At 44.0% G+C, this 117,443-nt stretch overlaps 1 protein-coding gene and 2 pseudogenes across 1 annotated transcript; all 3 read left to right on the forward strand.

Annotated features, from left to right (window-relative positions):
• The first annotated feature begins 4,459 nt into the window (after positions 1-4,459).
• Positions 4,460-48,381, forward strand: LOC115311459 (annotated as a pseudogene).
• Positions 48,382-53,892: 5,511 nt separating this feature from the next.
• LOC115311448 lies at positions 53,893-78,542 on the forward strand (annotated as a pseudogene).
• A 20,079-nt stretch (positions 78,543-98,621) lies between these two features.
• On the forward strand, positions 98,622-113,788 carry LOC115311450. Its single transcript, XM_029970115.2, has 8 exons — positions 98,622-98,694; positions 99,407-99,576; positions 99,651-99,743; positions 102,596-102,728; positions 107,359-107,403; positions 109,687-109,793; positions 112,417-112,482; positions 113,651-113,788. Exons 1-8 carry the CDS (start codon positions 98,640-98,642, stop codon positions 113,786-113,788), a joined length of 807 nt encoding a protein of 268 aa, XP_029825975.2. The 5' UTR covers positions 98,622-98,639.
• Positions 113,789-117,443: the final 3,655 nt, after the last annotated feature.

Genomic DNA, 117,443 nt, shown 5'->3' on the forward strand with positions numbered 1-117,443 from the left:
GATATACCCTATTTGGCAGACCCAGATATGGATATATAAAAAATTGGGCAGATCTGGTTATATAAGGCCTATATAAACTGATGTGCTTGATATGGCCAGATCTGCCCAATTTTTTATATATCCATATTTGTTTGTTTTTTATATAAGTCCAGATCTGCCATTTTCGTAAGGGTCGCCTTTTCTTAGACACTACAGTCGGTGACAGGTTAAAGGCCCGTTCACGCACTTGCTCCCGTGTAGGACCGGTTGAGACAAGATCGGTTTTTAAGCCTCTTGTGACGGCGTAGGACCTGACCCTGAGACAAGCCCGGGTTTTAAGCCTATTGCGACGGCTTAGGACCTGGCCCCAGCCAGCACATCCCGCCCTACGCCGCCGCAAGAGGCTTAAAATCCGGTCTTGTCTCAGTCGGTCCTACTCGGTTGCGAGTGTGTGAAAGAGCCATAAAAGTTCAGTGGAGTGTCTTCGCACCTCACTTTAGTAGAGCGAGCTCTGGAGAGGAGGCGATCTTTTCTCCAGCGTTCACTCTGCTGAAGTGGAAAGAGGTGAGTGTAGTATCCCCTGAACTCTTAACCTATCACCGACTATAGTCTCTTTCTTTTAATGTAAATTTGACAAGTCACCATTGTATTTTTTATATGAATATACATATTCTCGCTCCCGCTTTATTTATTTTTATTTCTATTTTTCATATTTATTTTGTTTCAATTGCTTTCCTTTTTTATTTTCATTTCGGTCTTTTATTTCGCTATTTGAGTGACAGCGTCTGCCAGGTTGGTTATACTACGCGAAGCATGTGAAAGACCCCATGCTAGCAGTTAAACGGCACTGTAAATTCCCCGCCCAAGAAGGGCGTCCGCCCAAACCTATCCACGTATTTTTTCGAGAAGCACAACTATATTATTTGCGATTTCGCCGTACTATTGCAGACTAATGGTGTGTTCGCACGACGGAGTTTCTTTTCATGTAGAAGACTAAACGTCACCGTGTTTCGAGGTCACGTGCTACGCTTCACGGAATTTCGCTTATCCCTCGAACTCGCGAGGAGCCGAGGGGTATCTGCGACCGGCTTACAGAATACCCGTCGTCTCATCAGGGTGACCGGGCCCCTCCTTTTGTCCCCCTGATTTTGGGGAAGTCTGGGGCGCCTTTTACAGCGGAGTTGTTAAGGGCTAGTTTCCCCAGGATCGTGTCCCCCGCAAAGAAATGTTAACACAAAACTCTGGTTGCCGCCGTCACTCATAGATGGCGGTAGCCGGTTGTCCGCTTGCCGCCGTCGCTCATAGATGGCGCAACCTTTCGAGCCTTTCCACTCTGGCTTGCCGACTTGCGGCTGGCCATTACTTCATTCCCACCGTATTACAGCTTCGCTGGTCTTCCTTCTTCACCAAAGGGAAAAGGCTAAAAGATTTTGTTTTTTATTTTATTTTTTCCCCGCCTTTTGTTCGATGAGCCCCCGAAGGTCGCTGCGGGTTCGCCCAGTATGCCCTCGCAATCTACCCACTCCTCCAGTCTGTTCTTTATAATCTGTATTACCAACCTGTAAATAACTGGTGTCACGGTTATGGTACGATAATTCCTAATATCAGACTTATCTCCCTTTCCCTTATATATCATACTCATCCTACTAAGCCTCCATTCATCTGGAATATTTCCTTTTATCCATAGTGCTCACTACCTACCTTAGTTTTGCCTTAGATTTAGGACCCAAATTCCTCACCAGCTTGATTGGGATCCCATCTGTGCCTGTCGATGTGCCACTAGGGACTCTTCGTTCCGCCTTTTCCCATTCTCTTTGTCCAAAATCCACGATGTCACAAGCTGGACTGCTACTTCCTTCGGTTCTCGTATCTTCCACATGTACCCGTTCCCGAAATTTCTTCTCCATCACTGCTCCTATATATCGTATCGCATCATCTCCCTCTAATTGACCTCCCTGATGCGAGAGTATGAACCTCTGTCTAGCTTGCGTCGTTTCACCGAGTGAGTTCAAGTGCTCCCAAAACGTCTTAGCTGCGTTTCTATCTTTCTTCCTTACATTACTCATCAATTCCTCACCCTTTCTCTGAATTTTCGCATTGATCAAACTGGATGCTTCTCGGCGATATGTTATAAAAGAGTCCCATTTTCTCTTTACTTCCATTTCTGAATCCCCACTGCGCTTGAAATACCTGTGTTCTCTAGAGGCTTCTTGACGTTTTTGTATCGCTTGCTTCACTTCTTTAACCCACCAGCTTTTTGGTCTACGTCCTTGCTTCCCCTTTCGTTTGCTCTGAAGTTTGCCTAGTTCCAGAGGAAAAAGCCTGGTTAGGCTCTCATAGGTCTAATCTGTGTACTGTTACCCTGAAACTGCTTCCTCTATTTTTTTAGCAACTATTTCCAACTCTTTGTCGCTGCAGAAAATTTGCTTTGAATTATGTTGTCTAGTTTCAGCATTTACTTCTCTAGCAAGATTTAGCTTAATACGCTTGTGATCACTACCAAGACTTTTGGAACCTTCTTCATCTATTTTCATTACTTGTAACTTACCATATATTTTGTGTGACATGAGTACATAATCTATAGTTGAATGTAGATTGCCAGTTTCCTACGTTATGTGCCCGTCGCACTTCTGACTGGTATTACATAAAACTAAGTCATGTTTTTCTGCCAGTTCTAGTAATATGCTTCCAGTTGAGTCCGTATACCCATCCAGACCCTCGATATTGGCATTCATGTCTCCCATAATAATTACTTCAGAACCTTCCCCTAGCTCACTAATGTCTCTTGATATGCAATCAATCATTTTTCTGTTTTCCTCTTTAGCACCTGTCTCTGTCCATAAGTAAACAACTCCAAGGACTGTTGATTCCCCAGCGACTTTTCCTTTCAGCCACAAATGTTTGGCGCACTCTTTTCTGATCCTTTGAAAGTTCATGTTCTTCTTAATAAATGCTCCAATTCCACCTCCATTCCTTGTTCTCTCCATTCTGTTGCATTCTTCCCACACGTAGTCCGGATTGCAAGGTGGCTGCTCCATGTGTCTCAGATGTGTTTCCACAAACCCATACACCATTAAATCCTCCCTTCTTAGTTGCTCCTCTACCTCTTCCCATTTTAACCTATCTCTACCACCCTGCATGTTAATATACCTGATTGTGCTGTTTGTTTATACCTGTTCTTACGTGTTCTCCTCTTTTTAACCCTGGGTGCCTCTCCTGACTTTGTGGGGTTTTCAGTTACTTCAGTGCCCCCAGGCCCTCGGTCCCCCCAAAAAAGCAGCCACCGTGCGGCCTTCCTATCCCCCACCCTGTAACCCGTGGCCTCACTGTAGTGAATGCCATCTGCAAAAGGGCGAGGCCAGCCTCGTACACTTCCCTGTTTACTTCCATTACGTCGTACCGAAGCTGTCGACTCATACCCTTAATTACTCTGTTGGCTTCGACAACCCTCCTCTCCGTTACCCCGGACTGCCCCCAAACTTCTGGAATGGTGCATACAACCACGTGCACATTCTCAGACACGCCCCTCAGCTTACGCATTCCCACGTTTAGCTGCTTTCCAAGGTTCTGGCTCCTACCCCTGAGCACATCATTAAGCCCCGCATGAACTATTACTAGGTTCCTTCCCTCCCGGTTATCCCACACCCCCTCACGTGCTGCGGTCATAGCATCCACCATACACTTTTGTTCGCGGATGGCGCCCCCTATAGGTCGCTGGAATCGCGAATACAGTCCTTTAGAGGATCCGGCTGTACTTTTTTCTTGTTCACTCGCAGTGCCGGCGATGACCAGCGCCAATGTTGGCGAAGCTGGCGTTCGTTAATGTGAGCAGGGAGGCTTCTGTAGCTCACGGCCCTAGACTTTGAGCACGGTCGCCATATCATGAACAAAAACTAAGCACAATCAGTTACTCAGCAGTGGTCGGTTCATATTTATGTGTGATGTTCTACTACTGTATGCATTACCTCTCAATTCTTCTGCAGTTTTAACTTGTGTCTGTTGTTTCCCTGTAAAACAACGTCAGCTAGGTGTAATCTGTCCATGTAGTGATAGCTTTTTTGTTTTATAGCCAAGCGAATATTTCAATATTTTAGCATCTGTTCCACACACGTTATAAACAAGCCATTGTTCGATGGATTTTTCGGAGAGATATATCAGTGTCGCGCAAAACAGCAAGTGGAACTTTATATCATTCGAGAAAAAACAAACAAACAAAAAAGAAAAAACAGCTTTTTAACAGCAGATGTCAATATGGGTTGTAAAGCATTGTCTCGAAAAACAAAAGTGAAATAAACTTCAGAAAATAGTGCAGGTGGCCGTTGAAAAAGAAAGAAAACTACTACGAGTTTTAAGTCCAAGATTGGTTATGAGAATATTTTATTCTGGACAAAGATAGTACTTCTAATACCTTAATATACCTGAAAAAGATTTTTTTCACAATCAGAAAGCGAGCAAAAAGGAATCTAACGCCGTCGTTAATATGAAGACAAATGTCCGATGTATTGTAATTATGCTCGCGGCTTTGTGTACCTCAGGTAAGGGCTACCGTTTTTGTGTATTATGTGGTTTGTTTGCTTTGCGTAGTTTTTAGGCACTTTAATGTACACCGCACACTAAGGTCTTGCATTTTCAATAAATTTGTATGTGGCATTCAAGGTAACTTTATTTACGTAATAATATTTCCCTTTTAATTAAGTGGCAAGTGTGGACAGCACACGATAAGTGTTCAAAATAGATTATATAAATTGAGTCTCATATTAAGTGTCACACCATTATTTTTTATATATTCTGTATGTGCGATGCACAGATATCAAACTCATTCCTAGACAAAAAAACAACGAAGTTGGGCTAAAATTTAGCGTCTTGCATCATGCTGGTTCTTACAACACAGCGACACGCGTGCACGTGGGATCATAAACTATATATATACAGTGCAATTCACTTATAACGATACCACATATAACGGTTTATCGCTTATAACGATCAGTTTCTAGAGTTTTTAGACTGAAAATAATCAGTTTCTAGTCTAGAAGCAACGATAATCGGTGATAACGATTGAAATTTTTGGTTTTCTCATTCTCATTATAAGTGGGTTGCACTGTAGCTGAAAAGCAATTTGAACGGCTAGAATAGAAACAAGTCATCTTAAAAGCCTCCAAATTTACCAGAACAATAATATCTGATAAATGAAGGATGATGATGATGATGATGAGGATGCAGTTTGTTCCCTTTGAAACGGGCGAGCGCGAACAAAGTTCGTGCCCAAGCCTGGGAGCGAGGAGGTCTTCATGCCCCCTGAGGTGGCTTTTATTCCACCAGTCTTCAAGTCTTCGTTTAGTGGCCACTACAAGCCAGTGCCGGCCGCTAGAAGGCCCCTTTATCTGCGTAGCTGCAGAGCTACGCAGAGGTACCTACATGGTGTCTGTCCCATCCCCGATGGTTACTTGAGGAGGTCTAGGCGAGACCCCTCGAAACTTGAACAGCGCTTTGCCCGCACCATTAGTGCCTCTACCTCCCTCTTTGTCCAAGCGCCTACCCTGTGGAATCACTTACCAGATGCTGCTCGCCAGGCCCCAAGCGTAGACGAATTTAAAGATCTGGTGCGGAATCACCATGACACCTACTCTCTTCATTAGACTAAGTATTCTCACCCTTTTGTAAATTACATTCCAACATCTCCATTTCATCTGTTAACGTATGGCCGAGGAGAAAATCAGCATATGTATGCACGGGCTTCTGCCTTTTGATTGCCTCAGGCTCTCGGTCGTATGGTTGTTTTAGCCAATAAACACCTGTGAACCTGTGAACCAGCTTTGTGCATCAGAGTAGTCTGCTTGGTTGCGCCCGATTTTAGTAATTGTGAAGGATGAAAGGCCAATATTTTTTTTTCTAGCGCAGTAGAATATGTTTACTTAACATCTGTGGACTAGTCTTCTTAAATTCTACGAAGTTAATCATTGATACGTGCTGCCTTCTCCGTCATTCTGGGTAGAAGACGTGTCAGGTGCTCTCGTCTACCCTCGTTTCTTGGAAAGTCGATCAACGGATGGCTCGAAAGTCGTCCAAATCGACCATCAGCTAACCCTCACCTTGGAAGAGACGTCCCTGTTCCATGAAAGGCTTGAATTGTCTGCCATCGAAAACGGTGAAAACGTCATCAGGAACGTGAGTGAAGTTTTCACTAACATTGATCCGTCAGCGCGTCTTCTCGCACGTCGATTTAAAAAGGATGGCGACAATTTTTCGCAGACGCAAACTTGAGAGCTCGACTGGTAACAGGATGATTCGCCGCAAAGAAACATTGGCGACTTGCACATTGGACATCGTGTCACATATGGGTGAAGGACGCGATTGTAATTTATAAACCATATGTATTTAGTAACAATGTTTCCTCGAGTTTGTGGAGCTAGAACAAAGGTAGGGGATGCTTTAGTAGAAACTAATATGCATGTAAATATGCAAATTCCTGGAGGATGTTGACACTCGTTCGAACATAATGTTTCGCTCAACTGCTTGTGCAATATTTGTAACATCGTTGAAGATTTTGTTCTTAGCCCGAGACTGAGGCAGGAAAAGAGCGAAGTTTCAAAGTAGAAGAAAAATGAACTTTCCTCTTTTTTTGCCTCAGTCTCGGGCTAAGAACAAAATGGTTAACATCCACCAGCTCGCCTGCGCAATCACTACATTATCATCGATGAAGATAATATCTATATATCTATCAACAAATTCGAAATCGGAAAGAGGAAAAAGCAACTTCGCTACTTTTATATACGAACTCCAAGGTTTTAAAACGCAGTGCTTTAAGCCGGTGGCCTCAGGGTGTTATAGGGAAGCTGAAGAGGTCCTTGAATTCAAACAAACAGTCAACGTTGTAATGTATAGACACCTTAAAAATCATGTGTAATAAGTTTTATTTTGATCTTACTAGTAGGAATTACGTCGTAATCGCCGATTAAAATTTCGACGTAGACCCGCCCGTTGCGGCGCGCCCGCATAAGGAAATGGGAGGGCGGAGAGAAAAAAAACGGGCAAAAGTGACGTCATCAGCGACGTCACGACGCTCTGGTCAGATAACAGGCGACGGAGAGGATGTCCGCATGCCCGGCGGCAATCGCTGCACGTATTTTTCAAAATAAATGCGAATTACGTTTTGTTCTGCCCAAAATAAAAATGATCATCGAATTCACGGGGCAAAATGCTATTGAAGTCCGCTCCTAACTTGGATTTCTCGAAAAGTGCTTCAGCTTCCCTTTAGTGTGGCTGGTGCTCTTGCTCAACGATGAAATGTATTCGCCAGTTGCAGTCGGCATGTTTATTCAACGCGGGGTGGATATTTGAGAACCGGTGCAATGACTAAAAGCGGGTGAAGCGTCCAATAAGATTTTAACGTCAAGTTTCACTACTTTCCACTTTCTAAAAACGAATTTCATCCGTACTATAGACGTAGAAACACGCTTGGCACACACCTTCTTTTTCGTTCATTCTCTCACCACCCCTTGGTTATGGCGATGTCGATTGGGACAATCGCGTGTGTATGCGGCACCTGAACGCGCAATAGACTGACTATCAGCAGAATCAGTTGATTTTGCTTGTTTGCACTCATCTAGTGAGTGTCAAATTCAGTACGACGTCGCCTTGCGCCATCTGATGGATGCATACGAAAAGTCTTTAGGAAAACCCGTTGTACAGCAGATTCACGCCCCCTCCCTTTACTGTCACAGACAGCATAATAAACGAAATACAAGGCTTATAATCTTCAGCTCCTTGCGTTATGATTCATTCTTCGACTTTTAGAGCGCAGCACTTAGGCGCCCGTTTCCGTGTTTTGCGGCGTCGGCGTCGGCGCGGCCGTAACCGCGCTAAATTTAGCGGGAAAACTGACCTGACGTGACCTGAGCACCAATTCAATTCCCTGCTCAATTTAGTGGGGAATTTGATTGCTGTTGACGTTTTGTGACGTCAATTTTCCCGGTAAAGCTAGCGGGGAAACTGAATTGAAGGAGGGAATAGATGGGGAGGAGGAGGAGGGCATACCCTTTCATCCGTACCCTCTCCTTCTCCTCAAGAGCTGCGCTCTAATTTCGCATTGCAGAGATTCGTAAACGTCTTTCATTTTAATTCGGCTACTGACGTAAGTATATTTGCTGCGGAGTGATGATAAGGTGGTTGAAAGTCGCCATGCGCTGCCTTTCTTTTTAAGTGGTCAGAGATTATACGGACGAAATATGGTGCGATACGTTGCCAGCGTGACGAATGATCCTGTCACCAAAGTTCCGCTGTGACCAACGGGATTGGTACCAGTCAGCTGGCTACAAATCGCAAGGTGACAAATCAATCGAATCCCGATTCAAATTTGTTTCAGGTACCAAGCACCATGTACAGCCGGCACCTCCGACAGGACAAGGAACATTTGGCTTCGGTGATGCTTTACGAAACATCGCACGGAGTTATGCTGGTGAGAAAGATCCTATTTCCGTTTTTTAAGGTCAATCTGAAGTTGTGAAGGAAATAACGGGGTTTTCTTATCAAGTGGTTACCGAAAACTAACAATAAGAATTAAGAAGTTCTTAACAGCGCTTATAAGCACAGTTTTCTCATTACATTGTTTGAGGGCCTTGCAAAGTTCTTACGAACGTAGATGATAACCTGTCTGGGATTCTATCGTCTTCACTAAATTGATAATGCAAAAAAAAAAGCTTTTTCCAAGGGCGCGTAGTTAAGAAGTAGGAAAACAGATCTAACTCCTGTAATGCTGAAGAAAGTGCTATGTATGAAGGAGAATTATTTATTTATTTAAACATTGTTTAGTAATTAGTTCTTCGAAGCGCGTCGCAGGTAGCACAGCTCTTTAACCTATTTTTTTGTTTTGTCTGATAGTGTAGGGTCTTAAAATGCACGAATAAGCCAAGGCAGAGACAAACTTGACCTTTTATGGCCACAGGTCTGAGTACGTTGACCCTAATTCGCCAAACAAATGCCAAAATTAGACCCTACTCCTGATAGTTATGGGCTAATCTGGCGTCTTTGGGCTAAGCCACCAAACAAACGCCAGAGCTAGACTTTACTTCTGATTTTTTTTTTTTTGCAATTTTGGGCCTAAATTGCCGAACACGTGCCGAAATTAGGTTCATTATTGATCCTTCGGTTATACGTGGCATCTTTGGTTCAAGTCTCGCACGTTGGCAAATATGGGGCGAGCCTTAGGAAAGGCAAGAAAAACTACTCTCACACGTAACTAATGCCATTGAAGCAAAACCGAATTAGATTCAAGTTACACTCTAAGAAATGTCTGCGCGTCTACTTACCCGCAAAACACTCAAGGAGTCAATCTCTGTGATCTACGAAGTCAGCTCAGCGAATGATGAGGCGGAACATCTGTTTAGACCTAAAAATGAAGTCTGCGCTGTAGCATTAAGCAATGCAAAGCGTCATGCTTGCATTGCGTAATGCCACAGCGCAGACTTCATTTTTAGGTCTAAACAGATGTTCCGCCTCATCATTCGCTGAGCTGATTTCGTAGATCGCAATGACTGGCTCTTTGAGTGTTTTGCGGGTAAGTAGACGCGCAGGCATTTCTTAGAGTGTAGGCCCATAGGATTGCCAAGCTTTTGCCAAGTTAGGCATTTATGTGACGCGCCACTTGGGCATAGAATCGGACATTGCACAAGGGATGGGTTGTAGAAAGTTACGATAGCTAAACATAATTCAATCAGTATATCTATATGTGTTCACAGACCTCGCAGTACATTTAGAGACATAACCGGTATGTTTATGAATTTCTGCATCAGCCTATGCGGCTTATGTGTAAAGTTTCGACAGAGCTACGTCACAATTAGACATTCCCAAAATACCCTGATAATTGTATATGATATTTTTCGCGAAGTATTGTTCGTTCTCAAAAGAACTATGCTTGACTAAAAGCTATCTATATGATTCCTTCTAAAAAACAAAGAAACATACACATGCAATCTCCATCCTGTTTCCTTATCCAGATTGAATAGTTTTATATTATACTTATGCATTTGGAATATGAGTAATAAAACATCCACTCAGAGACGAAAACATTAACCGTATAAAAAATAGGTGTTGTAAAAAAATTAAATGTTATTTATTGTAAATGTAACAGGCCTCTCTAAATTTGGATAGGCACAGGCATAGAATAGCAGGAAAGTTCATACGATTCCTCGCGAAGTTAGTAGACATAGCGGAGTCGTGTTAAGACCCGTTCACACACCTGCGTTTGCTTACGATCGAGTTCTTGTGATTCCTTGTGACGAAAGAACACACAGGTACGCTGGTGCCATCTATGAGGTGACACTGGAACTGCAGTTTACTAGAGCGGAGTTTTGCGATTTTTTCCAGATCCAATTTACGTACAAGAATGATGCGCGAAAAAAAAAAAAAAGAAAATATACCGAAATGCAAAATGTTCCATGGCTATCCGATTATGAAGGCGGTGTTTATGATCCTGGTGTCAAAATTCTGAGACTAGGAAGGAAACTTCAAAGAAAAAAGTGTAAGAAGACAGAAAAAAGGGGACAGCACAACCGTCTCAAATCCAGCAACCAAATTTATTCCGTGCACAGCTTTTATAGCCACTTCCCAAGGTCACCGCCAGCTCACACCGATACGCTTCTCCTTTTGCACAGCGACCTTCTATACCCTAAGAGTTCACCATTGTACCCTGTAAGAGCGTTCTGAACAAAAGACAAAAGAACAACAAAACTCCAAAACCGAATCTATAACCGCACACCTCATACAATGTCCCATTGAAAAAAATATATATCGAAAACAAAAAAATACAACGTGAAAAAGGTTTATCGCCAACGCACACAGATACTCTTCTCTCTTTCTATTACAACCACAAAGAGGACCTTTTCTCATTGTAAGGTATTTAAAAAAAAGAAGGTTTTAACTTTAAACGCACGTGGTCGTAACCAGACGCCAATGTGTGAGCCATCCTTTTTAGTTAAGAAGTTGGTTGAACAGGCATGCCCAACTGAGTGTTTGTTGACTTACAGCGCATTTTCTACTTTTAATTTCAGACTGGTATTCTGAATAGCTCACATCTGATTGAGCCAGTCCACGTCCTGCAGCGAGATATAAGCGGTACGATACCTCATAAGATACAAAGGATCGCCGGGGAGATACCCTATGCGTCGATCGAGCAGAGAGCCTTGAAAGGTGAGTCATTGACTTAATTCAATGCACTCCGTGATGCTAATATGTGCACTTGAGCGCTGCAAGAATTGACCAGTGCACGGAAGAAAGGTATCGTGCATTAACTACTTTCCCGCAAAAGCTCTCGGGGGATCCGATCGTAGCAATCTACGAAGACTCGGCAAACGATAAAGCTGAAAATGTGTTTAAACCTTAAAAACGTGGTCTGCGCTGACACCACGGTGTAAGATATGTATAGGAGAGGACACTAAGCACGGTAAACGCTGCGACGCGATCGACCAAAGTCCTATTGGCGCGACCCGGTAGCCTTACAAACATTTGTGGAAGTTGCCCTCGGATACTTCTAAAGTAAAAAAACAGAAAACCGATATCGCCTGCGTGTCCTAGTTGTTGTGTGAAAATAGAAGACAAATATTGGCATTTCTGGCACCCCTCAACTCACTCCCAGTCTTCAGGGTCACACCTGGTCCCCCTTCTACTGACGTAACTCGAGGTGCCGTGTAGCTTCCCGTGTGGTCTCTCGGAGGACGCTTCCTCTCCCTCTCTCTGCTGACATTAGCGGGCGTTATGCTGCAGCTTAGAGCCGAGCGAGGTAGCGTAAGCTTTTCGCTGTAGTTCCTTAGGTTGTCCCTCGCGGCTGCAGGTGGGGGAAAAAGCTCGACTTTTGCTTTGCGATTATACAGCGGAATCGCGACATTTTTTAATCAAGGAGATGTTTTCTCCATCCTCCGGGACACGATGAGCAACGTAAAAATGACGAGATACTGTAAAGGCTGCGACCCCCCGACCCAGTAAGAGCGCCGGAGCAAGGCACGTGATAACACTACATGGTCGAGGCCACGGGGGCCTCGTTACCACCACGGCAACAGCGCCGTCCGCGACAAAAAGTAGTTCTAGGCTTTTTTTAGACCGCAGCTCTAGGCGCCCGTTTCCGGCTTGAGCAGCGTCGCGGTCGCCGTCGGCATAACCGCCCGTTGCATTGTGGGACGTTTTCTTATAATAACATCGCACGTGACGTCACGTGTGACGTCATGAGGGTGGTCACGAGTGACGTCATAAAGGTCACTCGAGACCCATACGTTGCATTATGAGATGTTTCCCGTAATCACGTCACACTCGACGTCATGTGTGACGTCACGAGGAGCATGAGGCGGAGAGGACGAGGAGAGAAGGATGAGGGAGGAAGTGGAGAAGGAGGAGGGAAGGAGGAGGAGAAGTGGAGATGCCAGCTACCCGTTGAGCAGGGAAGTGATATCACCATTCATAAATCACAGCAACAATAAGCGCATGGCTTTTTATACACTAGAAACACGTTTACTTCGACCTAATATATATATATATTTTTTTTTCGGTCGAATTTAACATGTTTCTAGTGTATGAAAAGCCATGCGCTCATTGTTGCTCGGCACATCGCGTAGTTTTGTATTTTGAGCATCGGTCATTCGCTGAGATCCTTCTATTTTACGTGGTGATTATCTGTCCTTGTGTTCCTTCAGGAAAGTGAGCACTAAAGCCGGGGTCGTACTGCTCACACCCCCATCATACAAAAAACAGTCTGCAAATGCTCGAATGCCGCGTTCAAAGTTGCCCACTTGAACTGATTGCCCTGAGGCATTCGAAGCATGGATCTCGCGGTGACTCGCGCTCGAATCCGTATGCAGACATATGCCCTTTTTTAATGATGTATTTACAAATTTGAAGCGTACCCCGGCCGTTTTCAGTTAAAAACAAACTATCATTCAATATGTGAGATAGTTTCTCCGCTGATACACCATACACGTTTTTTTGTTTTGTTTTTTAGATTTGCTGCGACCAAGGAACTTTGTAACTGCTCCACCTAAGGGTGAGTGGAGTAGGCATCTACCCATGCCTTTCTTTTAAATATTACCTGCGATGAATGTTTCGGTGCACCTATACACCAATTCATAATAGGCCTCCTGCGTTGCCCAGGAGGCGCTGCGAAAAATGACTTGTTAGGACTTGTTTTGGGTAGTACAAACTTGAGCGACTCAGCCTGCTCTGGCGCGGAAGACAATAACAAGGAAAATAAAAAACAAAAACAAAAAAACGAGAAACGCTAGCGCCGTCGAAGCACAGGCCAAAGCTAGGACGATAAGAGCGTGAACCAAAAAACGCCCTATCACGCGTGCCAAAAAAAAAAACATAAAGGGAAAGAAAAAACAAAAACGTCGGGACGCCAGATGTTCTAACGTCACCACTGTGATACGAGACGCGTATCCTAGCGGTGGTGGCATGAATCCAGAACTTTCGATTGTCTTGCGGCGTTGAATGTAGCCGATTTCGGACGTTTAAATGTGTTTTTTCGTACTTCTGTACAACACAAAAGGAAGAAAATCACGGCGAACGCGCCATAATAGTGGGAGTCCCAACCAGGTGAGCTTGTACTACCCAAAACGAGGGCGCCACATGTTGTTCAAAGCTTCAGCGCAGGAGGCCCATAGACCCCTTTCGGAATACTGCCCTCTGTTGGCGGCCGTGGAATAACTGCACATTGGCGGACTAAAACCGCAACGTCACGGCCCAGTTTATGGGTTGGATTAAAAGGCAAAAACACACCTACAAAGAAAAAAGAGGTGATGAGCGCTGTGACGCTGCACTTTCGACGCTGTTTGATTGGCTCGTAAGCTTCTAGCGTTGACAGCGCTCCAACGTTCGCTAGCTATCTTGTGGAATGACTTGAACGTTCCACAATGTCAGTTGCTCCGCCATGGTACAGTGTTTCCGAGCTTGTAATGATTGGCACGTGACTTTCGAAAGGAGTATATTTAAAATAGAAATAAACGGATAGATGATTTATTTTAAGAAGCTGGTACCGTCAATGAAATCGGTTGCCTTAATCGTACAGCATGCGCAAAGCTAGCAGTGGCGGAACGCGATGATAATCTAATCATCCACGTTCCGCCACTGCTAACTTTGCGCCTGTTACACGAGTGGTAACTTTGGTGCGCCCCTTTTCCCACGAGCTTCAGGTCGTTCTAAAAAGAGTTGATTTAGTCGTTTTCGATGACGCTCAACAAGTTCCCAATTAAAACCATATGAATAGTCTCACTAATTAAAATTTAATTAAAGAAGTTTAGTTAATTATCCGACTTATCGCAAGGATGAGCCACCTATATGATGTTCCCCCTGCCCGTATAACTCAACTGCCCAAAATTTATTAGTGAATCTTTTACGCAGTGTTTGTAATCAATCTGTTCGAACAAAAATGGAACGTCCTGGTATATCTGTATTCTTTAATGAAATGGCAAAGTTATGTTTATTATTCCTGAGAGTGTAAGAAACTCTGTCTGTGGCTTATTAAATTCACTCATCTTGATTTATGATTCGTTCTACGGCGTTCTTATCGGCTAATGCAGTAAGGCCGTTGACTGCGGAGCTATATTAAGATTATCGGGGCTCATCACGTCCAGCGTTTCTAAAGTTGTTAGTCTTGATATTATCGACAACCGATGTGAACCGTGCCCTCGTACTAGTGTTAGCAACATATCAAAGAACTGTATTCTTTTGCAAGGAAAGATTTGTGAGATACATATACGCGTACGTTTGGTTTTTTGTGGTTCTAGCGTACACTTTGGAGATGGCTCTTTTTGCTGATCAATGGGCCCAAAAAAATGTCCTGAAACGAGCAAGAATCGAAATTATGTCGTATTACTTGACCAGCATCAACGCGGTGAGTGGAAAATTTAAGCAGGCGCATCGGGGCAGGCTTCCGGGGGCCACAGTTCGTAGAAATAAAGGGCGCGAATCCACTATTTCCATGCGACGCTCGTTTAGATATTAAAACATACCCACAGAACGTTGAATGAGAGCGTTGAACTGGAGGAGTTTGTAATAGTTTAACGTAATAGAAATAACAGCTACAATAAACGAGGACAACGAAAGCAACACTTGCAATAGGACAACAGCGGTACTCGCAACTAAAGCTTATTTATATGAAAAAAAAAAAAAAAACCTGCAAAACTTGTGGCGATTAGATGCATGGTTTGAAAGGAACAAAACATCTTTCACATGGTTGTTATCGTCTATGCTTCGTTTCAATTTAAACGCAAGCGAGGCCAAAGCTTTAATTAAGCGCGAGCATGTGGACATAGCCTCCTATATACTCACAAAGCCTGGAAGTTCAACGACGGAGCCATAGAGTGGCCGGTCGCAGATTTGGAGCGCGAAGATCTGGTAGCACAGAGCATTTCTCGGGGAACCTGGACGTCAGCGCACAGCTTTTGCAGCGGCGAGGACCCGAAGCATGGTTTTCAAAGCCGACGAGAAAAGAAGCAGTAGCGCGAGGAACGCGAGGAGCACGAGCGGACATTCCATCGCTCGGGAGAAGTGCGTTTCGGCGTCTCGCCGCAGCGGGGCGCCCGCCACGTGGCTATCATCTCATCCGTTGGCTGCCGCTCTACCTTTTCAATTTCGGCGACCGCGTCTCGTGGCGATCTGCCCGGCTTTGTCAGTATAGAGAAGGCTATGATGTGGCCCTGACTGCACAAGCGCGCGTGCATGGCAGAGACGCTGAAAGCTCGGAGCTCGACCTTGTAGCTTCTGCCACGCTTACACCTCAAAGGAAACGGAGATTAGGGGCACAAGTAGTGTGTCATAACGCCCCTTGACGATAAGGGCCACGTGTAGGGCGTTTTGTTTTAGGCACACCGAGCAATATGACGGTGATGTATTGTGTGTTTTCTTTTAAATGCTAAACTGTCAGTAACGATTGAAGATATATAATGTAATACAGATTTTTTGTATTTTATCTTTGACATCAATGCAATTCACTAGACTTTTTTTTTCTTATTGGAAAGCATTTAGAGGCCTGGGTATCTAATAATCAAAAAGCGATATATTCATAGAGCGTAGACAAACTCCTTTAATGCAAGAATTGAATCCGGGAGCGTCGAGAAGGGTAGGGGTAAGCACTTACAGAAATTTCCAAAACTTAAAACATTTGCATTTTTGCAAATGCATTTTGCATTTGCACAATTTTGCATTTTGCATTAAACATACCAATTAGAAACGTGCTGTCAACAGCTGAGAATAAGCATTGTCGATTGAATTCACGTCGACACTTACGATCTTGGCAAAGGGGTAGATAAGAGGTTTGAGGTAAAACTACCAATAAAAACGTGCTGTCAATAACCAGGAACAGGCATTGTCCACGAAGCAAGAAATACATTTAGATGATGCCATCTCGATCTGACGGAGCGTGCAGATTTTGCTCGGCCCGCATGACGTTTCTCTCGAACGAGGATAGATGGCGCCCGAATCAGGGAGACCGTTAAACCCCCTTATACGGAAAAGTAGCGACCTCCTTTGAAGAATGCCGCCTGCTAGCTTGGAGCGATCCAGGTGGCGCTACCGTCAACGCGCGAGCGCGAAAGAGCAAAATATAATAATAACAGTGTGCATGACGGACAAAAAAGGAGAGGGAATGCCTATGCCGTCAGAGTGCAGTGCAACCTATGAGCACTTGTCCCTAATCAAATAACGCCGACTGTGCAACGTCACGTCTTTCATCGTCTTTCTTTCAGCACATCCTTCGCGGCTGGTTGACCGTGGCAGTGCGCTTTTAGCCTGTGCGTATGCATTTGCATGTCTTTCAGCCTTTGACTGCGCTCTGACTCAAGTATAGGAAGGCCGTCTGCTATCTTGGACCGATCCAGGCGGCACTATAGACCATTCCATTTAGCCCTCTCAGGACGGCGCCATTTTGTTCAACCGCAGCGCCCTCTTCAGACATCCGGGAAGTTCAGCAGTTTCGGCGGGGTAAAACGAGAGAGAGGGCACGCTCCCGATTCCGCTAGCAGACGACAAACAGGGAGGTTGCCGTTCTCCATTGTTGGGCTGTTCCGGCGGGCTGCACCGAACATCGAAGTACCTCTCGCGGCTGCCGTTATGAAGTGGTTCGCGTTCTTAGAATATTTATGGCTACTCCAAAATCAGCCTGTTGTTTTATTTCAGTAAATGATCAACTAGCGTACTTTTGTTCCATTACTTGAATAGCGGTGGAGTCAGCTGGCAGTACTACCCTGAACCACTGCGTTCATTGGGTTAGGAGAGCGCGTTTTTTATTTATTATTCCAGACCTCTACTCATTCTCGCTAAAGGCCTACAACAGTACGAACTTTATATAGTAAAAAGCTAGAGCAAGCGGATTTACTTTTCGCCGGAGAGAACGGCCACTCTGACAATTTTCCCATTTCTTTTTTTTTTTCTTTTTATCGAGCACAGTATTACACGATAACTTGCATATCAAAATCTGCGCATCTGCGTTTGAAATTTCCAAGATGACGCGATTTTAAACCGAGTTCAAACGCCAGCCGGATCTTAGGTACAGCCCACTCAGCGGAGCAGGCGGTGCGTGGGGTGAGAGGGAGAGGGATTTTTTTCTTTCTCCTCTCTTTCTAGTGGAAAAAGAGCAAAACGTAAAGATAAAAGGTGTGCGCGTCAAAGGTGGAAGGAGATGTAGGTATACCTTTCTTATTCAGGGTCATTAGGAGACCATCTATGAGTTTTTTTTTTTTTCAGTTATATCAGCACCTCCTCACCATTATATCAACATAGAAAGTTTTATTCTTCTTACCTTCTCAGAGGTTCCTTATTTTCGTGGCATCACCGCACCCTTCGCCGTTCGCGAACGTGGGCCTATTCTTCTTCTCTTTAACTATGGGCCTCTTGGTCGGAGCGCCATCTACGCAGCGTTGTGCCCGTTACCGAAAATAAGTTACAAAATAGCGTTACTCGTTAGCTTGGAAAAAGCTAACGCGTTACAGAGCTTCGTTACCATATTGCAAATGTAACGAAATACCGGTCTCGTTACTTGCTATGACTAACGGACGTTACTTTTACGTTAGTTTGTCATTACTTTGTGTTGCACTGCTAGTGTATGACAGCTGTTAGTATATGGCTGTTAGTATATGACTGTAGCGTCTCATCCAGAAACGTCTCCACAAGATTATCGAACCGTTTTTGAGAAACGGGAACTTGATGCAGACGGTCGATCTTCATCTGCTTCAGCAAAAGCGCGTCGGAACAGTGGGTTGTAGTTTCGTTTCTTTGAGAGCACCTAGAACTCTGATAGCTTCTGCGAATGAAAGGACTAGCGGAGAAGAAAGAAGTTAGGACTGATGCGAAGCACCGGTGTTAATTTCTAGTTATCAATGGTGTGGTAGAACGAAATATTAACTAAATAAACTGCATCACGAATTAGATTAAAGAAAAAAAAAACTTTCTAAATAAATCGCAAAGTTAAACAAATATCAAATAAGCATGTTGATTATAACTGCAATGATGAATTTAACCTCCTTCTGAAATATACAAGTAAACTAAATTAAGCCGTTTTCAAAGAGTTCTTGCTAGCCTACACTAAAGAGCATTGTGAGATGTAGCTGAAAAACTATGCGGCTAACAAACCGATCTGGAAAGAAAGGTGCGTTCTTCTGGGTAACAAAACTTTACCAGAACGTTTTAACGAAAAAAGAAGTGACATTGAGAAATAATTACTTACCTTAATGTGTTTTTTCAAATAGAGTTCGACGTCCCGGGTGTGCTCAGCAGCTTGAGTTTTGGCATACAGAATAGACATTCAAACAGCCTGACTTTGTTTCCCTCAGTTCAAACATAGCACTTAGCCCAGGCCACGGTAACGGAGTTCCGGTGGCCTTTGCTATCTTGCACGAAGAAAAGTGAGTGAGGGATGGCAATAAAAGGCGATTTTATAACGAGCGTTCCAAAGCGGCCTTGCTGGTTAGAGGTGGACATTGCATGACTTTGTCTACGTTTACATATATAGATGCGACTGCAGCGCATCGGATCCAGGTAACGAATCGAATCGGTCCATGTAAACGACTCGGATCGGATCGGATCGGATCCGATCCGCTGGGACAGGGTGCTTTGAGATGGTCAATCCGAATCGAGACTCTCCATGTATACGTTAGCACATCGAATCGAGTGCTCGAGTGAGGGATTACGGGAGCTTTGCTTTGCATGCTGCTCGGCAAACCGGACACCTCGGAAACAATCTGAAGGTCACGAGGTTTGCGTTGTGATCCTTCGACATGAGGTGCCGTTACTGGTCGATCCGAATCCATGTAAACGTAGTGGTTGAAGTGGATCTGATTCTCTAGCTGGATCCGATGCGCTGCTGTCGCATTCATGTAAACGTAGCCAGAGACAACTGTTCAGTACACGGACTGCTCACAAATTAGTCAGGGCATGGACACCGATCACTTAAGACACCGATCGCTTATTATAACGAATATTTATGACCAAAGATGATTATGGGTGATTATAAGCGAAGTATAGCGAAGGCCATACTTTGGTTATAATCACATGAATACCCGTAGTATTGGTGGCGAGAGTTTATAGGCTATTTACCTTAAGTTTCTTTTTCACAGCCAAAATCCTTTTTTTCACGTCGGCAGCAGCAAAGTAAGGGCGAAGCAGACGAAAGCCGTCACTATTCGTGCTACGAATGTGTCGCTCTAGAGTCTAGAAGAAGGGTACAGTAACCTTCACACACAACCAGGAACTGCGAGTAGGAAAGGGCGGGCGGAGCAACCGTGGGCGCAGCGTCCAGCAATAGATAATTTGGTCTTTAAATGCCAGGGAGCTGGGGCTTGGGGGCATGCTTTCTTGTTGAAGACTACGGTATTTATGTCTGATGAACTGCAATACAAAGAAGGTGCCGTTCGTGGCAGTGACGGAGTCTCGCCTAATCTTTGAGGCGCTATGGGAGAAAGGATGGTCAGAGGATTTGGTGGGAGGTGACCTTCTAAACCTTCTAAGGTCTTTCTGCAGCGAGAGACCGCACATTTGTACCACGGCGGCCGGTACTCTAAAAGATGGTGACATCTTTCTGGTGACGGTCGCCGTTCAATGCTGCGATAACCTTGCCACTTGTATTGGTTCAAAGCGTGGGAACGTAAACACTTCCAAACTTATAATTTATCCTTTCTGTTGTTGACAGAACGATAATTTGATTGTTTTGAGGAAAAGGATGCGACCTCCTGGAGTAGCTAGGGACGCTACTCCAGGAGGGACGCTACTCCAGGAATTTGCCGCCGCTCAAAAATCTTTCGAGCGGCGGCAAATTCAAGAGCATCCTTTCAAAATCCTTGAGCGGATGTTTCTTTCCAGCGAGACGGCTGCTCCTTCAGGGTACGGCGACGAGTGATCTTAGCAGCTTCTCTACAAAGACAGCACCAAGGACGCTTGGGTCTTCCGCGCAGCGATAATCTCGCGCCTTTTGGGCCCGGTCGTGGGAACGTTAAAAATGTCTTTCAAAGAAGTTTGTAATGACGCCGTTTATACATAGCTTTCTTGAGGTTTCTTTGCCACTTTTACGTAGTGTACAGAATAAAAATTACTTTTCTTCAAACAATCACGCGGCCATTTTTAATCAAAAGCAAGGAGTGACGAATAACGTAATTTGATATGAGATACCGTAAAAGAATAACAACATTACTTTACTCGTCCCTCATTTTGAATTGTAACGAGTACGTTAGTCCCTTAGTCAAAAAACTAACGCGTTACCAGTAACGTCGTTACTTGTAACGCGTTAGTTCCAACACTGCCTCTACGTCGACGTGAAACCAACCAGTCCTGGTTCGAGGCTAGATCCGAACATAATCTTTTCCACGTCTCCTTCCCCAGCGAGAGCTGCGAATGGCATCAACCAAGAATGCGTTTCTTGCATCACAATTGTAACTTCAAATCTCGACGACGCTTACGATCTTGGCATATAGTTGTTGTAAAGTGACCCGCACAAGCCCCACGGAAAAGTGGCAAATGAGGGTGATATATTGAGTCTCATTTTGCTTCGTTTCAGCTCATATTGAGGCTCAGTCGCCTGAATGACCCGTTGATATATCTCAAAGTGGTGGGAATATACAGAGTACGTACGCCTCTTAATTCCATTCACGTAAAAGACTATGAGTGTTTCCTGTATTCTTCCGATCCCTCGATACTTTGTAAGTATGTATTTAGTTTCACTTTAAGTCCGACGACAGCGGACGGTGAGATGCGAGCGAGTCAATCAAGCAAGGCCAAACGCCACTCGCCAGTGATAGGAAGCAAGGCCACACAGACGATGACCCCTTGATGAGGCTCTTTTAATGCCGCTTGACTGTCTCCAACGGAAGGTGGCCTGGGTTGCGGTCCGGCCTAAAATGAGACGAACAATGATTGCAAGAAAAACTTGAGAACCGGTATAATACTTTATTGTGAGAAAAGGCATTAAGAGCTCAACTCTGGAAACAAGGGGTTGTATGTCGCTCACATCAAAGTTTACGCCATCATTCAGTGAGTGGTGTTTAAGTTAGATCCGAAGGTAACGTCTATATATTTCCAGTTTTTTTTATTGTGAACCTTATATTATTTATTGGAGCAATTACGCTGCCTTATCGCGTTTGATGCACGAAATCCGCCTCAAATCGGGTCTTTTTCCAAGGGTCGACAAGGGCCGCCAGCCACTTGTCCCCGACCGTTTTCTTTGAGTATGACGTGGGCATGGAATCATGGAACCAGAAGTTTGGTATTGCTCAGTTAAATATAAACGTAATTTGAGCCTCTTTATAATTTTAAGAGTTCTTTCAATCCTGGCAGAAATGATGTTTTACCGATTTTAGGGAGGAGGCCGTAGTGTTTTCGATCGGATTAACAGTGGTCCCGCGTACGAAACGGTTATCACAGAGTAGTTATAAAGCATTTAATTTAAGGTAAGTAAACACTAAGGCACTCCATGTTGATATACTATAGCTTGACCCTCGGTTCTTATGCTGCGAATCTTGATAACAGGAAGCTGTTTTTAGTATCGTGCAGCAGCCTTTACACCTATCGAGGAAACGTAAAACGTAAATAATAATTATTGGGGGAGATATGTTGCACTTAAAAAGGAGCTTATCGCAGTAAGGCGGGTACTCAAATGTAAAGAATCGAAATTTTGATAGAGGTTTAGATTAGAGAAAATCTGAAACAATCTGCCTGACCTCGCTACTTTCCAATCATTTTCTTATTTTGTTTCTATTCAGGTATAAGGACCGCTAGATGCGCTCATGATAGGCACAGGTGTAAAGGTTTCTAACAAAACAAAGGATCAACAACAGAATATTGTTTTTGAAGCTTCAGGAAACGTAACACATATTTTTTACTTTATGACCTGCTTCAGAAGTTTACAATTAGCTGTAAACCATTTGTGAGGAAATATTTTACAGAACGACTACATGGGATAAATTGATTTGCGTTTGCTCACCAACTTTGTGTTTTTGTACGTCGATGCATATTGAAAGTCGACTCTGGTCACTTTAAGCGTTTTTACTTCTGATGATGCATTTTTCCCAATTTTATAAATGCAGTCATGAGAAACACTTTATCTTTCATGCTTTTCTATATCGTGGGCACTCTTTCGAGCCAAAATTTTGTAAAATATTATGTGTGCAGAAGAGACAAGACAAAATAAAGCAGTGAAATAAACGGAATACCCCAAATGTATTGAAAAACATTACTGCATTTTAGACAACACAAACAATTCTTTAATTTTTTCGTTTGTTTTTAAAGTGAATTATCAGTGATGATTTGAAAGTACCCTATTGTTTGGATTTGCAGGCTGCAGACAGAGTGACATCCCAAATTAAAAGAAAGAAGGGATTTTATCTTAAAGATGTTACGCGATTATTATTAGAAATCCTGGAAGCAGGAAAACTGTATGAAAAAGTTGATTTTATAATTTTTGCTACTGGGTAAGTATCTCTCTCTGCCTTTACTGTCCTTTAGACTTTGGCACGCCTCAGGATTTTGCTTGCTTATTTGAGCATCATCTTGACTAACCTACCAACTATTCAAAAGTTGGCTGGCAGTATTATCAAACAATAAAAAAAGAAAACTCTGATAGAATGTTCTTTATCAAAGTGCTTTAAACTCAGCTTGACTAAAGAAACAAAAATTCAGATTCTGAGCATAACAATAGCGCATCTAAATTTAGTGCTTTAAAGTGCATGTTTCAGATAGAGGAAGATTACATAAAAGGCTTTCAGTGAGAGTGGCTTATCTTATTTTTCACTATCTTACTCGGGGTTTCTTACGATAAAGAAAACCCGTTTTTAATACAACCTAATATATTACCATTTTTTAATTTTAAAGAAATTGCGAATATACAATAAAAATCACATTGGAGATCATTTTAAAGAGTACTCCTTTCTCGACGTATCATTTTTTACAAGCTACGATCGGTAATTTTACGTGGATATCTTTTTATAACTCTTCCAGTTACTCCTCTCGTGAACTACTGGAAGCGTTAAAGAAGAAAGTAGCTCCACGGTGTGGCTCTTAGCAGAATCATTTTTTATAGACCATGGCCGGTCTGGCATAGACATCCTGAGTAGCCGCCAATCTTTCTAACCACTGTCGGCGCTGAGCTAAACAAAACATTTCGAGCAACAGGCGGCGCTAATTTTCGTGCTTTTTTCTCGAGACCTAGAAATTGAGAAAACAGATCCCGTGCATAAATCGGCGAAAAACGCCTCAATCATTTGAATTCCGGTACGTTCACTTGGTCCGCCAGCGAGCGAGGAACAGTCCAATAATAAGAGGACGGAAAAGTAATTCGCGTGCAGTTTTTATCAATTACTGGCACAGGTAAATGTCGTCCCTTAGTGATTTCCGGATCGTCAAACACACAAACGCTTCGTAGGTGCATCATCCAGCGCAGAAAACAACAACAACAAAACAACAACATGGCGGCATTTTGCCTTGGTTGCCACTCACAACTGCAAGACACACGAGCAACTCCTGCGAGTTGAATGAGGAAAAACACATACAGGGCGTCAATGGTCGTGTGTAGATTTCAAATGTCAAGGTTCCAAATCTTCACTCCGGAGCGAGATCGAGAAAGGCGGTCAGGAAAAAGGCGCAGATGCGGCGAGGACGCGGCGGGAGGCCTGGTTCAGACAGTTGCGTTTGTCTGCGTTTGACTGCGTTGCGGCTGCGAGAAACCAGGTCATCCCTGCTGCTTATATCGCGTGCCAAGATGATTCATTGAATTGGATTGCACGCTTCATACGAAGCACAGGGGTGCTATGTTGCGCTTTTTGGACTCCCAGGAGACTAGGGAGAAGGAAGGACGTCAACGACACAGCAAACGCAGATTGGATGTTGACAGAAGAAAACGAAATCAACACCCAATCTGCGTTTGCTGTGTCGTTGGCGTCACTTCCTTCTCCCTAGTCTCCTGGGAGTCCAGAAAAGCTCAACATAGCACCCCAGATGTGCCGGTGACTCGCTTTCTGTTCTCGACGCAACGCAGTCAAACGCAGTCAAACGCAAGCGTCTGAACCGGCCTTTAGGTTAAGTCGGAGCGCGCAACGCTTCACTATAGCGACGTAACGTGGACGCTGTCACTGGTGCCGCTGCCGACCTGCTGCCAACACAGCCGTACATGGCTGCTAAGCCGGAGTGGCGCGCCCATGTCCTCTGCATCTTGCGCAAGAGTTGCGGTGACGTCATAAAGACGCCGAGCTCTGATTGGCTCTGACTGAAGGAGAGTTGGTAGACCTCAGAGCAAACTGCCTTGAGGTCTACCCACTATCCTTTATTCAGAACCAATAAGAGCTCGGCGTTTTGACGTCACCAGAACCCCCGCACAAGGAGCAGACAAACTTGCGCTCCGCATAGGTACAGTGCCTGGAACTCGCCTCCGAATGGTGTGCTTACCGCGTCCAAAGAGGTGGTCCCTGGATTTCCTCCTGATGACGTCAAAGAAGTGTCATGCTGCCGTCGGCCGCGATCCTGGCGGTGTCACAGCAGCGGTAGGGCATGTGGCAGACGCCTGTTCTGTTATAGGTCTTTATCCAGCTTGACAGCCCGCGGAAGCTTCGGCAGCTAGGAGATGGGACGCTACGACGAGAGCGACACTCGCGTTCGCTCGTCCTTTTTGCCGGGACTTCTAGCACACACTGCCAGGATCGCGACGTACGATAGCGTAACACTCCGGCTTCTGTGACGTCATTTGTTGCCACTTCGGGACCGTTTTTGATGTGTGGGCGAGATGGGACGCTAAACACTTCAGTCGGAGACGCCTTCCAGATACTTATAGGTGTCGCAGGCTCCCAATACATGAGCAAGTTTAAGTTTGTAATTTTTCTAAATTTTATTTCAGGATGCGAGTTCTTGAGAGCAGTCCTCATGTACACCTAAACGTAAAAACGGGTGAATATCTTTTATATATCGAATATATGTATGTAAAGCTGAAATCAACAAATTCAAATGACGGAATACATGATTATTCAGCTTTTCGCAGCGCCGTGTCGCAGAAAGCACTGCTAACTGGGAGTAGCACAGAGACCTCACAGCACATGCCGGTGCAAAAGAGGGCGAGACGTCAAAGCACGAAGGAAAGATATTTATCAATCCTAGGGAGGCATCCAAACTTGCGAATTAAATAGACGGGTGGCGGCACCAAGTCACAGAGACGATAAAGCTCGTAGGTAGGCCTGCGTTGGGCCGTGTGTAGTTTTTACGCACAGTGATGAGACCCTGAATGTCCTAAGATGCATCGCAGAGTTTGGTGCCTGGTTACAAAACACTGGCAGCACTGAAGTACTGGTATAAGAAAATGAATCAATTAGAAAAGATTACACTTGTTTTAAAATTAATCAGTTTTACTTATAATCTCATTTAACAAAAGTCTGAATGTGATGCGCAGATCTAGAATCTTTTGATTAGCCCTTCAAGCGTTGATCCTTTTTTTTTTTTAATTTACCAAGATGATTATGTTTGATGTCAGTTATGGTTCAAGACTTGAGTGTGTGTCACGGGAAACCTTCAACTACGCGGGTTTCGTTTCTTTCTAATTCACATGATTCAGAGTATGGATTTTTTGGCCAGCTCTGCCAGCGTTACAAGATTGGATACGTGGTCGACCAAGGATTTTACCAGTTCATCAACGCATTGACACGTGTCACCGCCCGATTGTAAGTGGAACCCAATTGTTCGCGAGGAGGGCTAACTCCCCTTAGCCAAATGTCGGTTCCCAGTCAGGGCATCCAGAAAAACTATGTTTTTGATTTCGAAATGTGTTGCCTTGGAATGTTTAGATCTATAAGTGTTCTCCCCCAAGGCGCAGCCATCTCCAATGGCGTCACGTCTGGTATACGTTAAAACATTGTTTTGAACTCTCCACGCCGCTGGAAGGTGTTCGCCAAAAATTCGCGATTGTCACACTTTCTTGTTTTGCCTCACCTGTATTTGTTCGCATATTCCGCGTTGAAATTATTACTTTTTTCTTCCCGCATACGAGATAAGGAATTCACGTGAAGGAGATCGAAAGGAAACGAAAAACGTAGATTGCAAGCAAGGCGGCCGGCCGTGGCCATGTCTCTGCTCGTACGGACAAGCCCGTGCATTTGCAAGCTTGCCAAACCTATATTAACGCGCAATCTACAAGTGCTTTGGCGCATGGGGCACCAGTCAGGGCGCCATGCTTGCAATTGTCTACATGGACTATTCACTGGCGGTTATTGGCGGCGAGATGTTTTGGTGGCGCCCTCCTATGGTTACCTTTCGTGACGTCATTACCTTGTGAACGACAAGTTTGAAGGTGTTTGTAATGAGCATGGTAGAAGCTTGAAATCATAGCACTCTCAAACCAACACTGCCAACACCGTCAAAATTGAAGTTCTTTCATTTCTCTTATTTCCGTCGATAGGAAATCCTTTGCTGACGTCACAGTTAGTATTCGGCCTATCGCGGAAGACCGATCACAGCGACGCTTTCGATCGCTCACGTCGCCAATAGCTCTCTGCGCGATTACTGAGCGCGTGCTGATGGCGTGCTTTTTTCGCAGCGTGCATTTCACGCTATCAAGGTTTCCGGTCTTAGCAGCCTATTAATTCGAAAGCATTAGCTGTCCCATGGAGCGAATCCGGTGGCGTCTGTAGCCGTTGTCTGTAGCAGCTGAAAACGGCGACTGAATTCCCATTGGCTTAGCGAAACGGCACTAAAGTTCCCATTTCCAATAAAAACAAAGAAAAGCACAGCATCAGAGATGCATCGTCACGGAAGCCGTGGAGCCGGCGGGCGCGTCGCACCTGCGCAGTGAGGGAGCGTGATGTCACCGCCGGATCGCTGTGTGAAAAAGGAGGGTGTGGCGCTCTCTTTGTAGGAATGCGCTGCGTCTAGAAATGCTTTCGCATTCCTACACGTAAGCAGTCTTAAGCGTCTTCTTCGTAATTTATTTAAGCTGAGCTTGTTCTGAGCATGCGCTCTAAGCAGCGCCCTCAAATATGGCGTCCCGTGAATACCCGCTATCACCCCTTTCACGCTACAGTCAACGGCGGCAGACGACACGAGTCATCGGTGACAGTTCGACCCGGAGCGAGTGTCACGTGACACAGAATAACACGCACCGCTGCATCCACTAGAAGGTCACGAGGCAGCCTGTCAGCCCTTCATTAGAGAGTTTTAGGATAGGGCTCCCCAAAGCTTGGGGGGCCCCCAAAAAATAGGGGTTCACCACTGCGCATGCGCAGAACTCAAACTCTCTTTGGAGTTTTGGGTTGGCGCTCGCTTCCAACGCAGAATTCTAGAAACATGCCGGCGCCCTTTCCGATCGCTTCGGAGGAAATTCGTCGTGGTCGCTGCAGTATTAGCCGATTTCATTGCCAATGAACGATGCAACCGGCTTTCGCTTTACTTTATCTCGCTCAAGTCACAAAGAATGAGCGGTGGGCTCGCCCTATTTTTGAGAACGTCTCTGATTCCGGCCGTTCCTAAGCCTGAACAGACGCGATAACCGTTGACACAGCAACTTATTGCTACTCCGTGGCTCCGAGTGGATTTCGCTCGTGGCACGATACCTGCACCTTGAAAATAAGTATTTTCAAGGCTTCAAAGTCGCTCCAGCTCAGATCTAAAGCAGCTGCTCGCAGACGCTCGCTCGCGTTCGTCTCAGTTTCGGCATAGTTGAAGGCCTAAATCTTCGAAGACAGACGGTCAAAGCGCGTACGAACGCCCGAAAAATCTGAGAACGAGCGCCAAATTAGAACGCGCTACTGATTGGATTTTAGATTGTCTCTTGTTTTAACCGGCTTAATTGGGATTTACCTGAACTATTATTTATAAAGAAAAAGTACTCGCTAAACGCATATCTTTTACATAGCACTCGGAGTTCTCCTCAGGTTTCGAGAATAAACTTGTGTTTGTTTGCCACCGAGCTCTTGTGATATCTTTCGACGTTACGCGATGCCACATGGCGCAAAAGAGTTTTCACTAAACTCAGCGGATAAGCGCTTCCTCTAAATGCAGCGGGAAAGTTTTTGGCTAAAACTTGGCGGCGAAAATTTTCCGCTAAATTTAACGAAAAAGCAGAGTCACAAGACGTCATGATGCTACGGTTCGGTAGAGTGTCACGTCATGACATGGCGTCATGCGACCTGCCAGTGTCAGGTCAACACCGTCCGCTAAATCGATCGGAACATAAGTCCGCTTAATTCAAACACGGAAACGTAACACTGCGCAGCAGTGTGCAGCGTTTTGGATATCGCCCCACTTCCTTGCAGGGCAACGGCAAGAAACCGAGAATTTTTTCTTTCTTTTTCAGAATGGGAGCCAACTACGACGTAGATAAAACTCAAATGTGCTCCCGAGGGGCTCGTTACCTGATGTCAACATTAGAGCCAGCCCTGCCCTACGCCTTCTCGATGTGCACCAGGGTCGCCATCCGCAAGTTTATGGATAAGTAGGTTTATTCCAGATTTGTACAGAGCGTTACCCGAAATCACGTGACGTGAATTAACCCGGTAAATGTTGCGGGTAAGGAATATCACGAAAGGTCAATCTCAGAGCAAAATTTAGAGGAGAAATGACGTCACGGGAACATGACGCCCATTTCCCCGCTGTTATAAGTGGCGAAATTGACGTAACAACGCCATGTAGCGCCATGTCCAGTGGCGTCAATTTCTACGAGGTTGTTCTGCGGAGTGGTAGTTGGCGCTCAATAGATTCATCGCTCCCTGATCTTTGTCGGCATGATCAGAACTGTGTAACTTTTTTTTCAGTAAGAAAGTAACGATCAAGCATTTACATTTCGAGAGAAGGAACGCGTAACGTACCTTCGTTACTTTTAATGAAGTAACGACCAACGGTATTTAGTTATATTTAGAGAGGAACCTCCGCAGCACAAGTTACGCTATTTGATATTCCTCTCTGCTCGAACCTGTGACTTTCACGGTAATAAAGCCTCATCAAGAAAAAAAAAAAAAGAAAGAAAATAAATGCCCATGAAAGCGTTAGGCAGTTGGGCACTATTAAGGACGCAAAACATTGAAAAGGGGCTACTTTTTCACAGTAACAACACATTCAGGGTAACGATAATGTAACTCGCTATTTTTGAGTTAACGTAACGCTTTCATTTCGAACCTCAGCAACGAGTAACGTACTTAGGTACGTTTTCGCCGGGTTACGAGTAACATTATATAGTCATTTTTTAAAAATGAAGCGTACATCTCAGGTCTCTTCTGTAGCACGGAGTTAGCATGTACCCTCGGAAGACGGGATACTTTCTGCACAGGGTAACCTATTATTCAGTCCAAAAGTGGCAGTTTGGCATAAGTCGCACCTATACAGGGTGCGGCCGAAAGGACCAACACATTTGGCACGACTCGCAAAGTTCAAAGTCCAAACGTACGTGCCTGCAATTGGACACGCGAACGTAGTTTCGCCAGAAGATTTATTTGTATTTTTTAGCTCAATTTTTAAGCATTGAAATATTAAAAATTAAGCAAAATCAGAGGCCGCGAATTTCCTATGTCCTATATCAGCATGTTTGTCGTCTGGACAATGGTTTAGGAGCTCGCTCCCGGGAGGGTCGCTGAGAGCAAAAACACTGAGCACCAAGAGTAGAGTCTGGCGATGGGCAAAATTATCGCAGTAATCAATACTTTTAAAGAAATATATGAACCATGACCACCTGGGTGTAAGCTCATAAACCCATTTTGCAAACGACGAGCATCCGATATGTGGCATAGGAAGTGCACAGCTGCCTTTTTTGCTTAATTTTTAATATTTTACCACAGCACCAAGGAAGGCCTAAATGATAATAGGCAGGTTGAAAAATCAAAGTGTAATGATCCGGATTCCGCAAAATGTAACGTCTTTTTTTTTTTTTGTCGCAAGAAAACACCGGCTTCACAGAGAAAACAAAATTGTCTAAGGGCCGGTTGCACCAACGTCGCTTAGCGCAAAGCGGAGCTTAGCTGAGAACTTAAGCTTGGTTTCGGTTTCGTTCGGTTGCACCAAACTCGCTTATCGCTAAACCTAGCACTAAACTACGCTTAACATGAGCGCTCAACATTGGGCGCTTTGCTTCTGGTTGTTTCTTAATAGGGGTGTCGCGAACTTTTGTCGAACCAGATTTTTCGTTCGAACTTCCGGGGTTCGACTGGGTCGAACCGGTTCGACGAACCTTCGAACTTTTCACCAGATTCGACCGGTTCGACTTTATGGACAGTGTGGCCAGTCCTTAATACAAGCATGTCTAGGTTTGGAGAATTTTTTTTTTTTATGCAAGGGGTTATTTTATTTTGTGAACAGCTGCAATTAAAAGAAACTAATTTTAATCACTGAAGAAGTTAATAACTTAATTTTTAGTACTGTATTGACTGAAATAGCCAATCAGCGCTGCACTTAATTCATCTCTTAGCCATTAACATCCAATCCGAAGCCAACTGGTCAGCCTGTCGCGCATGCGCACACGAGTCGAACCTCAATACAAGGTTCGTCGAACTTTCCACTAAAAGTTCGAAAAAGTCGAACCTGGTCGAACTCGAACCGCGACCGGTTCGCGACACCCCTATTTCTTAATCCTGGATTAAAAACATGGCGGCTGGTTTGTTGCGGTCGACGCGGTGGACGAAATTGTTTGTGCAACGTGTTTTAGGCTACATCAGCGTGAAAGTCTCGACAAAATGACCTTCGATTGTGACAAGGATGCAAAATATTGTCGCGTGAAGTGTTTATCGACCCCTGTTTTCAAGTTGGCTCTCCACTCTCAGGGCGTGTTAGCCCTAACCGAGATACGTACGGAGCTGTAGGGCTCACGTCTGTCTTCCCGTTGGTTCTTCTGTGAACGAGCTTATTCGTACGTACTTACTAATTTTCGCATAACTGTACCGTATAGGAAGCGAGCATGCCGGCCGTGTCGCGGCGGTCGCCTATTGTTCGCCGCGACCTAGCGGTAGCCGCCGCAGGAGCATCGGGGGGCAATGCCGACGAACAGCACGTCAGACAGTGTGCTCGTCGTGATTACGAAGGAATTTAAGGCAGTTACGAATTCGGAAAGTTCCTTCGGAAGCCGGTGCCGTCGGCGCAGAATCATCGGGAAGTAATAGCAACGAACACCACAGAGGACAGAGGGCGATTACGAATCCAGAAAACTTCTTCGGTAACCGGTGCAGAATCATCGGGGGAAGCAATGGCGATGAGCAGCACAGTGGACAGTGTTCCCGGGGTGATTACGACGGGGTTTAAGGCGGTTACGAATCCAGAAAGCTTCTTCCGTGGTACCAGTATGAAGAAGGGAAAACTCCTTCGTGAATCTGGCCGCGTGTACGACGTGAAGGAGGTCCGTTTCGACAGACAAGTGGATGTCACGGAGCGCCGTACTCCGCTAACAAAATTAAGCGTGCCCGCAAAAAAATGTAGTTGGCGTTGAGTGGACCGTGGTAATTATGTACGTTTATTTCTGAATCAGCTTGACAATAACTGGGCGATTTTTTTCGCGCCGTTCCGCGATTCCCACTACTATCTTCCTGTAGGCTGATGGAAACATCGAAGTGTAGGCTTAGGTGGGCGACCGCACTCCGCTTCTCGATTCCGGTGAAGTATTTGCCGCATACTTTAGAGTTTGCCGTCGGTGTCGATGCGGTTCCATCGTCGCTAGAATAGAAAAAAGTTAATTGTATTATTCGTCAGCAGCTTAAACAAAGCGCGAACAGAAAGGTAAGAAACGCCACTAACCTGTATGGACGCACAAGTCGCACCTGCAGGTCGCGCAGTACTCCGCCTCGTACGGCCGTACGGCTTCGAAGGGACGATGTAGTACTTCCTGCCGTGTGCGATCTTCGACGTACTGTTGCAGCCGACCACGCAGCAATTGTTGCGGCTTTCTTGGTGCGGAATAGCCATCTCAGAAATTACAACGCTAACCGGCTAACCCACTACAACGCACAACCAACGCAGCGACTGGCAGAAGCTCCCCGATGCGATGGACCCGTTTGCCGCTAGGGGCGCCCTGGTCGGGGCTTGAATTAGATGCGCACGGTTCCTATTGTTATTTACCACCTTGTTTATTTACACTTGCAGCGCGTACCCTTCAATCCGATCAGCGCGTTGAATAGTGGCAGTGCATGATCTCGGCGATCAGCTAATTGTCAACACCTCTGCCGTTCGCATTAGATTGCGGCGCTTTTAAGAAATAAAACAGCGAACATAAAATTTCTTTCGTTTTCTGAGTTTTGAGACAATCTTCAGTGAATTTTCCTAATCTCGCGAGTACAATCTTGGCTTCAGAAAACTGTATCGTTCCATAACCGTAACTCTTTTGGTGATCGCGATTTTTTAGGAATATTTTGCTTTATATCTTTTATTCGGCGACGACAAATCGTAACGACTACTATGCTAGATTCGTTCATTGCTGTATCGGGGCTGGCTGGGGCAGGCGATGCGAAGAGACGACTGTTCTTATCGGCAGGATGTGATGTACTAGTGGGAGTTTTTTTTTTCTGAACTCGACAGTGTGAAATTGAAGTCCGTTTGAGGCTGCAGCGGATGTTCAACGACGGTACAGTGCAGTTCTGTCACCTTGCTGATAGCAACGAGTACCGTCGATGCAAGGTCTCGTGACCTGACCTCTCGACGACTTCTATTCGACGATTTCCGGGCATTTTCGCAGCTGCCGTGGCGAGTTCGTCACTGTTTTGAACATCATCGGTCTCAGGCTTGACTTGATCTTAGTAGTCATCTTACCTGCCTACTTATATCGATGATGTTTTGTCTTCAGCGATGTAGCGAGTAGAGTCCCCGATGGCTCCTTCACCTCAAAATGTGAGCACGAAAACTACTACCACTGTCAAAATATCCTGTTATCAACCGATATTAAACACACAATCACAGATGTAAAGAGCATTCGTGTTTATTTGAAGCTTTGACTTCTGTTATTGAAAGTTAAACGAAAAAATGATTGAATTTGGAGACCTTTAATTTGTTACTCACCGAAGAAATACAGCGAAAAGCAGAAGCCGACAACGACTACTACGGCAGTTTTTTTTTTTTTTTTTTTTTTTTTTTTATATCACGTGATTCCTCTCCCGCCAATCGTATTCGTTTCTCTGAGCGTTCCCTAGTTCGCTCTGTTTGTCCCTAGATTCCCTACGCAAATCCAGCGTTTAGCGAGGGGCGCGTCTGTAAAGCCGGCTTAACGTTGGTGCAACCGGAATTTAAACCCGTGCTTACCTGAGCTCGGTTTAGGGCGCTAGGCCGGCTTAGGAAAGTGCCGCTTTGGGTTAAGATAAGCGGCGTTGGTGCAACCGGCCCTAAAACAATGATCTTAGAAGACATTTCTGTAGTCAGTAAAAGCTTTAGGAAATGCAGGGTGTGGCGACTCCCAGATCATGCATCCTCCTCCTCCTCTCGCTCAGAGAAACTGAGGGAGAGGGGGAGGAGACGGGAGCGCGCGGGCACGTCAGAACACCGAGCTCTGGTTGGAAGGATTAGGGGGCAGACCTGAAGCTAGCTGCCTTTGTGCCCACCGCACTCGTCGATTCCAGCTGCCTTGAGCGCATGCGAATCCGTTCACAAATCTGGTACCACGTCATGTTTAGATAACTACCGACCGATATCGCTTACGAGTGTACCTTGGAAAATTCGAGAACAAGTTATTTATTGGAACATCATTAATTTTCTTTTGGATGAAATATCTTTTTTGAACAACAGCACGGCTTCAGGAAAGGTAAATCGTGAAAGATCAAACTTTTTGAACTAGTGCTAGATCTTAACGACAGTGTTCAGTCGTTCTATCAGACCGACATTGCATTTTTGGACTTTTCAAATGCCTTCGAATGCGTCCCCGCCCTATGGATGGTTATTACAAAAACTTTGATGGCTGACCATCTTGAGTATACATTGAATTAGAGAGTCTTAATCTAATCGAACAGAGTCTGTTGATGTTTCAGACTATTTGCCAACGAGTACAGATGCAAAGTCCGGCGTGCCCTAGGGAGGCGGGGCTTCAGCCCTAATTTGAAATTATTCTTATGGCTCGCCGGCGCGTCGCATTGAAACATAATTGTGATATCTGTTATTCTGAAGGCCAAATGAACGCAATTCAAGCGTTTTTTCTCAAATGTAGAGGTGCCCCATCTTCCCTTTAATCACACTTTTTTCAGTAGCTTGCACATATCTGCTGCCAGCCCGCCACCACATAGGAAAAAACAAAGCAGACAAATAAATGTAAAGAAGATACACACTACAGAAAGTATGTAAAAAGGAAGAAAAACGAAGCGAGAAAACATGTATCACAATGTGACGAGGATGCCGAGGATGCCAGCTGCATCCCAAGCATTCTGGCATGCCCTCGTGACTCTGCCCCCTTTGTCGGAAGTGGGCTGCGCACGCTGAGCGTAATTGTCAGTTGTCAGTCAATGTTTCAACTACCTCGTTGCACCAATGGAAAGGTCAAATGAAAATCACGTTATCCAGAATGCACCGCATCATTTGTTACTTGCGCAGTGGACTGAGTAAATTACTGGTCGATTTTCTGTTCTTGAGGCAGAAAATATTGACGAGAACCACACTCGCAAAGGCTCACAAACGCACAGTTACCGTGTCGCCTACTCCACACCTCGCCGTTACCGACCTCCGTAACCGCGCGACTGCGCGGCGTCCATTTACGACCCATGGCCCCGTCGCGTTCGTGCGCGTGCGCAGACATTTGCCAAATTTTTGCGGAATCTTTGCCGAACTTTCCTTGAAAATATCGGCATGTGCGAACTTTGCCGAATCTGAAGTTCGGCAGATTCGCTCCATCACTAACCTTTACGGCGTGTGCGCGTGTAGGCGTTGTAGAAGAGTGCTAACCATTTTGTTCTTAGCCCGAGACTGAGGCAGGAAAAGAGGAAAGTTTCAAAGTAGAAGAAAAATTAACAGTTCATTTTTCTTCTACTTTGAAACTTTCCTCTTTTCCCTGCCTCAGTCTCGGGCTAAGAACAAAATGGTTAACATCCACCAGCTCGCCTGCGCAATCGCTACATTATCATAGAAGAGTGTGTGTGTGTGTGTGTGGGGGGGGGGGGGGGAGGGAAGGAGAGGGCCAATTGTGTATGCGCACAGGGCGCCTTGGTCCCTGGCTCTTTCTACGGCGCAGGCGATAGGTACGCCCTAGCAACGACGCTGACGCCGGATTGGCTGCTCGGCAACGCGCGGGAACTTAAATTTCGGATGAGGACGGCGCGTGTATCACTCGAAGGGCGTTAACCCACCCCCGCGACGCGTTCACGCCACTTTGCGGCGACAGTGTGCGGCTGCTAATTACAAATCTATTCACAGACTTAGCCCCCCCCCCCCCCCCCCCCCCCCCCCCCCCCTTCCTCCCGTACACGCCGCCTTGCGGCGTCCAGTCGGCAACCCAAGCCCCGCTGTCCCACATGCATTTCCGTAAATAGAGTCCCATACGATTTAGTTCAGCGATGTTTCGTCAACATTCGTTTTTTTTTGTGTTAATGGTAAAAAAAAAAAAAAAATGTCGTAAATATCGCCAAATGTTTCGACAAAACAAAATGTTCGAGGAAAAAAATAAAAAAAAGTAAGCCCACACCATAAATAGAACCCGGGTCTGATACGTATCAGGCGCCTATCACCAAGCACGCAAGCAAAACTTTATTTTATGTAAGGGCCTACGTACTGGTCCGGACGGCCCGTCCGGCCCACGTCTCGCGGATGGATTCCGCAAGGGGACCGTGGAGCCTTGTTTGTGGAGCAAGGCTCCACGAACCAGCCAATCTGGCGTGAGCGCCGCTGCTAAAGTTTGTATCGCCTGTGGGTTAAAAATATGCCCGCGCGGGTCAGGGGGCAGTGCCCTTGGCATTGCTGGGGCGCCGCCGGCCAGTGTTTTCCCTGCCCAGTGGCGGCCGTTTCAGGGGGGGGGGGGGGGGGCAAAACACATGCCTTGCCCCCCCCCCCTCCCCCCCCACTCTGAGAACTGGGGGAACAAGCGTCCCCCTTGCCCCCCCCCCCCCCCCCCCCCCCCCGGTTGGTACGCCCATGGTCATGTCGTGTTCGTATACTCAAGGAGCTTACTTAATCGTACTGCAACTTCTTTCGCATCGTTTTTCTGTTGCGTTGTCAGCCGTCTCAGTAAACGATTGCTGCTTGTTATGTTTTAGCGGCCTTAGTTTGCAAGGGTCATTGGTGTGAGGCATAAGACTGAATCAAATTTTGCTTTGACAGACGCTTTGGGCATGCGAAAGACAGCAATCCGAGCACGATAAATACATGATTCAGCAGACATGGCTTGGGATCTGCAGCCAACATGAAGATTAGATAAAAAGTGATGAAATACACGTCACCTGCGTAAACACACGTCAGTGTTAGCCATTGTGAAAATGGACTGAAGGTCCCCGTGTAACAGTCCGTGTAACATCGTACAACAGTTAGTTTATTCGTGGGATTCGGCTGATAAAACGCATTCCTTGTTAAATAAAGTGCAACCGTAACGGCACTTCGTTTTTAATTGCAGGACGTACACAACACAATGCAAGGCACTGTGGTATAACGAAACTAAATATCTTAATGACACCGAGCAATTTATACCCGGCCTGAACTTGTCACCGGCAAAGTTCTGCAACCGAATATTCCCAAAATACTACAGGGCAGCCTCTTGTTCGGTGAGTATGAACAGGTGTGGTCAACCGGGGAGACAGCTTAGAGTATAACGGAACCTCAAGGTTATGATGGGCTAGAAAGGGTTGGCGCGGTGATTGCTCGCTTCTCGCAATGGCTGAGAACGGTTCCACGCTTAATTTTTGCATACATTTGCTCAGAATTATTCATTCCTACATTCGTGTTAAGTATATCCTTTGTGAAGAAGATTCACCGATCTGTTAATAATTCTTCGACGACACTCCTAGCAAATAGTAAGTACGGCTGGAATTTAATGCTAGTGTATTGATGATTTTAAGACGAAAGCCTTATATGCCGCATTACGCTGAAAGACGTCGGCGTTGTGCCCGAAAGCTGGCCATAAAGATACGTCCTCAAGCACGCACCGCTCAAGGTCAAAGCGGACGCGCCTGAGAAATAAAACACAAAGAAAGGCACATCAACGCAGATGCTTAGTCACAGAAGACGTGAAGATGGCGGGGGCGCCGCGACTCTGCAATAGGGGAGTGTGATGGCACTGCCGGAGCGCCGTGTGTACCGGATACGCACACACGAAACACATTACCGACAGAAAAAAAAAGAGAAAGCTTTAATACTTGTAGAAACATTACTCGAAAATATTTCACCCACGGGACTATAAAGCTTTCACATCCCTACACGTACGCAGTCTTAAGTGTATTCGGCGTGTTTTTTCAAGTACAACGTGCCCCCCCCTCCCCACTAAACTAGTGTTTTTCCACCAGAGAAGTAAATTAACATTTGAAAGGCTAAAAGCGCGAACTAAAACACGAACGAAACAAGCAACATGTACGACAGTGACAGGCCCTACTTTGCGCAACATCGCGCTTCTAACCTTTTAATTGATATGAACCAACTAGACCCAGACAAAGTTTTATTAGTCATTATTGAACGCTTATTCTCCGGTAAAGTGTTGCTCAGAAAGTCGCAGCCAGACGCCAAATTTTGACAACCATTCTTTATCTCATTGAATAGTGATGGCACCATTCAGATCGACGTATTCGAGAGCTCAGCGGGCGTCATCTACGGATTGAAAACTTCAGGCAATCACATATAATTCGTGAATAAAATAACGACAGCTTTTCTGAAACTTTGGAATCTGAGTCGGAACGCTACGGCACCATTTGGGGCGCGTCCTGCAAACATAGTTTATTCTTACATAAAAAAAAGAAACCTTTAACTTTTTTTTTTTTTTTTATGTGGGGGAGAGGGCCTTTTGTTCGTAAAAGCTAAGTTCCAAAAAAGCAGATGTAATTAAATATCCCGCCTCTCGAATATTGAACAAGGATGTCTCGCTAGAGAGGACCATTAAAATTCTGCAGACTCAACATTCGTATGTGCTTTGCATTTATTTAATTAACAAAAAAAAACACACTAAATTTTCCACCTATTTTAGACTAGGGAGTACCTCATTGAAGACTGCACCGTGCAGTGCTGCATTAAAAACGGAGATGTGAGAGAGGTGACCCTGTACAGAGATGCGCTGGACGGCATGAAGTGCAGAGTGTACGGTCCTTGGCTTAAGAAAGGAAGGCGAGGGGTGAGTATTTGGAGCCTGTTTACGTTATATTAAAAAAATATAAATTGTAACTCCTAAGAGACAATTAAATTATTATTCACAATCAAGAATACGCAACAATAAAACAATAAAAATGAGAATGATATCCAATAAGTATTAATAATATTACAAGTTTGATTTATGGTTTTAAACTTCCGTTCACGCGTCAACATTCGCGACTCCAGCAAAACGGACGCCGCCAAGCGGGAAAACCGGGAACCAGCCGGTCCAGGTCGCTCCGCGCCCCTCCGCGTCTCTGATGGCTTTCGCGGAGACGTGTTGTCGGCGCGGTGGCGAACGATGTAATTTGACGAAGGTCCGAATATTTCTTAAGTTTGCCTGAGTGATCATTAGTGTGTCGAAGCCTCAGTAGATTGTTTTCTTCTATTACGTGTTTGAAAGCCCGTTTACTCCACAGCACACGGTCGCGTGCTTTCGATTTCTTGGATGGGGAGGAATCACGGAAAAACTTTTTGATTTCTTGTCTGTCTCGAATCACATTCAAAGTGACGACTGCTTGGTAACTGATACTGGAGGAAACACCAATGCTGCAGTCAAATGAATGGGAAGGTTCGATAGCTGTTTTTCTCGAGTTTGGTTGCGTTCGGTTGGCTTCAAGTTTGAGCCACCCACGCCGGTCTGTGCGTTGGCTATTCATCTTGGCTGCTTTTCGCCGAAAAAGCCTCTGGACCACACTGAAGGAGTTGGGCTGATTTCGCAATTTCTTGATTCGGGAAAACCTGCTCGCTGCATACGATTAATGAGGAAAGTTATCTGTTTTCAAAAGGTGGGGGACGAGTTTCGCGACGTTAGAAGCTGTCACGGCATTTTGATCTATCGCGCCTCCCAATATTTATATTATACCCCCGTCAAAGCCAGCAGCAATATCCGTTTACAATACTCAGGTTGACCGGCCACAAAAAATACTCATTTTCTCCGTTCAGGATTCGAAGCAAAGTTCAATGCAGAGAGGTTCTGTTCTGCGTGAATTTCCGATGAAGACTTTCTTCAGTTTGTCTTCGTGCTGCCGGCTAGAACTATATGGCTGAGTTTAGGTAGTATCTCTCTGTCTCTCAACTATACTTTAATCCAGCAGTTCACCTTATAGCTAGTCAACTAAGCTCATATTTCAACCCGAAGAATATACTAATATCGCTTTAGTGGGACATAGTACGTAATATAATACATAACCCGCTCGTCAAAATGACTTCTCCATTGCTACTAAAACCTGAATTGAAATACGAGTATCAGCTGCTTAGTGGGACGCCGGCGGGTTAACCTGGTCCTTGGCTCAAGAAGCGGTTGCTTAATTTTCGTAATTTTCTTGCAGCCTGCGTTGTTGGCCGAGCAGACTGGAGCTGTTTTGTAAACGCGGATACGCACAAAAGCTCGATTTCGCGGACAGATAAGTCGCATAGTCGAGGCATGCGAGTTAGCTGTAAAGTTACTCTCTGTGGAACAATTCTATAGTCATCGCCGCTTTCCTTAGATGCTCAAAACTGATTAGTATATTACCGTCTCTCCGGAGCCCATAGTTTCGGTTTCGAACGAAATCTCCGAAACGAAAGTTTGACACGAAAAGAACAAAAAAACACCGGCAAAACAAAACTATGCTTTGCAATATTATCTGCACCGGCTACACTTAACCGTCTCAGTTCAAATACCTATAAAATTGGGCATTAAACAAAAGAAAATCTGTTAAATTGAACGCGCCACCTGTTCAGGCGGCCCGGCCGAGCCGCCGCGACCTGGACTCAGCCGCCATGTTTGTTTGGTGGGGGCGCCCCCTATAGGTCGCTGGAGTCGCGAATAGTGTACATGGCCTAAATAGTCACTGAAAGTTTAAGACACGCACGGTCGGGCTTACTATAATCATTCCTCTTGCTTCGGGATTGGTCCTTCGGTGTTCTTACCAGCCATTGACGCAATTTCATTGGCTGCAGAACAATAATGAGATGCACGGCGTTATGCTACGGCCTGCGTTTCCGAAGTTGTCAGTGACTATTAAAGTGAAACGCGATCAAAGTTAATTGGGGAATTAAAAATACGCACTCGAATAAACAGTATGACTTAGGTTTGCCCCATATGCGTAGGGCAAGTCGTCTTGCCCATATGCGAAGGGCTTGCGTCTGATTGGCTTTGATTGAAAGGATATATTGGCTGGACCTCAAAACAAGACCTCGAGGCCTACCCTTTCAATCAGAGCCAATCAGAGCTCGGAGTTCTGATGTCACCACAACCCCAGCAAAAGAAGTAGACGAACTTGCGTTCCGCATAGGCAATTTGATACACCCACCGGCGTGAGATAAACTACGGGAGAGCATTGCAAGTTTCGATGAAAGCAAAATTTTGGGTTCATTGATTCTGTTACATTTGTAATTATTTGGTCATATTTAACGAGTTCGCAGTTAATGCTTCGACGGTAAGTAAAACCCACTAGCAAGCTAAATGTTGACCGTCAGATAGCAAAAACGTAGATGGCAAAAAAGTAGCAAAAAGGATCTTGAGTAATGGCTTGCGAAACAAAAAACAAACGAACAAAGATGATATTTTACTAGTTATAACTTTTAGAATGTAAAACGAATAGAGACAGAATGAGAGCTTGAGTTAGGTAATAAAAGGGAGTTCAAATGACAACATAGATATTTATGTTCTTCTTGAGATGGGGCTAGATTTGTTTGAGTAAATTGTCTTTCTGTATACCTGCTGCGATCTTAAAATAAGTCTCCAAGTCGGTTCTTTAGGCCAGAAGTGTATAACGAAACAAACTGGCGATATAAAAATGATTGTACTTTGTAAAGCAAACCCTAACATTCAAGCGGGAACTTTTATCGGTTTCAGATTTGCAAGAATGGGCGATGCTTCACCCCGTAAGTACATACTTCTGAAAAGGGACTCGGACAGAGTAGGTCATATGTGTAATGCCCCGCGAAACTCTTTGTACATGACAAGAACATCGTCGCCTTTTCGCCATTTGATAAAAAAAAACAAAAAAAAAAAACATAAAATTTGCCGGTTGGGCGGGTGTTTGATTGATCACTTTCCACCACTCTGGTAACTTTGGGGAACCTTTCAGTGAAAAGAAAAACCAGGAATAATTATTTTTTTTTGTACCAACTGTGTCACGTTCCGTTTCAATTCGTCTATTTAGGTTGTCTCCTGACAGATTAGCTTCTTGAGATTATGTGCGGGTACTTCATTTAGAGATTAGCGTAGTTTCGAAGGAATAAACTTTTAAAGAACGCACGTCACTTTTTTATACCGTGTAGTTAGGAAGTTCATTTATTTTGAAGGCCTCCCGAAAAATCACTAATATAGTTGTCAATATTTCACGAGGGACACCGTTGAAGCTTCAGAGTGACAGCCTATAGTTGTCGCCGAGGTCACATTAACATGAATGTGAGATTTAAGTGCAACTGCAAAACCGTATGTACAAAATGTAAGGGCGAAAACGAGCTGTGTACATTGCACATGCTTAAAAAAAACAAAACAAAAAACCCGAGACTTTATAGTCTTGTGTCGTTTACCCGCAGTCTCGGGGTTTTTTCAACCATGTGCAATACCGCCTTTGTTCTATACACGTAACCCGATTAGGGTTGCTGATGGTGAAGCTACTAGTCGATATAGTTGTAACAAACAAGCTCTTTCTAAGTGACCCTCACTCGAATGCGTGTTTTTCGTTCTTCAAGCTTTTAAAGTAGCGAAAATATTTGAATGTGAAAGCATTAGCTGTCCCATGGAGCGTACCGACGTCATCAGCTTTCGAACCGCGCCAAACGGCACGTTCCCCTGTCCCAATGGTAGCGAAGCCTGTCGTCTGTAGCAGAAATCTGATGCAAAGGCTCCCATTGGCTGGCGCGCGTCATAGTTTCAAGGAACGAGACTCCCATTGGCTCTCGTGCGGCGTAGTTCCAAGAAACACCACCAGGGAAGCCCTTTCCATGGCGGCCCAGCGCACGCAGCGACCCGGCCGCCGGTAAGAGGATGCAGCTGGCCACAGAGCACGCACGGGCAAACTCCAGAGAGGCTGCACGGCCGAGCTCAGCGTTGCGCGGCCACTTCACGAGATCGCGCGCTCGGCCGTCGGCCACTACCTCGGTAGTAGCGAAACGTGGCCGTCCACGCCAATACGCCGCAGACGAACTACGGGAGCGGAAGAACGACATTCATGCTTTCGCATTCACAACTCCTGAGAAGTGTTTAGTAGTTCTCAGAATTTGTTTTCATAATAGTAACAAGCACTAACTTCGCGAATGTTGTTGCTGTTTGTTTTCGAGCATTCAGGGAGTCAGTTGGGTCATTAGGGGGTATTGTAATACAAAGCTGGAGTGAGAATGAAGAAAATACTTTAACACTTTTAGATTCCAAATGTTGCCTTATTTATAATTTTAATATTTGATTTTTTTAGTACCTGATCACACAAATGCGAGAAGAAAAGTGAATCCTGTGCACGTGAAAGTACCGTGTTTGTTTCTGTGTGGGGGGCACTATAATGCAAGCAAGTGTTTCGCGACTTGTCATGTGCTTTCTTTCAGAACTGTGACGATTCTCGGGCACTTTTGAATGAAAGCCAGAGCACGCAATATTTGTTTAACATACTCGGGTAGCGCTACCTTGAGATGGTGTTCTATTATTTGTACAGTAGCATATGGAAATGATCCTCGCAATATAACGCATTTAATCCCACATTCGACACGCAAGACATCGTCAAATCCAAGTTCATAGCTCATTCACCGCATAGACTTTCAAAGGCCATCATTTTTTTGTAGGGTTATCTTAAAAGAACCAAAGAAATACGAAAACTATTGTAAGTGGTTAGGGGAGTTAGCGTATTCTATTGGAGTTAGAGTATTTTATGGGTTAGGGGAGCTAACGTATTTTATATTCCCAATATAACCCATGAGTTTGGTGAAAAAGGAACAATAAAAAAATCAGGTTGACGTCAAAAAATCTTTTTGTATCCACTCTGATTTTAGACTATTATACTATTTTCTTCTTTTGCACACTTGTGAAATGGCACGGCATGCAAGCCACAGCTATGATGGCTAATGTTCCGCTTCTGTTTATTGTGCAGCTGCTGGTCCTATCGCATGACGCCAATGCTCCGCTATCTTCAGACATGCTCGGGGATGATTACTACAACACTGGTCAACACCTACCCCCGCCGCTGCTGTTTGAATCGACAGCCCCATGGTCATCGACGGCAAGCTACCTTCCTTCAAAAGCATCGTTCCAGGATCTTTCGACCAGTGGGCACGGCATGCAAGCCACAGCTATGATGGCTAATGTTCCGCTTCTGTTTATTGTGCAGCTGCTGGTCCTATCGCATGACGCCAATGCTCCGCTATCTTCAGACATGCTCGGGGATGATTACTACAACACTGGTCAACACCTACCCCCGCCGCTGCTGTTTGAATCGACAGCCCCATGGTCATCGACGGCAAGCTACCTTCCTTCAAAAGCATCGTTCCAGGATCTTTCGACCAGTGGGCACGGCATGCAAGCCACAGCTATGATGGCTAATGTTCCGCTTCTGTTTATTGTGCAGGTTAGTACGGAAAACCTTTCCTGCTCTATAAGAAGCAATAACCTTTGTCTTGTAGTTCTGCCGTGCCCACGGTATTGTCTTAAGCGCTTTCTAGACTTGTTATTGCTACTCTGTGGCGATGTTGAACGAAACCCTGGTCCCATGACTAAGGACGAGGCTCAGTGATTGGCGAAAATCGAGTCGATTGTCTCGCAATTATACGACGGCCAGGCAGGAATCGTGAGCCAATTAAGAGAAATCACCGAGGAACAAAAGCGCACGAATGACTCGATTTCCGCACTGACCGCTCGTGTCGTTATCATTGAAAGTGACCTCGCACTATGTAAATCCACTGTTAATACTACAAAAGAAATTGAGGCGAAAGTTGTGTCCGCTCTAACCGAAATCGCTCAACTTAAGCGGCAAACTGATGACGCTGAGAGCCGTTCGCGGCGATCTAACTTACTGTTCTTCGGCCTGAAGGACGCTGCGAGGGAAACATGGGCGGAGTCCGAAAGGCTGATTCTTGAAGTCTGTAACGAGAAACTTGGTATAAGGGTTGACCCAGAAACAATTGAGCGGGCCCATCGGATTGGGAGATTTAATCCTTCTAAAAACAGGCCCATTGTTGTGAAGTTTTCTTTTTTTAAGCAGAAGGAGGCTGTTATAAGGTCGTGTTACAAACTAAAAGATACAGGTGTTTCGGTCAGTGAAGACTATGCTAAAAATGTACAATTCGCGAGGAAGAAGCTCTTGGAATTTGCCCGTACTCAAGGTAGTCCTTTTAAACTCCGGTTCGACAAACTGGTTATTGGTGATAAGCAATTTCATTTTAATTATGCCACAAGCCATGTTTACGAAGCTGCCACATAACTAACTAGACGTAGTGGGAACAGACCTGCTGCCTCGGAATTGGGGGAAGTTTTATCTGCTGAAGCACGTTGCTGCACTTCCTTTCCAAATAACTTTTCTGTTCTTTTCACTAACATAAGAAGCGTCATTCACAACCGAGACGATTTGTCATCAATTATTGATGCGTCATCTAGTGATATTGTTGTTTTAACAGAAACTTGGCTTTCGAGCGGTGTTCGTGACAGCGAGATTTTTCATTGTTCCAAGGGGTATAGGTTTTTTAGGCATAATAGGAGTGATAGGCGGGGTGGCGGGGTTTTAATCGCAGTAAACGATAGTATGGAATGTTTTCATGTAGATATTGTCACCCCACTTGAACTTGTTTGTGTGCGTTTGCGATGCCTGCACAGATATATTATCATGTGTGTCTGCTACCGCCCCCCTAATGCTCCTGCAAATTTTACTTCTGATCTGTATGACGCGCTGAACGTTATCTCTTCTAGATTTCCTCGTGCCCCTTTGTTATTACTAGGCGATTTTAACCTTCCGCTAATTGATTGGTCCGGAGCGTTCCCGATTGCATCTGGGGGCTCTCCTGACTACACCGAGTTCTTGAACCTTTGTGCCGATTTTTCCTTTTCACAATCTGTCACTGAACCCACCCGAGTTACCAGTACAACGGCCAATATATTAGACCTTATTCTATCTACTGACCCAGACCTTGTCTCATCCATAACTTACTTACCGGGAATTAGCGATCACTCGATTTTGCACTTTTATTTGCAACTTCCAGCTTATTTTGAAAAGAAAACCACGAAACATTTTCTCGATTATGATAAAGCTAACTTCGATACCATTAATAGCGAACTAGCGGCTTTTCTCGATGAGTTCCTTTTTAATTTCTCACACCGCACAGTTGATGCCAATTGGAATATGTTTAAAACCAAAGTAAGCTCTTTAATTACCTCTTTTATACCATGTAGGCCTATCATTTCTAACCACTTATCGCCCTGGTTCAACAGATCTGTTAAGCGTCTTTCTAATAAAAAGAAACGTCTTTTCCGGACTGCCAAGCTTACTGGACTTTCTGAACGATGGGAAGCTTATAGCGCAGCAGCTTGTTCCTATAAGACCGCTATCGCGGAGGCCAAGCGAACATTTTTTTCTGTAACCCTCCCCTCTATGCTAACTAACAGTCCTAAACAATTTTGGAATATGTATAGCGGGTCTAAAAATACAGTGCTTTCGCTGACATGTGATGATGGCGTGATAGTTCCTAGTCAAAGTTGTGCTTCCGTTTTTAATGAATATTTTGTCAAAGAATTCGCTAGTGATGTTGCTCCTGTTTACCCTGGTACTTTCCCGAGATATGGTTTTTTTCAAATGGATCCACTTGCTTTTGACTATGACGGAATTATAAAACTTATTGATGATTTAAAACCATCTTCCTCCTGTGGCGTTGACAATATCACACCGAAATTTCTTAAGAGAACTAAAAATTACATTTCCATTTTTCTTTGCAAAATATTTCAACAATCTGTTAACCTTGGCGTTTTACCAGACGACTGGAAAATTGGGAAGGTGATTCCGCTTCACAAATCAGGCAGTAAACATAACCCTTCCAATTATCGACCCATTTCCCTTATCAGTACTCCCTGCAAAATTTTAGAGCACGTAATTTACTCACATCTTGCTAACTTTCTTGATTCAAATTCTTTTTTTACTGCATCACAACACGGTTTTCGCAAATCACTGTCCTGCGAAACCCAGCTTATCACTTTCACTAATGACCTACTTTCCATCATCGACCGTGGTTCCCAGGTTGATTGCGTCTTTCTAGATTTCTGTAAGGCATTCGATAAAGTCTCTCACAAACTTTTACTTTTCAAGCTCAGTCACTTGCATATTGATCCTAATATTTTGTCTTGGATTGAATGTTTTCTTACTAATCGTTCTCAGTTTGTGTATACTAATGATGCTAACTCTTCTCTAAGTCCAGTCACTTCCGGTGTCCTCCAAGGGTCCGTTCTGGGGCCCTTATTGTTTCTTATTTACATTAACGACTTACCTACGTGTGTATCCTCTTCTATTAGCTTATTTGCCGACGACTGTGTGATATATCGTGAAGTTACTAATGAATCCGATTCACTCCTCCTCCAAAATGATTTGTGTGCTGTATCCCAATGGTGTGAATTGTGGCAGATGTCCCTTAACATTAACAAGTGCAAGTCTATGAGAGTTTCTCGTCGTCACACGGTTCTTCCACCTCTCTCAATTTGTAACACTCAACTTCAGTCTGTGACCTGTTACAAATACCTGGGTGTCTATATTACCTATAACATGTCATGGAAAACCCACATTGACCACATTATTGCTAACGCTAACTCTATGCTCGGTTTTCTAAAAAGAAATTTTACACTGGCCCCCGTTTCTTTGAAATTACTGCTTTATAACTTCCTGGTCCGGTCAAAATTAGAATACGCTGCTGCAATCTGGGATCCCGGTCACTCGACACTTATAACTAACCTGGAAGCCATGCAAAATCGCGGAGTTCGTTTCATACTTTCTAACTATCATCGTACAGCAAGCGTTTCCTCCATGAAGCTCAGTCTATCCCTACCCTCTCTCTCTTTACGTCGCAAAATATCGCGCTTGTGCCTCTTTTACAAGATCTATCATTCTAACACGTCATTGAAAGATAAACTATTCCTTGAGCCCCCATTCATTTCTCCGCGTTTTGATCATCCATTCAAAGTTGGTGTCCCTCATTGTAACACATCAGCCTTTTTGAACGCGTTTATTCCAAAAAACATCTCTTGAGTGGAACCACCTTCCCGCTTCGTTTGTTAATATACCTTCAATTGATTTATTTAAAAAAACCTTATCTGCTCACCTTTTGTCTTGATTGTCCTTTTGTTTATTTTTTGACCAGAGTGCTGTGTTTCGAGCTGTTGATGTTTATTCTCGGCTGTGTTTGCTCTCTTTTTGTACCTTTTTTTTTCATTTTTTGGTTGCCCCACCCCCTCTGTAATGCCTTTTGGCCCTGAGGGTATTGTAATAAATAATAAATAAATAAATAAAAAGAAAACTTCATCGCGTGCTCTTACCAGTATGAGTCTCTTGCGTTGTAGTCAAAGCTTGGTTATATCTAGTGACACGATATAAACCTAATTGTTATTTCTGAAACTTTAGTTGCAAAGATGTCCTGAGTTTTCTTTGCCTTGATATATGCCCTTATTCCTAATGCAGGCTGGCCGCACCGCCTGGCGAAGTGCTACCTTCGCCCAAACAGAAATGACATCGTGTGCAGCTAGAGTACTCAGCTGGGAGAAAGCCTTATTCGAAATATATTCTTTGAAATGTCTTGGTTTTCTATCGTTTCTCTCAATACTTAAAATCGATTTGCGCGAACTGATGCGACACACTTAATCTTAGTAAAGATCCGAGTCTGGGTCCTACTATTGATATTCACAAACACATGGAATTAATTCGGACTCCTCGCAATTCGTTTAGAATTGTTGCGAAACTGTTTGCATGGGATAGTCAGAGAAGTGGTTTTATACCGGTTGGAACTAAAAAAATTATGCTAAAATTATTATAAACGAGATTATAAAACAGTTATACATTCTAGCTCCAATAACACATTCTAGTTCAGGCAGCACTTCAGAGACACATATTTTTGGCTTTAAAATGTTCAAAAAAACGTTGCTTAAGACAAATAAACCTATTACCCGATTGCAAAAGGTGGATATTTCAAACGCAACTTCGAATGTTGTCACGTCACCCTTTCCATAAAGGGTGGGCCAAACCAAGCCGCAAAACGGGCCCGCAAAAATAAAATGGGACCCGTTTTTTCTTTATTTTTTTTTTGATAGCCTCCGCCTGCCGTTTTAGCCCAGAAGCGTGCGGGAGTGTATGGACGAGAAGTTAGGGACAGTCAACACCTCCTAAAAATAAGGCCGCATCGCTCTTCTTGTGACGTCGCAAAGGAAAGCCACTGTTTCGACGTGTACAATCTCACTCCGATTGCGTACTTCTTCAGGAGGACGCACTGCAAATTTCACAGTGGTGTGCAAAGAATTATCTTCCACTGAACGAACAAAAAACAAGAACAATGTCTCTCACTAGAAAGCGTGATTCGCTTGCATTTTCCTACACAATAGGTGGCAGCGTCATCACCCGAGTCTCCGTCATTCGTGATCTTGGAATTTTTATTGATTCATCGTTAAATTTTAATCATCACGTTTTAACTATCTGCAACGCCTCTTTTAGAAACCTTGGGGCGATATCTCGTTTCACGAGAAAGTTTTCTTCGCCTGTTTGTCTTGTGCGTTTATTTTGTTGCCTAGTGCGTACGAAGCTGGAGTATGCTTCTTCTGTATGGAACTGCATTAACCTCACTGCATCATGCTGTATTGAGCGTGTTCAATTAACGCTTCATAGGCATAATTTACGACAGATATTTCGACCGTACTTGCTACTACAGCTACGAACAATTACTTAAAAAACTTGGGTTGTGTACGTTACTCGATAGAAGACGATTACGTGATCTAATGTTTTTACATAAGGTTGTAAACGGTGCTGTTGACTCACCACTTTTGTTAAGCACTGTCTGTTTTCACGCTCCCTTGCGGTCCAATCGATTTCAAAGTCCTTTTTACCGTCTGCTTTGAATGTCGCGTCACCACTAACAAGAATGCTACTTGAATTTAACAAACTAGATCAATCTGCTGTAGATATCTTTAGCGATTGTTTTTCGACATAGGCTTGAGTCAATTATTTGTACATAGTCACGACCTTGTTTTGTTGCCTGCATTTATCCTTGATGACGAGCGGTGTACCACTATTTAGGCCTTGTGCTGTTTTTGGACACCCAACAAAATAAAGATTATTATAGAGGGCGCGCGTCGAAGCGAACGCAACGCGCGTGGATTGACGGTCGTAACGCACTTTTAGTCATATACGAGTGTCTTATTCGCTAAAATGAAAGCTGCACATAGCAACGGCGCTAGAAAACATTTTAGTACACGGACAAAATATTACACCGCTAAATAATCGGTACAAAATGGCACGAGGTATGCGTAGAAGACTTCTATAGAAAAATGTGATTGTTTTAAATTGAAAACATTGAGTCACGCAATTATAGCATTAGGAATGCATATTCGATACAGAAATACTTCGACAAAATGGCGAGGCACGCAGTGATTATACACAGCAAAACAGATGAACCGGAATTGGAGCTGGTTCATTCGAGAAGTGCGGGGAGCTGAGGGACTGCACGTAGTCCCGCGGTTACGGGTAAAATCATAAATATAAATTTGGTACTTTCAACCTTGGTAACGAGTTGTATATTACGTTTATATTACATATATCTTAAATTGTATAAGACTGCGCTTTTAAAACATATATTAATATCCTATAAACGCGCACGAACATCACCGCGCCGATTGACAAGAAACATTTTTTTTTTCACGCCCAATACCAGATATTTTTTCACGTAGTTGCGCCCAGGCCTTCCTTCTCCGACATTGTGGCGTAACCACTCGGAGTGCTACTGCCTTGTTTCTAGGAGGTGTTGGGACAGTTCGCCGGGGCGCCGGAGGTGGAAAAAGTGAGAGGGAAAGGGAAAACTCACATTACAGGCGGGTGAGGTAGAAGAGGAATCCTTTGTGGGATCTTTGAATCACTTGGAGGGGTGATACAACAAGAGCCATTGCTCATTGAGCCTTCTTTGTGCTTTTGTTGGGTCCAGAAAAACAAATAACAAGAAAGACAAGAAAGAGCGCACTGTAGGTCAATTACTGTGCGACGATTTTACGAATTATTATAGCGCAGGATTTCCTTTAGAATTTCAGGACAAAATTTCTATATCTTATGGCTTTAAAACAGCGGCGACTTGTTGGCCTCTTCAACGAGTTTTCCTTAGACGAGTTGCCTTATGACGGATTGGCCTATTCGACGGATGGACAGCCGACGAGCTGACCAACGACGAGTTGGCTTTCGAAGAGTTTCACTAGACCTCCGCGGAAGTGCCGCGGCAATCTGCGCGCGCGCGATCGCTGTCGAACTTGGCCGAACCGGATTTCCCTTTACTTCCGCGCCTATTCAACTCTTGCAGAGAGCGAGGAGAAGGGAATGTGAAGCGAAGGTGAGTCGCTCTTTTTCCCTCCGCTGGCACTGCCGAACCAGTCATCGGGCATCTCGAATGGCCAGGTTGTAACGCGGTGACGCCATCAGATGGAGGAGCTAACAACCATGCCATTCTTTCTGTAGCCTTGGCCGCGAACTTAAAAAAAAGTGATAAGGCAACTAATGCAAGGGGCAAGCAAGTTGGACAAATATGACGAAAATAATCCTTGGAGAAGGGGAACAAGAGTGTCAAAAGACAAGCACGAATCTCCAAACATAGCTAGGAGACTGGTGCGCGACCGAAAAAATCCGTTTAGTCCTGATATCGAACCAAGAACTTCTTCATTTCCAGTGGAGCGCTCTACCAACTGAGCTAACCAGGAGTTAGACGTCTACAGAGCAAATTGGGTTCATCAGCTGCCACCAGTCTAAAACCAAGAAGGGTGAACGGCCTGCATTTTAAGGTTATGAAGATAATGCAATTATTACAAAGGCGCAAGAGAGCTGGACAAGAATGACGATAATAACCCCCGAGGAGCGGACCAAGGGGAAGAAAGGAAAAACAAAAATCTCCGAATATAGCTAGATGACTTGTGCGCGACCTAAAAAATACGCCTGGTCCTGGTACCGAACCAGAGACCTCTCCATTTCCTGTGGAGCGTTCTACCAACTGAGCTAACCAGGGGTTAGACGTGAGTAAAGCCAACAGGTTTTATCAGCTGCCACCAGTCTAACACCAACAAGGGTGAAAGGCTCGCATTTTAAGGTTATGATTATAACGCAATTAAATGAAAGGTGCAAGCGAGCTAGACAAGTCCTTTGTCCCTCTTGTTTCCCTTCTCGAGGGATTATTTTCGTCATTCTTGTCCAGCTCGCTTGCAGTTTTCTATTTAATTACATTATAATCTAACTTGCGTCATTTTTGTACCTACAGCATCAAATGCACAAGTAAACCATGTTTCCGTAAAATTAGATTCTTCCAATAACTCTGGTAATGATAACCCATACTACGCCGGCGCATTCACACATACGTCGAATCGCTATTGTGTATCGTCATCGGAGTTACCAGAACGATCTTCTAAAGCCCCACGGTGCAGTGGGGCGCAATTCTGCCAAGTTCAGTGGCTGTACGTTCACCGGTTAAACTTAGCGGGATTACGTCCGGATACATTTAGTTAGTTTACTTCCCTAGAAGCTTCGCTTGAGAAATGTACGCTACGTCTGTCACGCCCCATCATAGGCATTATATCTTATTTACAAAATCAGTCTTCCAGTAACAGAAGAAACGAGTCCTTTCATAAAGACCCATGCTGATGGAGCTGGAAAGTGGCGATACCACTGGGTGTTCTACAAAAGTCAGTGTGAGGAAGCCTTCATATAACGCCTATTTAGGGTGGTGTTCGCCTTTGTAAGGGTATATTTCGCCTCCCGGCTAAGTTACTCGCTGAACAACACTGCTGTCAACAGTCGCTAACGGAGGCGCTGCCATTTCGGTTCTCAAAGTGTCGCCAGCGTTGTAGCAAAGTTCTCAACGTGAACAGGAAGAACAGACGCATATTATTTCTAGAGTAAAGGACTTAAATGTATTTTCTTTTTTTAAATCCCTTCATGGACTAGAAACAATCGCAACTCATGAAGTGCGAGAGGAGAGTTCGGACACAATGCAAAAACACGTCATAAGGGAGTGTTCTATGCAAAGGAATTCACGTGACAATGGCGTGAATTATTGTCCCCATGTTACAATCAGTCGATTTAACATATCAGAAAAATAACATAGGTGCTGGCTTTGGCATTTATCTTGTTTACTAAAAAAGTTTCAGCGTGATTCCGGCTGCGATATTGAACCTGATACCTTTCAACACCAAATGCTAGAAATGTCCTGCAAAAGGATAGTTACATAAATAATTATATATCAACATAGGCTCTTAAAATGTTAGGAGAAAGAAGTTAGATCCCCTCAAAAACCAAGAAGTAAAAATTACATTTTGGTGATGACTGCGAATGGCTGGTTAATGAAAATTAATATTCCTGAATATAAAAAAAATACAAAATTAATTGTCACAAATTAAAAAGAACACTGAAAACACTTTTATTTGAAATTATGTAGTCTTCTCAGAGTCGAACCTTCGTGCCGTCTCTACCGTATGGTTTTTGTTTTATAATGTTGATACAGTAAGCATAAATAATATACGATAAAAGCACCATCCCAGGAATTGCGATGTTTAGATGTAAGCCACAATATTGTTAAACTTGCAGGCTTTTCTGCAGTGTCGGTACGACACGGCAGAAAAGTCATTGTCATTCTTGAACCCAGCACTCAAGTGGTAGGGTAACGCGGTGTAAAATATCTGTCATCCAGCACCCAACAATATTTCCAACACCTGTCGCACAATGCAGTACTGTTCTACGATTGATGAGGCCTCCTTTTACAATTCTTTATGTTATTACTCCGCTGACTTCAAAACCTTGACAAAACATAAATAGAAGTAAAAATACAAAACGAAACGTGAGATCGCAACGATTGTTAGCGATGCCGGTGAAAGCGATGTTTCAGTCTCCGTGTTCAAGATCTACATACCTGAAATCAACATTTTTTTTTTATTGGGCAAGGTAACAAAGACATTTTTTCAACGTGGCAATAGGGCAACATAAGCAACAGATTAGCCGCCAATGACGAGGAGTGTTAAAAGCAAGTGAAGCGATAATCACAATGATCATTCAATGGCTTCTACTTCTGCTCACCCCTGGGAATCACGCAAGTAAACATGACTCATTGAATTGTTTTGTCTGGGTTATTTGCCTGGTGCACAGTGTGGCCTTTTTTAATCTATATTTGGAGATCTTTTTAGAATTAGTACTTGTAGAAGCGACTAGAGGAGCGAGAAGTGGTTGATTGTTTTATCAAGAGCCTCACTTTAATACATCTGGAGACCCTTAGCGGGTATGTTACACGCAATCAAGGATGCGTTAAAATATCCTGTTGAAGTTTTCTCCAGTCAAGTTTAATAAATTTGAAGCGTCGGGTATGTGAACTCGTAAACAATCGAAAGCAATGACTCTGACTACCAGCACTAAGGGAGCACACAAACCCTGGATAGCAGTCAGCGTTCAAAAAGACTGCACACGCACAATATGGTTTGTGATTCATGTAAACCACAAAAGTTGACTTGAGTTCTTGACAAAAAGAAAGAAATTGAATTCTCTACTCCTCGAACTGAAGTGATCTAAAGTACCCCTCAAAACGTTCATCGGTTGAACTGCAGAGTGTTGTTTTGTATTATTTTAATTTGCATGAAACATATGCGTATCTGTAGGCATCCTTTTGAGTACTCTCATGGCAGTAGAGCATTTCTAAAAAAAAAAGAACACATACCCAGACACAATTACTTAGATTATCTACTGGTTTGCTTAACCTAGCTGATACACTGTATTGTCACTTTGTAGGCCAACGTTTAGTGATTATAGACATGACCTTTAAATGCAGAACGCAGCAAGAATTTGGTTAGTTATTTAGACAAGATCGGGCCCATTAAAGCTACGTCCTTAGCCGCATCGCGCAGTTTGTATTTTGGCGACCAATATAGCAACCCTTAAGACGCTTTGCTTATGACATAAAACGAAGGGGTTTCACAGAGACACTTTACGCTCGCCGAACCCTGTACATTAAAGAAGTACACGCCTTCTTGTTTAGATATTTATGAAATGTGTTGGAGACCAAATCTTCAGCCTTGAGAATTACCCGACCTACAAGAATGTGAAATTTATATTTTAGGTAGTTTTTGCAGAACAAATTTGATAGGTGCTCTTTTGTGCAAAACAGGAATCCCAAACTTGTGGTAATGACGAAAACAGGCAGAGTTAGAGAAGCAGTAATGAAATTTAAGTTGTAGTTATGCGGTACAAAACGTAAATGGACTCACTACACGTGTATTGGGAGCATAAATAACGTATAAGCTCCGACTTTTTCTTATAGTCCTTTCGATTTTGTGATAAGTACTAAGGCTTTTTAATTTGTTCGCCAGAAATAGTATCACTCTGATATTTTATATCTTGATGAACTAGCCATGATTGTTAATGTTTACATCTAAAATTAACTTTTGGCATTCCACATAGACGAACTCCGCGGCCAGATTGTGTATCCTCGACTCTTGGAAAGCAGGTCGGAAAAAAGCACGGAAGTGGTACAAATTGACCCATATCTCACCCTTAGCTTGGAGCGGAGTCCCATATTTCGAGATTATCTCAAAGTTTTTGACTTGGAAAACGGAGCCTATGTGACTAAGACTGTAAGTTCTTACTCAATTTTAAAGAAAGCTTGCCGGAGGTATATTTCTTGAGAGGTTTTGACTGAGGTTTTTTTTTTTTTAGATACCGAGCCAAACATACAGTGAACATTTGCGACAGGACAAAACCCATTTTTCTTCGCTGATGTTCTATGAAACCCTACATGGTCCTTTACTGGTAATGATTTGTTTTATATATTGTACTAGAAGGATACACAAAGTGCATCTATGTCATACTCATTGATGAGCAACGAGAACAAATTAAACATTTGTATGCTTTTTTTTACAGAGAGTTTGTACATGATGTTTGTTTAATCTAGGGTGACCACCCATCCCGCGACTCGCGGGACAGTCCCGCATTTAGGGCTCGTGTCCCCCCGGAAGAAATATCCAAATCTTCAAAATTTTCCGCATTTCACGTAAAATTCACTCATGGCGCTGCCGAACAACGGGGCACGGAGAAGCGCGGAGTTCACTGGTAAACGTGTGAATCGCGATGGTACACCAATTTTTATCAAAGCATTGCGGGGAGCGACTGTCGTTTTCGCAGGAGAACTGACGCGCATGCGCCCTTGTGCCTCTCTTCCTTTGGTGGCAAAATATTGCGAGAGAAAATTGCTCGCCAAAAAGTTGAAAAATAAATTATTGTAATTGTTTTCAAATCATGCTGTGTCAATGCAAAAGGGTTGCTGTGGAAAGTTTTATTTTTTATTTTTTTTTAGTGAAAACCACACAAGGCAAAACGACTGCAACTCACGACGGTCAAAAACAACAGCATAAGGTTCGAAATTTGTGTAGGAGCATATTGGTAAAAATAAGAATCCACAAGAAACAAGCAGCCGTAAAAGATTTACTGCCTCCGCTATCCCTTTGATGCATTGAGTTCTGCTGCAGTCAATTTCATGCTTTCAACTTAGGCACATTTATTAACGTTTGTGGCATTAAAACATAAAATATATGACTGAGAGTGAAAATTAATTTAGCCTAATTGCCGCAATACAATTTGAAGCTGTATAATATGTGAACTACAGTGAGTGTGCAGGCGAGCTGGTGGTAGCTGATCATGTCATATAACGCCTGAGACTGTGGTGGAAGAAATTGGAAACTTTTTAGTAGAGCGAACAGACACAAGAAGAGACGTCCCTTTCTGTGTCTGTTCCTCCTACTAAAAAGTTTACAATTTTTTCCACCACAGTCTCATGTGTTATATGACATGTATAATATGTTTTCGGACAAGACACGATATTAAATGTGTTGGCAGAGCCATATTTCGTGGCGTGTGTTGTTAAATTCCCTCGAATAGTTTTTTTATGGCGTTTTTCTAACCTGAGACTAGGGCAGAAGGAGGAAAAAAAATGTTTCCTCCTTTCGCCCCAATCTTGGTTTAAAAAGCATCATGGTAAACGTCCACCAACTCAGCTGCACAATAAGCTTTTTTTTTTTTTTTTTCGCAGTTGTTACAGTCGAAATATAATACCGTCCTTCCCTTACAACCCCCTCCCCCCCCCCCCCCCCCCCCCTTCCCGGTCAGCGTGTCCCGCATTTCGCTACCAGGAAGGTGGTCACCCTAGTTTAATCCTAATAGTATTTCTGGAGGCCCTTCAATGGTTCAATTTCAAATATTGACGTACATTTTTAAACATTGTTATTCAACTAATGTCGCCTGTCAGACGTACACCAGCAAACATGACTGCTTCTAAAACGTACGGCCTTGTCCCTCTTTGGGAATATTTGGTGCTATGATGAAAAAGGTGCTCTTTAAATTAAACAGATACCTCTATTAAAATAAATAATGTTTCTTTTCGAGATAGGTGTTACAAGACCACCCTTGTGAAAAGGTGCCTCATACAACCAAAAGAGTGAACTTTAAGAACTGTTACTAGGAATAGTGAATGTATACCTTCTGCCAAATTTAATCGACATAACAGGAAACGTATTTCTTTCGGATGCCTTTCAGACGGGTATTGTAAATATTACACACACAATTGAGCCTGATATTGTTTCATCTCGAGACTTGAACGGCGCAATTCCTCACAGAGTGCAAAGAATCAGTGACGAAATTACACCAACAATGCTTCAAAGGAAAAAATACAAAGGTAATTCGCAACAAACAATTCCTCACGCATTTAGGTGAAGTAGGGTAAAATCCATTGAAAAATTGTTTTTACAGACTATATTTCACCTCGTAAACATTTGTCAGTCACGTACACGCGCGGAAGGAGCATTAAGGTTATCGACGTGATGTAATAATGATAAAACTGGGAAAGAACTTCATGCCAATGTCCCTCATTTCAATTCAGCACATCAACACCGACTAAATGCTGCAACGTTCTATTTTTGTTGATAACGCTGCTAACACGGATAGGGTAGGAGCTAATATATTGCAAACATCAATCCTAAGTAAACTTTGGCTGACTCGTTTATCGTTTGTTTTCAAAGCTTGTAACATAAAAAGACAAAACAAAAATATTGTTTTAGATTTTTTATGCGAAACTTTTGCCGGGATTAAAATGAAAGTTTATTGATTGCCATCTTTAACAGAACACGGACTATCCAGTGTTTGTTTCTTGTTGTTAAAATTAGTTTTCAACTTCGTGAAAATAGTTGATCTTGAATGCGCGTCCACTTTTTGAGATTTCACGGGACCATTTTTATGCGCTTGTTCAGCGCATTAAGACGTGGATTTTCCCAAAAAAGTTCTAGTTTCATCGTAACTGTTCCCCTAACCAGATGAAATAAAGTAAAAAAAAAAGTATGAAATATTGTGGGGCCATTATGTTGCACACGGGAAATGTTCTAGAGTCTTGTGACATCAGGTCACCTGACGTAAATTTCTCCGCCTAATTTAGCGGGAAAATCGAATTGGTTTGCATGACACGGGCGTTAATTTTCTTGGTAAATTTCGGGGGGAAATCGGCGTCACGTGACCTGATGGCACGTGGCCTATACATCAATTCAACTTCCCCGCTAAATTTAGCGGACAACTTGAATTGGTGCGCCGGCGCTGGTCTATGGCGTACCCTATTGCAACACTGCGCGCGTTACATTATATGGGGCGTCACAAGCCTGCGCGAAATGCGTCTGCATGAAATCCGTCTTCGAAAGGAAATCCGTAGCAACTAGCCAAAAGATACGCTTCACGCACGAAAAAAAAAAGGCCGCAACTAACTTAGAAAGTAACTTCGTACAAAAATAATGCACAATAAACAGTAAATTTTTAGTGTAGTCAGCGACTAATTCAGAAATGGAGGGATGGCTTATTGTGTTTTCACTTTTTTTCTTCGTTATCCGTTTTTGGAGTTTTCTCCGCTTTGGCGAAATCTTACTGGCTACGAAGCGATGATGAGATGGTTGGGACTTGACACTCCGTGCAGTCACTCAAGCTGTCACCTACTGTATACGGCGAGCAAGTTTGTCTGCTCTTTGCGCACCACGTGCGTTTGTTTACACCCCAAAAATTCGCCCACGTGCTTTTGTTTCCCCCTGACCTGAACAGATAACTTCGCTTTCCAATGTGTACTTTGTCATTGCGAGTTTTCTGCGCGTTTTATACATATTGCCCTTTGTTGGGCTTGCCCCTCCTTGTGATTCATTGCGCCAAAGACGCATTTTGAAACACTTGCTCGCCGTATAAAATTCGGACTGAACCGTTCCAACCTCGACATTGCTTTCCGTACGTCGCCGTAAACGTGGCTTTGTAATATACTTCTTTTATAGCACAATTATACTGTTTCGTACTATTTCCATTCTTAGACGATTTCCGAGTGAGTTCCCGGAATGGTAAAGCGGATAAAAATGGCAAATCCGGGCAGAAGGGTAAACAGGAGAATCAGGGTAAAGCTAAGAAGCCGCCGAAAGGTGAAATATTTTTTTTATATATGCTGAGTTTTTAAGAGAGAATGTTTCCAACGCTTGACATTATCGTTTCTTCCTTTCTAGTGTACACCTTGGAAATATCAATAGTTACTGACAAGTGGGCCATGAAAAACATCGATAAACGCGCACGTGTGAAATACGAGGCGTATTATGCCACAGTAGTGAATGCGGTGAGTGTTCGTTGTAGCGGAAAAAAGATTGCAGTATCCATTTCGAAAGTGTTAGAATTAAAAGTTTTTCAATTATGAAAGTTACAAGGAGCACAACTTTCCATTCGATAGTAATCTCCTCATAGTCGCTTGGTGTGGCATTTTCGTTGCTCGGGAAAAAAAAGTTTTGGCATTGTAAACTGAAGAGTTTAAAAAAAAATATGTTTAATTTTACAGGTTGTTCTGAGGTTGAGCCTTTTGCGAAGTCCAGTAATTCAACTAAAGCTTCTCGGAGTGTACGTTGTGAGTATTTGTTACATTAAGCGTATTTATCGAAGGTAAATCCTTACTACTCAAAATGCAATTTATATTGAAATTTGCATTCCATGCCTTTTGTGACTGTGGATAACTCTGCTGAAATCGTATTTTCTTTAGGGAGTAATTTTTTTTTTGCCATGTTTTATATTACCATGGTCGCACAAAAATTATTATATGCCTGGAGTGCTGCTGACAATAAATCCAATTTCTATGCGTACCACTACGTGTACGTAGTGCCTGCGCAACAACCTAGACATTTGGTTCTAAATTATGCGTGCAAAATCATGCAAACCTTTTTTTTTAAATATTTTATAAGTAAACACAAAAGCTTGTAAAGGAAAAGTGTAAAAAGCAAAAACATGAATTGAAAAAAGTTTTTGGGGTGTGCTATGAGCGATCGTTGCTTACTATGAAGTACATTATTTCTGAACCACCCGATGGAACATATATTCTTTCAGAGTGCCTCATGAAAAGGTTTTTTCACTCGTCTTCAGACGTAGATATTTAAATATAAATGATATTTAGGAAATATGCATGACTAGGTATTTTTTAATTTTGCAATTCTATTTGAGATGCCCTTTTCAATAGTTCATGAAGCAACATTGGCCGTCGCCCTTGCTTATCAAAGTTAGGCGAGGTGGCACAACCTAAGGCCCGTTACAAAGAGTATAGACATTAATATCTATCCATACCTCTATTCATTGGACACGAAAGGCGTGGTTGGATCCGAGTCCTCGCCGAGTGCCGACGCAGGCCTCGTGTCCAATACAAGCATAGAGCATGTGAGCACGCAATGGCGGACAGGCGTTGGCGCAGACTTTTGAAAATAGCCTAATACATCATCTTGACCTATCGAGACCGTGGGACTCTTAGTAGAACCCTATTCGACAAGACTTAGGCAATTAGTTGCACATGACATGAGCACCCAAAATAAACAGGATACGATGATCGCACTTAGAGCACCTCAAATTCTTTCCGCATCCACTGTATTCACCCGATTTCACTCCCTCAGACTTCCACCGATTCCCGAAACTCAAGACCTTTCTGACTGGAAAGAGATTTCTGTAGAATAAAGAGGTGATGGAGGCTGTAAACAGTTATTTTGGGGATCTCCCGGGAGGGAATCGAAAAGCTGGAGATACACTAGACCAAGCGTGTCAAGCTACAGGGGATCATGCCTAAAAATAAAGTGTGACTTAAATGATATATATATATATATATATATCAGGGTGTCGAACCGGAACCGGACAGAACCGAAAACCGGAACCGAACCGGTATTTTTTCCGGAACTGAACTTGAACCCGAACCGTTATATTGTTATCGCGATGAACCCGAACCGAAACTGAACCGGAAAAAAAAATAACGGTTACCGGCTCATGTCAAAACGGTTCGGCCACGCGCTGTTGACAATGAATGTGCTATCAATGCCATTTGTTTTTTAAGTGCCGTCAACTGACACACACCCTCGCTTACATATTTTTCTTCTCCACTCAGTCTTAGGAATATAAACGCTGCATCCATGAATCTTGACAAACACTGCATCCATGAATCTTGACATAGGAACCAGTATTGCGCTGGTCGCGGCTTGCACGGAAAAAAAAAATTAAAAGGCTGTGCAAAAAAAAAAAAAAAAAAAAATCGCGTTACGGGATTTTATTTTCCTACGATCTCGTAAATCCTAAATGCTGCTGTGTGCTCATTTCATAACACGTTTCTAGAACGGGATGTTGCAATTTTTTTATTTTTTTTATTTTCATGTTATTTTGATGTTATTTTGATTTTGTTATTTTGATGCTGCAATTTGTCAGTTATAATTTCCGAACCGGTTCGCGAGCCGCTTCAGCGCCCCGAACCGGTTCGCGAACCGGTTCGCGGATCGAATTAATCGAACCGGAACTGAACCGGAACAAAATAAATTTACCTGAACCTGAACCGTAATCGAACCCGTATTTTTTTCGGTTCGACACACTGATATATAAATATTATAATGGGAATGAGTGAAGGTTGACAAGTGCAGCCGCAGTCAACCTTCAGTCATTCCTATTATAATATATATATATATGTATATATATAGTGAAGGTTGACAAGTGCAGCCGCAGTAATATTGTGAACGAAGGGGGGAGAAGGTGATTATTGAATTTATTGCATAAAAGTTAGGGAAAAAGAAAGGGAAAGAGAGCTGGTGAAAAATTGGGCCAGTAGCGGGGATTGAACCCGCAACCTTCGCCTGTCCGGGGCGACACCTTAACCGATTGGACCTTTTTCTTTTATTATTTAAAATTGATCTTTATGTCCATGTTTAAAAAAAATTCGTTCACACTTCCTCATGCAATCAAAGTGCAGAAAAAGCACAAAAGAGCACAACACAGTGTGCAGCGTGCAAAGTAACACAAAGCGACACAACAGTTCACGTGTCTAATCCGCAGTTCAAAGTCCGCAAATGCATAGGCAGTACTAACCCTGGAGACCGCCGCAAGGCAAACGGCGTGCCTCACTTGGTGATGGCAGAGAACCCGCACACTCCGAGCCGAGCTTTCAGTGTTTCCCAACACTCAAGCCCCTCCTGCTCTGTCGTCGCAATCAGCGAGCTGGCATTCCCAAACCACCCAAAAAATGCCTCCACGCAGGTTTCCCTCCTTCGACAACATGAAGGTTATCCGTTTTTGACCTCCACAACGCGTGCAAGCCAAGGATGGTCAGAACCTCAAAGGCTCGACTGTCTCTTCCCGTCCCACACTCAAGAAACATTGAACTTCGCCACGACTCATGCAGATCAACTTCTAGTGCCGCTCGCAGCTGTGCCCCAAAAAGTTCAGCATGTGTGCAAAATAGGATAACATGTTCCAGAGTCTCTGGAAAAGGACAAAGCGCGCAATTCGTGGACCACGGTACGAAAAAAACCCCTTTGCACCAACCATGTTTTTACCGGAAAAGCTCTCAGATGTAAACGCAAGAAAAATTTTTTTGTAGCTGTTCTTACGGGATAGCGTCGGAGCCGTTTGAAAACATCCGACTCCACTGCTGTTCCTTCCCACATCTGATACAGTGGGACAGGAATTAGCATGTCGAGCGTGTCCCATTACAGGGTCTTTCGTTTCACCTTGTCAAGGTACTCATCAGAGAAGCGGTCCTTAAAAATCCTAATCGCTGCTTCAATTTCTTTGTAGAATTTTAAGATCCACGAGCGGGAAGACCCAGCCTCACCTTCTAGCCACTGTACTAAAAAATTACCTCCGAGCACTCTGAAGGAGGATAAAACAATGTCGTTCCTCTGACTTCTGAAAAAACATTACACGGTGAACTTTTAACTTAAGTTCAACGTTTACTAAGCCCAGGCCGCCTCTCTTTTGGCTCAAAAACAAGTTGTCGCGTCTCATGCGCTCAAATAGTGATTCCCACACAAAGGTGGCAAGAAAACGGTGCACTTTGCAAACCTCACTTTGTGCACACGGTCCCATTTGGGCTGGATAATATATGGTTGAAAAAAAAAAAAAAAACAGCATTGCAGACAAAAAATCGAGTAGGCGGAGACATCTGCCTACCGTGCCATTCTAACACTTTGACATTTAGACGGTTCAGATCGATTCCACCATGTCCCGTGCTGAGACGCTCCGGGTTCAAATTCACTCCTAAATAGTTCGTCACCGAGTCCGCAAAACGTATGCCAAGAAATTGTTCCGGCTCGGAGCACCATTTGCCGAGCCACGCTCCCTTTGACTTCCCCGCGCTCATTTGGGCACCGGAGGCAGTGCAGAAGGCGCCGATATGTTGAACCGCCGCCTGCACTTGACTTTTCGAAGAGCACAGCACTGTTAAATCGTCCGCATACGCAAGCATATTTACGGAGCCTCCCGGTAGAGTTAGTCCACGGATGTTCACGTCACCCGCGACAGCTCTGCACAGAGGTTCGAGGTAGAGCGCGAACAAAAATGGGCGACATTGGGCACCCCTATCGCACCGATCTGCTGATGGGGATGGAGGCAGTCCTGTTTCCGTTCACAAGTGGGCAAGTTGACACGTCCCTGTAGCACAGCTTCACGTACTTCAGAAGCCACGCTTTAACCCCGCAGCTCTCAAGAATGCTGAAGAGGAATGAGTGCAATACACGGTCGAAGGCCTTGCTCAGGTCCACTTGAAGTCTGCGAGGGGCTGGCCGAGGACCTGCGCCGCTTCGCACGCGACTCGCATGGTGTGCAGATTTGTGGCGATAGTCCTGCCTTTGAGGCCGTAGGTTTGGTATCCGCCTACGACGTCACATAGGCCAGCGTCCAGCCGTTGGGTTATTACCTTGGCCAGCACCTTGTAATCCGTGGTCAGAAGGCTGATGGGACGAAAGCTGTCCACACTGGGTTCTTTCCCACCATGCTTCTTCGGTATGAGAACTGTCAGAGCCTGTCGCATGGATGGTGGCACCAGGTTCCGTCGCCGAATGTCTTCGAGGACGTCACAGAGTATCGGGGCAAGCTCGCTCAGGAACGTCTTGTAGAAAACGCCGCCTAAACCATCGATCCCCGGAGACTTCCGTGAGGCGAGTTTTTTTGACGGCCCACTCGATTTCTGCGCGGAAATCTTGTTGATCTCCTCTCACAGCTCCTCCGACACCTTCGGAAGCGGCACTCCGGGTACCCGGAGCGGCTGAAGGTGCTCTTTTTCCGTAAACTAATCCTTGTACGCTAAGACGAAAGCGTTTTCAATATCTTCTTGCTCTGACAGAATGGTATCCAGGACTCGGAGTGACGTAACGCGCTTCTGAGCAGACTGCTGCCTTCCTTCGTTTTAAAAACTTTTCTTGGTTCTTCGTCTCTTTTCAACGCAAGCGTGCGACACCGGATCATTGCTCCCCGATACTGCTTCTCGAGTATTTCGAGAAGTCGTCCCTTGCAATCTTTGATGTCTTCAGTGAAGACGCCTGGAGTCTTGTTCTCCTCTTAAATCAGGGTTGAGAGGGTTTGCACGAGTTCGCGCTTCTCGGCACGTACGTGGGCAGCCTTTTTCTGACCGTATCCCCTGTATGCGGTCAACTTAACTTTTTTCAGCTGTTCCCATTGTACTGCGTTCATCGGGTGGTTTCCTTCGGCTTCTTGAATTATCTGTTTTATCGTTCTGCAGAACTGCTCATCTTCCAAAAGTGCGTCATTCAGTTTCCAGCCACTCCACCATGATGACGTGGCGTTTCTGCGAACGACCTTTCTCAATGCCATGATAACGCAGGCGTGATCAGAGAAAGCTACCGGGACAGCTTTATAGGGGCCCTAATCTAGACACTTGGCGAAAAAGTCGGCGAGAAATTTGGCGGCTCTGATTGGCCGACGCCGCACTTGACCTTGGCGCCGGCCAATCATAGCCGTCAGATTTCTCGTCGTCTTTCTCGCCAAGTGTCCAGATTAGGGCCCCAGGTCAGGCTAACTGCGGCGAGTTCGCTTGATACGTATATTCGATCTAGCCGTGCGTGTGTGCCAGTGTGTGTACACAGGGAAGGCGGTTTCCGTCAGCTCTGTGACGCCTTGAAGATCAAAGTCACGCAGTAGCTCGCGCAACTCGACCAGCCTTGAGTCTGCCCTTGCGCCTTTCGAACAGTCCACCGCTTTCATGACACAATTAAAGTCTCCGCCAAGCACTGTTTTGCATGGAGTATCCAGGTACTGTCGCAAAGACGCAAAAAATTCTTTCCGACTCGCCGAGTCATTCGGAGCGTAAACCGACACACACTTGTACAGTTCATTATGATAAATGACGTCAATACTGCAGATTCTGTCATTCTTATCTGTTTCCCACACGGGGCATATATTCATTCCTCCCTTTTTTAATCATGACAGCCGTTCCAGCGCTTTGGCCGTTTGCGACTGACACTAAGATTGCGTAGTGACGCGCCACAAAACGAGCCATGGCTTCAAGTTGTGCATTTGTCGAAAGTTTGGATCTTGCAGAAACAATACCTCTATCTCCTTTTCAAGAAGAAAGTTCAGCACCCACTGCTTGCGTTGTTGCGCTTGTAAACTAACGCAGTTCAGCGTCGAAAACTTGAGACGCTTTATGTTTCCTTTGATTCCTATAAAGGGAGGGTCACTGGCGGCGTCAGTAAAAACATTGCGAACGTCTCAGCGAACCGAAAATTGAATAGGAATGAACGAAAAGAACCCCACCTACTCCGGTGGCTTCCGGTCCTGTTCCTTCGTCGGAAGTCGCGTGGCGGGTTTAAACCTGGCCCGTCGGGGTTTTGTGAACTTCTGCCATTTTAGGCCCGACCGCTGCACTTGGCCGTCGTCTTCGGAGCGCTGGTCCGACGGGAGCTTGAAGTTCTCCCCAGAGTCACTGAGCTCGGGGTCGTCGTCTGTCGCCCGCTCCGCCGTGCCGTCCTGGTCCAATTAGATGCCTGGCCCTTCTCCTTGACGTCTAGCATTGGAACTTTGAAGTCCCCTTTGCCGGGATTGCTCCCCGTCGATGCCGCAGGAGCCGAAGCAGGGGGCCCCGTCGGAACTGGTACCGTCTGCTGCTTCTCGGGCGGCGCACTCTCAGCTTCCGTTTGACCCGGCGTCGTAGTCGGTACTGCGACGACGTGCTCCGCGCCCTCTGCTGCCTTCTGAGCCTCCTCCTCGTCCATTTTGAGGTTCGACGCTTCGTTCTCAACGGTTGCCTCGGTGACGGTGGCATACGTCACCACACAGTTGACGCGTTCATGCCCGAAGCGTCCACACTTTTCGCACTTCGGTACGCGACACTCGCGGCGTATGTGTCCTGTGCCCTTACACTGGAGGCAGAGCGGTGAGCGCCCTGGTACAACTACCAAGACGTTCCCGCCGGCGATCCTCAACTGATGTGGAAGGCGGTTTAGGGATACGCCCTCCTTTGGGCTTAGCCGAGCCAGCCTAGTCGTGAACTGGATGGCCGCGAAGCCATCGGCTCTCCAGGCGTCACGCGTGATTCCGTTCACCTTTCCGAAAGGCTCCAGGGCCTTCCGCACAACCTCGTCGGTGACGTGAAAAGGAACCCAGTGCAGCTTCACGCGAACATCCGCGTTGTCGGGGTGGATGATCACACAGCGCTTGCCTTTTATGTAGAGCTCCGCCGCCTCTACCACACGCCGCTTAGATTCCGCCGTCTTCAGAGAGAGCATCCAGACGTGGTTCATCAGGTATCTTGTACGGTCTTCCGGAGACGTCGCCATAAAGTAGAACGGAGTTCTGCGCAACACTTCTTGAAGGAAGCGGGGGCAGAACGACACGGTAGTCGTCGGTGGAAGCAAAGAGTTTCCGCGGCCTGCGAGGGCTGTTATCGCCGCTCCTTGGGAGAGCATGATTACACAACCGTCGCTGGCGAGCGCCGGGCGTGGAATCCCTTAACCGATTAGATCATCCCGGCCACCTGGTTTCGGCGGACTCAATTTCTGACCAGCCCTCCGTGTACTGTCTAGTTTCGAATTCGCTTAACTTGGTAGACGACAAGCGTTGCTGATTTAAGGCCCGCGCTATTTCCGACATGCGGCAGTGACGTGGCACGTCATCTCAGCTTCAAATGTCCGGAAAGGGCCCGTCTTCCAACATATCTAGGGAACCACTCCTCCCCATAGGGACAGGCTGCACCGTAGATATAATGGGAATGAGTGAAGATTGACAAGTACAGCCGTAGTAATATTGTCAACGAAGACGGGAGGAGGTGATTATTGAATTTATTGCATTAAAGTTAAGGAAAGGGAAAGAGAAAGAGAGCTGGCGAAATATATATATATATAAAACTGAGAAGAAAAAAACCCTTAGTGAAAAACAGCAACAACGGACGATTTAATCTTCGACGAAGATTAAATCGTCCGTTGTTGCTGTTTTTCACTAAGGGTTTTTTTCTTCTCAGTTTTATACCCACGCCTTCGGCCTCCCGCCACCATGCCCGTTATATATATATATATATATATATATATATATATATATATATATATATATATATATATATATATATATATATATATATTTAACTGAGAACAAAAAAAACCTTGGTGAAAACAGCAACAACGGACGATTTCTTCTTTGACGTTTCGGCCGGAGTCCGGCCTTCGCAAGGAAAAACTTATACAGATGAACGCGGGTGGTATTTATACAATGCTGCGGTCGAGTCCAAGTTTCAGAAATGGCGGGATGACGGTCGGAATTTCCAAAGAAACGTAGGAAGTGTTCCAGATGGGCGAACGTTTATACAATGCTACGGTCGGGTCCAAATTTGGAGCCGACCGTAGCATTATATACATATATATATATATATATATATATATATATATATATATATATATATTATTTTCAATTCTGTTTTTAAAACTTTTCAATCTACCCTCGTTAAAAGTAAAATGATACAACGGGAACTTTCCTAAAACTCGCTAAACTTAAATATTTTGCTGATGTGCTTATCATACTTGGGGTTCTTAGCTGGAATGTCAGGTTATTGGCAACCCTACAAAGCACAGAGAGAGTAGATACACCTTAATTAACCTACAGAATGACCATATGTCGTTAAATTTTGTTATTTTGTTTAACGGTGTCCGTTACAAACAAGGAGCAATGCAAAAACCTTTGTCCTATATTGTGCATGACCATGACAGTCACTTTATAAAAGGATAAATGCAGTGTTTTATATATTAGAAATTATGAATACAACCAAGGGTTTTTAAGGGTAGAATTGCTGAGAACGCACTCTAAAAGGATTCCCTAAAAAGAGCAGAAAAAACTTAATAGGCTATTTATATAAACTACAATGTGTATAAGAAACAAAAAAAAAAAAAGAAAAAAACTTCCCCACTCCATTGAAAACGAGGAATCAATCCCTTACTGTTTTAATAACTTGATTATCTTTTTTTTTTTAAATTTCGATCGTAGAGTTGGTTGATATACACGACCAAAAGCTTAGACTCCATTAAATCGACAATCTTTTGTTGGTTGTTCTCGACTACGCCATAATTATTGCTCATGCTTCGCAGGTTCCTCCTTTTGTGATATCACAAATCGTGCATCGGCGTGGATTTTATGTCCTTGAAACCGGTCGTGAATTAGCGAAAAACGAAAAAGTAACGAAAGCTCTCCAAAAAAGTGACATAGTAATATACGCGACGGGGTGAGTAATCCTGCAGTCCGCTATATATAAATATAGGTAACTTAAGAAATGCTTGGCGCGGCTTGTGCCGTACATCTATATTGTCACGAATGACATGGTGACGATACAAAGAGTAACTGAAGAAACTGAAAAGTTTAATAGAGCGAACTTGGGCCTAAAAGAAAAAAAAAAAGGGGAGGGGGTACAGAAGATAACAACTGAGTGTCGCAAGCGTCGAATTCGGCGTAACAGCAGGATCGAACGCTGGTGCGAGGCTGACTCCGGCTTGCCACGTGGAGCACTTTTTGTAGCCGCGTGGCTTTCTGGAACATTCGGTCTAGAACGTTCGGCACGTAGAACATTCGTAACTCGATCAGAAGAGAACGTTCACAGATTCGCGAGAACGCCAAGTAGAAAGAAGAAATAAAAAGACATTTCGTTCCATGGAATCGAACCCAGATCCTCCGCGCGACTGCCATGCACGGTAACCGTTCGGCCACGTGCGCGCTCGCTCAGCGGCACTCTTGGCAATATCCTCGCTACGCAAAGAATGTAGATAGTGGCATGAGCCGATAAGAAGGGCGAAGAGCTAATGACAAAGTGAGAGGTGTTAAAATATTGGTCCACGCCCTGTATTTCTTAGGCTGCAAGTGATTATGCACAAAATGTATAAAATATAAATGCTCAGTATAAGGTGTGGTAAAGGATATCATCTTTCGCCAAAAGGTAACCAAGGAAGTGGATAAGAAATTCCAGAATGCTTTACGACTGGTGCTCAATTCTTATCGTAGCTTTTACGAAAATACAACCAGTTTATCGTCGAATGAAAACACCGTAATAATTGCCCTCTTCGCGCCGCCATCTTTTTCTACTGAGCTGCAGAATCCGCTCTGAACATGCATAGTGAATTTATTCCGCACAAAACATGGGTTGTAAAGGTGTACGTAGCATTGAGAACATGTTTTCTTGATAGTGCATTAGATGAGGCAAATTGTGCATATCCAGTGAAAGCTGATCTTGAATTCTTTCATCCCAACAAATCTTTTTCCGTTTCTTACAGTTGGCCTAAGCTCGATATTTCTCGGCCCCATAGGCTGGTTATACCAAATGGTAAGAGCACTTAGTTTACACTGATTCTAGTTGTTAAGATAAAAGAATACCTCTACAGAACAGATGGAACGACACGTGCTTTAAAAGAGACACACGTGGCGCCAATGTATTATTTAGTTCAATATGTCTTGTAGCCCCTGTGAGAATTTAGCAAGTGTGCACTTTTTCTGGAACCTTAAAAAAAATAGTTATTCAAACAATGTCTGCGCTCACGTGACAGAAAAAAATAATGTCGTAGAGATGATAAGGCCTGTTTACATAAAAACTTTTGTCACCAGTTTTACGGTGTCAAAAAAAGAGCCAAGCGTTAGCAGTAGCCTGTGACAACCAATGATAAACGGGACGAGGATTACACTATTGTGTTCACGCTTCTTGGATCATGCTTTGTGATTCCTTTTTCTGCCTCCTTATCAAATATTTCTGCAGGGTCATTGGCTACACATCGACAATTCAATTCAATTCAATTCAATGTTTATTTTCCATTTTTTTTTACAATGACGGCAGTTCAGAACAAGCGAAGCCCTGAGTTTTTGAAGCTCTCAGCAACAATAGTCTATATTAATGTGAAATAGATGTAAGAGTTCATTGAATACCTTTAAAGAATTGTTCAAAGGGGTATGGAAATAAAAATTTAGATATTCAAATTTCGTTCTGAAATGAGTCAAGCATGACAGATAATAACCGTAAATGATAATCGTACGTTTGTATTTTGAATGACTGGCTATATTTGTCGTTCCAAACGGTGCACTCGAGCAAGCGCTCAAAGAGAAGCGAACGGAGAGCGCGATGCGTCATGGGATATCCGGCGCAAACAAAAACAGGAAGAAAAGATTCCCCTCATTCGTGGCGTGGTTATGAGCTTTGCCCTTGGTGGCGTTGTGAGCATTGTGGTGCTACAAGCGAGCCGTTCGAAGTACCCGTGGGGTGACGAGCGGGTGGCTGGCCCAAGGAGCACGTAACTTCCACAACACTGTCAGCTTAGGGCTGAACGGGATGGGGAAAGCAACTTTTGTAATTAGAATGCAATTAATTGCATCAAATTTTGTTCGAGTTTTGAGTGACCGGCTAATCTTCTAGGGTGAGAGTGGCTGTGCCCGGTTGCACGAACGAGGGTCCGAGAAAGAGGGAAGTCCTTCCTTTCCGTCTTCTAGGATTCGTGAATTCAGGGGGAGAGCTAATGTCACATTCGTCGGGGGCGCGCACGGCACCGAGAAAATGTCGCCCCCAAGGCCACGTCACTGTGTAGGTGCACCACATGACGCACTACCAGGCGAACGCGAAGCATCCCGCCGTGCGACGCGCTCGGTGAGGTCACTGCAAGGGCAAACCATGAACGGGTCGACGCTAAAAAATATCCGCAAGAGTGGGGCGGCGGCTCGCGCCATCTAGCGAGGAATGAAAGTAACAAATTGTCTTTCAATTGGATGGGTCAAGTATGTACTTGTTACACCGAAACTTCGCCCGCCAACGTAAGAACAATAACACATGGACTATGAAACAGAGCGTTTACACATATGCGATTTTATTGTCGGGCTGGCGACAAGCGATAGGTCCACGTCCTGTGTGAAAACCAACAGAGGCGAGGGCACGCAGGGGTGAAAAGAAAAACAAGAAATTAATTAGGCGATAAAAAGCCGCGCACGGCGACAATACGACAAGACCATCAGAAAGAAATGTCCGAACACCCGTTATTCCAACAACACACTCACGAACCTTCGGGCAGCGGGGCCGCGAAAAAAAAACAAGACAGCACTCAATTCCCGACACAACGCGAAACAATTTCGCTGGTGCAAAGAAGACGAAAGTTCCGAAAAAGGAAAGTCCCCACTGCGAAACCCAAACTCCAGGAAAAATTTCAAACGAAGTCCGAAGGCTCACCGACGTCTTGAATCCGACGAACACGAAAGCTTCATGTGCCCGGCGTGGTGGACTGGTTGCTCGGTGGCCGACGCAACGCAGCACCGCACGCACACACGCACACACTTCCCGAAAAGGGAAAAACCGACGCCCGTCGTCACTGCTGGAATCGTAGCCAGAGCAGAGGGCTTGAGGGAAAGAAGATAGCAGCGCCGACATCATGCACTCTCGAGTTGCGGGCCGCCATGTTTCGCGAGACGAGGAAGGAAGACCGACGACGAGGCGAGAGAGAGAGAGGAGGTGCCGAAGGAAGCGGAGAGCGTTCACTCAAGGTCGCAGTGCGAGAACCTGCAGGGCCTCCTTCCGACGGTGCAGCTGGTGCAGCAACGCACCGGGGCCGCGCGCCGCATGAAGTCCCCGGCGAACGTAGTGCAGCCGCACCGACACGACCAAGCGAACATGATACGTCCGTCGGTGCAGCGCGGTGCGGTGCGGTGCGCCCCAGGCGGATGTGACATAAGAAGGAAAATGTTGAAATGCCAAGGAGCGGCGCTGCTGCGAAGGAATCTGCTACGTCACGACTACGTAGCAAGTCCCCCAACGTTGCTAGATTACCTCCCAAATAGGCTCCGCTTGCATCCACCCGGTGCACATTAAAAGATCGTTTATTTACCTTTAAATTATTTTAGAGCGCAGCTCTTAGGGGCCCGTTCCCGGCTTGAGCGGCGTCGGCGTCGGCGTAACCAAGGTCATCCCAGGGTCACGCGACCCCCAAGGTCATCCCAAGGTCACGTGGCCCCCAAGGTCACCTCAAGGTCACGTGACCCCTCCCCCAGTGCCACGATGACGTCATCGTGGCACTCGATGACGTCATCGTCACTGATGACGTCACCGGCATCCGCATCGTCATCGTCATCATCACTGATGACGTCATCCACTGATCTCTATGTCTATTTGCTGGATCGCGTTTGACCAGCTCCGCTGGCCATCTTTAGGTAGAGTTATATCATCTCTAGCCATCATAGTAATATGGCGGACAGCGCAATGGCGGCAGGCTGCCATAAAAATAGCCGTAGATCTAGTACACTGTACCGTGGGTGACATTTCGTGCTTGATTGAAGTTGTTCGACGAAGCAGATTCTTGAAACCCGGCTCCTCATCTTTGAGGACCCGGCAAAAGTTCTACGAAAGCGCAGCACCGGGGGAAAGCAGCGCAGCTCGCATCAAAAGCAGACTCCGTACCGTCGTCTGCTTTCGATGCTTCTTTCGATGCGACTTTCGGTACGTGCTGTGCTGCTTTTCTCCCGGTGCTGCGATTTCGTGAAACTTTTACCAGGTCCTCAAAAACCAGACTACTGTTCACGCCGGGTTTCAAAAACATGTTTCGTCAAATAATTTTAATCAAGCACGCAATATCACCCACGCTATTTTGACCGCAGCCTGCCAACCCACCGGCCAAAACGCTATCTGCCATGGATGGATGATAGCGGCTGCAGCAGCTTACATTGGCTAGAGGTGATATAACTCTACCTAAAGATGGCCGCCAGTGACCGCATTCGCGGAGCGGGCAAACGCGATCCAGCAATTGTCATAGAGATCAGTGACGTCATCAGTGACGTCACTGATGACCTCACCGGCATCCGCATCGTCATCGTCATCATCACTGATGACGTCATCAGTTACGTCACTGATGATGTCACCGGCATCCGCATCGTCATCGTCATCATCACGGATTACGTCATCAGTGACGTCACTGATGACGTCACCGACATCCGCATCGTCATCGTCATCATCGCTGATGACGTCATCGGAACCCGCATCGTCATCGTCACTTATGACGTCATCAGTGACGTCACTGATGACCTCACCGGCATCCGCATCATCATCATCATCACTGATGACGTCATCAGTGACGTCACTGATGACGTCACCGGCATCCGCATCGTCATCGTCATCATCACGGATGACGTCATCAGTGACGTCACTGATGACATGATTGGCATCGTCACGTGACCCCCCAAGGTCACGTGACCCCCCCCCCCCCAGGTCACTTCACCCCCCCAGTACCCTTCCCTCCTCCTCCTCAAGAGCTGCGCTCTAATTCGGTGTTACAGGGAGTTGTAAACGGCTTTCACTTTTTTCTTGTGCCCTTCAACGGAAGTAACAGTAAGAAAGCACAAAACAGAGGGACAAAAACGGAAATGTACAAGCTTGTACATGTACAAGCTTGTACATGAAAGCTTGTACATGTCTGTTTTTGTCCCTCTGTTTGTTTTGTGCTTTCTTACTGTTACATCTTTCCCAACACGCTCGTCAAAGTCTTCAACGGAAGACTGGTGTTTTTGAGTTTAGGGTGCAACATGCGACACACTAGAAAATGAGCACTGGAATTTCGTTTCCCTACCCCTTTAAGGCATGCTGCCTTTTTTGTTTGTTTACTGTGACGTGCAACAGTTTCTGAACACTCACAACAGCTTTCCACAATATCAAAATTCACGAATGCGTGTTCAGCCCAGTGAGTCGGTGCTTTTCTGCTGAGTGATAAGCGTCGCTGAAAACATGTATAGAGAATAATTTTGATTACCATTGCGAGCACGGCAATCAAGTTGCTTGGCGTGCGGCATTTGGAGGGGCGTCACCGGGTATGATTTCTTTTTACATGGCGAGTTCCCCTCTATCTAATACATTTTCTGAAAAAAAGGTAAGAAAACGACCACACACAGTGTGCTGCGATCGACAACGGTAGCTGCTCCGTTGTGGAAAGACGTGCTGAAGGAGATTTGCCTTCAGCCAGCCTGCTGTATAATGTTTGCAGTGGGTTTTTTGCTTTCAGTGGAATTTATGTGGGAGACGCGTGTGAGGAGATGTGGGATTTGATTTAACGATTGAGAGAGATGTTGCATGTGTTGCAAAAGGACACAGAGAAGGTGCCTTGTTTTTGTGGCTGAAACGCTCTTTCAGAACGGGGGCGCCCTTGACTGCGCCTGAAGAAGTGAAAGTACGTTCGCGAGTTGTTCTTTAGAGGAGCGGACAACGCACGGGAATGGAGCCTGGGCGGAGGCAGTGGGGAGGCGGGGGAGCGTGTCCGCACAAAGCAAACACGTGCGTATTTCGCACACGTGGTTGCCGGGACACTAACAGCTACCGCTGTGAAAAAAATTATATCATGTGATAATTAATCGCTCTTGTTTCTACGGTGCACCAGAGTACGGTTTCGAAGGAAAGGTCTGTACTAACATGAAGTTTGGCTACGTCGTGGATGAAGGATATTACCAGCTGATCAACCCTCTGACTCGAGTCATAGCACGTCTGTAAGTATCTGCGCCTACGTTTTCTATTTGAAACCACGAAAGGGAATCGACTACCACATTGCGGTTGATGAATTTGCTGCATGGCAATGCGAACCAACGTTACAAGTTAAAGGGCAGTGAACAAGGTTTCTGTTTCAGCTGAACTATAGGCGCAGCCGACGCTACGAGCTTAGGGGACGAATTTAGCAGGGTTAAAACGGCAAGTGACTGTGCCTTTTTTGTTTATGATTGGTTCAGCGATGATACAATACGCTCAGAAACACGACGGACTCCGGGATTATGCCCTTTTGACGCTGTCTGATTGGTCCGATCAGCTCGTAGCGTCGGCTGCGTCTTGACTTAAAAACGATGTGTGGAGCGCCCGGTGCCTCTTCGTGGTGCGTCCGCTCGGTGGCGCTCGCTACGCTATCAGTCCAGCACACATGAACAGAAGCGACGAAACTGATGGAACGTTGTATGCACATTTCCTGCGGCGGAAGTGATTCTATTGTAGTTCTTATCACAAATCTGATCTTTTCACATAAAGAACGTCGTTCGAAAACAACCTTTCTCCCTTGACCATTGGAGCAGCGCCGCTGGCGACGCTACGATTGCTATCCCGCCGGTACCTGCTGGCGCGCAGGCAACGAAGCAGGATCCCGTTTTCGAACGAGGCTCTCCGTGGAGTATGCCTACTGAGCGGACTAAGAACGGTGATGCGAACAACGCGTGAATGTGCAGCTCTCTATTCAAGCTATTCTAAGTGCAAGAATTAGCACTTACGGACATCAGCCGTCGCTTTCTTAAATCTCACTAAATTAGAGCACTAAGGATGTTCTGTGAAATCCGAAGGTTGAACGACAGTGTGACATTTCTATAGTATCTTTCCATTGTCCCTGAAAGCACGTGGTTAACAATCTTCATGTGTCTTGCTCTAAAGTTTCTTCTTTAGTGTTATAATTACACGTTTTACTTAAAGGAAAGCTAAAACACTTCTTGAAAAAAGAAAGCGAGTTAGAGGTCAATTCTTGCGTATTTCTATACCGTTAATCTGAATATCACGTTCGTTTTCCCCGAAGATGTCACTAAACGTGAGAAACCTCCGACCAGTCATGACGTCATACTAGGACATTTTGGCCAGCCAAGGTCGTGTCGCGCGTGTGGGCAGCGCGTGCAGTTGCGAGCTTACCAAGTATATGCCCCCGCAGTGACACCAGTCGTGACGTCTCTTTCGGACATTTTTGAAAATAGCAAGAGCACTTGTGCATAGCTTTAATAGGCACTGTAGATGTGCGTGAGTGGAGATTTCGAAAACTCATTATATGACGTCAGTATCAAAAATTAATTTCTGGCGTTTCCTTGATCCCAGTTAAAAAAAAATAATCACGATATTCGTGATCTTGATTGCAAAATAAAGACGTTTAAGTGTTTTCACTGAAATACAAAACCACTTCACTTTCCATTAAGTTGGTGAAATCAAGGGTAATGTAAGATTGCAGCAGCTCGCAAACAAGATATAAAAGTTGAAGATCTATGAAAAATTTATTCAAGAGGTCGCGGTAAAACGAAGTACAATAGGAAGAACAAAGTGCAATCTCGATTTTCTAGATGTTTCAATACTTGTGATTACTTTGACTCATAAAGATAGACAAAATATGACCAAAATATACCTTTGCTCAGGAGTTCTGAATCTTTATTTCTCAGGGAACGCCTATCTTTTTTGTCTAATTGCCAGGGAACATTTCTCGGTCTAGGTGTTATTGCGAAAAAGTAGCGAAAAAAGCCGATTTACAATAGCTTCGTTCGATTATGCCTGCACCTCTTGCACCGGTGCAGAATAGTGTAAAGCGGGGGTGCCGCCCGGTCGTGTCTCAATATACATACCAGAAGTACACTGCCACACACTTTTCTGCACCGGTGCAGGAGGTGCAAAGAAATCGAATGAAGCTTTTGACAACGATGCACTTGTTAGGACATCTCTGGCACATTGTCATGCATCACAGTATGGCGAAAATCTAAAGTAGTGCTTAAAGTTGAAGGACACCCAGGAACGGGCGAGGAAATTCGGGAGCTTTGGGCACACTTGAGGGCACTCCTGGGTACCCCTGGGCTCCTAAAGGAACCCAGTTTCAGAAGACATGTCTTAGCAGAAACACTGTAACATTCGCACACTCTGATTATCGGCGCCTCAGACTTTCTTTCTAGTCTTAAAAGTGTTTCCTTTTGTTCATAAGCACTCAAACGCTCCGTGTATATTTCGAGAATACGCAGAATAATGTAACACATAGATATATCGTGAGTGTCATTCTCCTTTTGCTTAAAAAAAATACTTTGAATATTTTTGAACACGAGAAACTTCGGAATAAATTTAGTCATAACAATGAAGCTAATTTTTTGTTTAACCTAAAAATTCCATAAAATGTCAGGCACATCTCTTTTCTCGCAAACCGCTTAGGAGAGCGTATACCTGCAAACTACGCAAGGAGCTCGGCAAATAACGAGACTGAAATTATGTATAGACCTAAAACATTTATGGCAGATTGCTAGGCAATCGTGTTGCGTACGTGAAGTGTTCTAGCATCACAAACGTTTAGCAAAATCTCTGATTTTACAGACGCCAGACGCCTACATTCATGGCGCGTTTCGTCGGACAGTTTAACGCGTTCCATGCGTACACTTGATTGTTGCTTCTAGAATGAAGCGATATTATCCACTAATCGAGTTGATAAACCCGGCGATCTTCCAGAGCATTCCATAGTCGCGAGCTCTTCTCTCCCAGTGCATACAGGTGGTCGAGCTTCTCCTCGCCTGCCCTTCTAATCAAATGACCTTCCCGTTAACCAATCAGCGTTGAGCCCCACACTCCTCCTCTCCCACCCGTCAAACAATCACTGTCGATCCTCGTGGCCACGATTTTATCCAGGCTTCACAAAATTCCGAACACCTATAGCCAAAGAACCGTAAAAAGAAAACGGTCTTCTCTGTGACACTGAGCATGCCATTTTACTTGATTACGTCATTCTGAGTGTAATAGCGGAGACATTGCCTTTATGCGTAAATATACTTCCAGTCTTTGGCTTTCCCATGTGATGTACGGCAAAATAGACACACCAGAATCCCTAAAACGCGTTCATATTTTAGACAAATTTGCTTGACCAATTCACAGACGACCAAGTCAGCGACTAATGTTGAATCGATATTTTGCTGCTTGTTTTAATTTTGCCCCGAACGTTACAGACTTGGAAGTGCTTACGACGGTGCTTTCGAGGCACAACGCTGCTCGCGTGCCGATCGATTTCTCATGTCCCCCCTGGGGCCGGCGCTGCCCTATGCTTTCTCAAGATGCACCAAGAATGCCATAAAAAAATTCATGGAAACGTACGTGCAAACATTTGTGTTTATTAGCTACTTTTGATTTTCAAAGGTACGATAATAATTCTTGCAACAGTTTTCGGACGCAAAGTCATGTCTCATTGATAGACACACCTCCGTTTCCTCAATCAAGTGTCCATAGTTTGAGTCGTCCATAATGACTAGACAAAAATGCATATATTTCGCGATTTTGTCGCCAAACAAAATTCTCTATATTGCGGGGTATTTATATTAACTAGGCCCATATTAGCGAGACGTGACTATACAGTCAGGGCAAGGGGTTATACTACTCCACCGTTAACGTGTCTTGTTCAAATTATCGGCTCCTCTTCTAAGCTGTGTTGTCGTCAGGTTGGTACGGATTACTTATACCCAGCGACCCATTCATATGTCTCTCGCACAAAAGAGAGGCTCAGGTTCTGGAGCTGTTAAGAGTTAAGGCACAGCCCTGGGGGCAGGAAGAGGACACATTCGATGAAGAGTAAAAAATTACTCTTTGCATGGCTGTACCCACGCAAAACAGTATAGTAACACCAGATTTCTTTAAAATTGCTCTGTAAAAAAAGAGGACACGATAAGAAAAGGGATCTTAAAGCATAAATCAAATTTCTACTTGCCTTTTAACCTTGAAACACAGTTCCTAGGTAAAAACTTAAAAGAATGCGTTACTTTGGAAAGAGAGGGCACGTAGGTCCTCTCAAATATATATAATAAACGACATTTTTTAGAAGAAATGAACGTTTTTTTTTCTTTCTCTGTCTGAGAAAGAGCAGACCCGAGCAAGACGATGGCACATCCACACTGCGGTTTCACGCGACGTACAGTGCGCCGCAATATGAAAGACCCACTCGGAGCGCTGGGCCACGCGCTCCGAGTGGGTCTTTTATATTGCGGCGCACTGTACATCTGCTTACGCCACACGCCACCGGGACATACGCGCTTCATATTGAGCGGGGCTACCAGTTCAAGGAGATAGTCCGCCACGAAGCATGCTAGACATACGCGACACGAATCCTTCGGTGACCTGTACCTTTTGTAAGAAAACGATGTTGCGTGAATCAGCCTCAGGCATGAAACGGTGTTTAGGGTTTCCTGACCAAGCACAAGCTGGCTGATGTTTCTAGAGTCCCATGGAAATGTACGGACCGCGTGAGCATGTTCAAAGCTCACCGGACGCCACTACACGTGGTACCACAAAATCAACCCAATATTGATAGAGGTCAAAAGAAAGCCAGAAGCGTGGCGGGGTAGTTCCCTTGCTTTCCCCATACAAATTAGTGCTGGGCATCGCATAAACATTTTGCCCCGATTAATCGCCGCTCTTTCATCGATAAATCGACGTCGTTCATTCCCATGTATAGTATTTTTAAAATTCAAAATTACATATACTTTTTTTTACTTTTTTGAATTTGTAATAAATGGCGCAATATACAATTTTGATTATGAATCAACCTCGACACGTACTTTAGAACAGTTCAAAGACACTCAGACTCACATATTATTACTTCAGCTGAACGAGGCCAAGAGGCTCGTTAACATTCTCTGGCAAGAACGGCCTCCTTTGATTGTTCCCAACAGTCTTTGCTGCTCTAAACGGGCATTTGCAAGGCGTTGAAGTTTCTGGGACACGTGCAACCCTTTGCAGTTCTCTGGGGGGCTATGTTCGACAAATGTTTCGTTTCTCCTCAAAAGAAACAGAAGTGACATAAGGGATGATATCGCGTCTGATTGGCTAGAGGCTCCAATGACGAAAGTTCTCTCTTTCTTCATTTGAGCCTCTAGCCAATCAGATGCGATATCGTCCCTTCCGTCACTTCCGTTTCTTTTTGGGAGAAATGAAAATTGTCGAACATAGCCCCCCTGGAGTTGCATATCTCGCCCTTATAGCCGCGTCCCACTGGAGCTACGGACAGCAACAAACGACAGCGGAAGACAGCCTGTTGTCGGAGTCCGCCGTCTCACCTGGAGGACACGACGCAGGACACGGGGACAATGATACTTGTTTCCTAGTGGGACTGAAGTTGTCAACAGAACCACTTTAAAATACATAAAAAAACAATGTTCGGCGACGCGGTTTTTGTGTTTCGCTCTTTGGGCAACGAACACGCAGAAAAACACGGTGAAAGTGGAAACTATTAATTTATTTCTTAATTAAGCTTCCGCTAGTCTTCATTTGCCATTGGCGACTTTCCGCAAACCGTCGTGGCAATCGACAACAAACTTTTCCCAAGTAAAATTCTCTAATCATTTATTATTTCGGTCGTTCGAGGCATTCGAGATGAGCGCCACGGAATTTCACGCCGAGTTTGAGGATTTTATATCCAAATGATCGAAGGCAGGCGTTTTTTTTTCGGGGAACATACGGTATCCCGATTATCACAGAACGGGATAAGTCTCTCGCCTGCCGGAATGACTTGCCGGAACGTCATGTAATCGAGGGACGGGAACTGCGGGAACGATCAGTGGCCGCCAAGCCCTTCTCTGAAGGTCGAGCGGCAGAGCGAGCTACGGAAGAAACGGGAGGAAGGGTGAAAGAGTGGAGAGAGAGGCAACAGAGGGGGAACAAGCGGGCGAGAAGGATAAGTCCGTCTGCGAGAGATGTTCCTCAGTAGGACTGCTCAGCTTCAAGACAAACAAGAACTTGTCCGTCATCGATCGTTTGTCGGCGCTTGTCGGCGTTTGTCGGGGTTGTTCGTCGTTACATTGGGACAGCAACAGCGACACGGAACTTTGCGGTATTGCCGTACAAAAATCGGTGTCTTCCGCTGTAGTGGGACGAGGCTATTACAGTTTACTTCAGGTCATAAGTTTACCTAAAGTTCGCTCCTCGCATAGGTGTACTCGTCTATGACTTCAGAGTGAAAGCATATAATTTTTACGTTTTTTGATGCGCCCAAATTTTACAAATTCACCGGTTATAAAAATTAATCGCGATTAAAGCATTAATCGGTTAATCGGTAGGTTAATCGATTAATTTCCCATCCCTAATAAAAATTCAAACTCAAGACAATAATCTCGCTTGTATTGTTAGTAGAGATGATTATGATTTGTGTATGATTACATATTTGTGTGAAATATATCGCGAAACAAAACATCCGCCAGTAAGTATCAGTTTTAGAATAAAACAAAGATGTAACCATAGTTTAGGAAGGACTGATTCATAGTTTATAAAGTTTAGTAAAAAAAAAAAATCCCGTCTACAATACTGCGCGGGTGAGCGAAAACCGCCCGAGATGCGTGTTATTGACATAGTCGCTGGTATGTGACTCTCGGTCCAGATGAGTGACCCTCCCCAGCTACGAACACATTTGTCTATAATTCAACAGGCCGTAGCAGGCGGCTCCGATCAAGCGGTCATGGTGAAACGTTTGCTTGCCTTATTCTTAGATCACACAAAAATTCAGTGGTCCTATGTCAGAAATTCCAACTTTTTAAACATAAGTAAAAGACAAAGAAGGTCTAAAGTGTAGACTTGTTTGTGGTAATTATGTTTTAACACTTACTACAGAGAGTCGAAAGTGATATTTGTACACTGCCGCATTCTCAATCATATTGCATTTGGAGAACCTTAAAATAATACCAACAAATGAATCTCTTAGGAACATCACGAATGAGTGCTTAGTGAAGTGGGGGAGCAAAGAAACCTACAAGAAAAACCACAAAAAGAAGTTCCCGGGCCTGAAACTGTCGCCCTTAAAGTTATGCAATAGGATATTGCCTAAAGTTTACAAGGCAAGGTCCTGCACTGTAAGTAACATGTATTCTGTCAAAACTAAAGTAGCTGTCGTCCAGCTCGACATATTTTTTTTTCCTATCCATACATGAAGTATAGGTGGGTAGTTGAGATTTCTAGGCGCACCAAATGTCATTTTCTTAATTACCAAAAAGAAATTTAATGACGCACACAAAGTGACCAGGTACAAGAACCTACCGATCATTTTCCATGCGAAATTCAAAACATTAAGTTTAGGTCATGTGCTGTTGTGGTATATTTCAACACGTTTCAACAAACCAGCTAATCTTGTAATCTTACTACATTTGACCGATTAGTTAGAGGTGTAGCTTTGCTCCACAATTTTTCAAAAGCTGTTCAGCGTTATCATCGATATGTGTACCTTGTGTCTCTATTTGCGAAGTGTGTTCAGAGCTCGGCATTTTAGGTCGCCCTCACTCACCCTCACCCTCACCGTCACACTCACCTAAGCCCGTCACTCACCCTCACCCTCACAGCTACACTCACCTTCAGCCCCTCACTTACCCTCACCCTCACAGTCACACTCACCTTCAGCCCTTCACTCACCCTCACTGAACCTCACGGCCCTCACGCACTCACTGCCCTCACGGCCCTCACGCCCCTCACGCCCCTCACGCCCCTCACGGCCCTCACGCCCCTCACCGCCCTCACGGCCCTCACGCCCCTCACTCACTCATGGCCCTCACGCCACTCACCGCCCTCACGCCACTCACCGCCCTCACCGCCCTCATGGCCCTCACCGCCCTCACCGCCCTCACCGCCCTCACGGCCCTCATCGCCCTCACCGCCCTCATGGCCCTCATGGCCCTCACCGCCCTCACGGCCCTCACGCACTCATAGCCCTCACGCCACTCACCGCCCTCACGGCCCTCACCGCCCTCACGGCCCTCACGCCACTCACCGCCCTCACGCCACTCACCGCCCTCACGCCACTCACCGCCCTCACGCTCCTCACCGCCTTTGCGGCCCTCACACCCCTCACGCCCCTCACGCACGCATGGCCCTCACGCCCGCATGGCCCTCACGCCACTCAGGCAAGCTTCAGATGGGGCAATTTCGCCCAGAAACTTTACGTCGCAACACCAGCAACACGGGCCGCCCGCGATCACACGCAGCAACTAGAGCCATTCTAGCAGCAACCAATTGCTGCAATTTGCCATCGTCATCATAAATTTTTATTTTTCTTGTACCATTTAGACACAATTAGGTATTATAAACGTGTTTTAGAGCGCAGCTCTTAGGGGCCCGTTTCCGGCTTGAGCGGCGTCGGCGTCGCCGTCGCCGTCGGCGTCGGCGTAACCGCGCGGTGCATCATGGGTAATGTCCCATAATGCACCGCGCGAGCCCCCCACCGGGGTCACGTGACCTCGTGGGGGGCACGTGACCCCCCGAGGTCACGTGACCCCGGTGCATCATGGGAAATGTCCCATAATGCACCGCGCGAGCCCCCCACCGGGGTCACGTGACCTCGTGGGGGCACGTGACCCCCCCGAGGTCACGTGACCCCCCGAAGTCACGTGACTCCCCTGAGGTCACGTAACCCCCAATGACGTCATCGTCACTGATGACGTCACCGGCATCCACATCGTCATCGTCATCATCACTGATGACGTCATCATCACTGATGACGTCACCGGCATCCACATCGTCATCGTCATCATCACTGATGACGTCACCGGAATCCTCATCGTCATCGTCATCATCACTGATGACGTTACCGACATCCGCATCGTCATCGTCATCATCACTGATGACGTCATCAGTGACGTCACTGATGTCGTCACCGGCATCCACATCGTCATCGTCATCGTCACTGATGACGTCACCGGCATCCGCATCGTCATCGTCATCATCACTGATGACGTTACCGACATCCGCATCGTCATCGTAATCATCACTGATGACGTCATCAGCGACATCACTGATGACGTCACCGACATTCGCATCGTCATCGTCATCATCACTGGTGAAGTCATCAGTGACGTCACTAATGACGTCATCGGTACCCGCATCGTCATCGTCACTGATGACGTCATCAGTGACGTCAGTGATGACATCATCGGCATTGGGGTCACGTGACCCCCAAGGTCACGTGACCCCCCCTGGTTAGTTTAACCCCCCCCCCCAGTGCCCTTCCCTCCTCCTCCTCAAGAGTTGCGCTCTAATTCGGCGTTACAGGGAGTTGTAAGCAGCTTTCACTTTTTTATGCATTTAAACCTCGTTAAGAATACTAATGCGCCTTTCTGAAACTGTTTATTTCCAAAAAACGATCGATTTCAAACCAGAACCAAGTCTTTCGGTGTCATCATCACCGGCACGAGGTATCACGTGAAAATGTGTCCCTGATTGGATGCAGCCGCTTCAAACGTATTCGAATTGCTCCGAGTTGCTTGCTTATTTCGAGCCGGACCCGATCTCAGCAATTCGTGTCGATGTAGGGAAAGCTAGAGAACAACCCGCCATTAACACCAAAATTGCTGAGAAAGATGCTCGATCTGAAGTGGGCCTCACGCACTCACCGCCCTCACGCACTCATGGCCGTCACACCACCTCATGTACTCACCGCCCTCACGGCCCTCACGGCCCTCACGCCTTTCATGCCACTCACTGCCCTCACGCCACTCATGGCCCTCATACCCCTCACGCACTCACCGCCCTCACACCACTCGCGCACTCATGGCCCTCACGCCCCTCACGCACCCATGGCCCTCATACCCCTCACCGCCCTTACCGCCCTCACAGCCCTCACGGCCCTCACCGCCCTCACAGCCCTCACGGCCCTCACGGCCCTCACTCACCCTCACACTCATGAATTTTCCTGGTTCAGAAACTCACTCACCCTCACCTCACCTGTGAAGATGAGGGTGAGTGCGGGTGAGTGAGGGCCCTCATGAGTGAGGTTTGCCGAGGTATGAGTGTGTTTATGTGTTCACAGTGTTATCATTTAGATTATACCATTCGTTGTTACGAGGTTGCCGATCGATACAATAATGAGTGTATTATGAAACGTATTTTTCAGAGTTATTTTACCGTGATTATGTATTATGCTCTATGTCTAAAAAATTCGCAAAAGGTTTTTTGCAAAAATAAAATAATAATAGACAAAAAGATTCCAATTTCGTACCATATTCATTTTATTGTATTTACGTTCAGCGAAACCATACCATTTTTTATGCGATCTGACAGGGTAATACCAAGCTCACCGTGTTTAACACGTTCCAATTTATTAATGCCTTGTGAATTATTCTCGACAATCAAAATGTATTCATTGGACACACAGGAAAAAATTAGTGTGGTGAACTTTCATTGTACGTTTGCTTTTCTTCAAGTGCTAGAACACGTTAAAATTGAAGATACAACAAGAAGACCCGAATGTTTAATAAGACATTTTCATCAAATGTGCTAGTACTCTATTTAGGTTTTTTTACATTTATTATCTTGCTATTATCCACACATTATACGCTGAATTAGGAGTTTTTTTTAGCAGCGTTTACGTCTAAATATGGCACTCTGTCTTAATCAACATCCTTTACTGGTTCTAGGCGGGTGTTGTAATAGATGCAAGGAAAGAAGACTGTACCTCGTCTGTAGTTTTAGCCTGCTGCGTGCAGATTGGTCTCAAAAGTGCGGGCATACATATTTCACGACAAGAAAAGCAAATATTTACCTTTTTTAAGGTGAAAAACTTGTCAAAACGTTTTGTTAAAATTATGAAAGTATAGGGTGGCCTGGTACTGTAAAACAAACCAGAAAAATCGGTGCCTGTATATAAAGAAAACTACACCTTTCATCAAATGTGCATTTCGGTGCTAGATTTTACCGCGTGAAATTTCAGTGCGTAGCTCCCTTTTCTTGAAAATTAAACCAACAAACTCGCTAGGATCAACGGAGGGCGTGTTCCCAAGAAACCGATTTAGCAATGGTGGTGACTTGTAGTGCTATCCCCGGATACGCGCAGCGAGCAGGCGACAGACTCGGTTGTCTGCTCGCGAGTAAGTTTGTTTGTCCCATTTTTGAGACAAAAGAAGCTAGTTCTCGAAATTTCACAAGGTAAAATCCACGACATAGATGCACATTCGATGAAAGTTTGAGCTTTATATGTGCATTTGCGCATTCTTCGAGTTTGCTTTACAGCGCTAGTATCCATTGCGATCAGTCCCTGGATGCTGTCCTAACTTCAAATAGCTGCGGAAGGGTAGCTTTAGCCTAATAGCAAACAACCGTGTGGAGTTGCTTGCCTGGTCTCAGGCGCAGCGTTTCACTGGTTCAGGAAATATGTGTTACTTAAACTGCGAGTCGAACAGTACACGAGTCACACAGCCCTTTCTTTCTTACTTCGCAGAAAAGGTTCTTCGTCCTTGATTCGTGCAGTATTCAGTGCTGCGTGGGAGAGAAGCGTTCAGAGACCATTATCACCCGAGACGCGCTGGACGGAATGGATTGCAGAAAATATGGCACATGGCGCAAAATGTCGAGGAGGGGCGTAAGTATGGCGTTGATGTATGCGATATTGTTCTCACTCCGTTCAGCTTCGTAGCCTCCTACCACGCACAGGACTTCAAAGACACTTTCTCGACGATACACAAAAACCCTAACCTAGAACTGTTTTTTTTTGGCTCGTTCAGTTATGGACAAAATGCAAAATAAGACGTGTCGACGCAAGAGCTGTATGAATCACTGAGGATGTTTAACCCTCATGTGTATGTGAACAGGCTTTAAAGTATGGTACGTCAAAATCCTTAAAAAAACAAAAAAAACTTGAGACGCTAAAATTTATGGAAGGAGGGAAACGGCTGGAAAGTGTACCTACAAAATTTCAGCGGTCGTCAGCTTTGAATAAACAAAGGTGACGAAACATAAACACTCTAGAAAATCAAAGGAAACGGCGTCGCCGACAAAAGCTATTTAAACCAAAACCAAAACCAAAACCAAAACAAAAAACCTTCCGCTGAAAATGAAATGTTTAGATATAGTCATGGCAATTTTAGAGACGCAGGGCATGATGAGTCCGACAATCTTGTTAATATTTCGCAGCCAAAGAGATTGCGGTATCTGCCGGTAAGAACACCAAGGGACGAATCGGGAAGCTAGAGCTTGGTACATAATGTTCTGAAGCGTCCAGTGACTACAGGAGCGCAAGTTCGTCTGCTTCTTGTCAGGGGTTGCAGTGACGTCACAATACCGAGCTCTGATCGGCTATGATGAGAAAAATAGTGGGTAGACTGCAATACTGGCTACATTTAGGTCTACGCACTCAGAGCTCGGCGTTCCAAAGTCATCGCAACCCCTGCTCAAAAGAAGACGAACTTGCGCTCCGGATAGCACTAAAGCCCTTGGTACCGCTCTTCAAAAGGGGCCGTCTTCTTTGTCTCACATACTGCTACCACATCAGGTGGTAGCTTGCGCCACATAGTGGAGTTAAGAGAAACCGGTCTTTTCAAAATCTAATCTTTCACCAAATTATAATCCTCAAAATGTTGGCCCACACCTCTTTAATTTACCTCCTTCTCGACCCCCCCCCCCCCCCGCCGCGCCTCATTAGAAATAAAAAATCGGAAATAATAAAAAAGAGTTCGATCACGATCAGCTTTCAAATATCTATGTCTTGGATTTAGTATATCTTGTAAGTGAGCGCTCACATGCCGAACTCTGCATCGGCGCCTTCATGACCTCGAGGTTGATGTGCAAGAAGCTTTATACTCTGACGACATTCTTGACTAAAAATAAATCTACGACAATAGTTAGTATGTTAACAGTAGTATAAGATATATTTGGAATTTTTCTTACGTGAAGACAGTTGTTTTTGTACCAGCAAAATACGGCTAAGTATCGCCAAGTCTTTACAGAAGGTAAATGGGGTTATTACACACAATAGAGGGGAACAGCAATTATAATGATTCCCAGTCACGAATACTGTGCATTAATACTTGGGTATTTCTAACCTTTGTGTTGTCACAGGAGTGCTATAACGGACGCTGTGTACTAAGGTAAGTTGATGGAATTTCATAAAAAATGCGCAAGTCTCTTTATGCTGTACATTTTACAAATTTGTTGTACATGATATGCATGGTATGAAGTTACGTCACCTTCTCCAGAAATACCTTAAGACAACATTGAGATTTCAAATTGAATTGGTGGTTCATTGGTCGCCGGTTGGTGATTTTAGTCTTTTTTTACCCAGATACACGTCTATTTTTCTTCTCATTTCATACTACAGCCGCCACTTAATTGAGATTTCGACTGCTCTTTAAAGAACTCCCAGTAAACTTCATAAATTCCTGGAAATTTTAAGAACGTTTCAGATGCTTATTTTAGTGAAGTCAATAAATCCAGACATACAAGGGTAGTAACATAAGCTTTGATACTGCGCATGGTTTGGACATTTGGTGGTTCTTCTGAAGCTCTCGCAGAAGCCTTTTGATACTAGAACATGCATTCGCATCCAATCTTTGCACCTAAGTTTCAGAGGACTTAACTTCGATGTGGCAGGGGGTGGTAGAAAAAGCTGGGCTTGAGACAAAGCAACTCGGAATATAATTACGCCTCTCTGAGGTGTAGTACTGCAATAACCTCTGACTCGCATGGCAGTGTGGTCAGACTAGATAGTTTTGCGATATGTAAAAGTGAAACAGAAATTTGTTTAGGTGCTGCGTATTAGTATATCACACTCCTGCAGCAACTGCGAGGTACAGCCTGTTGCACCTCTAGAAGAGCAAGCACATCAAGACGGGTGGTGCACCAAGGTCATCAAACAAAGCTCTCTGCTCGCCTGATTTGTGATGTCATCCTCTCCACTTTCTAGCTCTCCGGCATTCACTCTGTTAAATTGGAAAGAGTGGCGTGCTTTATAATACTAGGCCATTGTGTTTAGCGCCCAAAAACAACTACAGGGATCCTCTCCTGGTGCACTCTATTATCACAAAAAAGAAGAAAAACAACTTATTACCATAGCATAATCTACAATAAAACAAAACAAAAAAAAAGAGTAAATTACAAGGTTATTTAATAGATGATGGCACAATGAAACAGATGTACAGAAACAGAAGTGAGAAGGAGCGATGGTGTTGTTTAATGTCTGAATCCGAGTAATCTGTCAAGTACAACATCGTGAGCGAACGTCAAATCATAGGAGATGTCTGGAATGACGGAAGTTAGCATGAAAATTTAGTTTGCTAAGCAATGGCGGCAAGTCAATGACGCGAATAACAACCTTATGCAAAAATACAAACTCGTGAATCGTTCCCCTGTCGAACAAAAGAGTCGGCGAAAATAATGTTGGTAGGAAATCATAATCACACTAAAAGTGCCTAACAAAGTAGTAATAGTAGTATGCGTTTTGTGGGGGTCTTGGGGAACCAACTGCCGTAAACAATACGAATCAGTTTTTTCTGAACATGTTCGATTGTCACGGCCAGTGTTTTAAATATAGAGTTCTATATTACTGAAACAAATTCTAATTGAGACCTAATCAACGTTTTGAAAAGGTGTAACAACCAATGAGTCTTTCTGTATTTCTTACTAAAGAGGGACATCATTCTATTCTCGATGAACTTCCTACCACAAAATATTCATGATTTCTTAAAGACAAAACACTATCAATGAAATCTTCAAGGCCTGGCCTTCCACATAATGTGCAGGTTGAATTGTCATGGTATCAAGATAATAGGTAAGGTAGAGAGGCACATGGCGTCGCCACAAAGATAACACTTTTGTTTTTCGAGGATTAAACCATAAAATATTATGCTGAAACCACTGATAAATGGAAGAGACATCACGCTGTAGGTTATCACGGTCCGCAGTAGACTGAATAATTTTAAACAACTTTATATTGTCGGAAAAAAGTAAAAACTGACACCTCTGGAAACAAGACGCTATATCATTTATAAAAATTAAAAGGAAAAAAGAGCCCCGGATTGATCCCTGGGAATCAGACACGTTGATAAATAACTACGGAGATAACTGTCTGCAACTCGAACAGAGTTTGATCGCAGTGGCAGGTAACTTTCGAACAATTTAGATAACTCTGGAGATAAACTATATAAAAACAATTTATGCAAAAGTATTTATGACCGACCTTGTCAAAAGCTTTGGTCATATCAAAGTAGATTGATTCAACTTTCCCTTTATATGTAACAACCGGAGCGCCAAAATCTAAAACAATTAAAGAAATTAGTCTGGACAGACCGACCAGGTCAAGAAACCATGCCACAAATGTGTTAATTTTTGATGGAAATAAAATAACAACCGGCTATGAACAACAATCTCGAGTACCATAGGAAACCCAGAAATCAAGGAAATAGGTCAATAATTCGTAACAATCGCGGCGTCACTACTCTTGAAAATCCGGGCTATGACCGATCGTGATGAAATGACGCTTTAGAAAACTAAATTTTAAAAATGTTTTTTTTTAAACGGAAATAAACAATTCACCACGTTCTTTAATAATAAAACTCGGTGTACCATCGACACCGCTCGAAAACTTCGGTTTCAATTATAATGCAATTAAATGCAAAGGGGCAAGCGAGCTGGACAAGAATGACGAAAAATATTTTCGCCATTCGGTTTCAATTGTGAAAATATTTGCGCAATTTTGACATTATCTACTCGCACGGAATGCAACCAGTCATGAGTCAGCTTATCTTATCGTCGCCAAGTCGGATCGAGTGGTGGAAGCTAGAGTAACATGTGCTGAAATAGTCGGCGAAAATATTTGAAATCTCATCAGGCGATGACTGACAAGTAGGAGTAAGTAGGATAAGAATACCAGACTTGCTTCCAGAACATTTTGGGTCGATGATTCAAGCTATTTTCTGCACTATCGAGATGACATCGTTTATCAGGCTTGAACATTTTATTCTCTAGACCACGATATATGCTAAATTTGGGGTACCAAAGAGTAGAACCGGTATTATTAAATATCCTGTAAAAAAAACATTTTTTTTTTCGCGTACGTATATATTTTGCTTGGAATAGAATTTGTCCTGCTGTGTTCGGTGTTTTTCAATAAATATTTGGTTGTCAGTACAACGCTCGTCTTGTTTGCTTCTCTCCCGTTTTTGTTGTTTAGCGCACTGTTTCATTAATGGTTAAGCATGAACCAACTCGCCTACATCGTTTGTCTAAACTCCTCGAGTGATCTGCGCAAAAGTAGACGCAGACATTTTTTAGACTATAAAGTATGTACATGTAAAATTTAAGAACAGAAGAGAGCTTCTGCGCTGTGTTCGACCTAAACGCATCGCGTGAAGTATGTACGTGAAATGACAAACTATATTTTGCTCATACTTAAAATAATAATTTTAACCTTAATTTCAATTGCAGATCTCCCTCTGACGTGGTCGGTGAAGGAAATGCGTAGGAGAATTTCACGCTATACAGATATGTGTCCTCCAACCGTTTCACTACAAGATGGGAATTCAAATAAACACACGTAGCCAAATCGTCTCGATCCCTTTTTAGCGACCCAGCAGAAAGGTAGCATTATTATTTTTGAGGCCATCCGCTGCTTGGTCGTACGGCAGTATGCGCCCGGTGTTGAGAAGATGGATACTCTGTTGGTGGCCAGTATACAGAACGCGCGTTTGTTCGGCTGTCGGAAGATGCGTCCATAGCTTCCGAGGTTACCAAACAAACCTAACTATACCATCATGGTCATTGCCATCATAATCATCATCATCATATTGTCGGGGATGAAAGAGAATAGACAAACGGAAAACTAAAAATGAAGGCTTAATCGGCGCACTTGTGCTGGAAACAAAAGAGAAAAGGAGCGTCGAAAAAGCTGAAGCGAGCGTTGAGGTGTCAGCGGGACGGCTGGCTAGAGCCAGACTGACTCGGCAAGGCCGTGCTGGGCTCGTTATCTATTACACCCAGTATCTCAAACATTCGCCATAGAGTGCTCGAGGCTGACTCCGCGGAGGCACGCTGGGCTCCCTATCTAATTCACTCGGTATCATCAACATTCGGCCTAGAAAGTTAGAGCGTTCAACATTCGGGGTAAGCGTAAACACCAATCTTATAGGAGTACGGATAAGGAATTAATAGAAGTAATGTCCGGCGTCGGGCGCCGAACCCCCGGGGCTGCAGCGTGGAGCCACGTGCAATCGCTTTCCGCCAGGCACGCGGCATTATGCAAACCGATAATACCTGGACGATCTGAAGCGTGTACTTTTTTGCAAAGAACTTGGAAGAGCCAATAGCTGCAATTTACGGAGCGAGCGCGCCAAATGACGGGGCTAGACCTAAAGAAAACAAGCCGCACTATATTACACAGCCTGCGTTTATTGGATGCGACAGTCCAGCATGAAACAAAGAGAGAACCAATCAGACACCCTCAATCTTTTTGCTTCTTTCTTTTGCTCTAAATCCTAATCGTCATATTTATATATATATAAATAATATATAAATGTGCACATACGGGCTCTTTCGTAAAATAACGAGCATTTCGTTGCGTGTAAGGACGAGCATTTCGTGGCGTGTAAGGCTTCAAATGCGTTAGTCATGTGTTTAGGTTTCATTTCTATTTGCAGTGATTCATGCCACGTTACTTAGACTTTCCCTTCGTGACTTAAGTTTGTCCGCGAGTTTAGATGTTACGTACTTCTCCGTCAATACATAAGGCGAAGCTCACACACCTTTCAAATCACCCCAGTGACAAGTAAATAAATATTGTAAGGATAAATATTGTTACTTCACTTGATTTTACGCTCAGATATTGTGGTAAGTACTAACATTAAATAGAAAACTTTACATTGGCCAAAATTGTGCTCAGCAAAGCGCCTGTGCGAAGTCCCGTTCAAAACGCTCATAGCACGAGATTCGAGTCTTAATAGCGGCCATACAAACAATATATTACAATTTCTGTTGGTAGTTCCTGATAGACTACTATATTAAATAACTGTAAATAAAAAATGAAAAAAATGAAAAAATGGGGTTTTTTAGAAAATCGACTTCAAACTTGCTAGTTTCTCGAAATATTCGTTTTTCAGGCACATGTAGCGCATTATATACTTGTGGCAAAACATTGAAATTATACTCAAAAACAAGAGCATAATTGGTGCTTTACGGTGATATAAAGATCATAAAAATATGTTGATTAGGTCACACAGCACAGCTTGCTGAACTTCGTCAAATATCGTCACAGAGAGGCGGTTTGACAAATAAACAAAAAATCATTAAGCATGTTATGACCTAGACGCTTAATTGGCATGAAAAAGTCTATGCCTAGAGTGTTCCCAAAAAGTTATATTGATGTAGCGTAAAAAGTAGAGAAAAGGGATGGAATGAAATATGGCACCTCCGATAGGCTGGAAAAACATCAATTTCCACTTGACCGCTTCAACGGTCCATAACTTGAGAAAAAAAATTCGACGAAATAACCGTTTGCGTCTTCTTTTATTATAGGAATTGCCCCAAAACATATATTTGTTTCGTCAAAATTAAAAATTCGACCCTAAATCCGTGCCTGAGTTGAGATCAAATCACCCATATATATGTAGATATATGTACCCGCGAATACATAGCGTGACGTTTCACCATTCTCATTACCGCAGAGCGCACTGTTTTTTTTAGGTCCAAATATACCACCAGCCTAGTCATCCTCCAAGCTTGCTACGTATATTGTTTTGTGGCAAAGTAGGCGCTCTAGACTTCCTAGAGCATGTTTATTTCGTGTGCTTATGAACGGCTAATAGGCCGTCTCCGAAATTCAATCCGACCACTGTATAGCTCTTATCACCTAAATGCATATGATCTCTACGTGCTAATGGCGGCCATTTGATGGCTAGCGAAGAAAGACATGCACCAGCGCGGAATCTGAACATTCCAGATGTTAGTTCGCTGTATTTTTGTTCGACGTCAGCGTGACGTGACTTACATGCTTCTATGCGCTACGTATTTTCGAGTGCCATATAAATCCTATGCTTAGAATTCTTAACTTCGGCGTACCCCAGACAGCGCATGATGATGAAATTTGGTGAGTTTGATCAAGAGTTTTACTCAACCAAAAGCCTCGTACAGGTGCTTGACATCATTGAAACAGAAACAAATAGAAAAATAACTGTACAGCGACGAACAGCTTAACTTTGGAATGACTGCCGTTAACGAATAGGTACTAGATATTAACCACAATTAGCATACAAAATATTAGACTGATATATGAACCACTAGATGGCGCTGAATTTTCGAAAGGGCCCATGCCTTGATTATGATGCATAGACAGAAAAGGGGCATTACACAAATAGATATATTGACCGCCAATGAGTAATAGAACAGCCTGGGTGTCCTGTTGGCTTAACAAAGAAGACACCGAATAAGTAGCGAAGACTTTTAAAGCTACCAACGCGCGAGAAAATGTGACTCGAAAGTCCAAGCGCGGTGAGTAAAATACAAAACGATACACACATACAGTCGTATTCACCAGGTGTGACTAACTAGCGCTGTCGTAAAGCTAGTAACGTGTCTAGTCACGAGCTAAGCGAAAAATCGGCGACTAAAAACTAAGTGTCCAAATTAAATAAAAAAAAAAAAAAAAGCAAGGGAGGCAACACGGAAGCCGCATTGCCAGTGACATAAACAAATACGGAAGCGCCCGCAAATGCGGGCTTTCTTGTCCACTAGCGCCCTGCTGAGATCGTTTTAGCGGTATATCGCAGCTCTAAAGATATCGAGTTCAGTAATATTTGCTGCTCCAACTTTTTCTAGCTGTGTCCCATTGTTGTCCGTAAAAACTGACGCGTCAAATGGGCCTTCGTACGAATAAAAAGAAAGTTTTCATCTCCCGTCTGTCTTTAAATAGGATAAACTTAAACGAGACCCAGTTGGAGACGACAGTTCTGTCACCTTCGCCACGGAGCGTTGAAGCACCCGTCCCGTTTACCCTTAAAAATACCTGTTTGCAGGCATTACTTTACTCTAATACGTCCCTCCCCCTCCCCCCAGCCTGACAGTGCGGTGGTAACTACGTGCTCGTTGTACAAGTCAAACGTCTAGTTTATGTCACGTGATCACACTCTCACTCATACTCAGGCGCAGAGAGGGGGCCAGGTGATGAAAAGGAGGCGGCTGACTCGTACGGCGAGCGCGTTGCTCCTGCCGCACTCTCAGCTGAGGGCCGGTGGAACGGAGTATGGTACTCACCAGCCCCACTTTAAGAAAAAAGGGTGTGCCCTAACACCCTTTGTCCCATATAATACACCCCGAAACTTCAGATTGACGTACAGCACCCAACAGTCGAACAGACGGCCCCGTATCTTACGAGGGGATGGATAACGGTGCGTTATAGCATGCTAACGAACTAAAGTACATATCAAAAACTACAGAAAAAAAACTAAAAAACACCGAGGTTTTGCAATAAAGCTAAAAAAAACAATTATTTTTTTTTGCAGTCAATTACATGTACATTAGCTATTTCAATAAGTTGTGCAACTGGCCTATCAAGCCGCTCATAGACGTTGGTACCGTTCGTTCAACGTTAGGGCGCTGAACGTGGAACTGAAGTTAAAGGGCATATTATATCTGACAAGTGGAGCAACAATATACCGAACGAGACCACGACGTTTTCTATCTCTTTTTTTTTTTAAGATAAATAAAAATTTCTTTTTTAGTGAAAAAGAAAACAAAAAGAAAAGAAGCCTCCTCATCTTTCTTACTTTGCTCAAAGACGCGTCCAAAAGAAAGCAAATCTCCCTGATGGTCGGCCACCCGTCAAAAGAGACCCCCTCTCTTATTTGTTGACGAGGAGATCCAACTTTAAGGGGGAACCTTATGCAGTTCGGTGTTTAAACGCGGCGTTTAAACGCGAGGCCTGTGGATTATTTAGGTCACCGCTCTCGATCGAGCGCGAGGCACATGTTGAAGACGAGTAACCCGCCAGCGTCTGGCCGGGACTCAGTCGATGCTTCTCTAATGGCAGATGAGCCCCAATACAAAACGCTCACGCAGCGTGATTGGCTACGTCAGCCGTCTGCTCCGTCAGGAACACAAAACAAATAATTCGCGCCGTTGTTGCTTTGTTCCCGTGCGAGTTTTGTTGGCGACCCATCTGCTAGAGACGCGACAATCGGATCTCCCGTCGAACAGAACCGTTTCACCGAAAGTCGACCGCAGTCGATGCTCCGAGTATACTGTGGAGCCAATCAAGAGCAGTAAATGTGCCGGCGTCCGGCGGTTTTAGTTTTGAGCGTGATTGGTTCGGCTGATGACAGGAAAGCGATAAAGCCAATGGGTGCAGTGACGATGCAAGTTTTCACGCCACTTGATTGCCTTCATCGGATCATCTCGTGAAACGGAGTATACACCCCGTGAAAGGCGCAAGCTACTGGGGAATTTTTGGGAACCGTATTTAAACATCCCGTACGGTACAACTGGCCCTCCAGTACGAACTGCACATGCGCGAGCTTTCTGTGTTAGCGCATGCGCAGTTTGTACCGGAGGGCCCATCGTATACCGTATCGGATGTCTAAAAAAGGTTCCCTAAAACATCCGTCGAATGTCGGAAATCCTTTATCGTTATATGCCCTACTTAAAGCCACCCTGATGGCTCCTGAAAAAAAAAAAAAAAAAAAAAAAAAAAAAACAATGAAAACATTTGCTTTACGGGACCCAAATTTAAGTGTTTGATTGCGGCCAATGTGCCCGAAGAAAATCTGTGGCTGGTGCAACGCTACAACCGAGATTTTAATTGCACGCTGGGTGGCAAGTAAAAAATCAAAATGATTTAAACTGTGTTTTCAGTTAGGAGTTAAATCATGAATAAGATCCGACCGGTGTTGTACATGACGCTATAAATCCAGAGTTTTCCGAAAAAAAAAACCCAAAATAGTTTTTTTTCCTTAAATTTAACCGAGTGTCTATTATTTTATGCCTCCTATTTGCATTTGGTTTGTATTTAGGTCAAGCAATCATTAACCGAAACATATTTATAACAGGTTCAACACAAGCACAAAGTCGTGGTCTTCTTAGCAGATCAAAGCGTTGAGTTTTCTTTCTACCGTTCACTTTGTTCCTGAGTTTGGTAACGTCCTAATTCAAGAAAATCAGAACGCGGAAGATAAAGAAAATAAAGCGTTTTCACCAACTAAACAATGTAAAGTTTTCTGTCTTCTACCACAGCGTAGCCTATAAAATAAAACGTTTAAATTAACTGTACTTTTAAATTTACATAAATTATTCGTTCTTGATTAAAAAATACTATCTTATATATACTCTGATTTAAATCAAATTGGAGTAATTTAAATCAAATAAATCTCGTTTATTTGTCTCGAAAAATATTATGATTTTCCCCACCCCCGGACTGCACGTGAAAGGATAGTGTTCAAAACACACTGTAAAAATGTCGGTGCACCCACTTTCCATCCAATCACGGCGGGCAAAACAAGAATCTCAGCGACTAACGAATCTCAGAGTTCGATCACGCCATAAAAATGCCGGTACGCAAGCCAATGGTCCTGATGTTTTTGCTTCCTTTTCCCTCGTCGTCCTTGCGCGCATTGCAATTCTTAGAAAATTTTCTAATTGTACTAGAAGCTGCATCATTACTTGGAATTCTATTCGCCGTAATCGGCTATCTATGTGATCTGAAAGAAAGTGAACTCGGATACATTTTAAAGAGTGAAGTCCTTCGCTTGAGTGTGCAGACGCAATGAGCGTGTTTTATAAGTAAAGTCCCAAAATGTTAGAGTCGTTATATTTAAAACACACACACAAACACACACACACACACACACAGACACACACACACACACACACACACACGCACGCACACACACACACACACGCGCGCACGCACGCACGCACGCACGCACGCACGCACGCACGCACGCACGCACGCACGCACGCACACACACACACACACACACACACACACACACACACACACACACACATCAATAGGAGCGTGTCTTGCATCTGAAAATTCCTAGATGGATTCTGGAAGAATACAATATAATAGACGAAAAACGCATAGAAGGATGTGCTTTTCTAATGTATATTCCAGGTGTTCTATGTAAATATAAGGCTTGTATTTCGACAGTACATGGAGACGAACATTTCGTGCCAGCTGTTGTTTCTTGTGCTGCTCTTTTGTCATGTCATGTTCGGACGATGTCGAGTTGCAGTTCTCGTTCGTGACGCAAAACGTTGTTAGCATATCAAGGCACAAAGCAAAGCGGCAAAATAAAAACAGATGGTTTTTTACTGTTTACAACATCGACGGAATATATTAATTTATTACCGTTACTCCTTGATTTATACATTAGTTTCATTGCTGAAATTCCTGGTGACTCCGTCTCTGAACGACTTTTGTAGACATGAAAAGGAAATTTTCGCTCTCAAAAAAGGTTTGACGACGTATTATTCAGCACCATACTTTCTCTATTATGACTATGCTGACTGAGTCGCTTATCTTGTTGTTCTTGTGCGACTGGATTTCAAGTAAGATGTTTCTCTTATAAATATACATTAATCGTACGCAATTTTATAAATCACGTTTGAATTGATATGAACATTGAAAGTGATTTAGTCAATTTTTGCGAAGAATCATACCTGTTTTTCGTAGTAGAGTTCTAGTATGTAGATACGCGTGTTAATTGTTTGAATATCTGATTAGTTGAACGGCCAATGGCCTTTCGAAAACCAACAAAGCGTATTAGACCTATAACATATGTTCTCAATTAATCTGTTTGTACAATTAAAAGTTTTTTTAAAGCTCCTGTAGTGTGAGTAAAGTTGGTGTAGAGATGGCAAAAAAATGTCGTGTTCACTAGGGTATTTAGTAATTAATAAGCTAGGAAGATAAACATAGCTACTGGTCATTTTCAGAGTTAGATATCTTTTTATATGACTGTAATTTACTTTGTACTTTTTGGTCATTCTTTAGTTACTGTCAATCAACAGTAAAAAATGAATTGTAGCCTAGCGAAAGAAATATATGAACGTGTCCAATCAAAATACACATGAGAATATATGAAGTGATATAAGTGCGAAATACGCTTCGTATTGTATAATTTTCGATACGTTTATTAGACAAATCATTTACAATTTTTGTTTCAATTTAGAATGGTTGTTGAAATGTATACGGTGTGGCATTACTCGTTGTCGTTCACCGTTTCGTGTAATTTTTTATACACATTTTTCTCTTGCACAGCCGAACAAACTAGCCTCGTTTATCTAAAACTTGTGGAGAGTCGATCTGAGGATGGGCTGAAGGTTGTGAAAATTGATCCGCATCTTACACTCAATCTGGAGAAGAGTGATATTCTTTATGATAACCTAGAAGTATCGGACTATGAAAATGGAAAATACGTGCTGAGAGATGTAAGTCCTCCCTTCAGAACAAACAACTTGACGCCATATGTTTATTATATGTGATAATACCCGTACTGTTCTAGATTCCGAGCAAGATATACAGTGAACACCTACGACAAGACAAAACGCATTTATCTTCAGTGATGCTCTACGAAACAGCTCATGGAATATTAATGGTAATTAGTACAGTTTTAGTATATTAGCGGTAATTAAAGTTCGTAACGCATAAAATAGAAAACATTGCGAGGAACAGGGTGATCTCGGAAATAAAAACGGTTGAAGATGTAGTTACGTCAGCCTAAATAAAGCCTCCATTTTAATATCAAACGATTGGTATACAATGTGATAGCAGGTTGCAATTGAATGTGCGCTTAGTAATTACTTGTTGAATATTGTAATGAGGAATGAAAACTTCGAATAACTCTAGATTATTTTGTAATAAAATAAAGATGAAGTGGACGTGCCTTTTTAACACGTTAAGCTTTCTAACTATCGCTACGGCAGTGATATATGCAACGTTTCGCTGGCCCTTATTAAACATACTGAATAAACTTCAAGAAGATAAAGCACCACATAAAAAGTGAGACGCAAAAGGGCTGCTTTTAAAATCTGAAGATAATAATTTACCGTTTGACTTCGTTTCAAGTATAGCTACAATTATTGTATAGTAATTTATTTAACTGTGACGCCACGGCGGTTATGTTAGCTTTTAATTAAATACATTCAACAATAGTACACGCTGTCGATCTTAAGAATTCAGTGGTGTGGATTGCTATTATTTTTTCTTCATCCCCTCCCTATGCAAAAATCAAACTGCAGAAAGAATAGAGAATAGTTTAGTGCTATCACCCAAACAATTAGGTATGCAACTTACTCGTCCTCCAACGACAAAGTTCACATATCCGGTAGGGGCGACGAAAAAAACAACAACAACATTACAAGATAGAACAAGTAAATACACATAGAAGAAAGAAAATAACAAGGGTCTGCACGCACTATGAAAATGTGAACATTCTCCAGCTGCGTGGGGAGGGCGAAACGATGTTTCCCCGTATAGAGGAAGTGCCAACATCCATGGGTTGTGTTGGCACGAAAAAATGTCGCTGTTTAAAGCGAAGGAATGGTGCTTTGTCGTATACCGTTTTCAAATTTCATTTAAGCTCTCCGTGATCCGTTTCTATCTACTCTGTTTCATTCTTAGTGTGCAACGCTGTCAAAGCTACTGACGTGAGCATGAAGCTTGATCTCGTTTATGAGTTGCACACGTTCTCGCCCAAACAAAACCATAGATGGAGCCACGCGCTCGCGCCAGTAGCTTTAACAGCGTTGCGCATTAAGTATGAAACAGAGTATAGGTACGCAGACTCACCCATTTGTCAATAGAGAGTTTTCGCAGTGCGTCTATAGGAGCAAACGCAAGCGCTTTGCGTCTGCGTCTGCGTTGCGTGGTTTACGCTGCGCATGCGTGTCGTCGCCATGTGCCAATCCAAGACCGCAGTTTGGGCTCCGCGCACGAGCCGTGTGAAACTCGAAACGCAAATGCAAACGCATAGTGCTTGCGTTCCCTCGTGCACGCATTACTAAAACTCACTAATCTCGAAAGCTTATTTTTTGCCAACCGCTTCGTCCTAATGCGGAATATTACATTCCGGTGCGTTGTGTTCATTTTTGCCATTCAGAATCATTCACTGATGATTCTGAGAGGCAGCAAGAAATGAAATATAAAATGCAAATTTTTAACAAGCATTGCGGTTAATATTTTTTTATAATTAAATATTAAATGTACAATCGATTTTTTCAGACAATTGCGCGCCCCTTTAACTTAGAGAACACTACTCTTGGTAAAAAGCTACAAAAAAAAAAGAAAGTATACAATTTTTAAATTTTATAATACAGGGAACTACACTAAAAGTACATTTTAGCATACTTAGTAAGGGTTTATTATACTTTCCATACTTTGTATTTGAGTGGTTCGTTCCGCGTGTCAATCCGGTCTGGCAAGTTAAGTGTACATACTAAACATATGCGTACAATAGATAATAGTAAACTAAAAAAAAACAACAAAAAAAAACTTTTAAATAATTTTTTTTTAGATCGGCGGCACGCCGGCGGCACGCCCTCGAGGCAGCACCGCCCTTCTTGCCAATAGCTTAGAGAAAAAAAAAAAAAAAGAAACTGTTCTCTAAATCCACTTAACATGAATTGCACTGGTCGTTTTGGAGCTCTCCAGGAGTAGTAGACCAGGTACGAGATCGAGCACACGAAACGACCAGAGTCGGTCCGCCTCCAGATCCCCTATGGAGCACGACCCCTCCTCCGGGAGCGGCGGATGCCTTCCCGTTATTTACCTTCCCCGGAATCCCCTTCTCGCGGTCCCCGATATGTCGAAGCACATGTTCTCGCAACTGCGGCGCCAACAACACATATTCAACGAAAAAGCGAAGTTAATCATGATGTGAAAGATGCGTGTCTATAAGAGACGTGCATCGACGTAGCCCCTTGCCTCTGCATCAGAATACTCGCGAACGGTGTCCAAGTACGTCTCGATTTTCAGCCTCTTCTGCGGAGGTCCAAAAAGGCAGTCGAATTCATGAGGGACATACAAGCAATCCTCGTCGTCGTGCTACTCGAGCCGCTGGTGCTGAAGAAGCCGCTCGAGCAACTTAACGACGAACTGTCATCGAGCAGCAGCATCAGTAAAGCGCGCAGCGCTTCGCGAGCGGCCATTACGAATTCTTCCGCGGCGAGATTCGGCGAGATGCCCGGCGAGAAAGGAAGTCACGTGTGCGTGCCGAGGGCTGGCCAGGCTGGCTTCCGGTCTAATCCGCCGAAATCGGCGGAGCGACTTTTCTCGGATCCGGATCGAAACGTGGAGAGGGAGGTGATCCGAAACAACAAGTGGAACACGTCCGCCTTGACCCCGATCGCCCAGAAAAGCATAGAAGTCGGTCCCGGCGCGCTCCGAAACGACCAGTGGGATTCGCCTTTAGTATATTGTTAAACGTATTGTTCATCGTACTCCACACAGACGGGCATACTCAATTCCTCCCACGTGATTCATCCTTATCCAATTGTGCAACGTGACTCGAAGATATCAGGGGTTGCTCACAAAATAAGCAAAGCTGCCTCGGCGTCATCCTCCATCACGAAAGCTGGAAAAGGTAAGGTCGTTCCGTTTCAATGAAACGTCACAAGATTACATTGGCGCACGGAATTTTCGAAACCGATTTCTTTGCAATAGAAGAGCAGGAAGAAAGGCACTGACATTCAAATTTCAAGAGATAAACGGTGTCAGTAAAACGCCCGGTACAAACGCGCGCCGTATTTCACTAGTTACGGAAAGATAGGATCATTTGTCAGTGTCATTTCGGCTTTAAAATTGTCACCACAATAGAGAGTTTTAACAGACCGTCATGATACTTCCGAAGCCGCCTCGCTGGCGCCGAGGCGAGAGCGCTGGCCTCCCCATGTGGCGGGTTCGAATCCCGGCCGAGGTGCCCGCAATCTGTCGGAGGCTTATTGCGGAGGAGGCGCCGTGTAACCGAGCTTTCGGTTGCACGTAAAAAGATCCCCAGGTGGTCCAAATTAATCCTCAGTCCTCCGCTGGCGCGTGCCAGATGCCCGTCGTTGGTTTGGCACGTAGAATCCCCTAATTTGACTTGATACCTCCGATACCTCCGATACCCCCGATAACAATACCCGATAACGATAAAATGCTTGCGCAAAGGCGGCGGCGGACCATCGGGCATCGTTATCGGAGTCATATAGGAGCAATCTCCTAAAACTCTTTATTAACGTGCCAACCGTTCATTTTGGTCGGTGGAGCCTTGTCTTAGGGTTACCAAGGCTGGTCCACACATTTACGCTTACGTGTGACCTGACTTGAGTTGCATTCTAACCGCTTACGGGGAGAAAACGCATTGACTCACTGGCGCCGTCTGTCGGGTAACTCTGGAACCCTTCCAATCTGCGTATCTAATTTTATAAATGTTGGCGCGTTATTCTTTTACCCTGGGTTTAAAACATAAATAAGCATTTAAATAAAAGAATGTGAGCTAGAGTCTGTTGCAACGTGAGATCAGCAATAGGTGCTCACGTGCGCCGAAGTGTTACCGAAGGTAGAAAGGTCACCCTGGAGGTGGAGCGTCCGCTGCTGACTAATCTTTATGTTGCAGCCGCTCTTGTACAGTAGTCATTACAAGTAATACAATCACTTACAGTCGATTATTGTTTTAGTATCTTGTAATTATTTGATCACATTTACTAGGAAGTAATCGCGAGGGTAATCTGATCTCTTTTACTAATATTACGTGTATTACTAATATTAGTCCTACTTGTAGTTACTAGTATTAGTACTACTTGTATTACTAATATTAGTACTAATATTACTTGTATCAATTACTATATACCCCTTTGATTGCACAAGTTTCCTAGCAAGGAATCCTCAAATCAAGTTCCCGACAGGTAAATAATGCACAACCTGTAAAAAAAGCTAATCATCGCAGATCAAATTGGCTCATTAAAATGAGATACTTCGCGTATCAAGGTGTAATTTTTCTCAAATGCATCTTTAGCTGGTCCAATTAACATACTAAAATTTCTATTCTCTGCTCGCAATAAAAATGAAATGATGATTCAAAAACTGATTCATTTTCAATGCTGGAGGCGCAGCTGTCTTAGGGAGATCGAACGACGACCATGTTTGCCCAGCTTATTCAGAGATGGCTCCACCAATGCCGGTCAGCGATGGTGAGTGCAGGCATTGGGGGCACTTGCCGTTTCCATGCAGGCGAATATATGCATCTCCCATCTCTCGAGGCGAGCCAAACTGTGAAAGGAGATGCAGAAAGAAAAAGTTATTCATGATGGGGGAACACAGCTCAGAAAACGCGGATGACGAAAAATAATATTCACGACAGGACAATGCTCTACTTCCAAATGAACAATTTTAATAGAGGGAACAAATGAAGAAAACATACACAGTATCTTAAAATATTGCACAAAAACACAGGGTCACACTCGCCAACCGAGAAATGAGCCAAAAATCTTACCCACTCACCACGTGACTGATTTTGTTTTCCCGCAGGAAAGTATGTTTTCTTGACAGCGCCACCGATGGTTCACTAACACATACTTGCCCATGACAGGAAATTTGGAATGCCCCTATAATCTCTTTTGTCACCCTTTCTCTTTGTGTGTGCCAAGAATCGTGGCCCTGCCCAAATTAGGCCGACACTTGCAATCTCTGCAATGAGGGGCCAAAGCCCCCCCCCCCCCCCCCCCAACTGTGGCTCCAACCACCCCTCCAGCATTGGAAAATTCAGTTTATAAATTATAATTTTTTTTTTTCATTTGGAGTAGAGAATTGAAACTTGTTATTGTTAATGGAGCCCGTAAAAGACGTCTTCGGGAAAAGTTTCAGATTGACATGTAAAATCGCAAATTTTTTGCGGCCCATTTTGGTCTGTAAATTTTTTTTAAGAACGCTGCACTAAAGAATGGCAGATTAAGAAGATACGTAGTTCGTAAATCGGGAATTTTAATCCAATAATGAAGAGAACAAAGGACCCGTTTTCAGACCGGCAGAAAACACGGTCGTTTTGTAAATCTGAAGTACAGAGAGAAGTAACGGTTAATTTCTTAAGTAACGACCAATTCCTTTTCGTCTCAAGTAATAGAGTAATCTGACCGAATACCTTGTCACCAGGAGTAATGGTAATTGTAACTGAAATAGATTAATTTTATTAATGTAACGTGTACAATTTTGGTTGTAACAAAGTATAGAGCAAACAAAAGTAAGGGTGATGATTACCTAGAGTTAATTTTTTTAATGAAACATATGCTTTTAATAATGGCACTACAAAATGATTGCTGGCAAATTTACTACGGATAAATCAAAGGGCATAAGAGCTTTGGCATATTCAAAAAGGGCAGAATACTAATGAAATTGGTAAATTTGATAAGAAACGCACCTACTTTGGAAGAGTTTTATAATCTCGTTTCGAAAAAAGAAGAAAAAAAAAAGAAAAAAGACTGAGTTCATATTTTTAAGGAACCTAACCCGTCAAAATCGTATGTTATTTTTATATCAAGGCTACAAGAATATAAAGTTTTTCCGAAAGCGGATGTTAGGGACCACAAAAATGATGAAGCAAAATGCTTACCGATGGGAAAGTGAAATCTAAAAACGCGTCCAAATTAAGCCTTTTTTTTAGAACGCCGTAAAATTTTGGACATACGTTTTGTAGGATTCCGTGTTTTTGGACTTTATTTTTCGCTGGGGATTCGGGATTCTTGGGAGTTTATAGTTGTTACATTCCCAATTCTTTCAAATTCGAAGTTTGGTTTACTGCGTAAATTTAAACATGCGAAAATTCGGTACCACGATTCATCGTCCTGAAAGAACCTCGACGTGCTAAAAAGCGACCACTTTTTTGTCAGTAGTTCCAGATTGCAAAGGAAACTGAAGTGGATCTCTTCAGGACCACTGACCTTATGCTCTTATAAAGTTTAATTGTAGAACGCTGCCCTTTTTGCTGTTCATTTTTTTTCGCCGCGACCTCGAAAATCTGAGTTTTTTTTTTGGATAAATCTGGATCGACGGAAAATTTACCGGCCAATGTTTTTCGGATTTTGTCGAATTTCTCCAAAAACACAGAACACTATTTATATGTTTCTAACATTTGTTGATTTAGCAAGTTTTGACATGCTCTGCGGAATTTTATTTGGAAGGATATGTTTATATTCACCAATTAAAAACTTGGTTACCAACTTTTTAGTTATTTATTTAGGTAATTAGTATGTATATTGAAATCCTGACGTCCGTTGATGCTGGCAGTTTGTTTCCTGAAAGAGTGTCTTAAATTTATTTTATCATCTTATTTTTTTAAAGGTTATTTGAAAGTTTTATCTGAAGCACCCGGTGTCAGAGTTTTATGTCTCTTCACATGCGCCTGATTTACAAAGCTCCGTGTTTTCAGGGTCTATTTTGCTTCGAATTCCGAATGCTTTTTTGGGGGGGGCGGGGGGGCTTATTCTTTCCCGTACGGTCGGTGTTTTTCGGCGTCTATTTTTGGCGTCGGAAACAAAGGTCGGCGTTAATCGGGACTTGCGTTAAAGAAAAAACAAAAAAAAAAAACAAAAAAAAAAAACACCGCTTTTAAAGCCTTCAGTTAACGTCCACATGACCAAATGTTCGGGAAACCTCCAGGTGCTAAATAAAGAAGAAAACACAATAGAAAACGTAATTCACACAAAAAAAGAAAAAAAGAAAAACGCCATTTGGCGGACAGTGCAGTGGAGACCGCGTTTCGGGTAAACACGAAATAAAGTCGCAGATGATGATTTCTTGCCGTGTTACGCTTGGATTTAATTACTAAATGACTGCTTAACTTTGGGCTTTGTCGGTTCTCTTCCACTTTGGTAAAACCGAATTGGCGGTTACTTTTCGGGGTTGACCGGCGTATCGAGAAAACACACTAAGCCCCAAAAAACTATAAACGAAGCGCCTTTAAAAAAAAAAAAAAAGACGTGCCAAGCATTTGGCGCTTTATAAACTCATTTTTAGCGCTTATCACACGGGCAAACAAATAACGACCCACTGGTCCGCGAACGCACGTACGGAGTATGCTTCGCACAAGGGGGCTGGCTACGTATGATAAAAGCCTGTTTCACAGTCAAATAATAAAAAAGAAAAAAGGAAATGAAAGCGCGTTGACGGCGACTTTCAGAAAAAAAAAGAAGAAACTAAAAAAGGAAGTCTGACATTTTACATTGTTTATAAATATACAGATCCGTTCTACAAAGATGCCGTTCCGTCAAGTGCTCGGGCCAAAGGTACGTTGAAAACATTTAGGTGAGGTTCCACGACCCTAAAGTCACACCACTCGAACACCGTGTATGCAAGGGACGCTGCGTTCAGTGCAGACGCGATGCCAGTGATATCTCCATACACGCCGCTAGCATTTTCGAAGCACGAGTGTATGCTTCATACATGTCTGCGGACAGTGTTCGCATGTCAGCGTGTAAGTACAGTCGTACAAGCAAGACACACGCGTTGGGAAGTGTCTCCACCCTACCTTCTGAGTGACGTATTGGCAGTGTGACTATGCCTCTATAGGATTTTATTATGCTATCGACCGCAACAATGCTGGCAACTCGAAGTTCTTTGATAACGTGTGACGGACATTTTAGCCTCCCTTTTAGCTCGTTTTCGCTCAGTGCCAGTTTCGGAAAGCCGTTGCCGGGAATGCAGCCCGAATGACGAGTGTACAGTTAGTTACACATTCGCGAATTGCCTCGAAATCGGGTGGTGAAGCGATAAATACAATTTCGAATATTTTTCGAGTGTTCGTATGTATTATAGATACGCGCAATGCGGCACGCGCACTGCGGCATGGGACCTATCGCTAAGTTCCCGAGTATCGAGGAGAATGCCGGAAATGTAAGCCTACGCGCCGCACGCGCTCGCCTTCCCCATGTAGAATATTCGAAGTAAATAGCTTACCTAAAACGTCGACGAACGCGCGTGCAGAATGAAATTTGTTTTAGGCTTTTTAGAACAGTGATTTTTTCTCCAGACGCCAGCATGTTCTAAAACCGTCCGCAAAGTATTCCTTGCCGAAATCTACAATTAAAGAAATCCTCTCTCAAAAAAAAGCAAGAAAAAAGAAAAAGAAAGGTCTGCGAGTCTATTTTTACGCAGAACAACGAGACAGCCAATGACTGCGAACAGCAAAAGCATAGCTGCGATTGAGAAAGCTTTGAATACGATCAGACACGGCATAGGCAACGTACACGGGGCAATGAGCACGACCTTTCTCTCGATCTTTTTTTCAGACCTAATTGTCTTCGTCAGTCGCTAAAACTTTACTTGTTTTCGCTCTCACTATCTCCTCTTCCCTGTTCCACTGGAAGAAGAGCGCGTACGGTTTCATTAAGCTCTGAGGAACGGGTAACGTCTAACACTTCCCGCAAAGCACATGGGAGAGGGAATCGGTGCAATCGATGGTGAGCCCTAACGACGAGGCTGACGATACGTTGTGACCTAAAAATGCAGTCTGCGCATTGGCACTGAGCATGGCGTTTGACAGTTTTCAGTGCCACTTCGCAGGCAGTTTTCTTTTTGAGACAAAACATCTTTCGAAGCACGAAATGCCTTTTTTAACGAAAATCCCCAGTCCCGAAAATTTTGTCCGTCCCATAGATCCGTCCGTGCATTTCCCGCTAAATTTATTAGGGGAAATTTGTAAAAACATCAACCGAAGCACCGTTTAGAAACAAACCCGCGTTCGCCCACACCGGCTGTGGGCACTGCACGTGCACAGAGCCAGGATTCGCGTGAGGCGATGCATCTGCGCGTGAGTAGTGCCAACAGCAGCGCCACCACAGTGGCGTGACGTCTGAAGGTTGAGTTGATCCTTACCTTTTTCACTCCCCGAAACGAATGTTCAATGTTTCGGAGAGTTTCGGGAAGTAAATGCAATGTAACCCCACAGTCTGTGCTGTGGCATCACGCTATGCAAACCGGCATGCTTGCATTGCGTAATGCCACAGCGCAGACCTAATTTGAGGTGTAAAGAGATGTTCCGCCTCATCATTCGCTGAGCTGATATCGCAGATCGCAGAGATTGGCTCTTCGAGTGTTTTGTGTGTAAGCAGGCGCGCAGGCATTTCTTAGAGTGCGTCAGTGAACATGCATGACTTCCACTGACGTCATAACAGCAGCTATTGTGGTGGCCTTGATGCTGAGCGCGTTGCTTCTTGAGCATGTACTTCCCGCAAACAAATTCATTTTCTATGTTTAAGAACAAGTAGGAATGACCAAAAATTACCACCATCACGGGGCGATGACGTCAAATGCAAGCTATGTATATTATTCACCCACCGCGTGCTCTGTGGTAATACATGGTGCGCACTCATGACAACGGTGTTTCTAAAAAACGAAAGCGATCCGTTGTTTATCAGTCGTGTTTACGCTCATTATACTTGGTAAGCCTGCTAGATTTTGAGGGTTTCTCGGGTGCTTGAGCAAGCAGCGGAGAAAATAGATGTGCTTAATTTGAAAGAAACAGAGGGTTGCATATTCGACGTCTGAAAACTTGCTTTTTTTTTGTCAAGTTTACCAGCTGGAAATAGCAATCGTAGTGGACCAATGGGCACAAAAGAACATCGACAAACGCGCTCGCACGACCTACGAGGCGTACTACCTGACAGCGGCTAACGCGGTAAGTCTCAGCTTGGGTTCCTGGAAAGCGATTTTGATACGGTTAGAATCTTAAAATCCGCAGCGCTTACCCGGGTGGCACAATTCTTTGGGACCGAAATTCGTTTTTTTCTTTTTCCGGGAATTTGGGGCTTTAAAAAAGCCCGAAGAAAGAAAAAGTAGAGCCGCACGTAATTATCTTTGGACAGAATCTGGGTATATTGACGCTAGTTTACAAACACCTCATTGCAGGCAGTTTGACCGTCACCTGGCAACTTTGGGACTAAATTGCCAAAAAAAAGTGCTAAATTTAAGATTCTCTGCTGGTAGTTTGACTGTCATCTGGCGTCTTTGACTCAAGTCTGCCACTCTGACAATGATGTGGCGAGCCAGAGAAACGCCAAAGAAAACTGCAGACTCTGGCACTAACACCATTGCGCAAGATTTTATTAGGCCCAGGACTGCTAAGGTTGTGCCGAGTTACGTGTTTTCTCTGGCGTGCCACCATGGCTACCTTCTTGCAAAGCACTTGGCCGAGCCGATCGCTGTGATCTACGGAAATGGCTTGGTGAATGTGGAGACTGAGAATATGTTCAAACATTGCAAAAACAATCTGGACAGAGTTTGAACACTACTTAGAGTCATCGCGAGTATTTTTGGACTAAAATTTCTCCAAACATACCTTCAGCCATGTCATTTGCGGAGCTCCAACCGTAGATCGCAACCTCCGGCTCTTACAAGTGCTTTGTTTGAAACTAGGAGCTCCAGACTTCATAGGCTTTAGGTGGTGAGAAATGTGGACGACCAGAATAACTGTAACTCTAGCAGACGCTAGGCTTGTCGTTGGCATATCTAAGCCTTTTACTATGTGCTGTGACAAGGTTTTTTTGCGGAAGTGTAGAGGTGTTTGCTTTCTTTGTGTCATGTTGCGGCTACCAAGAAACATTTATTGCGCATACATAAGCGCAACAAATTATACTTTAGTTCCTTTCTGCCTTAAAATCAACTCCCGCGGTGTGCTTAAAGGGGCGGAGTTTGAGATCGTATTTTTCTAATGGGGCGAACTCAAGGTCTACATCCTACAAGACGCACAATGTAGTCATCGATGTTCAACCATGCCTTAGTTGAAAAAAAGAAAAAAAGTCCACGCGTGCTTTTAACTGAGTTTTTTTTAGAACGATCACAGCGCGTAAATGAACATTGTGTCATCTTAACACTTCTTAATTTCCTTCGTTCTCATGATATTTACATGAACACCACAAATCTTCGGGAGTTACGAAGCATTATCCGCACCCTTTTCGTCTACGATAACATGTTATGGTTATTAAAACCTTTTTGGTCAAATTGTTTGTGGTGCAAACTCTTGTTGCCTTTTGTCTTCTTTTATATTTCCTCCATCCAGGACGAGCAGCATGGTTAGGATGGCAGACACGGATGTGCTTGAAACCGAAACTGTATTGCAATCACGTGATCTAGTAGCGTATACCTAACACAAGAACGCCGATTAATAAGTCACTGTTTTAATCACTTTCGATTTACTTTTTTCAAGATAAAATAAAGTTGAGCGCATGTTCAACCTTTCTACATAGCTACCGTGAAGTTTGGTTCCTCATGCTGCTGAGGTGTCTCGCATGGTCGTTTCAAACGGATAAAAGGCACACGATATTTACGAAAAGTTTCTAAAATGCAGATAACATATTTCATCTTAATAGTTTAGAATTGACGTCTCTCGTTTAATTGAATATAAGAAAATGAACAACCGACAGATATGTTTTATTCCTGTCATCGCAGGGTTAGGCCACGAGCCGCTACCCGAATGCATGTCCAGAGAATGTTTGCCACAAGCTGAAATCGAATGCTCATGCAGTTTTCGTATCCACTCTATGAGCCGCATTTAAATATTGTTACCGCGAAGATCGCAACGCTTCAGGCGAAATCCTTGGAATCGCAATGTGGATAAGGCCAACAGTGCGAACTCTACAACTTCGTCATTTTTTGCGAATACGAAGCTAAAAGAAAACGTCAGATTTTTTTCAATGAAAGCACATAGAATCTTCTTAGTCAGTGGCGTTGTGTGCGAGTATTGAAGAGGAGATGAAACAGTCACTCCTCTAGCGGTATGCTTCAGCTGTGTAGACAACAAACCGAATTTTCTTGTTTGTTATTGGTCTGAGAAATCGAAGACCACAATTCGAAGACCGCTCCTGGTGCGACCAAAAGCGCTGATCAGACGGAAGCACTCGTGCCCGGAACATGCTAGGCGTGGTTCAATTTCTTTGTTATGCTGTGTTAGTAAACACCGTGCTGTAAGGACAAGAAGCTCGATAAAGCGATCAGTATAGTCCAATCTCGTGCCCAATACGTGGGTCTCACTTGTGCCAGCAAGCTTGTGTAAATTGAGACGCATTTCTAACCACTATCGCTGCACAATACAGGTTTTAATGTATTTTCTGGAAGGTCGCAGAAGATAAAATCAGGATTTTACTTTTGATTTTCATTTACATACCCCTACCACACTTGCAGACTTACAGTGACAAAACTTTCGAGCCGCTAAAGTCTGCTTACATTAAATCATAATTGTTTTTTAGAACGTGAGACAGCTATGTTTCAAGCGAAACAAACGTAATATGATCGTTTTTCTTAAGGTATGTCTGAGACTCAGCTTACTGCGGGATCCCCTTATTCTGCTTAAAGTGGTGGGAGTATACACCGTGAGTATTGTTTTTTATTCTTGTGTCTACTCATTTTTTTAAAGAGCTTATTTTTATAGATGACTCCTTTTGTAGATTTACAAAATGGGTGGGAAATAATGTGTAAACAATTGGCAACTTAAGCAACAAAAGACTTTAATATTTATTCATTATGTTGACTGAGTTATCACAGATAGATTGGCCAAATTTGACCCCAGTAAAAAAACAAAAACATCTAAAACCTTTAACACTTTAGTTTTTTTACTAGAGCCGAAGTGGGTACCAGTCGGTCTGTGTAACGAATGCACAATATCAAAAAGAAGCGCGTCTGAAATATTGTCACGAATGACGAGGTGAAACGTTTAATGGGGCGAAATTGTGCCCAGAACAAAAAGGAAACAGAAGATAACAACAGAGCGTCGCGGGCGTTGAAGCCGGCGTAACAGCGGGATCGAACGCTGGGGCGAGACTGAATCCGTCTTGCCACGCGGAACACCTTTGTATAGCCGCGTGGGTCTCTGGAACATTCTGCCTATAACGTTCAGCGCATAGGACATTCGTAACTTGATCAGACAAAAAAAAGTCCTTGCGTTTGCGAGAACACCAACTAGAAAGAATAAATAAAAAAATATTGCGTTGCCTGGAATCGTACTTAGCTCTTCCGCGCGACTGCCAAGCACGGTAACCATTCGGTCACGTTTGCGCTTGCTCAGCGACGCGCGTGGCAATATATATGTTTACGCTTATCAGCTTCGACCATTGTATTGCATATAATTAAATTTAAAGCGAAATAAAAAAAAACACAAAAAAAAACAATGATTCGCACGCATCACAAGTGTTTATAAATTACTAACAATTCTTGGCATAAATACTAATATGCGCAACACAACTTTAAGAGCAGCTGTGGGGTTTGATTTCAATCGAAACATTAAACGTTACTTCGAAGCAAAGTCATCAGTTAATATTTAGATACAATATTGAATACACAACTTTTGCCACCATTTCAGTATTTCGTTCCATAAGAATGTTCTAAGTGCTAAGAGTCGGTTTGAGTGTCGTTTCCTTTTTAATAACTACTTGACTCAAAGGTATTATGTTCCCCAAGACGATAGATATAAGAACGATTTTCTACCTGTCACTACAAAGCGCACCAGTTTTATAGTGAGTCATCTTCTATTGGTTTTATTAGGTTCCACAGGACATTACGAACATGATCGAGAAAAACAAGAAAGTCGACGTGGTAAAAGTGAAAAAGAAATTGGACCAGAGCATTCAAATGAGCACAAGATTACAAAAAATTGACATCATACTCTACGCTACAGGGTAGGTTGCTAGAACGTACCTGTTTGTGAGGCCCAGCGATGAATCTGTATTTCTGAAAAGTCATGGAGCCTACCTGTTTGTCAACAGAAAGCATTTGTACAATTTACCCTTTACAGTTTTCTTGACTCTTTAACACGGAACGTGTTTTATGGGTCGTTCTCTATAAGACAAGTCACCATGAACGTGCTTCATGAACGAGCTACACGCTAGCAGCGTTTAACAATAAAAAAAAATAATACGAAAAAGTAAAAGAAGTTAAGAAACCCAAACGTAGAAAAATAAAATAAAAGGTAAAGCCATAAAACGTAAAAAAAACAAACAAACAAACAACACAGACGCTAACCTGGGTTTGTGTTCGTCGGAACTGGAGGTATTGCTCTCGCGCCAAAACGTGCCGGTGACGGTGGTATGACGTCATACCATGCGGTGTTTTGTGCGAGACATGTTGTGTGTTCCCTGGTTTTGCCAGCGTGTTCATGGCGGTGTGTGTGTCCTTTTCGTGCTTTTTACGTGGCCTTTTTTTAGTTTTCCTTTCGCGATCACTATACCAAACACTTTACTGGACCTTGCTCCGGGAAAGTTTGAATGGCCTTTGAGCCGACGGCTTGAGCATAGTTAAAGCGGCTGAACATGCAGCAGACTCGGGGTTTTGGCCTTCGAATCAAGAGAGATGGCTGCCGTCATCTATCGTTCTGGGCAGCCTTCGAGACAGCGGAGACAGCCGTCTTTGTTGTATTGGGGAATCCGCTATCTCGGCGCGTCGGCGGTAGTACTTTGACCTTGGCACAACACGAAAAACCGACAACTAGGGCAGCGGAATGCTCATGCATTCTCTCGGACGCAGGCTGTCCACACCGCCAGGGCAGGATTTGGAGCCGTATTGGTAGGCTGTTTAATGAAAATGAGAGAGTAGAATGCACTCCTCTAGTAAAGCATTTGGTTATACACTAGTCTCTGAGTTCATTTTGTCACAGAAGACAAAAGCAGGCAAACACTGCGAACAATGAAGGGATCCCAGTGTATCACACTTAATAGTACGATCAGATCTGAAAAATACGCCAAGCCGAGGGCACATGCACCCCAAGCTTTGATTTATGTTCTTTTTAAATCTTAATACCGGTGATAGAAAATAAATAAAACTTCGAACACTTCAAACAAGTATGCACCTACAATTTTGGACACAATAAAGGTACATTTTGAGGTGACAACAGAACTTTAATTATGAATAAAGAATTTCAAGCAAGCTGATTTATTTTATTACACAGGAAACTTTGAAAAAAAAAGTCGTGTATGCAGGGTTTGCCCCATAGTGACAGTATTAGTTAAGATTTTTATCATGGCATGTTGCTGGAAATAACCTCTACTTTTATTTCAGATGGCATCACTTGGAAGTTCCCGAAGGTTATAGGAAAACAATAAGTTCCGGTACAGTTGCTGAATTCATTCCAATTTTACTACGTTTCTTGCCACCAATACACCTTTAAGCTTTTATATAGCCAATAAGCCCAGTAATTTGAATGATTTCAAGAATGCCCAAGAGGTGGCAGCAAATTGTATTGGGAAAATGTAGTACGACACTTATAATGCAGGTAAAATGTAGGCAACTAGCCCAGCTTTCAACTTTGGCACGACACTTTTACTGAGAATGAAAATGTGATTTCAATGTAGATTGCTCCTCGGTTCTCCAGGATTACTTTGCGTTTTTTATAATAAAGTGGTTATTGTTAATTGTTTGTTTACGCATAAAAGAGGTAAGTACTATAACATGCAGTTTAGCACATATTAGAATGGTTGAAACACCACCCTACATAACTACAGCGACTGAAGACTTCGAAAGAACGTCGCGGCCTATTATGCTCATAATCATTGCTCTGTAATTGATTGGAAATGGCATATCTCGGTAATATTTGCATAACTGTATTTGAGTTTTGTTGAGTGACATGAAGTGTAGTGAAATAATTATTCCAATGTTTTCTGGAAACCGACAGAATATGGCTTTAAGGGAACGCTCTGTACTAACCAAAAAATTGGATGTGTCGTCGACGACGGATTTTATCAGCTGGTTAACCCGATGGTACGGGTCATTTGCAAAATGTGAGTGGGAATTTGATTTGCTTCATAAGAATGACAGAGAGGATATTGCTTACACGATGCCCCTGGGTCGGGGCATACAACATGACCGTAGAATTGCGCCTCATGCAGTAAAATGTGCTAAAACAAGGATATAACTCGTTATTTTTTTTCTAATAACCATAAAAAAATACTTTTCCATTTCATGAATGCTGGGGCCTACATGTATATGTAATGTCGTATGCGAGTTCGCTGTAAATATATAGTTAACTAATGGCACTACGGGACGCAAATCATAGTGTTCGAGTGAGGCCGGCAGTTTGAGCACTGTCGTATTAAAATCAAATGTTTTTAAGCTATATTGTTTACCAAATTGTTATGCCTACGACTGTGTTCTTTAAGACCTCTTAAATTATCTTACGACACGATAACACAGAGGCTCTATCTAACAGGGTGCCGCGGAATACTTGGCATTTCCGTACATTTCCTATTTTTTTCGCGCGTCTTTATAAATTTTGGCTTTAAAAAACAAACCAAAAATCGTTTGACAATATTATAAAGGTATAAACGAACATTTCTCAAAAATAGTACGTGAGTTTGATGTCGTAAGTACCGTGAAACCTTCGCTCTAGTGAAAGGCAGTTCCACGGTCACCTTATGGATGGCGCCAGCGTGTCATTTTCTCATTGCAAAATTTTGGTCGTAAGCAAAGGCAAGTGTGTGAAGGTGCCTTAACGATCGGGCGTGAGGAAGCGTCGCTACACGCAGGCCTGTTCAACGCAAAGGAAACTTCATCATAATTATTAAAACTTAATTACACTAAATCATAACTTGCGAGATTTACCAAACGGCGCAGAGGAATCGAACCCGGACCTGGTGATCCGCAATCCGACGCCTTTGTTCAGCGCCACTGGGAGGAGTTGAACGGAACCGCAAGCGGCTGGACTATTTATTGCTCACGGGGGCCTGAAGTAGTAAGCGGAGGTCGACGCGCGCATCCGGCCCCCGAATGACGAAGCGTAGCTTCCCACGTATTGTCATGACGTCACGGGTCTCAAATAAATTTAAACTTGTCAAGACCAACCTGATAAGCTCGGGTAGTACATGAGTGCGATGCATGTGAAACCACGCAAAGCATAACAAACCATAACGCATGCATAATGCTAAGATAAAAATCTTCCAGGCAAGTCTACTTGTATGTACTTCCTGGGAACTTAAGAAACGCATATTCTTCCAGCATGTTTTGTAATTTGTTTCTCAGCGTTCTTAAAGGATAATTTCGAAGTCTCATGGTTTGAGGAGCGATACTAAGATGACCGGGCCTTGCTCCGCCCAGCCGTTTTCAAGCTGCCAGTGGTTGTAGATGTCGCTTTTAACGACCTGTGTTTGGTTAGACGGGCTTAAAATGTGGAACAGCCCCGCAACTGAAAGTTAAAATAAAAACGACTGAAAGTCATGATGTCGTGTTGGACAAAGCGGTTAATTCCGTATTAGGGTCCTGCTGTGCTTTCTTCAGCCCGCAGAAACGTGTAGCCTGGACTGCTGTTTATATGAGTTTTCTTCTATTGACTGATCCTGGTGTACGGTTG

The sequence above is a fragment of the Ixodes scapularis genome, unplaced genomic scaffold, assembly GCF_016920785.2.
Source record: "Ixodes scapularis isolate PalLabHiFi unplaced genomic scaffold, ASM1692078v2 PGA_scaffold4__175_contigs__length_147842914, whole genome shotgun sequence".
Taxonomy (NCBI): domain Eukaryota; kingdom Metazoa; phylum Arthropoda; class Arachnida; order Ixodida; family Ixodidae; genus Ixodes; species Ixodes scapularis.

Bases quoted from the DNA above. Each gene is read 5' to 3' on its own strand.
- LOC115311450 (XM_029970115.2), top strand. From the start codon at position 98,640: ATGACTATGCTGACTGAGTCGCTTATCTTGTTGTTCTTGTGCGACTGG. The intron at 98,695-99,406 runs GTAAGATGTTTC...TCTCTTGCACAG, and splicing joins CTTGTGCGACTGGATTTCAA to CCGAACAAACTAGCCTCGTT. The intron at 112,483-113,650 runs GTGAGTATTGTT...TGGTTTTATTAG, and splicing joins AAGTGGTGGGAGTATACACC to GTTCCACAGGACATTACGAA.